This window comes from Hydractinia symbiolongicarpus, chromosome 13 (assembly GCF_029227915.1).
Source record: "Hydractinia symbiolongicarpus strain clone_291-10 chromosome 13, HSymV2.1, whole genome shotgun sequence".
In the NCBI taxonomy this organism is placed as follows: Eukaryota; Metazoa; Cnidaria; class Hydrozoa; order Anthoathecata; family Hydractiniidae; genus Hydractinia; species Hydractinia symbiolongicarpus.
The window spans coordinates 8,031,671-8,173,873 of NC_079887.1; the positions used below are offsets into that span (position 1 = coordinate 8,031,671).

General features: G+C 33.6%; 14 protein-coding genes and 1 long non-coding RNA gene across 24 annotated transcripts in view; 5 read left to right on the forward strand and 10 right to left on the reverse strand.

Moving 5' to 3' along the window:
* Positions 1 to 451: 451 nt before the first annotated feature.
* On the reverse strand, positions 452 to 1,837 carry LOC130623896 (serine/threonine-protein kinase STK11-like). The gene has a single exon (XM_057439439.1). It carries the CDS (start codon positions 1,804 to 1,806, stop codon positions 511 to 513), a length of 1,296 nt encoding a protein of 431 aa, XP_057295422.1. The 5' UTR covers positions 1,807 to 1,837; the 3' UTR covers positions 452 to 510.
* Positions 1,838 to 9,382: 7,545 nt separating this feature from the next.
* On the forward strand, positions 9,383 to 19,975 carry LOC130623893 (pre-rRNA 2'-O-ribose RNA methyltransferase FTSJ3-like). 2 transcript variants are annotated; one of them, XM_057439433.1, is made up of 24 exons: positions 9,383 to 9,484; positions 10,046 to 10,151; positions 10,248 to 10,294; positions 10,397 to 10,476; positions 10,556 to 10,655; positions 11,533 to 11,603; positions 11,856 to 11,936; positions 12,321 to 12,362; positions 12,535 to 12,642; positions 12,829 to 12,948; positions 13,078 to 13,178; positions 13,320 to 13,379; positions 13,928 to 13,985; positions 14,270 to 14,328; positions 14,413 to 14,545; positions 15,181 to 15,389; positions 15,795 to 15,906; positions 16,078 to 16,183; positions 16,678 to 16,899; positions 17,423 to 17,513; positions 18,147 to 18,324; positions 18,900 to 18,994; positions 19,265 to 19,338; positions 19,800 to 19,975. In XM_057439433.1, exons 1-24 carry the CDS (start codon positions 9,418 to 9,420, stop codon positions 19,925 to 19,927), a joined length of 2,448 nt encoding a protein of 815 aa, XP_057295416.1. In that variant the 5' UTR covers positions 9,383 to 9,417; the 3' UTR covers positions 19,928 to 19,975. The 2 variants fall into 2 exon arrangements, with proteins under 2 accessions (XP_057295416.1, XP_057295417.1); XM_057439434.1 differs by lacking the exons at positions 9,383 to 9,484; positions 10,046 to 10,151; positions 10,248 to 10,294 and having other exon boundaries at positions 11,538 to 11,603.
* A 1,076-nt stretch (positions 19,976 to 21,051) lies between these two features.
* LOC130623900 (SREBP regulating gene protein-like) lies at positions 21,052 to 23,813 on the reverse strand. Its single transcript, XM_057439445.1, has 5 exons — positions 23,614 to 23,813; positions 23,055 to 23,178; positions 22,765 to 22,913; positions 21,933 to 22,046; positions 21,052 to 21,575 (listed from the first exon to the last, which is right to left on the reverse strand). The coding sequence occupies exons 1-5, from the start codon at positions 23,710 to 23,712 to the stop codon at positions 21,480 to 21,482; spliced, it is 582 nt and encodes a 193-aa protein (XP_057295428.1). The 5' UTR covers positions 23,713 to 23,813; the 3' UTR covers positions 21,052 to 21,479.
* A 2,695-nt stretch (positions 23,814 to 26,508) lies between these two features.
* Positions 26,509 to 38,012, reverse strand: LOC130623898 (uncharacterized). 4 transcript variants are annotated; one of them, XM_057439444.1, is made up of 9 exons: positions 37,844 to 38,007; positions 37,283 to 37,448; positions 37,141 to 37,209; positions 36,599 to 36,850; positions 36,405 to 36,510; positions 36,227 to 36,335; positions 27,507 to 27,592; positions 27,231 to 27,419; positions 26,509 to 27,007 (listed from the first exon to the last, which is right to left on the reverse strand). In XM_057439444.1, exons 4-9 carry the CDS (start codon positions 36,643 to 36,645, stop codon positions 26,960 to 26,962), a joined length of 585 nt encoding a protein of 194 aa, XP_057295427.1. In that variant the 5' UTR covers positions 36,646 to 36,850; positions 37,141 to 37,209; positions 37,283 to 37,448; positions 37,844 to 38,007; the 3' UTR covers positions 26,509 to 26,959. The 4 variants fall into 4 exon arrangements, with proteins under 4 accessions (XP_057295427.1, XP_057295425.1, XP_057295426.1 ...); XM_057439442.1 differs by having other exon boundaries at positions 36,405 to 36,850; positions 37,844 to 38,012; XM_057439443.1 differs by lacking the exon at positions 37,141 to 37,209 and having other exon boundaries at positions 36,405 to 36,850; positions 37,844 to 38,012.
* LOC130623891 (uncharacterized) lies at positions 29,950 to 36,218 on the reverse strand. Its single transcript, XM_057439431.1, has one exon. It carries the CDS (start codon positions 35,594 to 35,596, stop codon positions 30,017 to 30,019), a length of 5,580 nt encoding a protein of 1,859 aa, XP_057295414.1. The 5' UTR covers positions 35,597 to 36,218; the 3' UTR covers positions 29,950 to 30,016.
* A 918-nt stretch (positions 38,013 to 38,930) lies between the features above and the next one.
* LOC130623941 (chondroitin sulfate N-acetylgalactosaminyltransferase 1-like) lies at positions 38,931 to 41,446 on the reverse strand. Its single transcript, XM_057439491.1, has 2 exons — positions 39,510 to 41,446; positions 38,931 to 39,183 (listed from the first exon to the last, which is right to left on the reverse strand). Exons 1-2 carry the CDS (start codon positions 41,129 to 41,131, stop codon positions 38,988 to 38,990), a joined length of 1,818 nt encoding a protein of 605 aa, XP_057295474.1. The 5' UTR covers positions 41,132 to 41,446; the 3' UTR covers positions 38,931 to 38,987.
* Positions 41,447 to 44,833: 3,387 nt separating this feature from the next.
* On the reverse strand, positions 44,834 to 58,496 carry LOC130623677 (protein moonraker-like). Its single transcript, XM_057439185.1, has 20 exons — positions 58,096 to 58,496; positions 56,026 to 56,136; positions 55,608 to 55,719; positions 54,974 to 55,215; positions 54,657 to 54,808; positions 54,150 to 54,365; positions 53,804 to 53,987; positions 52,080 to 52,159; positions 51,828 to 51,902; positions 51,320 to 51,514; positions 49,492 to 49,677; positions 49,236 to 49,291; positions 48,927 to 49,014; positions 48,196 to 48,279; positions 47,754 to 47,830; positions 47,358 to 47,451; positions 46,720 to 46,801; positions 46,540 to 46,614; positions 45,430 to 45,586; positions 44,834 to 45,029 (listed from the first exon to the last, which is right to left on the reverse strand). The coding sequence occupies exons 1-20, from the start codon at positions 58,319 to 58,321 to the stop codon at positions 44,912 to 44,914; spliced, it is 2,610 nt and encodes an 869-aa protein (XP_057295168.1). The 5' UTR covers positions 58,322 to 58,496; the 3' UTR covers positions 44,834 to 44,911.
* A 5,525-nt stretch (positions 58,497 to 64,021) lies between these two features.
* LOC130624365 (uncharacterized) lies at positions 64,022 to 65,081 on the forward strand. The gene is made up of 2 exons (XR_008981202.1): positions 64,022 to 64,127; positions 64,856 to 65,081. It is a non-coding gene; the product is annotated as an uncharacterized LOC130624365 (long non-coding RNA).
* A 2,559-nt stretch (positions 65,082 to 67,640) lies between these two features.
* Positions 67,641 to 88,585, forward strand: LOC130624194 (mucin-5AC-like). 6 transcript variants are annotated; one of them, XM_057439767.1, is made up of 26 exons: positions 67,641 to 67,916; positions 70,232 to 70,315; positions 70,690 to 70,728; positions 70,959 to 71,153; positions 71,311 to 71,352; positions 71,593 to 71,772; positions 71,925 to 72,146; positions 72,284 to 72,367; positions 72,460 to 72,546; positions 72,809 to 73,003; positions 73,130 to 73,237; positions 73,459 to 73,569; positions 73,750 to 73,923; positions 74,269 to 74,313; positions 74,420 to 74,593; positions 74,769 to 74,903; positions 74,997 to 75,419; positions 75,803 to 76,009; positions 76,530 to 83,273; positions 83,376 to 84,752; positions 85,143 to 85,266; positions 85,724 to 85,902; positions 86,116 to 86,325; positions 86,502 to 86,615; positions 86,945 to 87,118; positions 87,650 to 88,585. In XM_057439767.1, the coding sequence occupies exons 1-26, from the start codon at positions 67,847 to 67,849 to the stop codon at positions 87,775 to 87,777; spliced, it is 11,625 nt and encodes a 3,874-aa protein (XP_057295750.1). In that variant the 5' UTR covers positions 67,641 to 67,846; the 3' UTR covers positions 87,778 to 88,585. The 6 variants fall into 6 exon arrangements, with proteins under 6 accessions (XP_057295750.1, XP_057295749.1, XP_057295748.1 ...); XM_057439766.1 differs by having other exon boundaries at positions 76,530 to 81,896; positions 81,999 to 84,752; XM_057439765.1 differs by having other exon boundaries at positions 76,530 to 81,601; positions 81,704 to 84,752.
* Positions 88,586 to 89,701: 1,116 nt separating this feature from the next.
* LOC130624197 (uncharacterized) lies at positions 89,702 to 91,201 on the reverse strand. The gene has a single exon (XM_057439770.1). It carries the CDS (start codon positions 91,121 to 91,123, stop codon positions 90,065 to 90,067), a length of 1,059 nt encoding a protein of 352 aa, XP_057295753.1. The 5' UTR covers positions 91,124 to 91,201; the 3' UTR covers positions 89,702 to 90,064.
* A 239-nt stretch (positions 91,202 to 91,440) lies between these two features.
* On the forward strand, positions 91,441 to 99,404 carry LOC130624195 (probable serine incorporator). The gene is made up of 7 exons (XM_057439769.1): positions 91,441 to 91,802; positions 94,603 to 94,837; positions 94,983 to 95,315; positions 96,209 to 96,280; positions 96,535 to 96,669; positions 97,256 to 97,451; positions 98,808 to 99,404. The coding sequence occupies exons 1-7, from the start codon at positions 91,590 to 91,592 to the stop codon at positions 98,950 to 98,952; spliced, it is 1,329 nt and encodes a 442-aa protein (XP_057295752.1). The 5' UTR covers positions 91,441 to 91,589; the 3' UTR covers positions 98,953 to 99,404.
* A 2,751-nt stretch (positions 99,405 to 102,155) lies between these two features.
* LOC130624198 (tropomyosin-2-like) lies at positions 102,156 to 103,867 on the reverse strand. Its single transcript, XM_057439771.1, has one exon. The coding sequence runs from the start codon at positions 103,716 to 103,718 to the stop codon at positions 102,969 to 102,971; it is 750 nt and encodes a 249-aa protein (XP_057295754.1). The 5' UTR covers positions 103,719 to 103,867; the 3' UTR covers positions 102,156 to 102,968.
* A 7,114-nt stretch (positions 103,868 to 110,981) lies between these two features.
* LOC130623041 (uncharacterized) lies at positions 110,982 to 112,407 on the reverse strand. The gene is made up of 4 exons (XM_057438547.1): positions 112,122 to 112,407; positions 111,240 to 112,034; positions 111,054 to 111,148; positions 110,982 to 111,002 (listed from the first exon to the last, which is right to left on the reverse strand). Exons 1-4 carry the CDS (start codon positions 112,405 to 112,407, stop codon positions 110,982 to 110,984), a joined length of 1,197 nt encoding a protein of 398 aa, XP_057294530.1.
* Positions 112,408 to 120,325: 7,918 nt separating this feature from the next.
* LOC130623043 (dnaJ homolog subfamily C member 4-like) lies at positions 120,326 to 126,242 on the reverse strand. The gene is made up of 5 exons (XM_057438548.1): positions 123,329 to 126,242; positions 122,681 to 122,752; positions 122,455 to 122,479; positions 122,062 to 122,146; positions 120,326 to 120,834 (listed from the first exon to the last, which is right to left on the reverse strand). The coding sequence occupies exons 1-5, from the start codon at positions 123,906 to 123,908 to the stop codon at positions 120,742 to 120,744; spliced, it is 855 nt and encodes a 284-aa protein (XP_057294531.1). The 5' UTR covers positions 123,909 to 126,242; the 3' UTR covers positions 120,326 to 120,741.
* A 100-nt stretch (positions 126,243 to 126,342) lies between these two features.
* LOC130623390 (SMC5-SMC6 complex localization factor protein 1-like) overlaps positions 126,343 to 142,203 on the forward strand; it is a 19,510-nt gene continuing 3,649 nt past the window's right edge. Inside the window, exons 1-14 of the mRNA XM_057438866.1 lie at positions 126,343 to 126,489; positions 131,570 to 131,648; positions 132,488 to 132,725; positions 134,007 to 134,187; positions 135,428 to 136,933; positions 137,194 to 137,229; positions 137,413 to 137,574; positions 137,921 to 138,102; positions 138,358 to 138,405; positions 139,082 to 139,168; positions 139,365 to 139,512; positions 139,938 to 140,252; positions 140,592 to 140,671; positions 141,093 to 141,163. Of these exons, the coding sequence (XP_057294849.1) occupies positions 126,349 to 126,489; positions 131,570 to 131,648; positions 132,488 to 132,725; positions 134,007 to 134,187; positions 135,428 to 136,933; positions 137,194 to 137,229; positions 137,413 to 137,574; positions 137,921 to 138,102; positions 138,358 to 138,405; positions 139,082 to 139,168; positions 139,365 to 139,512; positions 139,938 to 140,252; positions 140,592 to 140,671; positions 141,093 to 141,163 (3,274 nt within the window). The 5' untranslated portion in view covers positions 126,343 to 126,348. The remainder of the gene's footprint in view (positions 126,490 to 131,569; positions 131,649 to 132,487; positions 132,726 to 134,006; positions 134,188 to 135,427; positions 136,934 to 137,193; positions 137,230 to 137,412; positions 137,575 to 137,920; positions 138,103 to 138,357; positions 138,406 to 139,081; positions 139,169 to 139,364; positions 139,513 to 139,937; positions 140,253 to 140,591; positions 140,672 to 141,092; positions 141,164 to 142,203) is intronic.

Below are 142,203 nucleotides of genomic sequence, written 5' to 3' on the forward strand. Positions count from 1 at the left end.
GCCTTTTTCACTTTCCAATACTCCTGTTTAGCGAATCTCAATTGAATCATATTGACTATTTATCAAGCTTTTGAATTTGCTTCCTTCCCTGACTGTGCACACTTCGTGCAATAGCCTTACAAAAACATTAGACACTACTATCAAAAACCACACATTATATAAAGAATAGAAAAATAGGTGTTCATGGAATATTTCTAACAGACTATCCATACCAAAAAAACTACTTGTTATGGGATGTTATTTAATCATGTTTGCCAATAACTTTTGCCACAATATGTAAAATCTTCTTAACATGCAGAATATATATTGAAAGTTATAACGTTCACTAAATGTAAACAGTCAAGATACATACATTTTAGAAATGCTATAAAGGAATACCATATGACAGATTTCACTAAAAAAACTTTAAAGGATTCCTAAGGTAACTTTTTAAAAAATTGACTTGCTAAACTTTTCATTTCATAAAACTACTCACACACAGATCCTATTAAAAGAAGGGAGTGTTCAACACTACATATTCTTACAACTGTTTGGTGTGTACTTGCGATTCTTTTTCTTTTTTTCAATATCTTTACCCCCTAAATCAAAATCAGAAGATTGCTTTATAAGAAGATGATTATTAGGTTCTGTAAAATTTGGAGCAAACTGATCTGTACTGCAACATCTTGACATGTTCGAATCATCAAGGACAACAACAACGTTATCATTATTTAGCATTTCTAAATATGGTATGGTAGTCATATTTCTTTCCACATCAGAGTCTGAGGAATCTAAAAGTGGAAAACCAACAGCTGGCTCATATTTGCAATATTTTTTCACAAACCAAATATGCCCTCTAATTTCACTAATTGTAAATCTTTTGTTAAAGTCAGAATGAAGCATTCCAGCAAGAATACTACTGATGGCGTTGTCTAACTCTGAAGGCAGTATTAATTGTCCTTTACCAATGTTTTCAAATAATTTATAAATAGTATCTCCTTCATATGGATATTTGCTGGTAACAATATTGAATAAAGTGACTCCGGCGGCCCAGATATCTAGCTTAAAACCATGAAAAACTTCAACTCCATTAGCAATTTCTGGTGGTTGAAAAGCTGGAGACCCTTGACTGGTTACACAAGAATCATCTTCTGCAAAAGGATCTAACTGTTCTGCAACACCAAAATCAGATATTTTTAACATTTGGTCTGTCGTAATCAATAAGTTTGATGGCTTAATATCCTTGTGTACAATACCAACACCATGGAGGTATTCCAGGCCATCTATCAGTTGCGAAAAGTAAAAATGTGCTTGCCACTCTGGAAAAATATTTCCAGGTGCGTGCTTTAACATTTCATGCATTGCACAAACACAATAGTCCATAATAATATAAATCTTTTCCTTAACACTATTATAAATAACATCAATTAACTCTATCACATTCCTGTGATTAATTCTTTTTAACATCCAAATTTCACGTTTTACATTCTCTTCACCCCTAGGAATTTTACGTAGCTTACGTCTTTTCAATATCTTTATAGCTCGTCTATGTAAACCATTTATATCCAGTGCCTCTTTTACTTTTCCATAAGAGCCTTCTCCTAATGTTTTGCCAACCAAAAACTTATCCACCATTTTAGCATGCTGTCGACCAGGTCCACAAATAACTTCATCAGAAGGAATAACATGAATGGGAAAGAGGATATCATCATCATCGTCATCATTTGTTAAACGATTCATAAGCCATGGTTCATCCCCTAAAGGATCGTCACTTTCTTCTCCTTCATCAAAATCTAGATTGCCACCCATTTTAAATTTACCAGCCATATTAAACTAAAAAGAAAATTCAAAACATGTCAATGTCTGCTCATTTTACCAGCTGTTAAGTTAAAAAGTTTCTTAAAAGTAAAAATTTATTTGGCAAAAAAATGCCGATCCGCTGTTTCATGTCAGTATTTACCTATTTTACGTTGGCAAAAAAAATGTTGACATGAATTTTCATATTTATAATTCGCCTCGTCAATCCCTAATTTTACGTCAGCAAAAAAGGTGAAATAAAGTTTTATTTTGACAAATTGCCTTTTAAACTCGAGCTTTTCTTTTCCAAGCCAGCTTGTTCACATTTAAACTACTTTAATTCTATTTAGGGTAAATAATCAAAATGCTCAGCAAGCACTTTGATTCTTGTATGCAATGATTACTTTCTATTGCTTTTCTATTTATAACCTTCTATATGTTAATGATAGATTCTAGGCAATTGAAGAATCCTCTAAATTGCGACGAAAAATTTGCATCAGCAAAATATTGCTGATGTGAATTTGTTTTTTTTAAATCACCTTGACATTTACCTCGGCAGTTGCTGTGTGCCGACACGAATTAGAAAAAGTGTAATCAATCTAACAAATCAGTCAGATAAAAGAGTTCAGACATAGTGCCTTAACAGCCCCCTTCTCTCTTCCATCAATTATAGTGCATGTTGGCAGTTTCACACAAGTGACAGGCCTGGTATGGTAAGCTTTTGAGAAGGTTTGTAACAAAATATGGGAAAGCAGCATTGTACAATAACTTTTTTAATTTTTTACAATAAAAACCTAAAAAAAAATAAGGATATGGTAACCCCTTATATACTTAATTTTTTTTAAAAAATTTTTTATTCTGTAAAAATGTTTTTTTATAATTTTCTGAAATAAAAGTTACAAAATTTCAAAAGGAAGCAGGACAACATATATATTTAAAAAATTCTGTTCACAAATTTTACATTCATATCTTTCTTATTCAAAAGTTCTAGGAAAACTTTTGAAACAAATTATACACAATTATACACAAATTACTTCAAGTTTCACAAGTAATTATCCCAAAGTAATTATCATAATGTACTTGGAATCTTTTTGATAACTCCCTGTTTATAAACATAATTGCAATAAACGCTGTTGCAGGCCTCGTCAGAAATGGCGTGCGTTCGCACGCGCACACGCCCACACACGCCAAATGTTCCCGTGCGATCTTTGTACGCCAAAAAATAACACTAAATACCTCAGGCGTGCGCTAATCGCACACCAAAATAATAATATTCAGTTCAATGAAGGTGTCTGGGAATAATATACGTAGGAAAGCATGATTTAATTTGTCTATTTTTTTTTTAAATTTCTATTTTTTTCTAAGTTTTCTTTTCTTTCTCAATCGACATGAATGATTAATGCAAATAATTGAATTGGAATTTGTGTGGCCTTTGAAATAAAGTTGTTTAAATAACAAGCAAAAAAAACAGGTACATTGCAAAATATACAAGCAAAACACGCATTGTAATATTCAGAGCAGGTGTTACATTGGTTTTCAATTCAATACTTTTTCCACCTCAACGTATTTGTTGCTAACAACATTTGCTTTCGAAAAACTCAAGCAGCATTTCATTTTTTTTTTAATCTAGTTGCTCTTTTTAAATTAAAAAATAAATTTTAAAGTTCAACTTTTCTGTCTTCTTCTTTAAATGCTTTCGCTACTTTCGCTATATGAAATCACTTCCAGCATGTTCTTTCGCAAGCACAGAGTCAGCATGATATCTAATTATAGTTATGGTGATCAATTGCCACATGCTGAAAGACTTTTTCTTGTGTTGTTTTGAAAATTATACAGAATGTGCTGATGTTGTTTTGGAAGTTAAATATAACGGAGGAGGGTGTTACGACGAAAATTTATTTAACGTATAATTTTTTTTAAAAAAAATAATAAACAATGAACACATTTTAGTTTCTTCGCAACAAATTACCTGCTTTAAAACATGGCAAAATTAGAGTTGTTGTATGCGAGTTCTATGATTACTTGAGAAAAAAAATGGAACAATAATGAGCGCACGCCATCGCACGCCATTAAAAATTATGCCGTGCGAACATCGCACGCCTCAAAATGATTGAAAAGTATTATGGCGTGCAAAGCTCGCACGCCAGCATTTTTCTTCCTGACGAGGCCTGCTGTTGTGTTGGTAATAGCCCATATCCTTGAGACTTAAATCAGTTGTTTTTTCTCTCCAGTATACTTAGTATAAATATATTTTTTGAACCTTTTGTACAAAATGGAGTCATAATTGAGATATGGATAAGAGAAATTTTAATTTGTGAAATTTTAATTTGTAAAAAAAATTTAAAAAAATATTTTTCTAAGGGGAGTTTTAAAAAGCGCAAAGTTAAGGGTGTATTTTTCGGTTTATTTTTTTTTCTCTTTCTTTTTCTTTTTTAAGATTGCTTGTAGTAAATATAACATATAATCCTGTAGAATTTTTTTTATCTTTCACAATATAATATTTTGAAAATAAAAGTTATATATCCAGTGATATGGAGATAAATATACGGGTGTTTCCAAAGAGGTTACCATATCCTTAATATCCCAATTATTGATAAACTACTGATCGGCTACAGATATGTTCATGTGTCCATGCTCTATAACAAGTACCACATTAGTTCTAAGACTATGAGCCCTGTTTTAGTATATTGGCTAAGCAAAAAAATGCAAAGAAAAAAATATATTTGCTTTTAAAAGAACAGCTATTAACAGTCACCTACCACCAAATTTAGAAATACAAAAACGATGGTCAAATTAATCATCAGACATTCGGAATGTAGACAACGAAAAAAGCATTATTTATATAGAGCATAGCTATATACAGAAAAGAGAGCATCACCAGCAAAATTTTAGAAAATAAACTTTGCAAAATATAATTGTAATGTTAATGTAGCCCTTGAGGGAAAATATTTTGAACAAAACATACAAAAGCTTAAAAACACAAGAAAATTAATCATATAGCGACTAAAAATTTCACTAACACATAAACAAAACCAGGCGAAAAGATATATTTCATGCTTTTACTTAATGCAAGTAAACCTAATGCAAAGTTCAATGTTTATGGGACAATAGGACCGTTATTTTTTTTGATATACTTTTCCTTGTGAAAATCTTCTCAGTCAGCTGGCGTACATTGATCCACCCCTGAGCGGCCCTAAAATAAGTAACTTGTGCCACGAAAAATATCATATGGGAATCCAAACATAGTTATGCGTTGTAAAATGAGATGGAAGGCACTACTTGCAATGATAATTTCTTATTTGCATACACAGGCCACTGTAGCTTTAGGTGTTTACCCTAAAATGCAAAGAAAACCTATACAACCTATACAAAAATCATACACTTCTGGTGGTGCGGCTTAGTATCTGTCACACTTTGTGTGGAAGACCCAGGAGTCAGTTCTCTTGGCAGCAATTTAATATTGACAAATGATTTTTACCATTATCTTGACTACCATGCCTCTATTTGCATCATCTTTTTTGGAGTATAGTTAATCTTAGGACATCCTTTTGTTTAAACAAGATTTTGTGACTTTTGGTTTGTGGAACTAAAAATTATGCATTTTTTGCTTTTAAAAAGTAAAATCAATGCAACTATGCAATGATACGGCAATGGGTAACAAAAACATACTGATAACCTAGTAAGGAGATAAATTGCCTATTAATTGCATACATGCCTATATCAAATCATGACTATCGAAATGCCTCTCATCATATCATGGTTATCCTCTGAATGCAAAGCTAGCTAGAAGTCTGAAAAAACCAGACATTAATTTTCCTTTTTTCCTGGAGAAAACATATGCTTTTCAAGGCGAAAACACAACTTTGATAAGCAATTAATATAATAAAACTGCAGGGAGTTAGCTATTTAATAGCCAAGCTAATGGCACAAATCTTGTACCTGGAAAATTGTATACGAGATACTGGATAAAAATTAAAGTAGCTAGCCTTACACTCAAAAGAAAACTGTAGTTACAACTTCCAAGTAACAAAAAAAAGAGAAAAAAGTAAGGTAAGAAGAACACGGAAAAAAACAACACAGTGTCCAAGACACTTTTACCCCTACAACAGCCCCTATTTTACTCTCTCGCGGCTGAGGATCGTCCAACAACAAAAAACGGCCCTAGAATATTTTGTTTGACTTGTCGAGACAAAATAAAATGAGATCGAAGAGCATGCACATGTGGTGTAGTAGAATATTCTGCCCCCCTAGATCCAAGTCCAAATTCAGATTAGTTTTTAGGATAATGCCTTCCATTTTTGCTTTATAACAAAAAAGGTTTAATGATTGAGGTTTTATGCTAAAAATATTTTGGTTTTTCCTATATTTCTTTAAATTACAGTTAGAGACTTAGAGATCTTGTATTACATCTTCCCTGGGCATTTGTTCCCCCAGCATCAGGCATACAACAAGTTTCTGTTTGCTAGGCTCAAAATATAGAGGGATATAGCTATAGTATTTTGGGACAAGACTACGCTTCTAAAAGTTCACCATATACATTGAATCACAGTCCTGATATTTAATTGCGCGCGCATCTAAGTGATTACGTAATGCCCGATGTGCGCGCAGAAATGGAGGTAAAAATGTAAATAAAGAAGCGGACACATTACCTCCATTTCTGCGCACGCAGAAAAAAAACATGGCACTATGATTGAGTGTATTTACACATAGCACCAGCTCTGAAACATAGCTAGGTATATTACATTTCCCCTCTCACTCACAATAGAATGAACTTTCAAAGTTTATCAAAGTGTCATCCAATAGAATATTCAGTCTCCTCCCCAAGTAAAATGTCTGTAACAAATTTCTTCAACAATGTCAATGTTTACGTTAATATCTTACATAGTCCTTCAGATGATTTGGCTTTACCAATACATGTTGGTCATCTAGTCATTGAAGGTTTTACTACGTTTTTCGCATGATTTAGATAGAAGAAGAAGAAGAAGAAGTATTTATTCTACAGTAATAGCATACATAAGGTAGAAGTCAAATAAATATCAATTTACAAAAAAATTAGGCTATCACTGTAAGGAGACCAGCTTTATTAGATGACTAGCACATGCACGCCCCAACAGACACAGATTTGTTTATGCATGCGGTTAATCGCACATACAATTTTTTATGTCTGTGATTATCAAAATTACGACAAAAGCGAAATATGAAGTCAGAGAATGATTTAAGAAGGCTTTACAACCCTTATCGTTAACCTAAATTTTTTTCTTGCACATAGAAAACTGCATAGTTAAAATGCATAAAAAGAAACAAAATAATGAATTATTACAGATGGTCTCTAGCAACAATGTACGGAAGATTCTTTCTCATGTTTTTATAATTTCATATCCATATTAATCTTACCAATCAGGGTGTGCATAATAAAATAAGCAGCAGTAATGGGGAAGACAAAGCTTTGTGTCTTATTAATTGTAATTATACCTGTTGTTTGAAAGTAGCAAATATAAAAAGAAAAGAAAGAATGAATATCATTCAAACTGAATTGTTACATTTTTTGTTTTTTAACAGAATTTATCAATTTAGTCCTGGGCACTAGCTTGTGAAATACTTGTCAATGACACCTAAAAATGATACCAGCCATATTGCTCTATTACCAGAAGCAAATCATTTCAATATGCTCAATGTGATTGCAAAGATATGAATAGATTAGAATAACATTCAACACAAAAGAAAAATTGATCCCCAGAATCGGGTTTTGGAAAGAGTGAGGAAATCGTTATTGAGAGATAGATAGATAGATAGATGTGCATATTTTACATGGCTAGCCTCACAAATATCGAGGGATATACCCTGTCTATTATTTCCAGGAGGGGCCATGGCGTAGATGGAGAGTCCTAGAGTATTTAATGCTCATTTTTAGCTACGCAGACCCAATTAGAGCCCGCGCTCTACTAGACAACTCCCGGCAACATCCAACGGCCCACACAGTGTGCCATCTTCCCAATTTCCCTCACATGGCTTGGGTTAACTCGGGGCCAAGGTAACATTCACTCGCCCATGTTGAATCGCCGTCAAGAGGAATCGAACCCCGGTCTCCCGTACAGAGTACGAGAGCTATAACCACTAATCTACGGCGCCACAAAGAGAGAAAAATAAACCACGTAGGTGAAGTAAACTCTTAGGTTCTTTCAAAAAACTTTAAATTTGTGTTATTTGTGTCATTTGTTAAAGGAAAATGGCAAATATTTATATGTTCCATTCAGTAACATTCTTGTGATTTTCTAATTCAAGCTTTATATTTAAATCAGCAATATCAGCATTGAAATGTAAATATCGTTATTAGCACGATTCAACTTTCTTTAATTTAATTTACATTAAATATTGTTTGACTTTACTCACAATTTTTCGTACCATGGGTTTAAATTTCCAGCTGTAACCTATGTTAGAACTTGCTCTTAACATGTTCCCCACACCAAAACAAATCCCCTGAGCAGTGTAAGGGTTAAAGGACTTTTGTTCTTACTTGTGCTTCTTTAAAATTTAAATTTTTAAGATCACCTGCGCACCACGTGCACGAAATGTTTGATGGCACGCCTACCTAAAACCTTACGAAATGGCCTGTCACAACATATTTTAATTGAAATGTATTTGGTTCTTTTATAATGTGGTTTTTGCTAGGAAATTAATGCAAATTTTGTAAATGACTGCATGGAGTAAAAGCACATCTTTGGTCTCACTGTTTTAAAAAGCTGTTATATTTCAAAATTTCTAGTTTCCCACATACATGGAATTTCGGGGGCCGTAGACGGTTGAGTGGTAGTTATTTTAAGCACTGAAGCCACACGAATTCAACATGCAGCAACATTAAAATCTGACACTTTTTTAAATTTCTTATTCCACCTTGTAATTATTAAAATTATGTTACAAGTTTCTATTTTGGCATTGTAGACAATCATATTTAATTAAATAGAACTTTTTTGTGGATGGCCATAGAATTGGCACCAGATTGATTATCGATTATGGAGGCAGTATTTCAGAAAATTCTTATTACCTATATCAGACGATTTTGTGAGAGGTGTGCAATCGCATGCGCAGGTGTGTTTAGGCATGCAATTAATCGTACAATTAAATCAATGTTTCCTGATGTCTGCAAAAGCTTTTCCAAATTATTAAAATTACCAAAAATAGTGAAATGTGTAGTCAAAGAGCAATTAAAGTAGGCTTTGCAACCTTATTGGTTGACTTTAGAATCGTATTTGTGATTTTATAATTCCAGCTTTTAACATCACAACGCTAATGATGAATCGTGTAAGTCATTATGGTCTTAAAAATAATACTCCTTTACTGTAAAAGAGATTTTTCACTTTATTTTATTTTTTAAGTTTAATTCTCCAAAAGACGACTGTAAAAAGATTTAGATATTGTAGCATGTTTTTTATATAATATTATTAGCTGATGTTCCAAAATCTTACAAAATGGCCTGCTGTAATCTTGATATTCTTGTGCAATATATTCTTTATTCAAATCAACAAATATAGCAAGTGTTAGTTATCTACTATGTTTTTATGGGTCGTAGTATATTTCCAGTAAACGCGATTATTACTGCACGTAACACTTGTTTACAATCACTTATACATCATAGGAATAAAAATGGGTAAAAAAGCAAAAATTGGGAAAAAAAGGAAGGATAAATTTTACCACTTAGCCAAAGAGACAGGTAAGTGTTTTAATAATAACAGGCTGCTTTAGCTAGTTTGTAATAGTTGGAGTTCCTTTGGTGCAATTCTTCTTTTTTACAATGGTAATTCAGTAATATTTATGGATGTTTATGCAAATCATCTGTTAAATTACAACTAAAAAATCATTGTACATTGGTGCTTTTCCTTTATAAATATCAGAGAAAAACTTAACGCAATTAAAATGCTAATTAATTATTTGCTTCCAATAAGTGAACCATAAAAAAAAAATTTAACCCAATGCTTAAAGAACATAAAAAATTGTTTGTAAAAGGTTATTTTTTAATACAAGTACAGCAACATAGTTTCAATAAAAAAAAATAGAGAACTCTAATGTAAAACGCAAGAGAAAATCATAGTGAAGTAAATAATAATTCTGTTAGACAGAAAATAAAACATTGTTATTACAAAGAAAAAAATTTTCGATAGCTTGTACACTCCTGTTTTTGCTTCAAGTAAGTTTCTATGACTATCAAGAATATGTTGGGAAATATATTTTCATATTTGTTTGTCAACTAGATTTCATTTATCTTTGACTTTAGGTTACAGAGCTCGTTCCGCATTTAAACTTATTCAGTTAAATCGAAAGTTTGGCTTCTTACAAGAATCTAGGGTGTTAATTGATCTATGTGCTGCTCCTGGTGGTTGGTGAGTTGTTTATGTTCATCTTAATTTCATAATATTTTTGAACTCCAAAAAAAAGCTTTTTAAATATTTTTTGTTTATATGTATATATTTTTATAGGCTGCAGGTGGCTTCAAATTTTATGCCCATATCTAGTGTTATACTTGGTAGGATTAGCATATTTTTAACATTTTTTAAGTCATTCCATGGATTTTTTTTTATCTGTGCCAGCAAGTGAGTTTTGACTGTGATATTGATATATTTCTTAGGTGTGGATTTAGTGTCAATAAAACCAATAAAGAATGTCACAACGTTTCAAGCTGATATAACAACTGAGCACTGCAGACAGGTGGAAACTGTTCTGTGTTTTATCCATTTATTTATTTTTGTTAGAATTTCTTAATAATTATGTTCTTTCTATGTATTAGTTATTAAAAAAAGAATTAAAATCTTGGAAATCTGATGTTGTTTTAAATGATGGTGCACCCAACGTAGGGTCAGCTTGGGTGCAAGATGCATTCACACAAGGTAGGCACATATGGAAATTTAGAAAGATTGCTACGAAGTTTTGATCTACAAAAAATCCATGGTTGGATCTGTTGTGAATGTAGGTAAAGAAAAATACAACTTTATCTCCTACTAAAACTTAGTTTAGCTTCTGAAAAATTAGTGTTAAGTATGGCTTTAATAACCATACAAATACGGCATATTTTATATTGTTATTGTATTGCTTATTTGCAACCCTTGAGTTAAGCAGGGTAAAAAAGCAGAAAGGCTAAACTGAAAGTTTTTTATTATTTTGCAATTTTGATCCACATTGTTGCTGGTACTTCTTTTTGACATGTTATAAATGATTTACAGCAAATTATTTTTAACCCACTTGATCATAACATACCTAATGTGGCTTTTTTCAACTTTAAGCATTCTCTGAGGTGTATTAGACACATTGTTCACATCTCTTCAGCATTATACGCCTTGTAGATTTTTTTAATAGAGTTATACTTTCTTTTCTTGATCTATCAAAATAGTCTTTTAGACTTTGAGAAACTTTTTACAGTAGTTTTAGTTAACCAGGACTTATTATTGTCTATATGTGATGTGATTCTGTTCTTAATTGTATCTAAAACAAGTTTTGAAGCATCCTTAAATTAGGCTTCCTTGTGTTAAAAAAGAAATTAACCTTACTAGAAATCACTGGAATATGAAGAGAAAATAAAATATATAACTTATATAGCATTGACTCTCTGAGCACAAGGTGCTTTTTGCTGTCTTTTGTTTATTTTATTTTTTTTGCAGGTAAAAAAAAAAAAAAATTCAGAAGCTAAAGGGACTGACAAGGGATACGTAGTGTTAATTACACTTATAATATTATTGACTGAAGGTGTCTTTTTTTTTTTTTTTACAGCACAGTTGGCACTCTCTGCTTTAAAACTGGCATCAGAATTTCTGAAACCGGGTGGATGGTTTATTACAAAGGTTTGTACCATAGCCTGATGAAGTGACTTTGTTAGTGTGTAATACTAAAAAGTTGTGTGAAGGAGCATATATAAATAACTTCAATAATGCATTTTCGGAAAAATCAACAGTAATATTTTGCGCACCTGTAGCACTACGAAATGAAGTACTATCACCTAGCGTTGTACATTGAATTTAACATTTTTGTTGCTATCAAATTACTATTCTCGATAGAATTTAAATACAATGATGACTTCTATCAATTTTTACTAGGTCTTCCGTTCTAAAGATTATACCGCTTTGTTGTGGGTTTTTCAACAATTATTCAAAAAGGTTCATTCAACAAAACCACAGGTACAGCATCATATGTTTTTTTATCTTTTAGTATTAGCTTTTTATTTTCAGCTTGTAGTTAGTTGATAGTTTATCCTCCACTACACATAAGTTTATTCTTTTAATTTTTCATTAAAAACAATACGTATTAATGTTCCCAGCATTTTTTTTAAAAAAAGAGGTCAAATTGAAATGTAATGTTGTCATGCAATCTGTGTAAAAATTATTATTTTGAAAATCACTGCAAAAAATCGATCTGTTATATGTAATTTAAATCTGAAGAACTTCAGGTGCACAAGATGTGTCTCATAAAATCTAATGATCATTTAATAAAAGGACTTGGAACTTTACTCTGTAGATATTGATAGCTGGAAATGTGATAACTTTTTGTTGTGTCATATCTAGGCTTCAAGAAGCGAATCTGCTGAAATTTTTGTTGTTTGTCAGGTGAGGAGAATGATCTTTCTGAATCGTTCATCAAGAAAAATTATTTAAATTTATTTCCTTGTTGCTTTTTTTTCTTTGCATAGGCATATTTATGTCAAAGATTCTAGTTCTACTGTAAATCACATTGTTGCTGTACAACTTTTCCCTTGTTACCTTTTGCATTTGTGTTTAGGGTTATCTTGCACCAGACAAGTTAGATGAAAAATTTTTAGATCCTAGACATGTGTTTAAGGAAATACAACAAGAATCAAAAATACGTTTAAACATATTAAAACCAGAGGTGGGTTTCATTTAGTTATCAAACTCATTCTATTGTTATAATATACTACATTTTTGGTACTATTTGGGTCATTTATATTTGACTAACCTATTTGATCAAATTTAAGGTGAGCTATTACTTACAATTTATAGTTTCGTAGACAACCATGAGAATAAACTTTTTATGCGTATCTTCTTTGATTTTAAGAAACATGTCAGACAACGTGAAGGTTATCCTGAAAATAATATCACCCTTCATACTACTATAACAGCAAAGGAATTTATCAATTCATCAAATGCAATTGATGTCCTTTCAACAACAAATAAGGTAGGTTTGTTTACAAATTCGTTTATTTGTATGTTTTTGTGTTAGTTTGTTTTGTTTGTTTGTGTGGTCCGCCACCTTTTGTTATTTTCATTGTTCAATACTAAATCACCCAAGTGAATTTCTTGCTAGATTGATATAAAAGATGAGGAAATCACAAACTCTAAAATCACAACAGAAGAAATAAAGTTATGCTGTCAAGATATCAAAGTTTTAGGCAAAAAAGAATTAAAGTGAGATTTTGTATTCAATATTGGATTCCTGCATTTTCCTTAAGAATGTTTCACAGATATTTGTATAGTCTCTCTCTAAAAGATGCAAAGAGAACAGATTGCAATGAAAGTTGATATGAAATATATTCTTTAATGTTTCAGAGCATTGTTAACTTGGAGGAAAAAGTTAAGAAAGATTTTATTGACCGAAAAAGATAGCAAGTAAGCAAAGATTTTTCTTTTTAATATTATTTTATTTTTGTTCCAATTTGTCATTGACACCGCATTGTAAAATAATAAAAAATTTTCAGCAAATATCTAAATATCTTTGTAAGATATTTTAATTTTATAATTGCATTGTTACAATGGTACAATTAAAGGATAAACAAAAATTGTAGTGTATAAAAAGAATAAAAATGGTTTCTTTAAAACTGTCTTTCATTTCAGTTCATGTTTGTGAAGTTTAAAGATATTTAATTTTTTCTTTTTTGATGACTTCGGAACAACTTAAAAATAACTTTCATTGTTATGTTTACATAAGAAAGTTAATTTTTTAGATTACATGCAGTCAGGTAATAAAGGGGATAATGACTATTTTTGATGTAGGCGTGTAAACTGCAACACTCTCAGTCAAGGGTAACAAACCTTGCAGACTCGGTCTGTACCTTTGATCTCAGCTTTATATTTTCCAGTACAACATCAATCATTTTTCATGAAATTTGTTAACTATTTTTACATTGTGAATCATTTTATTATTTTTTTATGCAAAGCAAAATAGAAGATAGTGAAGCAACAGTAGAGCTAGAAAAAACAGAGGAAGAGAAGGAGGTATGTGTTGTGTATGGTTACAAGAGTGTTTTTTTTTAAAAAAAAACTTCAGACATTTCTTTAGACATTACGTGATGGGCAGGTCAAACAGTAGTTACTGAGAGTCCAGATTGTGTTATATATACTGCTAAGTTTGTGATTAAATATATTATGCATACTTTGTATTTCATTCTCTCGAGTAGTTTAGGGAAAGGTTTTGGTTTATAATATTGGCAGCCCTACTAAACTTACATACAAGGTATTTAAAAAGAAAACTTTATTTATTGACTTTTCTCCTTCTTAAGGGTGAACTTGACCAGATGATCAGTGATCTTAAAGAAGAAGAAAGCAAGGACTTAAAAAAGTAATATAATATTGATATATATTTCTTTCCATCTTTTCATTTTCTGCTATTCCTCATGAAATTAGTTCACTGTTTTGTTTATAGAAAAAAGAAGAGAATACGTGAACAAAAGAAGAAACAAAGAGAACGACTTGCTGGTAAATTAGCTGATGCAAGCGGAGATACAGGCGCTACTGAGGAAGATTTATTTGCTTTAAGGAATATTAAAAACAAACAGGTGAGTAACATATGCTTATGTAGATTCATTAATTCACACACCTGATATTCACATTGCTAGACGTCTATTTGACTAGTTCATAGTTGGAACAGATGCTTTGCTGTTAACCTTGAGATTGTTGTAGTGGTGGAATTTAGGATTAAAACATGTACTCCAGGCTTTTTTATAACTGACCATCTCAGTCGTAATGTTTTATTTAAGCAGTTACCCATGTACATTTATGAGAAATCCTAAAATGATTACATTTTGCTGAGTAGATAATAAATTCACCAGAGATATGATGTACCTAATATTGTACAACAATAACTTTTACTAACTCCAGACCTTAAGCAAGACTTCAATACGGTTGGCTACCATTTCCTTTGTGATTAAATAAGTGAAGCATTTATTACGGGAAAGTGAAGAAGATCCCACATGAGTTTTCCAAAAATATGTTGGAACGAGGATATGCATTTTATTTAAATACTGATTGCAGTCATTAACCATTGGTTTCAGCTATTTTCCTATTTCAGCAGCTAGTCCTGCGATATTATGTTTATCATTCTTACTGCTGTTGTCTGTAATTTCCTTTGACATTCATATACCTTATAAAATAAAAATTGCAATAAATATAAACGTATTATTGATTTGTCAAGGAACTTGAAGTAGTTGAAGATGATAATGCTGAAAATCTATATATGGAAGATTCTGAAGAAGAAATGGAATTTGAAACTGACGAGGAAAGCGAAAGTGATGTTGACAGTAGTGAGGAGGAGTATGTTTACGGTGATGATGAGCTATACAACACACCATGGAAGAAGCGGAAAAGGGAAGAGATACATGTACCAGTTAAAAAATCTAAGAAGTATGGAATGTTATTTTATTGTAAGGGACAGCCTGTAAATGGTCGTGAGTTAGGTAAAAACACTGGGCTGGTAACCCAACTTTGTGACAGGGTGGACCAAAGAACAAACTTTTGAGAATTAAATCCCCAGAAGTAATACTGCTGTATTTATTTATCTAACTGACATGTTCATGTTTTTTACGATAGATAAAAGTATATAAAAGTTAAATTTAAATTATTTTTCCATGATAGCCTGATCTCAATTTCTTAAAAGAAAAAAGAATTTTAAGAGGGCGCTGGTAATTTATTTGTGCTTTTCTGGTTTTATGCTCAGTTAAATGCTGATAATGAAAATTCGTGCACATGATTTTTATGTATAAGCTCTTAATATTTTACTTTCTTTGGTAAAAAATAATATTTTTTTAGGAGTACAGAGCCAAGCAACAATCCACTACTTGTTGATAACTTAAGTGATACAGAAGAAGCGAACGATGAAACTGCAGTTGCAGTGAATAAAGCTAAGCAGTGGTTCCAAAAGGTACGTAAAACTTGTGGTATCTCCATCTTAATGCCCTTATTATGGTATCATTATGTAGTATCAGTTACAAGAAAATTAACGGCCAGTTTTCGTGGGCTATTTCCTCAACATTAGAAAGTAAGCCCAGGAACAGAAACCATTTTTGACTTGTTTACCCAAACTTATTTTTAGGATATTTTCAAACATGTAGAAGAAGAGAGTGAGGACGATATGAACGACGATTATGATATTGAAGTCATGTTAAGGAATCACAAAAAGAAAGGCGGAACTATAATCGGTATGCTTGCTTTTAAGACACGCATGCAATTGTTTTCAGTTTTCTTTGTCTATTTGTGACTGACTGTAAAAATTTGTATTAATGACTTGAGGGGCTGTAGCACAACGTGTTTTGTGATCTTATTTATATCTCGTAAAGTATAACTCATTTCACTTAATTTTAACAATTTTACTGGATGAGCGTGACTTTTGTTTCGCTCAACAACAACCTCTGTAGATACAAAATAATAGTTTCTTGCTATGACATTTCACAAATCTTCATCATAACATAATAAAATCAGTAAAAAAAATGTAAAAAGTTTTCCCTATATGCTTAGCATTGCTTTACATTAGGCAACATATGGTTAGACTACTAGATAATATTGGGAAATAGTACTCTTTCTTAAGCAGTGCAAAGAAGCTAGTGTTTCCTTATGTAAAACCTGGAAGGATAACATGTTTTGAATTTTCGTTTTCAAAAAACATACAATTTAAAAACCGCATTGTTTACACTAGAAAAGGAAAATACCAAAACGAATGATGGAGATAAACATGGAAGTGATGGAGATGACCATGTTAGTGGAGATAGCAGCGATGAAGATGATAGTGACAGTGGAGATGATTCTGAAGTGGATGACAGAAGTATATCTCAAGGTAGAGCTCAACAAGAAGCTGACAAAGAAGAAAAGAAAAAGGCGACGAAAAAGAATGGGTTCGAGATTGCACCCCAAAATAATGGTTAGATTTTGTATATTTTATTTAGTTTTTTAAACTTTTTTGTTTATCTTTTCGCCAATTTTGCGCTAATCCAGAAAAATTGTTTTAAATCTCCACTAGTCGTTAGCCCGTGTTAAAAAACAACAAAAAATTTGCCCGTAGTACAATGTGGTATATGTTATAATTAATATTTTGCGTGATTGATTTTTTTTGCGGACTGACAGAGTACAGCAATTCTTAAGATAGCGACGACTAAAATGAATTAGTGGATTAAAACAATTGTTTTGGGATACACTTCTTACCGGCCTTATCACTCGCGAGTATTAAATATTTTTTGTTTATTTTTATTTAATGGTCGTACTAATCTCTCTCAAAAATATATGCACAACAACAGCAGAACAAAATTTGTTGTATTTGGTCTGCCGAAAGTTTTGTCCATAAGGTTAATAGGTGGCTTGCACCCTGATGCGAGAAAACAGCTAGAGAAGTGTCTGGGATGTTTTTCGTATTAACTATTTTTATAGTAGTATATGTATTTTTTTAGTACAACTGGGACCTGAAGCTCTAGCTCTAGGAACAGCCATGGTCACATCAAGGAAACGCAAACGTGATATTATTGACGATGCATATAATAGGTACGTGCTGCACCAAAATATTTTTATTATGTTTTCGTAGAGTAGACCGTAAATAGATTTTTGTGTTGTACTAAGAGTTTGTTGTCGCTTTTTCAACCGATTTACAACTTTTTGTGAATTTTGGATTAAAGAAACTTGGTTTTAAACGATTAGACAGTCCTTGTATAACTAATAAGGTACGCCACGAGCTCCATCGAAATACGCCTCATACTTAACATGGTGGCCACGTCTCAAATCGCCTGAATAATGTAATTTATCTTAAAAACATGTTTCTTGATTTTGCGATTGACCACAACCTTGGCGTAACACCACTATCAAAAACTTTTGTTTACTCTCAAAAAGGTGATTGCTAAATTTAATTTGGATAAAGGCTTTTAGAACGTTTATGGAATCAGCAAGAAATGGCTTTTATAAAAAAAGGTCCAAGCGAAAGGTATATTTTGTCTTGCATTCCCAAGCTACGAATCGTGTTCGCAAATATGATTATGGTGTTGCTACAAAATTGATTTTACCCGCTTATTTGACCATAGCAAATGTATCAGAAATAATTTCAACTTTATTTTTTGCGAAAGTATATTTACTTCGTTCAGGTGAAAAATGAATTGCTCTGCGACATTTCAATTTGTTTCACAGGTATAGTTTCAATGACTCGGGTCTACCATCTTGGTTTGTGGAAGACGAGGCAAAACACACAGTACGTCATATCCCTGTAACACGTGACGAAGTCGATTTTTACAAACAACGTTTAAGAGAAATAAATGCTCGACCTATCAAAAAGGTAATCGAGGCTAAAGCAAAGAAGAAGTCACAAGTAAGTTGTCCAATTTTCAAACTGTGGAAATTCTATTGGTCTAAATAAAGTCTTAAAACACACCTTTTTATAATTTATTCTTTATATTTTAATCACTTCCTTTTAATGAATGTAAGGGGAAAGTTTTATAAAGTTGTTTGTTGTTTTGTTATTTTGTTTTGTTTTGTGTTTTGATATCCAGCACATTGGCTCTTTTAATATACAACCTCATGTCATAGAACATTTTATCAGAATCAAAGCCTCGGAATTTTTGTTAAGATTTCTGTGGCCACCCTTAAAGATAAGTTTTACAAGAGCAGTGACTATCGCCTTATCCAATGCAAATTAAAAGATACATATATGTTAGCTGTAACGGAAAATTTTATCTAGTGTTAATTTTATATGCGTTTTTTATCTCTCATTCGACTCAGTTACGATGCATTGCGAATTAGCTAGGTTAGCCATACAACGCAAATGTAGGCTCATTCAATGTTTTTTTCTTACAAATTTTATTTTATATGGTATCTTCTATAAATTTTATTTACAATGTTACAAAATTTGGCGGTAGTGTTTAATGAGAAGAAAACTTTTATTAGATGCTCAAAAAACTCGACCGGGCTAGGAAAAAGGCTCAAGGAATTCTAGACGCATCCGACGTTTCATCACGAGAAAAACAAGACCAGATAAAAGGGTAAGATACTTGTTTTGAAATTGGTCCTAATTTCTCAGATTCTCAAATTTGTAGAATGTAAAATGGGTGATAAAGTTAATAAGCTTCTTTGACGCGCTTGTTCGCTGAAGTCCAAAAAACCGAGAAAATGGGCCATCAGCAAGAACATTGACGAATTTCAAGTGGTCTTTTCAGGCCTAAATGTTTTTTATACCGTGGAATTTGCTTTATGCCTACCCCGTCACAACAAATCTTTGTATGGGTGATCGTTATTTTGTGTTTGCTTTGTAGAATATATAAAAGAGCTGGCTTGATCAAAAAGAAAACGCCGGCACCGACATATGTGGTAGCGAAGAAAAGCTTGGGTAAGCGTCAAATTTAAATCTTACAAACCCGATTTATGTGGTTAGATTAAACGGAGTAATCGAACGGGATTAGTATGCATAATCTTTAAACGCAATGACTAGAGGATTGCGTAGCAGATAAATATTTGATACACTACATAAACTTTAAAACTCTTACATCTTTAGAACGCTGTATTTATAGAGAATTTTTTTTTCCGACAATATTTCCCAGGCAATACTGTGGAGTACAGTTTAGGTAATAAACGAGCTCTAAATCGATTTCGAGTTTGGTACATTTAAAATAAGATCTAAATTGATGAGGTTTTTAATAATAAAATTATGATAATAAGGATTTATTTTTCCGGTTTATAATATACAAATAGGTGTTCTTGGATAGCGGAAGATATCATTTTTGATAATGAAGTGATTTGTTTGTTTGTTTGTTTGTTTGTTTGTTGATTTTAATGCTGTTTTACTTTTAGCTGGTAAGAAATATAAACGTCCTGCAAATGTGAAAGGGACCTACAAAGTTGTCGATCCTCGTATGAAAAAAGATTTGAAAGCAATGAAAAATAAAGAGAAGACAAAAGGAAGGAGGAGGAAGAAATAAAATGGCGCATTTTGTATTGTTGTACAGAAATACAATTTTTAAATCCCATATCTTCTTTTTCTTTCTCCATACCAAGTCATTTTTCGTAGAAACCTATTTTGTAAAAAAAATTGAGGAGAAAGTTGTTAGAAAGTTTAATTTTAAAGGAGATTTAAGGTCTTCTATGTAGACTTTTCAAATTAAGGACTTTTGTGCAGCAACCGTGACTACATCAAAGAATTTGTGAGAAAAAATTAGGCTAAAACTATGGTCGTGTATATTGCCAGAATTGTCCAACTGTGTAAGTTCTTTTTGAACTCCAAATTTTGTGATACCTACTCGACTGCCAAATATTCAAAAATCGTCGTTCGCGAAATTAAAAAAGCGAGATAGCGCCAGTAAAGAGAAAAAATAATATTCTGCTTCTCATAACGTTTTCTGCAAATTTTCAGGTTATCGTGCGATTTTCATGTGAATTATGTAAAAAACTAACTTTTATTTGGCCACCAGAAACATTTAACAGAATGTTAAAATTCGTTCAAGAATTAATGTGATAAAATTTTAAGCAGATGTGGTATTTCGGAGAAATTTCAAGTTTTGATGAAGTCACAGAAAAACGTTGCTATTTGTGCCTTTTATGACAAACTAAAAGTGCACTAAGTTTGATTCTATTTAGAATAGGCCCCAGGTCATAGTTCGAAATATCCTGGACCAAATAGGGGTAAGGAAAAAATTAATGCTGGCATAAAATAGTGTATTCGTTTACAAACCTTGACCTAAATATTGCAGTATAAATTATCACTTCTTTTTAAGTTGATTAAATTCTCACGGAAAAATTTTAAAAATCTAAAACCCCAATTATATGTTTACGATTTAAATTACACCCTAATTTTTTGCGATACTTAATTTGTAGTTTTAGGCTTCAATCTAAAAACAGTATGTTGTCAATATTTGACACACTTGAATTAACTCGCAGGATAGGGATTGATTATAATCACTTACATTTGTTTGAGTGTAGTTTATTTTTAAAATATTTTCGTGACCCAACGTTTAGAACTCCTTAGATCAAAAATCGCGAAATTAAAAACACCTGAAAAGATTTTTTTTCTCACCCGAACTTCGTGCAGGAATTAAGAACGAATACCGAAGAGGTAACTTATCATATATAATTATTATTAATTTTATAAAACCAGAAATACAATTTGAGTCCTTAATTGTAAGAATAATTTCCGCAAATATTCCTCCTATAAGGGAAATTTAAAAATAGCTTTTAGTAAACAAAGGTTACAATAATAAATAAATTACAATGTTATTTTTCATTCCAAGCACTAAAAATTTCTCCAGTTGTATGCATGTGCAAGGTCTTCATATCTTTTACGAACTTAAACGCACTCACCATCCTAGATGTTTTTATTCTGAACTGCCATTCCAGCTTTACGATGCAGCGGTAAAACATTCTGCAGCACACACCAAAGAGACGTAAACTTGCAGCGTTCGATGGTTTTTCGTGCGTTAGCATTCAACAGGTAACTAATTCGTCATCAAATCGATACCCGAAATGTGTTAGCATGACTTACTTTGCGTTTCTACCAGTCACCATGTGCGGAGGGTCCACTCCATAACAATACTTATACAAGTTGTTACGATATTTGTTTTCGCGGAGTACGCTCTATGGGAAAAATGAAATTAACTAACTCTGTAAACTCTGTAACCACAGTCGTGTTCTGTCTACTTTGTGTAAGACGAGCTCAAATTCACGAGCAACAGATGCTTATTTCAATATTTTTATCACCCACCCACCCGTCCCCCTGCAGAGTATATCATTATTTTATGCTATTAATGCACGAAACATCCCTGTGAGTTTTGCTACAGGTCAACAACTAGTTCTTCCAACTTATCCGATTGATTTTTTTTCATCCGAAAATTTTCTACTTCACAAATTAGTGGCTTTTCTCTTTTTGATGACAATCTTCACTGCAAACATCATTCATTAATTTGATAAAAATCAAATGAAATGACGACTTACTGTTGACGAGGTGCGACATTTGTGTAAGCATAACTCAAACGTGTCTTGAACAAGCCGCAACAACGGATTTCGGCTGTTCTGAGCTTGCAGTAATACTTTCTCCAAAACAAATTTCTAAACAAAAAAATGAATGATGAAGGTTTAGAACAAACAATAACAAGAGACTACTGTAGCAGACTATTGTAGACCTATTTCTGTAAACTGAAGAAAAAATATAAAGGGTTCGTAATACGTTTCCTAAAACAAGTTCCTAGGCTTTACCTGACTTAAAGGCTTGGTAAATACATTATTTTCATGGAAAGTCCAGTCAGAAGATGTTTTTTGTTAATGGCAAAAGAATTAAATATTGTGCTACTAGGAGAAAGATATTGATTCTTTCAGAGCGCTCTAATATTATTACGGGGCTCCCATGAAAAATTTCTTGAATATAATTAGGAAATTAGATAAGATTTTCTCAATAAAATATGAAAAGGTAAAAACAAAGGCGCCTAGTTTTCTAACTTTAGATTTTCCTTGCCAGAAAAAAATTTAAACTACTATAATATTTTTTTACTTTAGGTGGTCAAATGCAGCAAATAGCCATTTATTCTTGATAATGAGTGGCAATTTTAAATTACATCAATCTAGGAAAAACCCATTTAATATAAATTCTAAAACAAAAACGGAAGCGACAATAAACTGTCATGACAGCCGCACCCTCTCCCCCATTTTGGCATGATATTCACAGAAAAGTGTCAGAACGTTTGAAAAAGCAAAATACATTGCACTCCCACATTTACTTTATTTATGACTGTATTTTTTCTGTATTTACAATATCTTATCAATTTCGTACCTTTTGAGGTTGCAAACAGCATGAAACACAGTGCTCAAATACTTGACAACATCTATTCAATTGGCAGGATGCACACACAAAATGTTTAGTTGAATTTCCATGATGGCAACAACCATTGAATGAAACTTCTGTCATTTTACAGAGTTGACCTGAATATGTATATAAAAACATAAAACTCTGAAGACCTGCATTTCATAGCATCTTTTAAATATTTAAATATTAAACAACTGACAATAAAAATTTAGTCTGAAACGTATTTTTCAAGCTTTGTCAATGCGAAACAACTTTACCTTTTTCGTCAGCTATAAGGTGTGGTCCTTGCCTCGAGTTTCGACATTTTGTTAAATGTGTTACGTTGTTTAAATCCAACCAAATAAATTTTGATAGTTTCAATGAGGAAACAGGTTGAATGTTCTACAATTAAAATAAGTAGCTTGAACATGTTCGCTTGTTATGAATGATTCACACTTTAAAAAATGTACACTTCGCCTCCCTGTACTAAACTTCAACATTAAAAAGCAATGCACTTAAGTATCACTAATCCCTAAAATCACAAGTACCCGTACATTATGCTTGACGTAAAGTGTTAGGACGACAAATCCAGTTCTAAATACTTTCTGTTCTATTAAAAATCACTGTTTCTCAGTATAAAACATAAATATCAAATGATTTAACCCCTCCCTCCATAGATCACATCCACATTGGACCAATTTTTTTGATTTATGAGGCTACTTTTTAGGGACAGACTGTTCAAACTTGAGACTACAAGACACAACTTATAACACAGGACAATGGGCAAGTTTAGACTTACCAATGTAATCTGTTGGGTATAAAAGTCATAAATTGTACCTTTTTTGTAACTATGACCACAATGATAAGTCCAATGACACAACCACAAAAAACTAAAACCCAACGTCTCCAAAATCCTCTGAGAGGTAGCTGATGCATTGAAACATTTCTAACTTGATCACCAGATAAAAAACATTTCTTTTTTAATAACTTGAAAAAGTGTTTTTATTTTGTTCTATAAAAAGAGAAACATGTAAATATATACCTTTAGAGTGATTCCGCCTAATACGCCTTGATGAATAAAGATGAGTCTTTAGTTTGGATTTATTATGCTATCATAATTTTAAAAATAAAGTTCGTAACCATAATTTTCCCAGCTATATACGTTTTGATATGCTGTATAATTTACAAAAATGAGGTTTAGCCATGGCTGTATATATATACCAATCATTAAACTTTGTTGCAATTTTGACAAGTTTAATGCTACCAGGAGTAAAAACAAAAAAAAAGTGGAAACAGTTCTTACATAGCCCTTATAAGAAGTCAATAAGAGTACTACTGTTTTCTGTAACAAGTGTTAGCTCTGTGGAAGTTGTTACGGACAAAATAAAGCATAAATGGAGCTAAATGAATATTTAGCTAATGTTACCTGTGGTGATTTTAGTAAACCTTCCAACTGTCCTGTACAATGATAGGCATCACTCTGGTTCTGGCCTACCATAGCACCTCAAAGTTGTAAAGGTTTTTGTCCAGCAGTGGGAGGCTTGTGTATTATATTACTTGATAGTATTATGACTTATTATCATTACGGTAAGGCACGCCCTTTTATGAATACTGATATTATTATTATGTGGTAGCAGATGCTGAGCCAATGCTGTAGCAGATGCTGAGTCAATGTTGGACCAGCTTGTGCATGCTACCTTTAGCTCATGATTATGTGATATATAGCACATGTTTTATTTGTTTATAGTGAAGTGGAAGTGTACCTTCATGATTGAAGAAGAAAGAGATATACATTCTTTATGCATGAGAATAAATTAATAAATAAGTAAATAATTAATAAATTACATAATTAATGATAGAATAATAAATGAATTAGTAGAATGAATGTTGTTAAATGTACCTCTTAAATAGAGGAAGAGAATGTAACTCATGCATGAAGAGATTTGGATCATGCCTTTGAAACCATTCACAATATATGATCCATGAGGACATATCTTGTAAGGGGCAACCAAAACATCCATACTTTAAGGTAATTACCCTCTTTGCCTTGGGCAAGCATTTTGTTGTGATTACCTTATGATTACTAGCAGCATGCGTTATTTGTCCAGCCTTGCTAAATTATTCATCATTCCCTGATTTTACAAGTTGCATTTCATGCATATGATGTTGTATGCTAAAAATGTGTTATAATACAATATTCTCTATTAATATGTGTGTTTTTACAAAGTAACTAAGACAATTATATAATTGTTTCATTTTGGAGGAAAGGGCATATTTTGAAAGCATGCGTAACAGATAAAATCACATATATAAGTTAAATTTTTTCTTTCTTTTGGGAGTTTATAGATCAGTTTGAATGTTTACATTTTAATGGGAATCTAGCACATGTGCAGAAAATGTCTGAAAAATCAACAGACAATAAAATACAAACTGTGGATGAAGAAGTTAAATTAATAAGTTTGAGATGGGTCATTTTTAACCCCTTTTTACTTCTAATTGCCTTCAATTCTAATTTTAATCAATAGTAAGGCAGACATCACAAATACATAGCTGTCACCCGAACAGGCCCTATTTTTAGATTGCAATTTTTGACGTCCGTTCTTGGTAAGGATGATTATAAAAAAACGTAACTAGTGTAAAAATATTTCTGCCTTGCTTAGCTAAAAGTTTTGATAAAAGGAAATTAATTTAAATTCAAGTAGATAGAAAAGAAACTATATTTAGTCAACTAAAATCAGTTTGTTGTAAGCAGTAAAAACAAAGAAGTGAGGTTTTCTTCTTTTTCGGCGGTAAAAATCACGGTACCTGGCTAGCAGGAAAGGTACAGAGTAATAAAATATTAGGTACCCCCAAAATAAAAGGTACCCCTTGGGTTTCCATGTATTACTTTTATTACAAACTATTTCTCCGTAGATTCATTTCTACGGTGACCGATCACAAAAGGACAGCTTCTGGGCGGAACGCTCACTGCGCCTTGCGCAATACTGGTTAAGCTTACCTGATTTAATTTCGCCAAAGATTTGGATATAATCGACGTCAAATAATGTTATGGCGTTTTCATGGATTTATTCGCCTATAACCATAGGGGGGGGGGGGGACCTTATATTTTAGTCATTTACACTTAAAATATGTGGTCGCCCCTATGGCGTTTGCTCATAAAAAAGCGTCCATAACCAAAAGGGGTTTGAATTCAAGCATGCATACACGAAATATTTTGTACCAACTGTAGGTTTTTCTCGGATTTATTCGCCTATAAGCAAAGGGTGGGGGAACTTATATATTAGCCATTTACACCTAAAATATATGGTCCCCCTTATGGTGCTTCCTCATAACTAAGCGCCCACAACCAAAAGGGGTAACTTTTAATTCAAGCATCCATACACGAAATAATTGGTACCAACTGTGAGTTTTTCTCGGATTTATTTGCCTATAACCATTGGGTGGACCTTATATTTTAGCCATTTACACCTAAAATATGTGGTCCGGCCTATGGCGTTTGCTCATAAAATAGCGCCCATTACGAAAAGCGGTGCCTTGTATTTCAAGCATCTCTACCTGAAATATTTGGTACCTACTGCCACGTTTTTATGGAATTATTTGCCCATAACCAATGGAGGGGACCTTATATTTTAGGGATTTACACTTAAAATATATGTTCCCCCCTATGGAGTTTCATGGTAACTAAGTGCCCATGACTAAAAGTGGTTTTGTTACTAGAAAAAAATTCTATAATTGAATATATATCTACAATTGAAATGTTAAGTATTTTACAAATGGTTGCTTTTATTTAAATCTATGCCTCTTTTCTTGAAAGCTTTCATCTGGTCTTTAGAAATGAAAACATTCAATGGATTTGATACTTCTTCTATGTTAAATCACGTCTCCAAGCATTTTTTGTCCATGTGATAATGTACATTTGTTTTCTTTCTTTTCCATTGGGCGACTTTTCCCCTCTGATTAGGCGCAACTTCGTGGCCATTAAGCACACGTCAGTGTTTGCGAAGTTGTCACCACACCCTGCACATTTTCGCATATAATTATTCGTTGGTTTAATAATGAATTTTCCCTCCTCAACTTCTGTAACGTTCTTCGAAAGGTATGATTATAAAGTTACACAACAACAGTACACACAGAGGGAACTACAAAATGCACCCTGGCCAATCTTGGAAATGTTATTGGTTCATTATGTTCCATGGAACCATACCTTTACTGCTGCTGTGCTTTTTTTATTCTAAATAAAATTTTTATTGTATTATAATATTTTATATTGTTATTGTATTGTATAATTTTTTTTTTCGAAATCACAGAAACCTGTCTTTTTAGTTCTTAATGTCGACTAACGTTTTTTTAAATTTTCGTTGTAATATAGGAAAAAATAATAATATATTCATTTTTAGGTTTTATGTTCGAGTTGATAAAGTAACTTTTTATTCTAAGCCTTCAAAAAGACGTACATTATTTTCCTTGTCTTCTATTACAACTACTTCCTGTTGTCCATTACTTTCCAGTGTCCAATTAAATTCAAGAGGTGCCACTTCGAGCATAGAACAATTGAATTGCATATTTCTGTATGCTTTCCTGAGAGACTGATGTAAGCACTGCTGGTGATACCATCTTGCAGGTGAGCAAGTATCACAGCAAACCTATTAAACAAAGCGACAACTTATGAAAAATGATGAAAAACGCGAAACAATATTTACCAGGTACTGACATAGTTCCAAACGCCATACCCAAGAGTCAGTTGGTTTGCCTTGGACCTTTGGCCCTTCTGCCTTTCCACACACTCTGCAGATACTACTACACCATTGTTCTTGACCTAAGCATATTAAAATCGTTAAGTACGCTCTCTAAAACAACTTGTAAGGTGAAAATAAACCCAGCGTACCGTAATGCTTCGAATAAACGCTCCCTTCTATTAAACGCCCCCTTTTATTAAACGCCTCCTCGAATAGACGCCCCTCCTTTTCAGTCATTTTTTAATAAACGCCCCCTCTAATAGACGCCCCCTTGAATAGAAGCCCCTCCTTCATAAAGAGCTTTATTCGAGGCGATAATAAAAGTATACTTACTTACTTTTTTCCTAAATCTTAGGTTTAAGGTTGGAAATTTAGTTTTTCCCTTTTGAAGTTCATTCTTTAAAACATGTGAATATCTTTTATTTTCTGTTGTGATGATATATACTAGCCATAGGTCAACCTAATCTGCCGCCCCAACCTTATTGCAATAATACTGAACAGGCCCACTATTTGATCAAATTTTATGAGATAATTTGGTTCTCACGTTTCAATTAGGCCAAAAATTAAACAACTTGCTTATGAACCATTAGGGCACTCTCGTCCCAAGGACCTCTTTTCTCTTTTTTAAATCGCCAAGTTTTTCTACTTGGCCAGTGAATATAAGTCACGAGCAACACATTGTCTTAAATTTTCCGTTTGTTAAAAATTTCGCGTGTTTTACGGAAGAAACTTTCGCGAGAATTAAATTGCCGCGAAAGTTCTACCCTAAAGTAAATCTGAAGCCTGACCTAAAAAATAAGTTGTTTATATTTTGCTGTTTTTAATCTAGGACTTTCGTGGCATTAAATTTTTTTGTTAAAAGCCTAATCCAGATTTTATTTCCGCGCTTCTAACATTAAAAACGTAGACAAGGAGAAAATGAAAAATGAAATAAAATAAATATTTTATAGAAATACATAATTTTTAAGCATACGTTAAAAATACAAGTTTTAACAAAATCAAGAAACACAAAGAAACGCATCAAAAAGGAAGCAAAAAAATGTTTATTTAACGACTGGACTAAAGGAAAGCGTAAACAAAACAAATCTATAAAACAACCTTTATATGTGTTGTAGTGGGTTGGAATAATTTGCATAATAAACTTTTTAATAGTTTAATATATTATTGGTTATGTATGTTAATGGATATATATTTAAAAAGGTTAAAAAATATATACATAAAATATCCATATATCAGCTTTACTCTTCAGTATCCTCGATGTCACTGCCATTGGAGTGCTTTGATATGGCTGAAGCGATTTTTGTTTTGCTAACTGTAAAGTCAAAGCGCTCCATCGACAAAAATTCGTCTTCCAATTGGTCTTTAGGCACGTTTGGAAACAGCTTGTTTACCAGTTGTGGGAAAACTGTTACAACAGTTTGTTTGCTTTCTGATTCCATCAGTGTCAGTTCAACTGTAAAGGTATCTGTGCATCTTGTGACCTTCATTTTTCGCCCGCACGACAAGCATTTTACTAATGACTCTCCTGGAAACGGAGTTACCTTTTTTAAACATGAATTGTTTACGCAAGATTTATAGCCATCTACTTTAACTGATAGTATTTCCGGGCAACAGATTTTTGAAGGCATCAGGTCTTTTATTATTGGTATTTTTGCCCAGTCCACTTCGATGATCTCATCACTTTCTTTTATTTCTGTCGAAGTTGTGGTGGAGAGTTTCATCCCATATTTGCTCTGTAGGACTAAATTTGACACGGACAAGGAGACATCTTCTTCTACAATATCAATTAGCGGTGACCAAACAGTAATTGCAATGTGCGAAGATTCGTCTGCCATGATACCGTCTCGAACAAACTTTTTTGTTTTTCCTTGTCCAACAAGGACCACACGTTCTTCTTGGGTCCACTTAATTTTTCCTTGTAAGGTAAAGGTGCCAGTTATGCCATGTTCTAAAACATGTTTTATTGTCAAGTCATTTAAATCTCGGTACTGGAATGTGACATCCTTGTTTTCCTCAACCCGTCCACCGGTGTTGCTATTAAAAAAGAACATGTTACTTTTAGTTGGTGACAACCCAATTAATCTCACGGGTTCTTTGCTTTCTTCTTTTTCGGTAAACAGATTTCTCTTCATACTGCTAGTGGACATGACTCGTATCTTCTTAGATTCCGAAGGACTGGTTTTGACATGCACATCGAAATATGGATTCGCTTTCGCAGATATCTTTGTTGGAGACACAAATGTCACATAACCACTAACACCTACGGTTAAAAAGATGGAAATAACAAATATACATACCTTTTTACTACTTATAGATAAAATTAAATCGCATTTGATGAGTTTTGCTATCAGAACGTATATACAACACAATTCTGATAAGAAATCAACTTACTTTCATTATTTGGTTTAGAACTTTCACCAGACATAATTTTCTAAAAGCAATAATAAGACAAGAAATGTTACAATTCGCAAACATTAACCAAAATTTAATAATTTCACAAAACTTTAACAGTTAACTATTGTAACTTTGTTTAACTGATGTAGTCGGTTTTCTTCAATGCAACGGTATTTATAATTGCTAGAATTTTTAACAGCCAAAAGCCTGTCATAAGATATAGGCTCTATTAAAAGATCGGACAGGCGTTTCACTCTCGACAGTGCTACATAAGCTAAACCAGCCACTTTTTCAGTGGTACCTAAATCAATTATCGCTTTAGGCAGTGTTAAGCCTTGAGATTTATGTATTGTAATAGCTGAACTAAGTTTTAAAGGTAGTTGCTGTCTTTCCATGTTATCATATGTGTTGGAGTTGGCTATCACTGGTGCTATTGGAACAATACCTGGCATATTATTAAATGATGGTCCGTTATAAGAATCAAATTTAACAAAAACAGCAATTGGTAAGGCTGGAGGTTGGTGACCATCTTTGTATATTATATTTACTATCTTTCCAGTTGCTCCATTGCACAGACCCATTTCCGTCCACAGATTTCTTGTTAGCATAACAGAACAGCCAATAGCTAAATGTAGCAGCAATTCCAAGCCTCCAAATTCATCTGCAGGTAACTTTGAAGCTTTTGGGGGGTTATTAAGAGCTTTAATAACATAGATTGGTACATCTAACTTTCTCAGCTTTTGGAAATTCCACTCGGCTACTTTTTCATTAGAATAAGCAAGTCTGGTAGTAAAGCAATCCACATATTCTTGTGGATATAAACTGACAACACGAGTGCATAATAATTCCCAATCTTCAATGGTACTGTCACCATCACGTAATCGCATGAGAAGGTTTCGGAACTGATGTTCACCATTGCTGTTTACTCTTTGATTGACAGTAAGCTTCACAACAGTTTCAAATTTCCTGTACGCACAATAGCCCATCAATGTTGTTGATTCTTCTGGGAGAGAATGGTAAAGCGGTTTATCTGAAACAGGTGGCAATTGGGCTATATCTCCTACCAAAATTACTGAGTAACCACCAAATGTAGTGTCTAAAATTCCACTTGCCTGACGTAAACGACGATCTATCCAACCTAACATTTTTAAACCTATAACTGAGAATTCATCAACAATTAAGTACTTTAAGTTTTGCAATCTTTCTTGCAACTGTGCTAGTTGGAGGCCTCTTAAAGCACAACTGTTTTTTCCACGTATTGGTAATCGTAATAGACTGTGAAGTGTCACACCGTTAATGTTATACGCAGCTATGCCAAAGAAAGCTGACACTATACAAGAATTATTAAGCAATTGTTTTAGTGCACTTATTACAAAACTTTTACCTGAGCCACCCTGTCCTGTGACTATCATTAGTAATGGTTGTTTTGACGTCGAGGTCAAAAAGTGATCTTTCACAACATTGTAAGCACGCAATTGATCTTCATTAAGAAGGTTAAGATCAATATTAATTGTATGCGCAGTTGATGTTGGATTTTTTTTCTCATTATCCAACCAAAACGGTAAACTGTTTATTTCAGAACTTGTAAAAAGCGATCGTTGTGATTCTATTTCATTAAGGCAGTCAAGATTTACAGTTGCAGTATGCGTCGCATCCATACCAGTCAGACGTGCCATATACATCCACTGTTCACAGTGTTCTTCACGATTTTCATCATTTACATGTTCTGCATAATCAGTCTGGTCAAGATTAAAGTAAATTTGAGCGTTCTGCAAATCCCGGTGCCAATTTGGTATGACAGTTTTACCAATATCACTTTCTAAAAACTGTTGCCATTTAGAAACATAAGTTGCAGGTGAATCCTCCTCATTCTCCCAAGCATTTGATGGCACATTGCTCCAAGTTCTGTATTTAAGTAACTGAAATTTGCAGTACTTGTCATAATTTACTCCTTGAGGATTGGGACTATAATTAGGAATTGTTCTAACAATGACAGGTTCTTTACGTAGTTGTAGTTTGTCTTTTTTTACATCATATTTTGAAAAAAAGTCTATCAAATTGAGTTGTTGGACAGCAGTTGAGTAAGACCCACGATTTCCATAAACTTCTAGACAGGATTTTTCAGTTATTATCTCATCATTTGTTATTGAGCATTTTCTACTGTTTTCCAAAGAGATGGTAATTACATTGAAGCTGCTGCGATAGAGTTTTAGAGATAATATTTGGTGCATAACCTCTTGTATGCCCATGTCCCTTTCACCAACACATTTCATCATTAATTTTCTGATTACAGATCTGGATGATGAGATTTTAGATAGATTATTTACGACATTGACAAAAGCATCTCTAGCCACACTTGACATCTTTTCACTTTTTGATGCATACTTTGCTAAATATTCAATGCAAGCATGATGGTCAATTATCAACTGGATATCGCAATTAGCTCGCCAGCCTTGTAGCTGAATTTGTTGATGACGATTGACACGTGAATCATTTCGCTTTCCCACAATTTCAGGCCTGACTTCTTTTCCCGTCTTTCGTGTTATCTCATTAAATTTAATATGGGTTTCTTCATTCAACTCCAAAGGATAACCAAATCTACATTTCTGTTCCCCATCATTATCTACTCTCAAACAGTATCCTGGATTACACTTGGTATGTTTTTGAACTGAATTAACTAAGTCTATATAATCTAAATCTATATCATTCTGCAATGCAAATGTAAACGACTTTCTACATGGGTGTAGATCAGGTTTTTCCCATTGTGTGCCATCTACAGGGTTACAACAACTTACTAAATAATCAAAATAGTCACAAATTTGTCTCTCAGCATCCTTTCCTACAGCAATAGTTTGCAATGTTCTTTGTTCAGTTGATTTCTCAGTACACATTTCCTTTTGTGCCAAATATCCCTTAGTAGCCTTAGTTCCCAATTCACAAAGATTTGGATCATTATCAAGTTTTGCTAAACCATGACAATGAATGGCACCCCTAAGAACAGTGAACTCGTATCTATACCAATGCCATGTTGCACCAAGAATATCATATAGCCAATGCTTAACAAAAGATTCTACTCTTTGTGTGAAAAACCAATCCAAGAGATGTGGATAGCTGATAACATTATCTCTGATTTCGTCTTGCGTTATTAAACACATGTCATTGTCAGAAAACAAAGCATGAAATTCTGGCCAATGAAATTCAGCACATGATAAAGTCCAAAAAATTGTTGGTGAGCCAGTTTGATGCAATGTAGCCTTTAATTGCTCTTTAACTTGGTACCAGTAAGAGTTGGTGCCAGTTACATTTTTTGCATAATACATTAACTTGCTCATTAACTGTGAATAATTACCACTGTGTAGCATTTCTTGTAATTCTTCAACAGTTAGTAATGAATCACCAATATTTTGTTTCATGTAAAAATTTCCTTGAGAAAGCAACCGTTTTCTATACAGCATATTATAAGCCCAATATCCAAATCGTGGGTGTGCTGCAAACCTGTAACGCCACTTTCCATTTATTTTTTCACCAAATTTAACAAGATGTTTTAATATCATTGAAAATGATTCAGTTTCATGTGGGCTAATTTGTCTTTTGAGAGCAATATTTGTAGGATCACCTAATCCATATGGAAACAAGGTTGGGAATGCCATAGTTGCTAATCCTGGCACAGAAAACTCATTCATTGGGCTTGCTCCTATATCAAGGGATTGATCTAATAAAATTCGATCTAGTCTATCTTTCTCTAATGGTTCAATAGTATTTGAGTTTAAGAAACTGGTTGATTCTACATTCTCTTTTAAGCCAGATTCAGAGATAGGGCCTTCGTCATAACTACACTGAAGTTTGTCACTCTCGCAAGCCACTACAACATCTTCAACAACGATGTAATCATTTTGAGGAAGGCATTCTATTCTTTCAAAATCTATTTCAATATCTTCATAAAATGGGTTATTTTGTTTTAGCCACACTAAAGCATGCAAAACTTTTTCTCTTCTTACCTTAAAATTACAATTTTTTTCATTTTTGCCTTTAAATGTAAATTCTAGAATTGGCAAGTCCTTAGAACTACGTGGAAGAATATTTGCAATTTTTTGAACATTATGAGGTAAAGTCACAACATGGCCTCTATAACTTGTAGTTCCAAATCTAGGCTTCAGATAAACCTGCATTACAGGGAATGCACGCGAGATAATCATTTCCTCAACTTGTGTCAAATCTTGTAATTCAACTGGCACTGAAGCAGGTATCATTTTATTTTCAGAACTAAATCTTTTAGGAATGCCCTTATCTCTTTTACAACGACCACAAACAAATTGATCTGTTTTCGGTGGTATTTTGATCGGCCAAGCTTCAAAACAAACACTGCATTGATATATTTCAAACCGTAATGATTCCTCGAATCTCTCCATTTCATCTAGAGCTTTTTCCTCTTCATGTAATGGAAATGGAAAACCGTTTAATTTCTTTTTCGATTTAAATGATTTTTTTTTACGTTTTACAATAGGCTGATTTTTCTGACTTTCTGTAATTTTTTTATTTCCAACAATGCGAAAAGAAGTATTTTTCAAATTGTTTTGTTTACCTATTTCTCTGACTTCCTTTCTAAAACAATTTTTATTAAGAATTTTTATGTCTTTTTTTTGAAAGTTATACTGAGAGGTAGAATTTAACGACAGTTTATCATTTTTTAAATTTAAAAATTTTTGAGTGTTCCAAACCCTAACTTTTTTAGTGTCTTTTTCATTATCACTGCAAGATCTTTTTTTTTTAATAAATTTATTATCTTGAAACACCTGAAAATCTGTAAAAATATCAAAGTTTTGACTCTGTTGATTCAAGGCATTGTCTTGGTGCGTGTGTTTAACATATATTCCAAAAAACCAACCACTGGAGTTACTTGAATACAAACTATCTAACGAGTTAAATAAATTACAGCTATCATGCAAATCATCTATCAGTATCCAGTTGTCGTTACTGTTTATTGCACAGGTAAAATGACTACCTAAATGTCTAACTATTCCTTTTAACCTGAATTGCTGCTCTAACACAATTTCTGGAGGAAACTGAGAAACACTCATCATAGACTCACTAAATTCTACAAACAAAACATCACTGATTTGCTTGACTGATGCTGTGACTGAAAGTGTAATATTACAATTTTCACACTGTGCATTAGAAATAGAGTTACTCTGTGCTAGATACAAAGGCCATTGCTCTGGCAACAAATTGGAGGATAATATACCATCTAAACTTACATAATTTATTAAAACTTCATTTGAGACTTGAAAATTATTGTTACATGTGCTACATGACACACTGAAAAAATAGTTTGAAAAAATCTTATTTCTTTCACTAACTGACATATCACAAAATACAGTACTTTGAAAAATTTCAGAAAACTGTGCATTGCAATTCATTGGAACAAAAGAAGGACATTTTAATCTTAAATACTGCCAAAAAACCTCTCTTAAAGAGCATAGAACTGAGGCCTCTGAGTTCTTATTTTGATGATCTTCAAATTGCCTAGTGACGTATTGTAATGATCCTATACAATAGCTCGTAAAATTATTTCCTACAAACAGATTCGAAACACAATGTATCCAAGTTTCAAGAAAACAATCTACAGCACATGAAAATTTTCCAGCTGTATGGCGACAAGAGTTTAAAAAATGTAACTTATTAATCAACATTTTATAATCTGGTTCTCCACAACGGAGTTGTCTTTTTACTCCACAACGGAGCTGTCTTTGCTAACAATTCAAACAACTTAGAAATTAAATGAAAATATGAGCTCACCATATAAACAGACTTCTTTACCTCTTATACAAACCACGCAACTGATTATTTTCACCACGCTGCCCAACACGAGGAGAGTAAGTACGCTACGAAGTAGCTTAATTAACCAATTGGAGGAAAGAGCCAAAAACCATTCGACCAATTAAATATATTTCGCTACATAAAGTGCCCGTCGCTTAACATTTTTTGCATTTTTTCGCCAACTCATTGTCTTCTTCACTAATGGTCACATGTTATGTGATAAATATTGAGCAATCGAGACACGAAGCAAAAAGGCAGAAATCGAAAGTTTATACGGCTCGTCTCTCCCATTCGCCCTTCACACGCTCACACGCAGGGCCGACAATGCTGCCGCCCCCTTAAGGGGCGGCAATTATAGGCATCCTTAAAAACTGCAAAAGAGACGAAGTGTAAAATTTAATAAACGCTCCCCTCTTTTAAACACCCCCCTGGAATAAACGCCCCCAAAAAATGTCAAAAAATTTAATAAATGCCCCGGCCGTTTATTTAAAGCATTACCGTACCTCCCTCTTCGACCAATTTTGTTACGATTTCATCTCTGTAACTTTGGACGCTTTCTCTTGTCCATGTTGTAGGTACTTCTTGTTTTTCTACTATCAAGCATTCTGCAAACTAAAAGAAAGCATTATTGTTAAAATTTATTTGGATATGTAGTAATTTGAAAAACAGAAGTATACTTACTGTTAAACAAAATATGCCACACGAGACGCTATCCTGTTGTCGTGCATGTGGCACAAATTCAACACGAAAGGTTTCGGCAACTCCATAATTAGCAGAAAGATAAGAACTAAAAAGTATGGAATATAGAATAACAACACGGTTTTTCAGGATAAATATGTAAATACTTGTTAATTTGTAATCCATTGTTTACTTACTTCCATTGCTGTTTTACCTGCACAAGTTCTTTAGACAATTCTCCCATTGGATTGAAATAAATTATTGTTGCAGCAGATGGAATGACAACCTGGATGTAAGTACCAGCTGTTAGAAGTATGTTGGAAGACAAATGAATACATTGTACAAATAAAACACTAATAAACAAGTGAAGGTTTTAGTATCGATAATGTCCAGTGGTATCCATTACAGCGGCAACCAACAATTAAATCATATTGTGATATATCACCACGCTAAAAGAAACACGGCATGGTATCAAAAGCTTAGCACAAATACAATCTCATGATTTGCTTAAACAAGAGCTTTCAATTTGGAATCTCCTTTTCTTTATGCGCAACCTCCTTCCCAAGGCCCTTTTTTGCTTTTCAAAATGGTAAAGAAGTGATGGGAACGAGGTGAGTGGTACAGTGTGAATAACAAGAAATGTTTTACACAGTTTTTTGCAAAAAGGACCAAGAACTAAGAAAATCCTATATGTGAAAATGGTAAATTGGAAAACAGTCTCGAGATTGCCTGTATTTACCTGTTTCATTTTTGATGCTGACGCGTTGAACATCCAGGCCATCTCTCCTGGGGTAATAATATTTACACTCTACGAAGAAATTAATCTTATCAATTCGTATGGAAAACTTGCAAGTCGAAACAATGGTATTCAAATTCGTTACCTTATTATTACTTTCCCGGGTAAGTATCTGTAAATGATTTCGTCATCTACACTGGTGTGCAGAGCGTCCTTTAACAAAACATTGGTCAGTGGCACGCTTCTAAATTCTGGAAATCGGCTTAGGATATTTTTTTTGCTCTCAATTGATGACTTTATTGCAAGCATTTCTAAAGAGTAAACAGACATTATATGACATAGCTCCAATAAAATGCACTGTGTAATATCAACACACTTATTAAAGAAGGAAATATAAACAACATTTTCACATAGAAATACCGTAAATCATTAAGTTTTTTTGGGGATGTGTTAGGAATAAATTCACCCTTATGCAAAGAAAGCTGACCAAGTTCTCCTTGCATGTATAGTGATGAAATAGAAATTAAGGATTTAACTTATGTTGGATAAGATTATACACCATCTGCCCCATAGATGATGCCCTAGAAAGTAATTTATTTCTTTGCAAATTGGCACTTTCTTGGATAAGTATCAATATCCTGCATTTGAAATTGTTGCCATCACTTCTTCCAGAACTTTTACATGTTAGAAACCAAAAACATTTTACCTTGTCACTCTTTAGAATAGCTAACAATGTGTGAGAAAAGGTACTAGCTATTTTGATAATTCCGTTCAGTGGTAATTTTTTTTTACTCTGTGTGGAGCTTTCACAAATATCCAAGTTATTTGTGCACTGTCAGGCTATCATTATGGAAATAATTTAAGAAGGAGTTCCGGACAAATAACTAAAGAGCTGAAGTTCTAAAAACCATCAGCGGAAACCTACGGGGTACCTTTTATTTTGGGGGTACCTAATATTTTATTACAAAGGTCAGCAAAACAAAACATTGATGATTTCTTTTCGGGTCCTATTCCGCCATTATGACTGACAGTCTGCACGGTACCGAAGTGTCCAGTGTTCACTAAAAACTGCGGACTTTTTATGACTTTCTGTTTTCAGTTTTTTGCCAGTTTTTTCCCCCAGCTAAATTCCACTTTTTACACGTTTTTTTAAAAGAATCACCAGATATTCTTATAAAGCATATTTTTATAAAAAGCGTGTATTTTAACACATATAGCCATAGCAGTTTTTTAGACAAGGGTTTCGAATTAAGGCATTTATGTTAACCTTTGCCTGTCTCCCAAAGTTTTCAACTGTTCATGGTTTCCCACAACCTCCTTGATAAAGAAAGTATTGTAATATTGGTTTTTATTAGTGTTTATTGGTTTTTCTGAATATTTAGGGCGATATATAATGGGACATTGATTTTTTTAATTAACATTTTTTCCGAATTTTTTAAGCAAGGAAGACTCGATAATAGCGCAAATGTTTAGTTTACGTCGTTTCTGACCGCTGTGTGGTAAGATTTTCCGAAATTTGGAGGTTTTCTAAAGATATTTACACTTTTTTTCGCTAATAGAATACTTCGCTGAAACGCTTAGAGGTAACAAACCCCTAGCATCGTCTACTATATGTTTTAAATAGGATAAGAAGCAACAATTTTTTTTGTAGACTTGAGATGCTAAAATTGAAGGATTGTGAATCGCTAACGTTCTTCTTTCTACTGGTAACAAGCTAATCACCAACAAAGTGCTAACTGGAAGAGGTGCTTGAGGAGAGACTTTGGTTTGCAAAAGCAAAAACCACAAAATACATTTAAACATATTTCAACTAAATGTACATCGGGATTATTAAATGTTGCATTAAAAAACTAAGTTGCATTTGTCTTGTTTTTGGAAAGCAGTAAAACTCCGAGTTGTCTTTGAGAACCTTCGTAACGCGCTATGGAGCCAATGCAAGTTTCATATTGTCGTTTACTCAGTGTGTTTGAACACAACTTCGGATGCCACACATGATACAGGTCTGGGTCCGGAGCGCGAATGACCTTCAAACCTTTCTTTAGAAATCTAAAAATAAAAGTGGTTATAATGAATTTTTTTAACAAATTATTTTCCCATATCACAGTTCCTGTCTTAGAACATCTACGATACATTTTTGCCTTTCCAGCATATCAATTTTAACTTGAAATCTAGGTTTTTCTTGAAATTAGGACTGTTTTTTCTTGTTGTTAACATTCTTGCGTCTATATTGCGCGAATCATGCTTTATTTCGCGCAATATAAAATCAAAAATACGTAAGAAAAGGCAACAACAAAAGCAACGATGACAAAAACGGCAACGACGGCAGTAACAACGACACCGTAGAAACGATGACGGCGACAAAATTTTCTCACCTGTGATATAAGTTAACGTCTTCTCCACCCCAACCATTTATTCTTAAATTAAACCCACGTGCATTGATGTAATCAGGTTTATAGACGCACAACATTCCATACCCCAGAGGTCTCCACGTTCCTGTAGTATCAGATATAGTAAATCTATCGGTTCCCGTAAAATTGTTTCGAAACACTATCTCTGGATTATACAAACTAAACACAATGGGCATGTACACAGACTTCCCTAATACACTATTTTGCCGGCAACGAGTCAAAAACTTATAATCGAATTTAATGTCTACGTCACACAAAAACATTAGTACATTATTGTAACCATTCCAACGGGTAATCCCATCATGCAAAGCTCTACCACGATTAAACGGTAAGTTCTTTTTAAATACGTCATAATTTTTAAAATTATTGTCCCTACTAAATTTTTTTATAATGTTTTTGATGGTGTTATTTGTATCTGTTCCGTAAATTATCACGGTAAGGTATAAGTTTTCTCCTTGCTCGAGAACTGAGAGTCGAATATTTTCGAGGAATTCTTTTAATCTATTTTTGCGCCCACTAACAGGGACGATGATGTTGATGAGTTCTTTGCTTTTTAACGTCTGTTCAGTAATCCGCTGAGGAACAATATGAGGACCAAACGGTTTAATGACATCAACCGAAAAAACACGAGTTTTATTAAACAAAAATGTAAGCTTGTACTCCGAGCCTCGTAACTCATCGTAACGGACAAGCGCATCATTCATTTCAAAAAGCGTGCTTGGGAGCTTAGTGTCCTTTATGACTTCTTGAAGCGCGAAATTTACGGCTTTGGCGAAGTCGATGTTACGATGATAACTTTTAGATTTAAACTTTTGTTTTGCATATATTCGATTTACCGGAAACGTTTCGTAAAAAAAACCTCTTGAATATGTTTGATACAACGCATGTTTTTCGGGCTTTTTCGTTAAATTTGCAATCTCGTTACGAAATCTTTCGCTACAATTAAGTGTTGCAAATTTGCGCTTTTCAATTTCGGCGTACTCGTACATTTTTTCTGTAATGTTTAATTGCCGATAAGCCGCAACTTGTTCTCGTAAATCTTGTGTCGTTTCCATATAAACTCGTAAAATGTCGGTCATTCGCTTCAGTGCGATACAACATGGTCGCGCTGCTCGATCGACTTTATCTTTTATATTCTCCGGAAACGGAACAGTCTCATATTTTATTTTCTCAGATGCATTGTGGTGCTGTTCAGTATATTGAATCGTGTGTTTTTTACGTGAAACCATAACATCTGTTAAGTTTTCTAACGTGTCCCTCAACACGGAATTGGTAGAATTTAACTCGATTAACTGAGATCGCAATTTAGCAATAACTTTGCCTCGATAATTCAACAATTTTTCTTTCTCTTTGACTTCTTTGCGTAACTCATGTGACATTCTCTTGTTTAATTCACATTGCCAGTTCGAAGTCGAAGTCATATCCGCAAGCGAACGTTCCCTTAATCTCGAATCCGTTTTTACAACATTATTTTTCAGGAATTGAAATAAACCATAGACAACGAAAAATGATAGGATTATTTTGCCAAGCAAGCAAGGTAATCCAGTACCAGACGGGCGAATTTTACAGCAGATAACTCGACGCATTTAAACAATTGATTTAATACTTCACAGCATAGAATTTACTTCTGGTAAATGAAATATAAATACAAGCGAAAGCTAGGCTCAGAACGCTTTATTAGAATATTTTCGGCTCATAATCAGAAAAACATTCAATACTGCGACTACGACACTAAAATTTAAATATATGAATAAATTAAATCTTTCCTCCTGTTTATCAGAAATCGTATACCATCGTTTGAAGCAGCGTTTCTTTACTTCTGTTATATAAAAAATATGGCTTTCTTCAACGCAGCTATGTTCAAATTACTTTGTAAAAATTATACCGAAAACGTTATCGACTTTTTTTACACACTCGGTGCGTATGCGCAGTGCATACGTTGAACCACATTCAGCATGTTATTCAGTATGATTTTAACACGAACGCTAGCAGCTGTACACAAAAAAGTACTGCGAACGAAGTTGCTGTGTTTACTATAAAGTTTTTAGCTGAAAGGTTAAATAGTATAAATGTAAAAGATTTAACGGCTGGTTGCGGGATATTTTGGAAATCCTATTTTAAGCCTAGCAAAAGCATCGTAACTACAATTGCAATTTTTTGTTTCTCTGAACGTTTTAACAAGAAAGCTTGGGAAAGCAAATCTGTTTGTTGAATTTCCGCTCCCGAAGGCGTAGGAATTTCTTTAAAACCGTCGTTTTTTTCTTTCGGAGCATTTTTTGAGAAAAAATCGACCCTGGGATTTCACGTTCCTCTGGGAGGGGGATAGTATTGGTATAACTGACTAACTAACTAACCCTGTCCCAAGTGGTAAATTGCAACGTCACAGATTTAAACTTCGTACCCAAGCTCCCTAATTACTGGGAAGTCATCTAAATAACGTTTCAGGCCAAAATTGGTATTTGTTTTTGACAAAATTTGGCACAGTGAACAAAAAAAGTATGCTGAACATGATGGTGACTTCAAAATTTTGTTTTTTTGCCACCTTAAATGTCATTTTAGGCCAAAATTGGTCTAAAAATTAAAACTACTTCATTTTCAACAAAAATTGGCAAAGTTAACAAAAAAGTATGCTGAACATAATGGTGACATCAAAATTTTGATTTTTGTCACCTAAATGCCATTTTAGGCCAAAATTGGTCCAAAAATTAAAACCACTTTATTATCGGCCAAACTTGGCACAGTTAATAAATAAAGTATGCTGAAAATAATGATGATACAAAAGTTTGATTTTTTGTCACCTAAATGTCATTTCAGGCCAAAATTTGTCCAAAAAATGGTCACATCAAAATTTTGATTTTTTGTCAACTAAATGCCGTTTAAGACCATAAACGTTTCAATCGCAAGACTTTCAACCATGAATGATAGGCTGTATTTTTTGTTAGCAATTTCTTTTAAAATGTGAGTTTACTATGACACGTTTCGTTTTGTTTGCGTTTGTTGTAAGATATAATGTCACTTGTGTGCTGTATCTTCAGAGCTTCATGCACCAAACCTCTTCGAATGTTTGGCACGATAACACAACGAATTAGCAGATATTTTGGTAGCGAGCCGAAATTTTTAGAGCCCCCAGAGCTTCTTGTTTAGTATTTAAAATACAGATAAACTGTATCGAAATATCGCTCTTTGTTTTATTTCGAAATATGCCAGCGGTTTGTTGACTTATATTTTGCATGTATGTATGTGGTGCGCATGCCAATTGTTCACGACGCAACTCATCCATTGGTAACCATTATGTCCAAAGCCGTTTTTATACCTCTTCCGCTTTCCATACAAAAATAATATTAAACATTTTAAATTGCAGTTTGCTAACACTAAATCGCTTACAAACTGGTTTCCTATACTAAAAACGTGTAATACTCGTTTTAATTTTTTTTCTTTAAAAAAGCAACAAACCTCGGTCTTTGTTACAAGAAACAACAAGACAAAGATCCCAGTACCGGATTTTCTGCGTTTGGTCGAACTTGTTTTAACCAAAACATGGTATCTGTTTAATAAGAACTTCTACACTCAAACAGACGGAGTTGCCATGGGAGGCCCTGCATCATCAGTAGTCACAGAAATATACATGCAAGCACACGAGACAACAGCATTAGTCACATCAGACAGACGTCCAAAGGTTTGGAAAAGATTTGTTGACGACGTATTCGCCATAATCAAAAGATCTCATCTAGAAGAGTTTCATGAACACATCAACGGCCTACATCGACAAATCAAATTCACTGTTGAGCTTGAACACGATGGAAGTATCGCTTTCCTGGACACTTTGGTCAAACGCAAGAATGGTTCCATTTCAGTTTCAGTGTATCGTAAACCAACACACACTGACCAGTACCTTAACTTCGAATCAAACCATCAGAAATCTTGCAAAGAAAGTGTCATATCTTCATTACTGAATCGTGCCAACAGTGTAGTCAGTGACAAACAGGAGAGGAAAATAGAAATTCGACGTGTAAGAAATGCATTAATCACAAATGGATACAGTCATAAAGTCATCACGCAAGTAGAAAATAAAATGAAGAGAAGATGCAACGGAGACAACAAGGAAACATCAGAGGAATTTATCGCATCAGCATTCCTACCCTTCGTACCAGGTACCAGCGAGATCCTTCGTCGAGTTTTAAGGCAACACAAGATCAAATGCATTCTTACCTCTAAAGACACCCTAAGAAGCACTTTGTCTAAACCAAAAGACAAAATAAACCTGGAAGAGCAAAACAATGTTGTTTACGAAATCCCGTGTAAAGATTGTGATGCAGTGTATATAGGCGAAACAAAAAGAAAGTTTAAGCAACGAGTACAAGAACATATGCGCGCAGTGAGAAACGGAGATGTGAAGAAAAACAAAATTGCGGACCACAGCTGGAGCAGAAGTCATCAGTTTAATTGGGATGAGAAGAAAATCATTGACAGAGAATCCAGAACAACGGCCAGGAAGATTAAAGAAACCATCAACAGTGTAGAACGTAACAAACACATAAACAGCATCTCGTATCAACTTCCTGAGATTTGGTTACCAGCCCTACAGAAGAAGTAGTTACCTACATCCAGGTCCGAAAATGTTAATTACCGTAATTAACTGTAATTATCAGCTCGTTTCTGATTGGTTAATTTTTATGAATTTCGATCCTCTGTATATAAATACATGCGCAACATCATTTTACTTTGCCCGATGATGGGAGAAGGATCTCCCGAAACGTCGCCTACTAAACTATCATGTTCAAGAAATGATAAACTTTCCACAGTAAAACAACAATTGGTTTAAAACGCAAATGTGTGTCTTAGAAAACAAAGAGGTGGGAATCTGATTGGACAGCTACCACATGTGAATTAGTAAATTTTTACTAACTTTGTGTTTTCTTCTCTTTCTTATCCTTTTTAGTTTCAAGTTAAGAGAAAAAGACTTGCACGAAAATATAATAGCGGGAATAATCCCTATTCGAAGGTCAAATGCCACTGTATTTAAAACAGCTGAAATGGTGCCTTGTCTGTTTTAATGATTTCGAATTTTTCAGGGGACGACGCTTTATCGTCCAACAAAAAAACAAATATACAAAAATATCAAAATGGTAACCGAGCTTGCTATTATTCTTTTTTCTCTATTGTTCTAAACAATAGACCTGTTGTTTTCAACTTGAAATCCCAGCCTGACAATTCCTATGAAACCTGATATTCTTATAAAATAGTCCTATAACAGAAAACGCGTGTAAATTATGCAACGAAGTGGCAAATTAAATAGAAAAGAAATTTATTAAAAATATAAAATATACAATTCTAAACACATTACAAATTTATTTCTAACAAAACTATCAACTGGTGTTGTGAAGAAATTCTTTTTCGTAAATTTCATCAACATATTTGTTACAGTGACCTTGTAATTCGTCCGAAACATCCGCCAATAATTCACAAAGTATATCCTCGCTTACCCTGAAAGAAAAGAGGAAGTTACGGTAACAAAACAGGGCCGTAGTCACAGTACACACAACGGGGCCGTAGTCACGGTTTATTTCGAGGGTCCTTGTTATTTATCAGAGAGAAGGGATCGGAGTTGGCTGTTGGGAGAAATATCACATGTTTACAATAGTGAAGTTTTGAAGTGAAGGAAAAAAACTGGGTAAAATAGATATCGCTTTCGTGTTGTTTCCCTAAAAACCTCGTCGCAATAGAAAGTATTCCACAAATAATAGTAAGTATTATTCTTAAACATTAGGAAGACAAAAAGGGGCTACAAAAGTATTCCAGTATTAAACGCACAGATAGCTCTCGTCCTAAAAAAATATTCAGAAAACAAGTTTTATACAGCGGTATTCTAAAAAAGAAAACTTACTCTTCTAGTAGTTTTTGAGGGTTAAAAGTTCCTGTTTGGTGTGAATTTTTTTCCAGCCAAATTTCGTATTTTTCTTGATGCGAGAGGATAGACTCAACCATCGCACTTGGAATGTGGAAGATATTAACATCGGCTGGATTATCGTTTGATGGTAATTCTAAACACACCCAAACGTAGCAACATATTACAATTCGTTTACCTCTATTTTTCAACACACAATAACACAATAAGACAGATGTATTACCTGAAACAATATTACAGTTTCAAAGAAAATTAATCTTTCATGATGTACCGGTCTACATCCACAGGGAAAACTAACCTTTTATTTCAATTTAATAATCGATACTGACATCAGCATAGCAGTGTCGTAATGAGGAATATTGTGCACCGCGACGCGTTTTAAAGGCTCACTTATGCTAAATCCACACTGAAAAAAATTATCTGCGTCGCGGCGCGTTTTCGCCATATATAGTAGCCGCTAAATGACGTATACTCATTTTCGGTTTGCCGCATGACGCTGCGGCAAGTTTGGATCGAATTCAAACTTGTCGCAGCGTTTGGTGTTGCTGCACACTGAAATGAGCATTTTTCATTGTTATTTTTGAATTGCCTGTCTCTTTCTATTGTATACAAAAATAAAACGAAGTATTTTAATATTTGATGTGAACAAGAAAAAACCAAAATCATGCAGCCACGTGCCGCGCCGCAAGAAACTGCGTTTTCAGTGTAAATTCAGCTTTACCCAACGAATTAGTCGAAAAGAAACTGTCATTTTTCAAATGATTACGCACGTGGTTGTGGTATAAATAAGAAAGCGTCTCAAAAGAACGGTAAAACACGAAGAAACAGAAGTGTTATTGTCGTGAGACTGGGAGTAGATTTTGGTACCTTTTTTTCCCCCATACTTTCTTGTAATTCTTTTAAGCATCAATTCATGAAAGATAACTTTACAAGGCAACAGCTTCGGAGGACTTATTTTTGTCAAGTAAAAGTAATATTCACCGCAAGGTTTTCTCCGATAAGATACATCACATCACATGTTTATACTAACATTTGGTAATGCAAAGAGAAAGGTGCAATGTAGTAGAAATCAAACATGAGTATAGTCACCTGGTAGTGGTTTCTTTTTATTTGCTGGTACTGCTGTAAACATGAAAGGTTTTGCTTGAACTTCGTTGTTTTGTCCTACATAAAAACAAACGTGTCTAAAACAAATATGTTTATTTTGAAGTAGGAAAATGAAGACACAACTGAATGAACTCAGTCAAGACATTTAGTAGAATGACACACCTGTATACGAACTCGATTGGTGAGTTGTTGTATCAGAATATTTTACTGTTTGCCAGTGACGTCGAATCTTTTCTTCTTCCATCTAAGAAACCATAAACAGGTATAATTAAGGTATAATTAATTTTCGCAGGAATTAAGTTTTGTCAATTTTGTAAAATATAGTTCCCGCAAAAATTATTACAGACTCGCTGTTTACGAAATTCGCGAAAATTCATAAGAAAATAAAGGCAGATAATCACAAGCGTCCGCTGTTTGGGAAATTTAAATGTCACTCTAGTCTTTTACTTCTATAAAACAGGACGTAAAAGTGAGCTGAAATAGTGTGTAGTTTTGGAAGTGATTAATGATAACACACAGTCCATGAGCAGTTGCCGATATTAAATCGAGACAAATTACAGACTGCAAATTCGCTTGCTTGTTCGGCAGTATTTTTATATAGTTCCTGCTAAACTTTTTTTAAAAAAAATGCCGTGTCGGTTTAACCAAATTCAGCCTAAATTTTTCAATTTTTGTCACTTAGGACCGATTTTGTTTCGGCTGATAGCGTACATAAACCTTTCTGTGTATATGAATAAGTCGTGCATTATAAGCTGTAGACCACCGGACAAATACTTCAAACAACACTAACAGCGACGTACCTCAAAAGTATCAAGTCTTTGCGTGATTTGTTCGAGAGTTGGTCGATCGAAGTGATAAGCAGCATCGATTTCTTTTTGATTTTCAATCTCGATGCTGAAAAGTTTACATGAATGTTCACAAAACGAGTGTGTGAAGTTATGGACACAAGACAAAATATATCGATCGATTTTTACGAGTCTATTTAACCGAGCTTTAAAATGTATATAGTTTTCGTTTTAAAGGTATATAGTTTTCGACACAAGATAAGATATAGGATGATTCTACGAGTCTATTTAAGCGAGCTTTTAGAGAGTCAATGCAGATAGACCTAACTATTCATAAACGTTGTTTTTATTGATGCCATTTGGAAATTAAAACATTCAAGATGAGTGATATAAAGCTACACAACTGCTTACTTCTGAAATTCTACAGCTGCTTCTTTGATTAAATCCTCCATTATGTATTCCGCAAGCCTCTCACCCTCCGATAAAGCCTGCAAATAATACACGAAAAAATAGGTGAGAATTGGGGAAATGGGGTGGCTGCTACGACTGCGGAAAGCCCAGTGAAAAAAAATTGTGCCTCCATGATTTAAATTTAAATTCAAAAATAGCATAATTACAGCGTCTTCACAATGATGATTACATGTTTTTAACCAATTCTAAGCTCATAAAGAGTTCCTTTTTTAAAACTTTCCACAATCAGACTTTGGTGAATAAAGAGAGACTCGCTTGCATGTTAGGTTAGGAAAAAAATTCAATGGAAAACGTCATGGAAACTTTATGGACAGCACAGAAACAATTCTCAACCGACTTGGAAAATTATTACAGAACAGTACTTTTTACTAACGCGACAAACCTTTTGTGAAGCAACATCAGCCAACCTTCTTTTAACAGAAGTTTCATATTCTGCCGTTCGCTTTGCTTCTTCTTCAGCAATAACCTAAGAAGTGCTTTGTAATTATAGTTTCAGCCGAGAAAAAAAGCGCAGCCATATAGCTAAGGAAATCGGATAAAAAAAAACACGTGTGAATATATGGATATTTGTTGACGTTCTTGCTCAAGTTTTAGGAGTATTTTCTCCTTTATATTGTAAACATGCATTTATGCTTGGGATTTCACCATCTAGGATATTCGTGCATCACCTTGACACACAAATCACATTTTATTTACAAAAGAACACTAACACAAAATACATCTTAAATACAAAGTGTATGCAACACCCCGAATATTAGTTCAAAGTTTTCATATTCGTACGTGAAATAGTTGGTGCATATAACACGTATCTCGTGTTATCTACAATAGCTGCCAATTACAGATGTGTAAAAAAAAAGACCAGGTCCCTCGACGAAATCAGTCCCAGTTAATAAAGAACCCCACTCCTTTGAATATTTAATCCTTAATAAAACTTACCCTATTTCCTTGAAATTTTACAAACTGATCAACAAGTCTCTTACAAATCAATTTCTTATATATAACAAAACAAGTGGCCGGACTCTTATAAATGTTCAAAAAATCTCCTTTCGAGTAAGAAAACATTCAGGCCAAACCAAAATATGTTTCTTTAAAAAAACGTGGATGACGTCATACCTCAGCCTTTTCTAACAACGGTTTCAATTTACTCTTGATTTCTTCTTCAGCAGTTTTCAACAACTGTTGAGAAGTACCGTAGTGCTTTCTAAAAGAAAATACGGTTAAACTGAAAAATCATAAGAAAATTGAGCTTGTAGCCCTCCTATAAGATATATTCAGATTGTGCTGAAATTCCACAAGACAAGTTGTATAATTAATACTTGGTTGAGAAATGAAGCAAATTTCTATTTATGTGATAAGGTATTCAACATAAATAAAGAAAATAGGTTTTCTTCTAACTTTTTCAGATAAAGTGGAACATCTTACCGTATCTTGCCAAATTCTTTCGCATGGGCTTTGTCCATCTGCATTAACTTTTGTGCCTATGATTGCCAGTTTAGATAGATTAAATACTGTTATCATGAACAAAAAAACAAACAAATTTAAAAATGTTCTTTTGCTACTGTACTCCGTTATCTTAACCAAAATTCTGTCAAGAATTAATTACAGATCAGGGAAATATTTTAATTATTAACTATACGATATTCACGTGTTTTTACAACAATCTTAAAAACTAGTGCACCTGATAGTCGTGCAGTCTGTCCAACCAGTTCTGTCTTCTTATTTCTTTTTCCATGAATGAATGTGATGGGTGATGGCTTTCTGAAGATAATGGAGAAGTCGGCGGGGGAGAGTTGTAGTATCGAGGTGACCCCTGTGGAGGAGAGCCTACTTTTAAAGGAGAGTTTGGAGATCTTGCCTGGTCGATCTAAAATAGAAGATGAAAGGGTTTTACTGAAAAAAAGTCTTTTTCCCACAATTTTTGTTAACAACCTTCATAAATATTTCTATATTTCAATATACAGTATTTCACATTTAAGTTTATTCATTCACACGTTCAATCAAATTTCTTAAAAAAAAAAACTATTAAAATTTCTGATAAAAAATATTTCACAGCACAGGTGATAAAAGCATCATTGCACCTTTTGTATAAACATTCTGATTTAAAAGTGTTATCATATATAAGGAATATATAATAAAACATATATAAAGAACGATTATTTTACTATATTACACTGTAACCACATCCTCATAATTAGACTTCAGGAGAAGTCTTTTCTAATCGTTCTCTTGGTCCTCAAGGATGTAGCCGCTGCACTATGACGTCATGCTACACTGTTGAAGTAATTACAAGGAAAGAGTTTTCTACCTCAATCTATTCAGAATGTAATCTCCCCCAACCATTCACTTATTTCAGTAAACACATCCAAAACCTATATAAGGGACTTTGACAACCGTCATAAGTGGAATTTGAACCCCTGGTTCCTAAGCAGAATGATCTACCATGAGGGAACTCTCGATTTTAATATACACAAGAGTGTCCCATTAAAGAATTCCCCAGACAATCCCCAGAACAACAATACACCTCAAAAAAGTATTATGTAGGGTAAACGCCATTCGACTAGTTCGAGTTAAATCTTTAGTTGAAAAAACTGTGACTGCATGCAAATAAATTTTAAAAAGAAATAATTTGAATAAATTCAGCTTTTCTAAAATGGAGTTCCAAATAACTTACAATTTGATATTATCCAGTTTAGTGCTTTTCTAGTAGATACAGTCGAGCGATGTTACAGTCGAACGATGTTAACTCTCGTTCCACGCTATTTTGTTTACAAAATTCTTATTTATATTTAACCAAAGTAGACTTGCCTACTGTTCGCATTTTATTTGTAACATTTCATGTAATGTTTCAACAGCAGCTTTATCTAAGAAGACTTAAATTTATTTAACCATCATAAGAAATGTCTATGCTCTACACGTGAATTGTTTCTGAAAGACCACAAAAAATTCCTAAAAAGTCATAAAAGATTTCAATTAATCACCACATTCACAATTTCTATAGCCCCCTTTTTATTATTATTTCGAATATTTATACAGGATATAGCCACTTCAGTGTTTGATACACTGTTATCAATGTGGGTCCTGTGTTCAGAATGTATACATTAAGTACACACTGGCATTACCTACCCAATTTCATTCACATGGCATGGGTTGACCCGTAGCTGTAGTAAAGACACTTGCTAAACATGCCCGCGCTGTAGACCGAACCATGGACCTTGTGATTACGAAGCAAACTCCATAACACAAGGCCATGCGCCATATACTTGCACCCTCATATGCTCCATTATGTCAATAATTTCAAGGGAAAAATGCTAAATCTCCTCTTACATTAACTTTTATCAACATAAGGAATCAATTTTTTAAACATTTACTGTGGTCAAAGCAACAAAGGTCCATTGTTATTAACTCTACTGAAACATTAGAAATATTAACGCCCTATCACAGTATAGACACAAAAAATTAGACAAATATCTTCAAGGTGTGAAATTCAACAATATGAAATGACTCACAATATCCTCATCTCTTTGTCTTGGTGTTGACATTTGTGTATGAAAATTTTTCTTTGGTGTAATCGGTGGTGATTTGGACTTTCTTTCCACTGGCGGCTTCTTACGTATACGAGAGATAACTGTGGGTGAAGCAAAATTCCTATTTGATGGTAGTTGTGGGTGGTATGGACGTGTCACTTGTTTTAATCTCCTTTTCTAAAGAACAAGAAGTAAATATTGAAAACCAAAAAGACTGCTTCAATTAAAACCTAGAGATAAACCTGCTATCCAACGGACTGACAGTTTTCGCATTCTTTTGAAACAAAATCTAAAGTATTGATTACTACTAACAATTTGCTTACAGCACAAATTTTCATTTTACTAATCTTAACAAAAAATAAATCAAATGGAAAATTTTTAGAAATAAAAGGGGAAGACAACAAAGGCCAATCTAGAAATTTTCTCTAAAACTATAGATAACTGACAGTTGTTTTGTTAGAATTGATCATTTAGATAAAATCAAATTCACCTGTAATCCTGGTGCAAACAGCACAGATGATTTTGGCTTCTTCTTGACATTGTCAGTAGACTTCTTGATAACATTCTAAAAGTTGAATATAAAAGTTGAATACAGATGAAGGATTTGACACAACACTATACAACAACTAAACACCAGAAGGAATAAAGGAATAAAAAGATACAGGAAAACATGCTAAGAACTCAGGCAGATTTAAGATATTTTATATAGTTCAAATTAAATGGAAAATAATTTCATCCAAACCTTTGATAGTCTGAAGTCTACATCATCGATGGCTCTGATAGCATGCTCCAATGTTGCCAGTCTTTCAGGGGTCGTATTGTCTAAAAAGATATCAATTCAAACAAACTAAACTTCATAAACATACTACTTCTGTTGATTACACTATATATTGTATATATTATATATTATACTGTATATATTAAATGCTGCCTTTTAAATAAAAAAAACCCCTGCTTTTTATACTACCATTTGCACATCATTCAGATGTTTGAAAGCAACGCAGCTCTATAATATTAGCCAACTTACAATGACTCTGACTACTGAAAATGTAGCATTTATTTGAGAATCAAATGGAAAGTGTCAAAAGTGAGGAGATATATATAATAAAATGTAATGAGGACGGCATTATGATTCCATTGCATTATTTTTTTTAAAGAAATACAGTGGATTTTTGAGCTTCTAGATATGTTTTAAACCAAAAAGTTAATCATTACTATTTTAAATAATGATATCTAATTTTTGAGTTAAACTGCTCTAAGATACACTTCAGCCAGAAATTGTAACTGCAGCTGATCCTGTAGTGTTTATCAGAGCACAGAAGGTTAATATGAATGCAATTTCTTGATTTGATTGTCATTTCTAATCTGAACTGTGAAAAAGAGAGACTTACAACAACTTAAATATTTACTTAAAAAACATTTAAATTCGCCAAAACAATTTCCTGGTATGTTCAACCTCAACTCCAAGCCTCTTCTACGCCTATGATATTCTTACAGGAAGGCTACAGAGCTGTCCCATCAAATTCTCTAGGTGAAAAATAGCTCTGGGGACAAGATGGCAGTATGTTTTATATTACCTGCCCGGTGATTATCACTGTACCCAGACCAAAATCTATACGAGAGCGTAATAACACAGCGCATGGATTTTTTTGGAGATCAAACAAATTCCTAGCTTTCTTATTGAGGGTTTTTTAGCATATGATCATTCACAACTCGTAATATGTAACATAGATGATATTGATACAATTTAATATAATCTCAAAGGGTTTCATGCACTGTAACAGAGATATGCTGCTAAGTTTTAAAATTAGATAATTAGATAAGTTATGAATTTGGATTAAACATTCACTTTTCATTAGACAATAGGCTAAGCACTGTCGTCAGTAAGAATGACTATAAAAACGAAATATATGCTCCTGCATAATCTAGTAAATAACTTAATGATTTAGGGGCATTTAAACCTAACAAAATAACAATATTTATATCCGCATTACAAATTTCACATACCTACCTAAACAAACCAGCTATAGAATTTTATAGCTAAGAACATTGCTAAAATTTTGTAATTAATAATTTTTTAATTCACAAAAGTGCTACAGATTGTGCTTACACAATAAATATGTATAATGAACTAATGTGTTACTTTTTAAGTTCACTTTTGAAGCATTGCTTTTTAAAAATATTAAAAAAAAATTACGTTTTATCACTTCCTATAGTCAACACTTAATGCTACAGATCCCAAATACCTATTAATAAGTTTCACAGTTTCAGAAAACATGTGTAAACTATTTTTCCAGCGTAATTGATTTGGTTGGATACTTAAGTGCATTATTTTTCACCTCAATTGCAAAAGTAAGTATTTGCCATAAACAAACAAGTCTAGTTTAATGTTTTTGGAGTAAGTATGTACGCTGAGGTAAAGTCGATGTAAGTCGCCCTTTCTGAAAATTTCTCTAATCTAGTTACCTCCATTTTGAAATGATTTCATGTTCAAATCATCTGCTTTCTTTTTTAGCCAATCCATATGCTTATCAAGGTATGCCAAATTTGATTGGTTTGCCTGTTTGTTGGTTTTAGTACTCTTTAATTCTTTCGAAGATTTCAATGGCGGCTTCTTTTCAGTTGCATTTTTCAAGGAGTTTAACAAGTCCTAACAAATAAAATAACAGGCTTTAAAATTATAATCATCATATAATCATCACATTCTAGCGGCAAGCATATTTGCAATTACACTTATATACTTGTGCAAAGAAAACCAATAATCATACTCACATACTATCCTGAAAAATTTAAAGGTTACGACAAACAATACCTCAACAACATTCAATGATATTCCACTCTGTCTTGCATCTCCACTTTTAATATTACTTGATAATAACGTTAACTGTTGAATAAGCAACCCAAGCTCTTTGTATGCAGAAGGTAAAATGCCAGATGTGTCGTAGTGTAAAGTTGCATTGTTTACAAACATTTGAAGTGCCCTTACTGCAGCCCGATGAGCTGCTGCAAGGCTACTTTGATATTGACTCTAAAAGAAAACAAGTTAAAGAGAACATAATAAAAACAACAACAAAGACATCATATCATTAATACAACATAAAAAATGCTAACAAGTTAAAAAATAAACAAGTTTTTTCATCATTACCAGTGCCTGCATAACATTAACAAAAAGGAAAACAAAAATATAAAATCAATTAAAATGAGGTATCACATATAACCTTTGGTAAAAGTTGTACACAGAATCTGAAAAATGGTTACTGCACGTACTACTTTTAATCATTTTACTCAATAGTTTAAGATCTACGGCTTGTCCTGATACCTTTTTAGTGGGTCTTACTAAAATCTTCTGTCTACCAAATTCTTTTTCCACATTTTGAACTTTATGTTGCAGCATATACAACATTCTTGCTGATCTGACTTTCTGTTCTTCAGCACGAACAAGTTTTCTTTCTCTTTCTGCACTTGGATCATCTAGTAAATAAGACAAGCTTAAAAATTTGTTGCTAAAATTATTAGGTGGTACAAACATTACACGTACACGTTAATTAATTTACTAAATAATTGAAAAAGGTTTTTTCAAACTATATGTCTATAAGTTTTATATTCAATGTCTAAATGCTGAACCAAATGAAATACCATGTGTTGTTTTCAAAGTGTTCACATCTTTTCCTTTCCCCAAGCCTCGAACAACTTGATTCAGTTTTGAAGAATAATTTAACAGATCCCGCTGCAGGCGATACATTTCTCTGTTCTCTTTAGCAATCAGGTTATCTTCATTATAAGATTTGTTTACGTTTTCCTCTTTATGATCTACGTGTTTTCTAACATTTGCTTTTTGATGAGGAACAGGATTTTCTGGATATACATGAAGCACAACCCTTAGAGTAAATAAAACCTATATTTTAGGGGTTTTTTTATTGCGTGTTAATAAAATATCACATTTCACAAATAAAAATTTAGACACTATAATCAAAATCATGTCAATTCAACCCTTATAACTAGACATTTTACACCTTAAAAAATTCTGTTTGTAAATTTTTTTATTAGGTATATTTAACACATTTTTGTCCCATAAGTAGTTTCAAATTTTGTGATGCAACTAGGGAGCCTAATTTGTGGCTGTTGGTTGCATTAGGAAGGTGGCTACTATAAAAGGTTCAACAAGGTTTAACTGTATATGATTTATATTTCATGTTATTACAGTTTTACTTCAGGTGGGTGAACCCAACCTCTAAAGTTTACTTGCCAGAAGATATACAATATAACTAACTTTTGTTTTGATTCTTCTCTGGTCTTGCTGGTTCTCTTAGTCTTCTTTGGTGAGTCAGTTTTATCTGTTTTCTTTTTCAGCGAGTTTTGTAATAGAGTCATTATTTCTGTCTCTAAATGTATAATGATACATAAAAATTATGTAAAATTTTGTAACACTTAAATTGTAGCTGAAATTATAAATGGAAATGTGGGATTCTTTTCATGCTAACTTTTATTATTATTTTTACTATTTGAAAACTTAACTACTAATGTAGTTAAAGAGCTATCTCATTTTCAATTGCATGCTGGATCAATAAAACACAGTATGAGAAAACTATATTTTTGATTGGGAGAAAGGTATTAGTTTATATTTTCCTAAAGAATCAAAAATATAAAACAAAAATGATGATTCATCCATTTTAAAAACTATATTATACCTTTTTCTGGTGGGTCTAACATATTCTTCAGTTTTCTAATGTCCATCTTGGCAAGTTGCATAGCAAATGCTAAACGATCACTAGGTACAGCTGAAGATTCAAAGCTTGTTTCTAATACGTAATACAGATTATTCTAATATGTAATACAGATTATTACAATGTGTTGTTTTAGTTCATAATTATTCAAGAACATGGATGAAATTTGTGGTTACTACCTAAGTTACCATATCTTATCCAGTGGAACATGGTACAAAAACCAACTACGGAATATATACTATCCTAATGTTGTATGTTAAAATTGTACAAGTTTAAAAATGTGACAAAATTTTATGGAGCTAAACTGCAAGTTTTGCTCATGTTAATTGTGGTGACAGAATTACAGTTCTTTAGTATTGTGGTTAATATACATTAGGTTTACCTTAGTCATTAAACATGTCATGTAGAGCCTGACACAGTGGGGGTGGTTTCTACCTATAGACCTAATCTTAAAGATTGCCAGGGTTATTAGTCTCACTTGCCTGTAAAGGAACTGGACCCTACCCAGGTCTTGATTATTAATGGTTGCATATAAGAACCCAACATCCCACACTGCACAAGTTCTTCAGATGTACCTTACAGCTTACAGTTACCCACCATCCCACCCTTTTATAGATTGATTTTTTTCACCTATTTCTTTTTTTTATTTTATGTCATCAACACGCCTACTAATGGTGGATGAGATACCAATTCAATCATCGTGGTGCAATGGACTCGAGTCGAAATGGAAATATCATGAACCTCTCCAATGCAACTAAAGACAACCACATCACAACTGTTATGTGAGCACGCAGCACAACATAACCAGACAAATTGCTTTTGCCTCAAGGTTTCCCTGACATTTCTTTTGGCTCATGTTATGTCAGGGTTTTAGTCCAGAGGTAGAAACAACAAGTCTGTAGGGAGCCTCTAATTTAATTGGTGGGTGTGTTGGGCCTCCTTCGTCAGCCGTTTAGGCAAGTAATGTTATGATAAAAGTCATTGTAGAATAAGAACACAAGTAATTAGCATGTGCCTGACGCTCAGGACATGTCGATGCGCCTGACGCTCAGGGCATCTCTAGTGTAGTCATCATGTGAATAAGAAACATGCGCCTGACGCTCAGGGCATGATGAAGCCCCTGACGCTCAGGGCATCTCTCATACACCTGACGCTCAGGGTATGAATAAAAACACCAGTAATTAGCATGTGCCTGACGCTCAGGACATGTCGATGCACCTGACGCTCAGGGCATCTCTAGTGTAGTCATCATGTGAATAAGAAACATGCGCCTGACGCTCAGGGCATGATGAAGTCCCTGACGCTCAGGGCATCTCTCATACACCTGACGCTCAGGGTATGAATAAAAACACCAGTAATTAGCATGTACCTGACGCTCAGGACATGTCGATGCACCTGACGCTCAGGGCATCTCTAGTGCAGTCATTATGTGAATAAGAAACATGCGCCTGACGCTCAGGGCATGATGAAGCCCCTGACGCTCAGGGCATCTCTCATACACCTGACGCTCAGGGTATGGAAGAGAACACCATAATTAGCATGTGCCTGACGCTCAGGACATGTCGATGCATCTGACGCTCAGTGCATCTCATCTGTCTCATGCACCTGACGCTCAGGGCATGAAAACGCCTATAACGCATAACCTGACGCTCAGGTTATGCATTATATATTTGTGCATATGACGGAGCACGAAGGAGGCACCTTCATTCCTACCCATTCCCCAAAAATTTCATAAATAGTCTACGCATACTGAATGTGTTGTATCTACTCATTCCAACAGAAATACATTGTTTCTATCAATTTGTGTTATTATTCTGGAACCCAAAGCAATTAATCAATAAAAATAGGCATTAAGTATTATATTCCTCACAAGTGTAAAAAATTTATGCTTAACTGTTAGTAATAAACAGGATGCTGATTATTTTCTTGTTCTTGTCAGACCTGTTACTTTCTTTCAGAGCTTGCAGCGCAAACATAGAGTTTGTATTTTTCAAACCACACAAAGTTAATACTCTATAAGCACTAACAACCTACTCAATGGAACAACGTCGTTCTGTGGATAAGGCAGTAACTTTTCAATAATAATAGGCTTTGGCTTCTTAAACTGATTTTGAACCACATTCTGAACAGGATCAATATTAAAATGTAGCTGAGTTTGTGTAAATGCTTGATTTGAAGGTGTTGAATGGTATTGACCAGGATGAATATGTACTTGTTCCATACTAGCTGCCATGTTCTTGTCAATTAAATTTCCATTCATATACTATTCTAAAACTAAAAAACACAACATCCCAATACATGCATGAGGGTTTAAATCTGAACGTCAAAAAGTGTGGAGATGTTTACAGCACCCCATAAGTGTGGAAAACTACAATACAATTTCTCAATATAAAAACACTCCTTTCTGTATTTGCACTTCTCTTCTGTTTTTTGGCACAGGCTTCTCCTTGCAACTAGAATAAAAAAATCTGGTCACATTTAGAGAGAAGTTTATACAGAACACCGGTGCCTACATGTGTCTTTCTATCAACTGTTTTAAAAAAGCATAAATGCTATAAATTTGTGTCTTATAACCTCTTTCTCGGCTTGGGCATTTGGGTGGTAGGAAAAGAAAAAAAAGAAAAAAGGACGGGGGCGCTAGGTGAAGGTAAGTTATCTTCAAGTCCATTTTATTACACAAAGGCATTGTTAGGACTTTAAGTATATTTAAATAAATCAGAAGGCATCAATCCACACTTTATTATAGTTTTAACCTCAAACAATCTTCCTGTGATGTGACGCAATGTCTGGACCAAAGAGCATACCACTAAAATGTAAACAAACAATATCATGCTTAAATTTATCTATTAAAAGGCATTTGATATAGTAAACTAAATAATAAAGTAAACTAAAGAAAATTTGGGTTGTAAATATTTATTTTATATTTAGCTACAAAAAAGGTTTTAAACCAATCGAATTCTGAAACACGGGGATGTTGGGGTTTTTGTTTTTTCCAAATAGCCGAAACACTTTATGTAAATAAAAATGTCTTGATCTATGAGAATATTTTATGCGACGTTATTAGCAGGAAGAACTGTCATTTTAAAATGATCATCATGTAGACAGGTGATGAAGATGAGCTTAAAATACTGGTCATTTAAAAAAATGTATTGTTAAAATAATCATGTAAATATTTCTGCTTTAAAAAGAGAAATGAGGCATACATCACTATTTCCTTATGAGTTGGTTGTTTATTAAAGAAAAGTTTAGCTAGGTTTCACCATATATCTACCTTCACTGACGACTGGTGATTACTTTATAAATTTGTTTTTGCAGGCTATCCACAAAACATTTGAGCCTATTTTTATCCATACCATCTAGGATCAGATTCAAGTAAAAAGCTAGCTACTGCTACTAAATAGTAGCTTCTTATTTTTTTAGGATATTATTTTTGTCTAGAAAAATTTCATGTGCACTTGTCTTGTCAACAACGACAAAAACAAAAACAAAACCCGCGTAAAAGCAATTTTTCAAATTTTATCAAAATTTTCCAGACTTGACCCGCATGCATGAGTCTCAGGGTCCGCCAACAACCTGTCCGCACTTTTTTAAATCTACGGACGAATACTGTTTTAGTTATTCGTCCGCACTTTTTCAACCTTCAACTCTGCGCGTCAGAAAAAACAACAATTTTAATTTGTCTGCACTTTTTGAACTAGATCTAAAAGATGACAAGACATTTGCATTTTTTTAATTTTCTTTCTCAAGTATTTTACAATAGCTGCAAAACCAATGCTTCGTTTTAGGAGGAGGCTTCTTTACTACAACATACGATCAATGATACTATTTTAAACATTTATCACATTGAATGGAATTTTCTTCATTCGTAGAAAAACAGTTGAAGCACCCATTACAAGAATAGTTCGCCGATTTTCGAAACGTCTGAATAATGTTTTTCACTGATCCCCAGGCTCGTGCAGTAAAATACTTTTTAATAATGTTGAAATTAAAATCGTCTGCTAATGCTGGATGATATTGCGACGGATCCTTTTTGATTACACTGTCATCCAGTAGCGTTTCCTGATTAGGAGCAGGTCGAATGTTGCTCTCTTTAACGAACCAGGACAGCATAGCTAAAATAAAATACGTTACAAATAGTAATAGCAAGAGAAAGCTAAAGTTAATGTAAACTAGTTGATGGATATCAACCTTTCTCTTCTCTTCACTAAAAATTATTCGTCTGCACATTATTAAAGTGCGGACAAATATCCACTTCGTAACTTTTTAGCGTATGTTCCTATCAACATTGAGGATCGGTAAAAACTATATAAGTTGAGTTTTCGAGAAAGAGACCATTATGTTACCCTGGTTCCCAGTACTTTTAACTTTTTTATATGTCAAAGGCATGTCCCTTGTTGATGCAGTAGCATAAATAATTAGTTAGTGAGTTCATTTACCTAATCACTGGTTGACATGAGATATACCAATGACAACCTAATCGAACTACTTATTTTTCTTGTGTTCTTCTAAGATGTTTTTTTTTCGTGTGACTGTCGTACCGTAATACTTCAAATAAGTGCCTTACTGAATTCCCTCGATTACACACTTTCGTATTCAATATTTTTTCAATAAATGACCCACTAAAGCGTTTATTTAAAACATGACACAGATGTTGAATTTCACCGATATAAGCATCTCCACCCTCTCGTTCCCAGGAATTTTTGTCTTTTTGAAGTGGAAATAACTTGAGGGCAAGGGTACATTATTATTGTCATTTTTTGATAGTCCATTCAGTTGCTATTGGTACTGCTATCAAAAAACGGTCCTACAAAGTGGGGTCCTAGTGCATTTAAAAGCTCCCACTGCGCTATGAAGTCGTGCAAGCACATCAATCTCTTAAATAAACAATCGCCTAAGATATCAATCCCATGCTGAACGCTAAGCAGAAAGTATAGATTCTCAGTTTTATAATCTCTACAAGGCTACCAGTCAGTAAAATTTCATATGGAAGAAGATATGGTCGATTGTTATTGTTGTCTTTTGTTATTACTTACGATGATGATATTGATGATAATTTAAACGATATTGTTGAAAAGAAAAATCAGTTCAAAGGAGAAATAAAAAATAAAAAAGTTTATTAAACTCCCCCTTTTTTAAGTGTCCTTAGGCTAAATATAAATTAGTTATAGTGTGGAGATCACTTAAACACTTGCTAGATCTTTATACTTTGAGCCTAAACTGTTAACCTTCCTCAAGTTTTTCACATTTTTTTTATGACAGTTCAAGAAGTAGTATTGATATTGTAAACAACTTTGCAGACATACAGAAATAGCTGATACAAAATTTAAAGTGTTAAAATTTTTGTTCAAACAGACTTCCAGATAGGTACTCCAAAAATCTCCTACATATTGCCTTTAAAAAGAACTGAGGTATTTTAATGAAGTAAGAAAACATGGCGAAGATGTAATCTAAGCGAAAAGAGACAGTAGCAGATGTATGTTTGGTACCATTTTATAAACTAGTCTAGCAACATTTAAGTCGGTTTTCTCAATCAAAGAAGCGTGCTAAGAAACCTTTAGAATTGATAATATGTGCCAAACATTTTGGATTAAACTCCTTGCTATAGTTGTTATCTTTAATCGTGAAGAAATTCACAGTAAGCCATTTTACCAGTGCACACATCGACGCGTATGTGGCTTGTATGTAGTTCATACATATGAACTTGTGTGTGACTTGTATATTACACGTGTGTAGTGGTATGTTTCTCGTATGTAATCGCATATGACTCGTATGTAACTAATATTTTGTTATATGTGGCTCGTATGTGGCTCCTATGTGGATCGTATGCTAATTTTAATGTAATTCTACACAAGACAGTCGCTATAACCTTTAGTGTATGTCCTGGGTTAGGTAATTTTAGTCTAAAGTGATGCATGATAAATATTTTGCGGGTGTTTTTTATGCTATTTTCGTGCCGTACTTTTATTTAGTTGCGATAAAAATTAATGACAGCAATAAACATTAATTAACACTTAGGACGAGGTTGGTAATGGAAAAATGATTTTGAACAAAATCTTCGTCGGACAGAGTATTCCGTCACCTTTGTCCATTCTTAAAAATGATTCTTTACGGTTGTTATAGTCACTTTTTCCATGGAAAACTATATGCTATAGTTTTTAGTGTATTTTCGCAACCCTTAATAATTTCGTCAATTTACAACATATAACATCATAATTACAACTTTCGTTTTATCAAAGTAAAAAAAAAATTTAACAAAAATTTTGATTATTTGTTCAATTTGTTATATATGCGAAATAAATTTTCTACGTATATTTGCTTATACTATTTTTGTGGCTTACATTTATTTCGTACTAATGAGAGAACTTTTGGCCAGACACTGCGTAAAAATATCCTTCTGTGACAAAAAACACATTACTATGTCAAAAAACATTTCAACGATGAATTGTATGAGATCTTTTGTGCAGTTATTTGTGCGGTGAAAGCTTCTCAAGTCATCATTCATTTTGCTGAGTAGTGTTGTCATAGAAATAACATATTTAGTGGCAGATTCATAAAATTTATCAACATCCTCCTGTAGAGAGTTTTTCACACATGCCAAACTTAAAATGCTCTGTTCAATTTTAATTCCACTTAAACCCAAAAAGTGCTCGAGTTCCGGTACAGATTCTATTTCTACATTCTGTGCAGCATTTTCTTGGAAGTATTTTGAGAACGCTTTTTCAAATTATGACTTATATATTTATGTGTATCAACATTGGAACAAAATCCACTCGAACTCTAGACGAACCCACAACAATTTGTTTTGGCGACAAAATAAAATCTTATATGGTTACAGTACAGTATCCGACTTTTTAGAAAGTACTGAGGATGTCTCTTTAGTTTCTACTGATACTGTCCATTTAAATTAAGGAAGGGGGTCTGCAAAGAAGTACTAGTTATTTTAAGCTACGGTACGGAAGCCATCAAGTGAAGCAATCTCTTAAATAGACAACCACCTATTTTCTGGTGCTGAAAACAACACACGATGGTTTCTACATGACTATGTAGAAATATGGCTAATACACTTTATGGAAAAAGCAGAAAGGATGGCTTCACACTTTATCATCTCTGGTGTTACTCGGTCAGAGATTAAACTCACGACCTTTAACATTAATATAAGCATTCCACAACAAAACTACTAGTCGATAAAAGCCATAACTTGATTTTGAGACACTCAAAAATACATTTTATGGAAAAATGTAATTGGATTCATTTAGTTGTATCATGAACTAAACTTGTAAGTCATGATTTTGGGGCTAAAATTGCGAAAATGAATGACGCAGGAATAGTGCAACGTAAATATATGTATATTAGTTGCGTTGCTCGTGGTAATTTGTTTTAACAGAAAATATCAGAAACATTAAAAGTCTTAGATAATCCATATTCCTTTTAGATTTTAAAAAATGGGTAATGGTGACTTCTCCCTATTCTGAAAACATTTTTCTCCTCCATATTTCTCCCGTTCTAACATTTCTAGTTTATTCAAATCTCGGTCCTCACAAACTTAATTAAGTAAGGAAGCACCATCACGCTTTACTATGTTACAACTAGGAGAATAAATCTTTATCCTCGACTCGGTTTTAATAAGTGTATCATAAGTTTGAAGAAAACTCTATAGAAGGTGATGCTACATTTTTTTCTTGAATGTTTGTTTTTTATATGTACCGTTTATAAATAAAAATAAGCGAGATTAATAAACAATTATAATTAGCTAAAGTTATGATTAGGAACAAGCACTTATTGTGTCGGTGATGACGATGTCCTTGTGTCAACATCCCTTTGACTTCTTGTCATCATTGGACAATGAAGTGTTCCGGTTGTCAAGTCTGAGTAATGGTGACGCAATGTAATGACACTGCTCAAAATATTTGTCTGTTTAGTCATCGATTAAATAATGCCTTGATTTTATTTACATTTTAAAGAGGGAAAACAAAGAAGATTTGTGGTTGTATGTTACCATATTCCTTTTCCACACCATCAACATGGGATGATGGTGATGCATGAATTTATTAAAGGCTTATAACCGGGTATGTCAAGATACAGTCAATGTATACTTTATTTTGTCAGGTGACCAAGAAAATAAGTGGCCGGAATAAGCGGGATAATATCACACATCGTTAGTTAGTTTTGCAGACCCACTCAACCGCCCTTAGTGTGAGATTTTTTGAGTGCAATAATTATATATGCAATGGATTAGAAAATAAGACGATTTACAAAAACGCGAGTTTAATAAGCAAAGTCCACATGCCTTTAACACCTGGAACATATACCAAGAGACAATAATTCAATCCCATTTTCTATATGTTCTAATTTCTAATGCTTTCGGAACGATCAAGTGTGAATGCAATTTGACTGTTGTTAAAGGGAAATCACTTTGTTGCTACAGTAAACTTCGTACCCTCAGGGGTCAGCAAGCGGAGTAAATTATCCCGTATGGTATTTCACGTTTTATCTACCGGATTTGTGTAAAAAAATAGAACCTTTTCCAGGAAATTCAAAAATTTAGAAAGAAAAAAGTATTTAGCTCTGATATGCGTTAAAGCTAGTTTTATAAAATCTGTAAACACAGTTTTTAAAGACAGAATCCGGATTAGGCCATTGATTTTTTGAATAATCCATGTTGGTACAGTAGCAAATTCAAATTAGTAACCCAGGGTATATCTTTTACTGATTTGGAATATAATGAAGTTCTCTAAAATTTTATCTCATGTACTTGAAATGTACAGCCTTCTTATTATCATTACTTTTTTTGCAGCCATGACACTTTCATAGCAGGATACCAAGAAGTGATAAACGTGCAAGATACAAAAAAGTTTACGCAAGATTTCTTATTGTCAAGATCACAAAAGAAAAAATCAAGTGATCATATGTTTCGTCTTGCAACAGTGTCGCAATATCGCCTAGGTGACGGTTGTTCTATTATTATAATGACTAGCTGTAAATACATCTTGTTTTTCTGAAGATATTTTTTAGCGCTTAAAGTGAGCACTTATTTTTGCTATTAACATAGAAATACGCGTATTTCTACAACCCAACAATAACAACAATTTAATGGCGGCAAATTTAAAAGTGGGGCAGGAGCCGTGAGAATATCTTAAATATCAGATGTTTGTGGTGTTTTTGTCTACTTTGCAGCACACATAATAACACAAAATATTTATTTTTCAAACACAAGTTTTTATTTAATAATACCGTAGTAATTGTTTGGGCCTATTTTTGAGTGTATTCTCAAATTATTCTGAGGCCGCGCCAGTAAACTTAAACTTTATAAGCAATAACTTGAGAAAGGTATGCTTCTTACAACTTATCACCGGAAAAAAGCAATTTAAAAAGTGTGAGAAAATCACAGATTCAAAAAAACAAAGTGTATACATTTAGCTAATTAGAACTTTGTCAATAATTAGCAATTTGTTTTTCATTTTAGCTGAGTCTCAATATTCCAGGTTATGTAATTACAATTATTTATTTATTTATAAATTAAGCTTTGATTTTCTTAAACTCCACGTTCTATATGTTCCTAATCGTTTTCTAGTCTACTATGACTTGTTTTTGGCGGTAAAACGTTACGGTGTATTAAGCACGTTAAAATTGCTAGAATCAGTGTATTCACTTTATCGGCGAAGCTCTTTACAAGAACGTCCTTCAAAGTGAAGCTAAAAAGGAAGCTTGAAAGGAATTTGTGGCTTATAACAGACTATTTCATGTTGTTACTAACTGCGTAATCTGTTTGTGTTTCTGATTTTGTTTATAAAGTTTAAAGATCATCCAAGCTTTGATAAAATTATAGTTACTTATTCTTCAATAATGTTTTAAGTGAACGGTAATATTTTACTTATTAAACTCAGTTACATGGAAGATAAAGGATACGTTATTTTTCCTAAACCACCTTCCTTAACCCTTTCTGGAGTAGATTTTTCATCCGTTCACAGTTGTGAAAACAGGATGTGCAAACGGTTACTGTATCATGTTACATATTTTTTGTATAAGAATCTTGATGCATAAGAAACAGTACCGGGACTCACCACTATCTATTGTGACACTAAAATTACCTTGAAGTGAAGAAATATCGTAAGACTGAACCACTCGATAGCTTTCTTACGTAAGTAAATCGCTTATTTAATAAACAGTCAACAACTGTTTAACATGACATCGTATAACGTGCTGGTGTTGGAAGAAGTCACGCTATTGTTATGTTTACACCCCCCCCCCTTCCCGTACTATCTTGTTATCCAATAATATTTGCTGACTCAGCAATAGTACAAACCTAAAAACAGTATTCATGTGTTTTTTTCCGTTGAATGGATTATTGGATTTGAAATGGCTAAATCTCAACCCGTGTTTTTGACTGTCTAAATTATTTTAGACTGTGTTCCAATGTGCATATACGTATTTCACATAAAAAGCATGCATTCTGGAATAACATATCAAAAGTTTCTTTAAGATTACACGCAAGACAAAAAGTCGGCAAAATGTAAATAAATTAAGTATAAGGACACATGAAAAGTTTTAAATCCTATACACCTCAACTGTTCTCTTAATGACACAACTGTTTACTTGTATCTCTAACAATACTATCATTTTTATGGAACTTTTATTTTGTCGCATTGAGCCTTTAACATCTCTAACACACGCACGTATTATTGTGCTCTTCCCCTGGTTCGTCATTTGAATTAGTTGTCTTAAGGAATATTTATTTTCCGAGTGGACAAAGCAAACCGAATATGAAAGGATTTCATCTGTAATGTATAAACAAACATGACTTAGAAACAAAAGAATTCTTCGTTGTCAATTCTCCATGTGCTCCAGCTAAACAGTCATCTCTCGAAATAGTACATTTTACAGCAACTAAACCGGGGGTTTTGCAAAGGTGGTAAAATCTTAAATTATTTTTCTTCTTTTACTAAAAACAGAGAAAAAATTGACGGCTACATCTATTTACTTTTTACATTATCGTGTTTAAGCTTGTATTTTGTTTTTATAGTCTCAACTGAACGATTTTTCACGTGGCAAATATCTAAGGGGCACATACACGGTAAAATATAACACTTCATACGATGTATTTTCACTGCTCGTACACTCGTTTTTGTCACTGCCGATAATTTTATTTATTAAGTTTTCGTTATATCTGGTTATATAACCATATGTATAGAATATATCATAAATGTTAAACATGAAGTATACTCAAAAATTAGAAAACATTTACTACTTTTATACACGATCAACCAAAATGTATTGGAACTTTTATATTTAGTATTTTTCAAGACTTTCTTTCTTCTGTGATATACATTATTTTATCATATCTGTGTATATTCCACTCAGATTTTATTTTAGTCAGTCCCACAAATATTTCGTCGTTTAGGGTTAAAATTTGCAGTGGGAAAAATATCAAATATCCCACATAAGACGCTGACAAAGAATTGAATTGGTAAAAACACACACCCCCGGCAGTATAAATATTTATATACACAATAACACCATTATCATAGGTCGTATGGCGGAACAGTGACAAAGCGATAAAACAATAGATAAATGTTTTGGTAAGACAAACCATGTTTACACAAACACGGGTTGAATTCTAACATTGAAGATAAGTTTGTTGATATCACGGTTGATATCTTGTGAACTCATAATTTCCGGCTCACGGCGTAAACACTACGGACAGATGAAGTAATATCTCAATCACAAGTATTGTTAAGTGTAGCCAGACGTTGAAGATCGTGCTCTTAAGCGCGACGAATATTCATACATGCTGGACATGGATGGCTATACTAAACTAGCTTTTGTGGCTGTTTTCTTCACTTTCTTTTTTACAGATGGTGAGTGGAATTATTTTGTGTATTTCTAGGAAGTTAATTAAAATTGTTAATTATGATATGTTTTATGATAAATATATCGCAAAAATATAATGTTATATTTGTTATGATGTTGCCATGACATCATGCTCTGAATAGTGTTGTTCAATGGGCTACAAATGCTTCTTGTGTCTTGGTAATAGCTATGTTCACTGTATTGCTGTTAGGGTTCCGTAGCTCGGTCGGTAGAGCGCTCGAACCATGTCCAAATAATAAGCCCGTTGTCGATTCCGGCTAAAATTTCGGAGAGTTTTGTAGCTGAAATAGAAGTTTTAAGCTTGTGGTCCCTCTTGGAAACAATTGGCTTACTTCTCTCTCTGGTTACTTCTCTCAAAATTAGTGAAGCTAATCACATATAATATAAATCACTTCTACTACTGTTTTAAGGTTCTACTGTTGGAGTCCTAATACTTCTCAACTATGCGATTTATGTCTCAACTACTCAAATCCTTGACAACAGACAGTAAGATTTGTCAAGTATGCGTACGATGTCGTATATCTGTTTGTTTTGAATACATGATTGTTGACATACGCGTCACGTTATTAACATTTAAGGGGCTACGACAGAAGTCTTGTGAAACAAATTATGACGGCTTGTCTTTGTTACTCAAATATTCATTCCAGTCATTAAGTTGGAAAAAATAGACACTAAAAGCAAAATGTTCATCTAAATTTAGGTTAATTTACAAAGGAAAAAATGTGACCACGAATTTGTAACTGATACGAAATTTGAAGAAGGACCTGTGTAAGTCGTAGTAAATGAACGTGTGACACCTTACGCTTAGAAGGTTTTTCGATACGACTAGTAACTGGACGAAGAACTATTTCATTGTGAGAACTGAGTAACGTGCGAAATTTTAAAATAAGAATTTGTTTTCAGTCATTCAACTACAAAACTTATTTTGTGTCATAATTGACAGAGAAGTGTGAGTTTTTGTAGTGTGATAAAAAAACAAAATCTTTTACGAATGTTCCTTGAATATTCTTTCAATAAACGCATTTAAAGTTTTTTCTGTGTTTCTATTATTATCGTAAGCATATCAATTTTAAAAAGCATCTTTAAGCATTCGCGGGACATTTTAACTTTACGGGGTACTTTCCAGGCATACAAATCAGGCACATGGAATACGCGCAAATTTTTTCACGTAGCTACTTTCGTGTCGGCGTTACATAATTTATAAACAAATATGGGGCATTTAAAACATGTGCGTTGAAAAAATAAATTGGCGTAGTCATTTCAAGATGTTCAGCTATGGCTATGTTTTTTTATGCGATGTAATGTATGTGGGAGGAAATAAAACTTCCTAACAAACGTTCATTCAATAAGTATATTTGTTTTTAATGTTTATTATTTGCGTTAAATCATTTGAGTTCATTTGTAAACTGTTTTTTGAGCTACCACATAAAGGTTTTTTCTTTCCTCTACAAAATATGGCGGATAAAACAGTGTTTATTTTTAATGTAAACATAATAATTTTAACGTGTAACAAATACAGGGAAAATTTTAATAAAACCATATATAAACATTACTAAGTGAAAAAATAAACATTGAGCAATAACTAATAACTTTTTTGTTTTCTAGCTAGCTAGCTAGCTACATTGATTTTTCAAGAATATGGTGTGTTGTAGTTTAAGTCCCATGATTCTTAATAACTATACCATAAGATATAAGTGAAAATTCAATATTGAAATACACATGTGCTTAAGTTCTAATGATGAAAATATTCCCCAATTATGAGCAGCTAAGGATGTCAATTAGACCCAACAACTAAGAAAAGCAGGTTGACTTTGTATATATATATATTGGTTTTTCAGATATAGCTGGGATACAAAAGGTTTACTTCAATTGTATTATATACATTTGAATGCTTTTAAAAAGATGCTAGTATAAATAATATTAATGACAAGTAACAGCAGCATTTATACAAATTACAATATCAAACTGGATACGAGAATGTACATCTTACATACTTTTTACGAAATAAATATAAAATATAACCTGACTAATTTTTGTTATGCATTTGGTTCTTAGGTAATGTTTAAAAGTCAGACTTTTCTTGAATAGAATGTGTTCCTAACACATGGTTCTCTTAAGCCAGAGTTCAGCTAAGTTTTCTTAGTTCTATGCAAAAATTAATTTTTGTGTATAATATAGCTAAGTATAATGTTTCATTTATAGAAATTCTTAACCTCAAATTTATTAAGTGTGGCTTTCATTTTTTGTGTAAAAACTCCATCAACTATTGCACTTTCAGGTTTATAAGATATTTTTTTTTTAGTTGTACCAGATTCTTTGTCATATCCAAGTGACAAAGAAGTAAGAGAATTTCTAGGACTTAATCCAAATTGCATTGGATGTACTGGTATGTATTTGTTTGGCTTATAGTTAATTTTTTTTATTGAATTGGAAACTTTTGAATATATTGTGCATGGACTGAAATAAGTTTGCTGCATATGTTTCTGCAGATCAACACATTATCTTATACAAGTGATGCAATGTTTTATACCAAGAAACGTAATTTTGATTTTTGTTTTGGGGAATCTGTTGTTAATAATAGGCAAACCCGAAGATGTTTTTTTCAAAGAGGTACTTTTTCAGAGGGGTGCAATATATTATATAATTACATAATTTCTTTTTATGTTAAAATGTTTGCAGAGTTTGTGACTGTCTGCTCTTGTATAGTAAGACTTACATTTATTGAAACTGCATATTTATGAGGAAGCGTTTTTTCTCTAGATAAGCGGATAAGGCGTGATCTGCTATTAAATTCTGAAGGTTAGTTTTAATTATGTCAATTGTGCTTTGTTACATAGAGGAAAAAGTAAGGAAAAATTTTCTTGTTTGCTTTTTTAAACATTTATATATTTTTTTAAAAAAGTGATTTATAATTTTAACAGAAATCAAACTATTATTTATGCTAAACACACATGTAGATGCATGTATGTTTAGCATAAATAGTAGGAATAAGTTACAAACACACTTAATTGGTTGTTTTTTCCTTTTAGAAACATCAATTCATCAAGAAAATGTTCAATTTTTTGATGATTGTCCTGTGAGTGTCCCAATTGTTAGCTGTGATAGAAACTATTGTAATGCAAAATTATGTCCAGCTCATCCAACAGCTAAATGCAAGTTGAGTTTGTGTGGTGAATGCAAGGCAGTTTTTTTTATCAATGACAAGAAAGTAGATTGTTATAACTGTAAGTAGATCTTTAAATAAATTGAAATTTTAAACTATATCTGTTATTGATGCTACTGTTTGTTATATGGCTATTGACTACTGAAAAATCTTCCTACTAAAACACTGGACCGCATTACAGCTCTATATAGTAAAGCCCTCTACTGTTTTTGTTATAGTTGATAACACAAAGCCAGCATCCACTTTATCTACCTCCCAAGGTAAACATTATGAACTCATTTTCTTTACAATTCCATTAATGCTTTTAGATAGGTGAGAAATCTATAGTTTATGAAAATATTTGTTGTGATTTAAAGGCAAAGTTTCCATCAATAAGCTTTGTTTTACATATCACATATACATTAACTTCAAATGCTCTGGTAGTAGCAGTGGTTAAACCTAAAAATATATATTACTTGAAATTGTTTTATATATTATATATTACTTGAAATTGAATTTAGTTTCAAAGACAGAATTAAAAGTTGAAGATCGCTGTGGTCCAGGTGTACCACTTGTTGGTTGTAAAGGAAATCCTTGTTTGGATGCTCAATGCAGAGGTTATTCGAATGCAGAATGTCGTGTAAACTTGTGTCGAACATGTAAGGCAGTATTCTATGTCAACAATCAACAAGTTTTTTGTGGTACGTTTAGCTTAATTTGGATTATTTGTTTGTTGTTTGTTTATTTGAAAATACTTAAATCTTGTAAAATTAGCAAATGAGCAATAAATGAGCAATATTTTGTACAAAAGTAAATGTTGAGGAAGTTATATTATTCCATGATGGTGTTTTAGATAAAGAATCCACTATCTCAACTCCCTGCCAAAATGAACTTAGAATAGATCGTTTGAGCAAAAAACGTAACAAATTTATAGTGACATGTAAATCTAATGGGGATTACAGACCTCTTCAATGTTGGCCATCTGTTGGACTATGCTGGTGTGTAAATGAACATGGAAAAGAAGTTTTTAGCAGTAGAACTTATTTTCCAAACAAACCTAACTGCACTAAATTGGGTGAGTAAAATCGTTACTTGAACAGCATCCATCCTAACTTTTATTTTTATAGACTTTTTGTCAAAAGACCTCAGATATTCAACTATATACACCATTTAAGTTTTTGCTCTGATATGAGTAATTGTTGTATCTCTTAGCTGAAAATTGTCGCAGAAAAGAGTTTGGATGTTGTCCTGATGAAGTCACTGCTGCACAAGGTTTTCATTTTGAAGGGTGTCCAGGTATTAATTTCTGTCGAAACACGTTTAGTTAAAAATTTCCGATTTTCCTTTAATAATCTGTTTAAACCGGAGTTGTATTCTTTTCTATCCAGGTGTCAAGAATTGTGAGTACACTACTTATGGTTGCTGCCAAGACAGACGAACAATTGCTAAAGGTCCAAATGGTGAAGGTTGTCCACGTAAGTTTATATAAGTCAGTTTCTTTTCTCAATACTACTTAATTAAAGTATTTTGTATTCAAAGAAAAGTATATTCGTTATTGTAATAACTTAGAAAGGGCAAACATGTTCATAGCTTAAAAGGGCGAATAAATAATTATGAAAGTCATGGTATCACAAATATTTTTTTGTTAACATATTATTAAAAAAGATAACCAGCGATTTGTACATGTTGTCAAGAAAAAGTATTTTCCTTATTTTCACGTTTATACACTATGTATAGGATTGCCAACAAAGTGTGAATATCTTCAGTCCAAAAACAGCTTTATTGGTGCATTCAAACCTCAGTGCGATGAAGAAGGAAAATTCAAGCAAGTGCAATGTTGGGGTACTATTGGACAATGTTGGTGTGTTGACAAGGAAGGTCGTGAATTAGGAAGAACTAGGACCGAAGGGAAAATGCCTAACTGTGCTGCTGGTAGGTGGTAATTGTTAGAAAAATATTTAATTTCATAAAAAAATACTTTCTAATGTATCGAAAGTGCTGCCCAGACGTCTATATGTGGCTGTCATTTCTCACTCCTGTGTTTTTGTTTATTTGCAGCTGTGTGCAAAGACGAAAGACAAGATTGTGCTTCATATGTCAACTTTTGTCGTCAAATGCATCACTACATGTCGGTGTATTGCAGAAAAACTTGTGGTTATTGTACTGGTAATTTTTAAGCTAACTCACGTTATTATGCATATTTACAGTTAGAACAAACAGCCCAGTAATAAATTAAAAAATGAGTCCTAAAAAAGTGTTGTTTAAATCAAATTTAAACTTGCTTATGTAAATACATGTATATGACGAGTTCCTCGCGTTTTATATTTTCCCAAATGCTATGTTTCCTATATTCCATTGTAATTTTTTGATGAACGTTTTTATTTCAGATGGCACTTCATCCAAATACGTGCCTAAGAGACCTGGCTGCTCAAGTCCATATGGATGCTGTTTAGACTACATTACACCTGCCAAAGGACCTAATGATTACATGTGTCCATGTAAGTTGGCTATCAGCTGAAACTAACAGTATAAATGCAACTTTCTAGTGGTATTCATTGTATGAAAAATCTAAGAGAAAGCAATTTTACAACATACGCAAAATAACTAAGTTACTGAAACTGATCATATTTTAAGCTCAAAGGAAAAAAATATAGTATTTATTCTTCTGCTTTACTTAGTATTCGCTTCTGTATGTGACATGCCCAAAAGAACCGGAGAGTGTCGTGCAAGATTTCAAAAGTGGTATTACGATCCTGCTGGTAACGAGTGCAAACGTTTTGTTTATGGTGGTTGTCGTGGTAACGGGAACAGGTTCGGGACGCGGGCTGATTGCGAAGAGAAGTGTTTGAAAGGTTTGTTACATCCTGGACTAGTTTGAATTCTACTGTAACATTCATTTATTCCCAACTTTAATGCACGTTTTGTACTTTCAAATCCAAGCACAATTTGCCTGTGATATTGCCACTTGTTCATAAAATAGATTAAATGTTATACAATAAAAAATACATAAAGATTATACTTGATAGGAATAAAAAGCTGACTAATGACTCAATATTATACTTATTTAATCATCTTTCTCATAAAACTAGCTAACTCACATCTCTCAAATTAGAAAGCCTCAAGTACAGTAGGCAGAATAAACTTGTACTTCTGACCTGTTTCTCCACTTACTGTTCTATAAATAATTGGTCATTTAGAAATTGAACAACCGAACACAACCACGCCACCTCCACCGGTAAAAGGTAAGCACGAAACAGAGAAAATTAAAATTCATTATGAGTACGATTTTGTTTGTATTGATAATTTAGTTAGTGTTTCTATTTATAAGAGTTTTTCTTCATCTTTTAGATGGTATTTGTTACCAGCCGTTGCAAGAAGGAGAATGTGGATCAACCTATCAGAGATATTATTATGATCAAAGAAAGAAAAGTTGTGAGGTTTTTATTTATTCTGGGTGCGGAGGTAACGACAACAGATTTCAAACAAAAAGAGACTGTGAAAATAGATGTATTCACAATTTAGGTATGTTCGGTTCACATGTTGTATCAAAAAGCAGTTTTCCTTGTTTCCAGAACCTTTGAGTGTATCCATTCCATCACATCGCTTATAGTTTTTACTAATACTTTTTATGAATGACGAATTTTAGGTAACATTTTGACATCTATCATGTCCCCAAATTTATTTCGTTCTCTTGTAGCTCCTCCTACAACATCAGGAGCCAATCCTACAAATGCTGTTGGCGGGCCTGTCATTCCTGGATGTGACAGTGAATTTGGTTGTTGCTCTGACGGCGTCACTCCAGCTATCGGAAGAGGATCATTTGGTTGCCCACGTAAGTATAAATTGATTAAGTAGAGATGACACACTGTCTGATATCTTTATTAAACTTATTTATGTTATGTAATTTAACATATATTTCTTTTAGGGTATGCCTCATACTGTCACATGCCTGCAGCTACTGGCCCGTGTGAAGAATATTTACCACGCTTTTTCTACGACGTCGACACGAAGCGTTGCGAAGTGTTCTTTTTCGGTGGTTGTGGAGGCAATAAAAATAGATTTGAGAGTGAAACTGTCTGTAACTATGAATGTATTTTAAAAGAAAAAGCAGACACCACTACACCGCTTCCAAAACCAAAATCTACAACAACACCTCAACCGAAAAGACAGACAACTCTTAAAGCAACTACAACTTCTAGTACTGCCACATCTACTGCTGCCACATCTACAGAAGCTACTGTGGAGAAAGAATTAAGAACTACAAGAAAGACAACCACTACTGCAGCCGCGACAACTTCATCTTCATCAACAAAAACTAAAACATTAAAAATCACAACTAATATAGCTGGTACTTAGCTTTAAAGCATTTGAATTTTGTTTTTAATATAAGAAATATGGTTATAAGATTTTTTTTCTAGGAACTGATATTTTCTATCTTAGCGAGTTCTAATATTTATCAAGTGCTAGTTAATTTACGTAAATCATTAAAAAAAATTCTTTTTTTAGAGATAAGAAAAAAAATGTTTGTCTGTTTCACAAAAATTGGTTCCTGCGAAATTATCTAAAAACTCGCTATGGATAATCGCAAAAGTTAATTTACGGGAGCTGCTATCAGCTTCCAACTTTCAGATTGCTTTAATGTTAAGAAAAATTCCGGACCGATACCTAAAAATGTGTTTTCCGTGGATTTATCATTCTACAATTTATATATTTAGCCAAATTTCTTTTTAGTAGCAACGCTTACAGAATGTCGAAAAAGACAGGAGGTATCGTTGAAAATCAGTCTTTCTGATGGTCAAAAATTTTATTACCCAAATTGTACTTCAGAAGGCAAGTTCAGCTCGATCCAGTGTTGGAACAAGTATTGCTGGTGCGTGGATCAAGATGGGAATGAGATAGGAGGAACTAAAACCAGCAGCGTTCCAGTTTGTCCCAAGCGTAAGTTTTTTTAATTGTTGCAATTACGTATGACTTCTTAGAATTAGCACGATCGTTATCCTTTTTGCCTATACTACTTTTTGCTACATTTGCGAAAATTAATACTTAAAATTTCCCTGTAATGTCATTCTCGGAAATAACTACAGATGAAATTCGTCTTTATCTTTAGTTTCCGAAAATGCGCTCACTAAAATCGGGTTTCCACTTAAACGAAAATGTTAAAATTAATTGATGTCATTCGACAAAAAGTAGAGCCTTGAATGCGAAGGGATGACCGATTTTGTTTTTTGGTTACTGGCCAATTACAATTTTGCTATTATGACAACGCACGAAGAGTTATACTAAAATACTTAACGTTCTTATAACTTCTAGTAAAATTAACTCGCAAATATTTTTGAGAGAACAAATAAAGGTTTTTTTCTCCTAAAATATATACATGAATATGAACAGTTTGTTAACGCTGGACTTAAATGCAACGTTGTCGTTTCTTCATGAAGCACCGTATGGTATTTTTTTACAGCTGAATCCAAGGTCTGCAAAGATGTTGAACCACAAAAATGTTTACGCTATGCTAAACCACGTTATTGTAAACGCTACAAGCAATTCATGATTAAAAGATGTCCCAACGCTTGTGGATTCTGCAATAATGAAGTTGAAAGAAAAGGTTGTCAAAGCAGTTATGGTTGTTGCAGTGATGGAGTCACTCCAAGAAGAAAAAATAAAAGTAATTGTCCAAAATACTCAAATATATGTCTCATGCCAAAAGCCATTGGAGGATGCTCAGGTTCAATAGAGAGGTTTTATTACAACGCTGAAACGAAATCATGCCAGCATTTTACCTACTCCGGATGTCAAGGTAATATGAATAATTTCTTAACTCTTCAAGAATGTAATAATAGGTGTAACGGTAAAGAAACAAGTACACTACCCCCTACTTCTACCACTACAAAAACAACAACATATACGTCAGCAGAAACATCAGCTACATTCCCAACACCTATGCCACCTGAGGTTATTACCGAATCTGACAGAGATGTGGACACAACTTCTGCGATACCAAATACACTACCAATTACACATGCTATAACGGAAACCTTCCCTCAAGTGAAGACGAATCAAGACTCCACCACAGTCACTGCAGAACTAAAAACGATTGCTTCTCAAAAAATTACCGCTGATGTTACAGACAGCATGGTACAGACCACTGCCACCCTAGAAACAAGCACAGCTGACACTGCTCTTTCAACTGGAACAACTACTGCTGGTAGTACCAACAAAGAATCCAATACTGCTACACCTAAGGCAACTGCTACTATAACTGATCACGATGTAACAATAACCGCCTCACATGAAACAACTGCTGCTGTAACTGATGGCGATGTGAAAACTACTGCTGCTCCTGACACAACTCATGTTGTGACTAATGGCGATGGAAAAGCTACTGCCTCTCCTGAAATAACATCTATTGTCACTGATGGTGATGCAAAAACTACTGCTACACCTGAAAGAACTTCTATTGTCACTGATGGCGATGTAAAAGCTACTGCTGCTTCTAAAACAACTGCTGTTGTAACTGATGGAGATGTGAAAACTACTGCCTCAGCCGAAACAACTTTTATTGTCACTGATGGTGATGTAAAAACAACTGCTGCACCTGAAACAACTTCTATTGTCACTGATGGTGATGTAACAACAACTGCTGCACCTGAAATAACATCTATTGTCACTGATGAAGATGTGAAAACAACTGCTACACCTGAAACAACTTCTATTGTCACTGATGATGTTGTAAGAACTACTGCTTCACCTGAAACAACTTTTATTGTCACTGATGATGTGGTAAACACAACTGCTGCGCCTGAAATAACATCTATTGTCACTGATGGTGATGCAAAAACTACTGCTACACCTGAAGCAACTTCTATTGTCACTGATGGTGATGTAGAAACAACTGCTGCACCTGAAATAACATCTATTGTCACGGGTGGCGATGTAAAAACTACTGCTGCACCTGAAACAACTTCTATTGTCACTGATGGTGATGTAGAAACAACTGCTGCACCTGAAATAACATCTATTGTCACGGGTGGGGATGTAAAAACTACTGCTACATCTGAAACAACTTCTATTGTCACTGATGGTGATGTAACAACAACTGCTGCACCTGAAATAACATCTATTGTCACTGATGAAGATGTAAAAACAACTGCTACACCTGAAACAACTTCTATTGTCACTGATGATGTTGTAAGAACTACTGCTTCACCTGAAACAACTTCTATTGTCACTGATGATGTGGTAAAAACAACTGCTGCGCCTGAAATAACATCTATTGTCACTGATGGTGATGCAAAAACTACTGCTACACCTGAAACAACTTCTATTGTCACTGATGGTGATGTAGAAACAACAGCTGCACCTGAAATAACATCTATTGTCACGGGTGGCGATGTAAAAACTACTGCTGCACCTGAAACAACTTCTATTGTCACTGGTGGTGATGTAAAAGCAACTTCTGCGCCTGAAATAACATCTATTGTCACTGACGGTGATGCAAAAACTACTTCTACACCTGAAACAGCTTCTATTGTCACTGATGGTGATGTAGAAGCAACTGCTGCACCTGAAATAACATCTATTGTCACGGGTGGCGATGTAAAAACTACTGCTGCACCTGAAACAACTTCTATTGTCACTGGTGGTGATGTAAAAACAACTGTTGCGCCTGAAATAACATCTATTGTCACTGATGGTGATGCAATAAATACTGCTACACCTGAAATAACTTCTATTGTCACTGATGGTGATGTAGAAACAACTGCTGCACCTGAAATAACATCTGTTGTCACGGGTGGCAATGTAAAAACTACTGCTGCACCTCAAACAACTTCTATTGTCACTGATGGTGATGTAGAAACAACTGCTGCACCTGAAATAACATCTATTGTCACGGGTGGGGATGTAAAAACTACTGCTGCACCTGAAACAACTTCTATTGTCACTGGTGGTGATGTAAAAACAACTTCTGCTCCTGAAATAACATCTATTGTCACTGATGGTGATGCAAAAACTACTGCTACACCTGAAACAACTTCTATTGTCACTGGTGGTGATGTAAAAACAACTTCTGCTCCTGAAATAACATCTATTGTCACTGATGGTGATGCAAAAACTACTGCTACACCTGAAACAACTACTATTGTCACTGATGGTGATGTAGAAACAACTGCTGCATCTGAAATAACATCTATTGTCACGGGTAGCGATGTAAAAACTACTGCTGCACCTGAAACAACTTCTATTGTCACCGGTGGTGATGTAAAAACAACTACTGCGCCTGAAATAACATCTATTGTCACTGATGGTGATGCAAAAACTACTGCTTCACCTGAAACAACTTCTATTGCCACTGATGGTGATGCAGCAACTACTGCTTCACCTGGAATATCTGATGTTGTGACTGATGGCGATGTAAAAGCTACTGCTGCTTCTAAAACAACTGCTGTTGTAACTGCTGGCGTTGAGAAAACTACTGCTTCAGCCGAAACAACTCCTACTGTAACTGATGGCGATGTAGAAACTACTACTTCCTCTGAAACAACTGCTCTTGTGACTGATGACGTTGTAGAAACTACTCTTGGTCCTGAAACAACGGCTGATGTAACAGATAGCGATGTAAAAACTAGTGCTTCTCCTGAATCAACTGCTGTTGTGACTGATGCTGTTGTAAAAACTACTGCTGCTCCTGAAGTAACGGCCGCTGGAACTGAAGGCGATGTAGAAACTACTGTTTCACCTGAAACAACTGATGTTGTTACTGATGGCGATATAAAAGCTACTGCTGCTTCTAAAACAACTTCTATTGTCACTGATGGCGATGTAACAACTACTGCTTCACCTGAAAGAACTTCTATTGTCACTGATGGTGATGTAAAAACAACTGCTGCATCTGAAGCAACTGCTACTAGAACTGCTGCAGATGTAAAAACTACTGTTTCTCCAGAAACAACTGCTGTTGTGACTGATGGTGATGTAGAAATTACTGCTACTTCCAAAACATCTGCTGCTGTAACTGATGGTGATATAAAAATTACTGCTTCAGCCGAGGCAACTGTTGCTGGGACTGATGGCGATGTAAGAACTACTGCCTCACCTGAAACAGCTTCTATTGTCACTGATGATGTTGTAAGAGCTACTGCTTCACCTGAAACAACGTCTATTGTCACTGATGATGATGTAAAAACTACTGCTACGCCTGAAATAACATCTATTGTCACTGATGGTGATGCAAAAACTACTGCTACACCTGAAATAACATCTATTGTAACTGATGCCGATTTAAAAACTACTTCTGCGCCTGAAACAACTGCTGCTGTAACTGATGGTGACGTAAAAACAACTGCTGCACTTGAAACACCTTCTATTGTTACTGATGGGGATGTAGAAACAACTGCTTCAACTGAAACAACGTCTATTGTCACTGACGGTGTTGTAAAAACAACTGCTGCACTTAAAACAACTTCTATTGTCACTGATAATGTTGTAAGAAATACTGTTTCACCTGAAACAACATCTATTGTCACTGATGGTGTTGTAAAAACAACTGCTGCACCTGAAACAACTTCTATTGTCACTGATGGTGATGTAACAACAACTGCTGCACCTGAAATAACATCTATTGTCACTGATGAAGATGTGAAAACAACTGCTGCACCTGAAACAACTTTTATTGTCACTGATGATGTTGTAAAAACTACTGCTGTACCTGAAATAACGTCTATTGTCAGTGATAGTGATGTAGAAACTACTGCTGCACCTGAAATAACATCTATTGTCACTGGTGCTGATGTAAAAACAACTGCTGCACCTGAAATAACATCTATTGTCACTGATGGTGATGTAAAAACAACTGCTGCATCTGAAGCAACTGCTACTGGAACTGCTGCAGATGTAAAAACTACTGCTTCTCCAGAAACAACTGCTGTTGTGACTGATGGTGATGTAGAAGTTACTGCTACTTCTAAAATATCTGCTGCTGTAACTGATGGTGATATAAACACTACTGCTTCAGCCGAGGCAACTGTTGCTGGGACTGATGGCGATGTACAAACTACTGCCTCACCTGAAACAACTTCTATTGTCACTGATGATGTTGTAAGAGCTACTGCTTCACCTGAAACAACGTCTATTGTCACTGATGATGATGTAAAAACTACTGCTGCGCCTGAAATAACATCTATTGTCACTGATGCCAATTTAAAAACTACTTCTGCGGCTGAAACAACTGCTGCCGTAACTGATGGTGATGTAAAAACAACTGCTGCACTTGAAACAACTTCTATTGTCACTGATGGTGATGTAGAAACAACTGCTGCAACTGAAACAACGTCTTTTGTCACTGACGGTGTTGTAGAAACAACTTCTGCACCTGAAACAACATCTATTGTCACTGATGATGTTGTAAAAACTACTGCTGTACCTGAAATAACGTCTATTGTCACTGATAGTGATGTAGAAACTACTACTGCACCTGAAACAACTGCTGCTGTAACTGATGGTGATGTAAAAACAACTGCTGCACTTGAAACAACTTCTATTGTCACTGATGGTGATGTAGAAACAACTGCTGCGGCTGAAATAACATCTATTGTCACTGGTGCTGATGTAAAAACAACTGCTGCACCTGAAATAACATCTATTGTCACTGATGGTGATGTAGAAACAACTGCTTCAACTGAAACAACGTCTATTGTCACTGACGGTGTTGTAAAAACAACTGCTGCACTTAAAACAACTTCTATTGTCACTGATAATGTTGTAAGAAATACTGTTTCACCTGAAACAACATCTATTGTCACTGATGGTGTTGTAAAAACAACTGCTGCACCTGAAACAACTTCTATTGTCACTGATGGTGATGTAACAACAACTGCTGCACCTGAAATAACATCTATTGTCACTGATGAAGATGTGAAAACAACTGCTACACCTGAAACAACTTCTATTGTCACTGATGATGTTGTAAAAACTACTGCTGTACCTGAAATAACGTCTATTGTCAGTGATAGTGATGTAGAAACTACTACTGCACCTGAAACAACTGCTGCTGTAACTGATGGTGATGTAAAAACAACTGCTGCACTTGAAACAACTTCTATTGTCACTGATGGTGATGTAGAAACAACTGCTGCACCTGAAATAACATCTATTGTCACTGGTGCTGATGTAAAAACAACTGCTGCACCTGAAATAACATCTATTGTCACTGATGGTGATGTAAAAACAACTGCTGCATCTGAAGCAACTGCTACTGGAACTGCTGCAGATGTAAAAACTACTGCTTCTCCAGAAACAACTGCTGTTGTGACTGATGGTGATGTAGAAGTTACTGCTACTTCTAAAACATCTGCTGCTGTAACTGATGGTGATATAAAAACTACTGCTTCAGCCGAGGCAACTGTTGCTGGGACTGATGGCGATGTACAAACTACTGCCTCACCTGAAACAACTTCTATTGTCACTGATGATGTTGTAAGATCTACTGCTTCACCTGAAACAACGTCTATTGTCACTGATGATGATGTAAAAACTACTGCTGCGCCTGAAATAACATCTATTGTCACTGATGCCAATTTAAAAACTACTTCTGCGGCTGAAACAACTGCTGCCGTAACTGATGGTGATGTAAAAACAACTGCTGCACTTGAAACAACTTCTATTGTCACTGATGGTGATGTAGAAACAACTGCTGCAACTGAAACAACGTCTTTTGTCACTGACGGTGTTGTAGAAACAACTGCTGCACCTGAAACAACATCTATTGCCACTGATGATGTTGTAAAAACTACTGCTATACCTGAAATAACGTCTATTGTCACTGATAGTGATGTAGAAACTACTACTGCACCTGAAACAACTGCTGCTGTAACTGATGGTGATGTAAAAACAACTGCTGCACTTGAAACAACTTCTATTGTCACTGATGGTGATGTAGAAACAACTGCTGCGGCTGAAATAACATCTATTGTCACTGGTGCTGATGTAAAAACAACTGCTGCACCTGAAATAACATCTATTGTCACTGATGGTGATGTAGAAACAACTGCTTCAACTGAAACAACGTCTATTGTCACTGACGGTGTTGTAAAAACAACTGCTGCACTTAAAACAACTTCTATTGTCACTGATAATGTTGTAAGAAATACTGTTTCACCTGAAACAACATCTATTGTCACTGATGGTGTTGTAAAAACAACTGCTGCACCTGAAACAACTTCTATTGTCACTGATGGTGATGTAACAACAACTGCTGCACCTGAAATAACATCTATTGTCACTGATGAAGATGTGAAAACAACTGCTACACCTGAAACAACTTCTATTGTCACTGATGATGTTGTAAAAACTACTGCTGTACCTGAAATAACGTCTATTGTCAGTGATAGTGATGTAGAAACTACTACTGCACCTGAAACAACTGCTGCTGTAACTGATGGTGATGTAAAAACAACTGCTGCACTTGAAACAACTTCTATTGTCACTGATGGTGATGTAGAAACAACTGCTGCACCTGAAATAACATCTATTGTCACTGGTGCTGATGTAAAAACAACTGCTGCACCTGAAATAACATCTATTGTTACTGATGGTGATATAAAAACTACTGCTTCAGCCGAGGCAACTGTTGCTAGGACTGATGGCGATGTACAAACTACTGCCTCACCTGAAACAACTTCTATTGTCACTGATGATGTTGTAAGAGCTACTGCATCACCTGAAACAACGTCTATTGTCACTGATGATGATGTAAAAACTACTGCTGCGCCTGAAATAACATCTATTGTCACTGATGCCGATTTAAAAACTACTTCTGCGGCTGAAACAACTGCTGCTGTAACTGATGGTGATGTAAAAACAACTGCTGCACTTGAAACAACTTCTATTGTCACTGATGGTGATGTAGAAACAACTGCTGCGGCTGAAATAACATCTATTGTCACTGGTGCTGATGTAAAAACAACTGCTGCACCTGAAATAACATCTATTGTCACTGATGGTAATGTAGAAACAACTGCTTCAACTGAAACAACGTCTTTTGTCACTGACGGTGTTGTAAAAACAACTGCTGCACCTGAAACAACATCTATTGTCACTGATGATGTTGTAAAAACTACTGCCTCACCTGAAACAACTTCTATTGTCACTGATGTTGTTGTAAAAACAACTGCTGCACCTGAAACAACATCTATTGTCACTGATGATGTTGTAAAAACTACTGCTGTACCTGAAATAACGTATATTGTCACTGATGGTGATGCAAAAACTACCGCTGCACCTGAAACAACTTTTATTGTCACTGATGGTAATGTAAAAACAACTGATGCGCCTGAAACAACGTCTAATATTACTGATGGTGATGTTAAAACAACTCCTGTACCTGAAATAACATCTGTTGTCACTGATGGTGATAAAACAACTGCTGCTGCACCTGAAACCACTTCTATTGTGACTGATGGCGTTGTGAAAACTACTGCTTTACCTGAAACTACTGCTTCTACATCTAAAAGTCAGGAAGGCACTTCTGTTTTGCCAAAAACAACTGTTACTGTAACTGTGGGCAATGTAAAAACCGCTGCAGCCTCGACAGTAGAAAGCGAAACAACTGACGCCCCTACCAAGCATTATATTGTTGACACTTATGACCGGATATTTGGTAAAACATCAACTCATATTCCGGTTGTCGGTATGATTTGACAATTATTTTTTTAAATCCTAGACTGTATTTGTTGCTAAGCTGAATAAGCACCCTTTTGTGTAAGTAGAAGTACTAAGAAGTACCCGTTCTAAATTCACTTGATTGAACTAAGACGACGATTAGACTCATTTGTTCGAAGAAAGAAACAGCCACGCCCACGGGCAAAACATTGTTACTATTTAACTGTTTATATTTTGATTGTTTAAAGAATTGATGATATAGTTAATTTGACGCTGGTTTTATATTCAATGATTATTTTGACATTTACCTAAATAATTAAGGGGGCATTGTTTTCAGGCTTACTTATATAGATACTAAATTGAATGTTAACAATGTTTTTTCTACAGCTTGCTAATTTTTTTACCTAAATTCCTTTAGATGTTACGACGTTGCCACGCAAGGAAGTATGTAAGCTCGCATTTGATCGCGGGAACTGCAACGATGGTGAACCAAGATTTTATTATAGTGCTGAGTCTGATGCATGTCTTTTAGATACTTACAGGTATGTGAAACTGACGTGTCCTACGTCAAGCTACTACGGTGTTTTTCTCCCACTTAGATCATGTTTATGTACATATCGATTCTGTTGACTGGCTTGGATGACAGTTACCTTCAATATATATAGCGTAGTTCTGAATCGACGAACATTTTTGTTGGTGTTTATGAAACTTCAAAGAGAAATTGCATATTTTGATAGAAGTATTCGTTAGATAAGGGAACGAGAAATCAATTCTCTATTCTCATATCGTTTCTTTTTGCTGACACTTCTTATTGATTACTTGTTGATATTTGTTTGTTTTTGCTAAATTTTTTATTTTACTGTAACTTACGCCTTTACTATATTGGTAACACATCTATATTACCGTAAATTTATTACCGCGATGTCACCAACGCATTCTCATCATACGAGACTGGAGAGACAAACAGTTGCAGTTTAAATGATTTCTTCCAATTTTTAGTGGCTGTGGAGGAAATGGTAACAATTTCAAATCGATAACAGAATGCATGTCGACATGTTCAGAACGTATTCCGACTTCAACAACAACTGCACCTGTATCTCTGAATTGTAATAGTGACTATGGTTGCTGTCTGGATGGTGTTACTCCAGCTCTTGGCCAAAATTATACAGGATGTCCAGGTACGCTAGCTAACCATGGAAGTATAAGAGAGACCAATTTTATTCCTCCATGCTCAAACATATTTAATCTATTAGTCAGAAACTCCAAGTTGCCTTTATGCGTCAACATGAAATGCTTGTTTGAGCACATGTTTGCATTTAGTGACTTTTAAAGTTGATAAATTTCACACCAATGAAATGTAAGGAAATATTCATTATTTATAATCATTATAGAATACTCGTCTGTTTGTGAAATGCCAGTTACTACTGGTCCCTGCAAAGCTTCCATAACACGCTGGTATTATGACAAAGAAACGGAAGCGTGTAAATCTTTCATATGGGGAGGATGCGATGGCAATGGAAACAACTTTCAAACCAAAACACATTGCAGCGACACCTGCTCGAATGACAACTTTTTGGGAATAAACCATCGTATTGAATCAGGTACGTGCTAAATTCTTACATTCTTGACCTAATCTTTTAACCAACTTAGAAACTCGCTTTTTATGAGATTCAAAGTTCTATTGTGAGATTTAAAGAGTGGTTCGATCTGAAAGTATGCAACTAACCACATTTGGAATAACCTTGTCACCTATTCGTCATTTGATTTTACTATTTAGATTTAGAATCTGTGTCTGCAGTACTGATACCTGGATGCAATGCTAATAGTAATTTCGGTTGTTGCAGTGATGGGCTGACACCTGCTACTGGTCCAAACCAACAGGGTTGTCCAGGTAAAATTTCCTCTTGTTAATAACTAAATTCAAGTTTTCTGGAATTTTTCTTCCTATTATTGCTGCAGGACTTTTTTTACATTTTTTGTTAGTTTCAAACGTATAGATCGGCGAAATAAATAAATGAATAACATATACTCACTATTGGTGCGGTGGTGAAATTTTACCATCCATTTCAATTTCTTAACTTTATTCTACATTAAAAACGTTTCGGAAAATCCACCTACCCTATTACTATTTTACTAACCCCAGTGTTAGTTGTTTTTTCAAATGACTTCACCTTGCACGGCCATTGGGATATCAAATATACAGTCATGTATTTCTTTTAGTGTACGAGACAGAATGTGATATGCCAAGAGTTTCAGGTGATTGTGGTGAAAGAACAGTGCGTTATTATTACGATCGAAGCAAAAACGTATGTTCCAGTTTTATTTATTCCGGTTGTGGTGGAAACAAGAATAATTTTGAAGAGTCTTTAACTTGTTTGCGCAAATGCAAGAAAGGTAAGAGTACTTAACAATTTAGCAGCATTTTTATTTTTGCTCACATATGCGTGTGTGCGTGTTTTTATAGAGTGTGAGAATAATTTCTTGGCGTTACACATTCACTTTTTCACAACTACAATTTTCTTATAGTATTACTGCACATCACAATGCAAGCTTTTCATTCCTGAACAAATATTAAGAAAAAATTCTAGAGTTCCGTAAAATTCAACTTCTTATAAAGACTAGTTTTATTAGTCCCTGCAGACTCCACAGGTTGGCCCGTCGTATATGCTTTAGACATCGCTATTTCGTGCATCTTCAGCACCAAATCGGCCCCCATGGCGAAGAAAATACAGGCATTATTAATCCCGTGGATAAATCCCCGTGTTCCCTCGTACTTTATATATTGCATTTCGTGTGACCGTAGCATGGCTAAAAATCACAGACGCCGAATAAGAGTACTGAGATAATAAATAAAATGTATTAATGCTTAGCAAATTTCTCTTCCTTTTTTTCTTTTCTCGATATACATTCAATGTTTTCTTTTAGATAAGTTAATCTGTGCAGACACAATAAGAACATCGGAATGCGAAGCATGGAAAGCAAAAAACTACTGTGTTCTTAAATCAGTACTTTTGGACATATACTGCCCAAAAACGTGCAATCGGTGCACGTAAATTTAACCATTCGATGACGTATGACACGAATGTAGACAGAACACACGGATGTGAATAATCGAACGCAGGAGGGATTGTTTAGCGTTTTCTTGTGGCAGCTTTTCATTTATAGAAAGAAAAGAATTTTCGTTACTCGATTGACCGACATCCACAATGCAAGAGTAACGCCATGCACATACTCTTAATGTTCAATAGAAAACGCGTCTGTTAGTATGGACTTCAAAAACACGTTTATCCCTTTGTCATATTTTTATATTTTTGTAATTAAATTTAGCTAGCTTATTTTGTCTAATTCTTTTAGTTTTCAATTTTATCATTTTTATATACATTGCAAAAATTTATTTACAAGACTTGTAATTTATTTACAAGACAAGAAGAAAGCCTGCTTTGTATGAAGGAAGGTTAGCTACATATCCCAAAAGTTGTATTTATTGTTCGCCTTTGCAAATTTTGTTCTCAATTTCTTGTGATACTGGACACAAGGGTAAAATAGTGAAATATATTCTATAAAAAATCGATTTTCGCAATGCACAGCCAAAACATTGTGATGTTATGTGCAGTGGTTACAATTCATGAATTTTTTTTTACTTCTGTTACGTTTTATTTGCGAATACCTTTTTAGTATTTTCTAAATTCATCACGTAGACTATTTTTCTGTCATGTGGACAGGGTCGTATACATAATATGTATTGGTTTAATAATACTGTTATGTGGACAGAATATTAGTTATTCATATTGGAAAACGTAAAATCATATTGGATTTTTTGTTTGTATTTAAAGCGTTTGTTTATAATTTATTTCAACGATACATATTTTTTTCTTCTTTCTTTGCAAATAAGCTTAAGGCGTTAAGCTTTTTCGCGCTAATTTTTATATGCGTACCAAACGATTTTGTTAACGCTTCCTTAACTCCGCTTTAACGCCAACTGAACAAAGATGACGACCGTAGACAATCCTTACATTCTTTTAATTGTAATAACAGATCTATTTAGGTGAACGTAAAGGTGTAAACGATCATCATAGGACTTGATTGTATTACAAAGGTACTTGAGAATCTTCCACACATTGAGGATTTTTAATGGACGAAATTGCTTCAAAACAATGTTAAAAAAAAATTGGGATCATTCAATGGCAAAGCTCCTATCAAATAGTGACGTCAATAAGCTGATTTACGCATAAAATTAGTCAGTAGACCAGAGTGGTAATGAATTTGGTGTTTTGGAAAATTCTAATATTAAACTCAAGAATATTCAAACATATGGCTGCATTAAAAAGCAACCCTTTTAATAAATCTTGAGGCAAGATATATATTTTCGTACTTTGTTTTTTTTCTTTGTTGAATATCTAATTCGAGATTTTCTCTTTGTGTCAAAAAGACCAATTTTTTTGTTTTTTGCTTTTTTTATAAAATTGAAATTAAAGCATTGGAAATTTATAATAGAAAATTTTTCGAAATTAAACTTGCGTAAGACTTGACGCATCTAGCGTTACGTCTTAAGCATGGTTTTCACCTGGCACTAAGGAGCATTAAAGAGCACTAACGAGCGATATCTCGTGTTTTTTCATAAGTCAGAATCAGTTTCAACGCTCCTTAGTACTCATTGTCGCTCATTAGTGCTGTTTTCCGAGCACTAAGGCTTAGTGCTGTTATCAAAAATTTTTGATAACAGCACTAAGATTCTAGTGCCCGTTTTATTGTTTTCTTCTGAGATCAAAGGTGCCGACATTCGTGCAGAAGTATTTTGTACAGAACATGATTTCACGAATGTTTATGCCTTTTGAAAATACAAGTATGAATCAACAAATTTTTTTTCACGCGAAGTCATGGATGATTTTCAGGACCGCAAATTTTTTCACTGGATCACAGCATAATGTAATTAGTGAACCCTTTAAATTTTTTGTAATAAGGTGTCTTTAATACTAAACCAAATTATGCTGAAAAAATACACAGGATAAAAAGTAGTTTTACTATGTAGATTCTATATACAAATGTTGGTGCACAAAACTAAAAATAGATTAAAAAACTTCTAAAAACGAACAAGCTGTTCTATTATTAAATAAAATAAATAATTAAAGATTTGACACATTTTGTGCATGCGTAGCTATTTACAAAGTGTGGAATTTGAAGCAAAATCTTATTATGTAGATTTTTTATCACATTTAATTGTTGACAAAATAAGAATGGTCACAAAAGAATGTATACTTCTGTACCAAAAAAGCAAATTTACTAAACTTTCAACTTCACGTTATTCTTATAAAAATATGTTAGGCCTTGTATTTCGTTGTTTCATGTTTTAGCATTGTGACCTCTTGATGATTTCTTTAAACATGTTTGTTTACCTTCAATCAGACCCAAATTCTTTATTGCTTTATACTGATCAGGAATCTCCATTAATGCATGAAGAGCAAATGTCAGTTCAGGAGATTTATTCGATTTACTAATGCAATCATGGTAATCCACAAATTGAAAATTATCAAACAGTCTAGATGGTAGTTTCTCATCATACGTGTACATATTATTCCATGGTCCATCACCAACACCTACTACAATAATTGAAAGTGGAAAAAAAGATGCCTTAACAAGTGCTTTTCGGGTTGCTTCATCCTCTTCATTCTCAACTTGACCATCAGCAATGATAACCAATATGTGATAGGATTGACTCTCTTTTACAATGTCCATTGCTTTCTCAATGATGGGAACAAAACTTGTAGGCCCACTAAGTTCTACAGTTTTAACTATGGCTTCATACCGTTCTAAGACACGTTCAAAGCCTTTGCAAGGAAATCCATCCTTATTAAATGGAAAAACACTTGTAGCTTTTGTTGTTACATCACCAAACCCAAAAGCTGGAATTAAGTTGTCGTCGTCAAATGGTTCCAAAGTCGCAGATAGGGTTGCTATGACTTGCTGATATGGATTAGAACGCTTATTTTTAAATAGTGTGTGTAGTGACTTTCTGTCCAGAGAATTTCGCCCTTGCCATTCATTTGATGCAGTGAAATCAACACCAATAATAACATTGCTTGACTCTAATCCAGCCATTTTTATTGCATCTGATAAGTCACAAAAATAATTGAAATTGTCCCCAATATTTTCACAGTGAATAGCTTCATGTTCTTCCAAATTTAAAGCTTTTAAAGCAGCTTTATACAGGCTTGTATTACGAAATTTGGACAATTTTCTCCCAATTTTAATAGGGACGCATGATCCACCAATCAAGTCAGTACCTGCTGGTCCTGTTCTGAAAAATATTTTACTCCAATTAATATTTTCCCTAAATAACAGCCGATAAACCAAAAATGCAACAAATATGGAAAATAGAAAAATTGCAGCGCTTAGTGCCATTTTACCTGGCCTATGCAACAATTTGTTTCACCCAGACGATTTTGACCCATATTTGCGGAGGAAACTCGTCACGCTGTTGTTGTGTCTTTTAAATATCAACACTGTTGGCCCGTATACGCAAACACTTATGTCAGTAAAAACACGCTCATAAAATACTAAGAATAAACGTATATAAATAAAACAATATTGCAGTAAAGTTAAAAAGAATTATTCGATTCGAAATAAAATTTTAATTTAGTATTTTTGTGTGGAGATGAGTATATTGCATTTTATCCCAATGTCGCGTGTTATTTATACATTGTGAATATTATGGTTTGGTTGCTTACGTGATCTGGAAATAAGAAAACAAATCGATTAGTGCCGCAAAAAAAGAAAAGGAAAGGAAAGAAGGAATAACTGGCTGACTTGACTTGACTTGACTGCAATCTGAATTTCATTTATACAAATAAATTAGTTAAGTAGAAAAATGGGTGCAATTCTTGGGACTGCCGGGTGTGTGGCATGCTGTTGTGGTTCAGCTGCGTGCAGTTTATGCTGCTCTGCCTGTCCTTCATGCAAAAATTCAACATCAACAAGGATAGTTTACTCCTTGTTCTTGCTTTTCACCACCATCGTATCATGTATTATGCTGTCGGATAAAGTCGAGGATCAATTAAAGAAAATTGACTGGTTTTGCAAGGTGCTAATTTTTTAATCTCATAGTTTTAGGCTTGAAAGGACAGTCAGTACTACATGTTTAGTTCTTCTTGTAAAACAGTTTGGGAGATATATAGCTAACACTAAAAGGGTTGTATAGGGAAATTCCCATGTCATATAGGGAAATGGTTTCCTATATAGGAAACCGTTTCCTAAACTAATTTTTTTGATTTTAATTTACCCATTCTCAAGACCATTTTACGGAATTGCGGAAAGAGGCTACGATAAGTTTTTTTCCTTATGTGAAAATTTGCAGGAAAATATTCCCTCTCTATTGGTTAAAAATTTGTAGTGCGCTTCTTAACCAGCTCTTGCGCAGATTCCTTTCTATTTTGGTGGTTTCCCGATTGGGAAACCATTGCCGTATTTCTCACCCATTTAGGGTAACGATTACCTAAATGGAAAACCGTGAAGTTTTCTAATTGGGAAACCGTTTCCCAGATGGATAGTGGTTTCCCTTTTCTTCTCAAGTCCCGGACTGTAAAATGGAATGCAAGAAAAAGAGGACTCCCCCTAGGGGATAAAAAAACACATATATATCTACTTATGAGGTACTTGAAACAACAAGGCAATAGAACATGAACAAGTGAGGAAACTTGTTAACTGACTCAACATGAATTCTAAGAATTTTTGCTCAAACCATTATGGGGCATTTTCCGAAAAAACCAATCACAGTGTTACAGCGTGTTTTTGTTAGTAGCTTTTTTGCATTAAATACATATTAAAGAAATAATAGTAATACAATAAAAACATATGATGGCATAGAGACTGCTTCCCTTTTACGATATTGAAGTCAAATAGTTAGGCTTGACAAAACATTCATAAGAAAGTTTGCGTACAAAGCTGTGTTTGCTGCTCGATCAAGAATTTCTTTGAGAACAATTAATCCTCTCCCAGAAAGTCTTACTTTTTTCTTATTCATGAAAAACACCATAATGGCATCTATGAATATTACTTTGCAGTCATTGTAGACAAGAAAATAAACAACCACAAGTAAAAACAAATATTGTTAGCTTTAGAATTGTATGAGAATTCATATTTGTTCTTTTAGAAAAAATCAGAGGAACATGTGGTACTCTGACTCCTCACAGCAAATTAGAAAATTTTTGGAAAAGGTGTAAAGAAACTAATAATAATATAACACAGATAATGTCCATCATTAGCAGTGAATTACTAATTACTTACCATATTTTCTCTACTATTTCTGCTGCAGGATTAGTGCTTCAACTTTTTAAATACAGGTGGATTTACTTAAGGTGGGAATATTGAAGAGGTGGACTTATTTCTTCAAAACATTTAAATCAGAGTACTGTTGTATTTATTTTCAAATAAGAAATTCAGCATGTTTTTAGAAGGTCGCAATAAAATATGCAATGAAAAACAAAACTTTTACATCTTAGTATGCATTTGAAATTGTTGTAGAAATTGTAAAACCCTACTAACACTATACAGTGGGAATAGTCCTTAAAAATTATTTGTCTGATGTTTTAAAACTGACCTTCGCAATTTCTTGCTGACCACAAAAAAAATAGGCCTAAATTTTTCAACATTCTTTTATTTTCCTGGTATTTTGCCGAATTCCGACCCAGACACAGTTAAACTTTACCAACTCAAGTTATTTTTCCAAAAAGTATAAGTATAGCTTAGAGACTGTCTCCACAATCGTTTCAAATTTTATACGAATTGTATTGATTAAGATTGTTTCAAGATCGTATCATCATTTTTTAAAATCGTTTACAGATCGTTTCATGAAACGAATGCGAAACGATTGCGAAAAGATTTTCGTTCCAATAAAATGATTTTAAACTATTTTAAAACGATTTGAAACGAATTCGAAACGATTTTTTTTGGCAAAAAATTGTTTCAAATTTGTATATTGTTTCAAAAAAAATTATACGAATTGAAACGATTATTTTTAAAACGTGGAGACGATCCCTTAATAAAAATGTCATCTTTTCAGACGTATTTGACGTATAACCGTGGTCGATACAGGACTAAGAACAACAACTAACCACACTTCTGAAGTGTAAAGTTAATTAAAAAAAATATTTTTTTTAAAAAAAAATGACCCTGCTTAATTATTAAAATCAATCTTCTTTAAGGCTTATACCTCTCATTTAAAAACAACATTATTTCATATTGAAGTGCTTGGAACGTTATCTAAGATTCTTTTTATTTTTTAAAAAACCTTAATGGTTCTCAAGATTTTGGATATAGAAGTTTCACTAATTATGCGAAATTATGACATCTCCCTGATGCTGAAAAACAATTGCTGTTATCAATGATAATTGATTTAATATCAACTTTCATTTTAATATGCTCCAAATATCAACCTAAACGGCTGAAAATATATATACATCCTTGTATCTTGGTAAAACCATTAAATGCGTTCACATTCAGGAGATGATTTCATGTATAATTAGTGCTTAATTAGTCAAAAATATTAAGAACTAATAAAGATTTTTCAAAAAAATAAAAAGATTACTAGACAACTTTCCTAGATCTTCAACTTGTTTTTAAGTGGGAGGTAAACTTTATAGACACAACTATAAAATGTTTTTAATCCTTTACACTTGTTTACTATGCATGTACAGCCTTTTTTTCTAATTTTACTTCTGTAAGTGACTTTTCAATGTTAATATTCCCATCATTTATTGGCAACTAATTTAATTCCTAAATCAACTCTTCGATTATATAGCATCTCAAGTATTATCTTTCATTTCCAAACCCAATTTTTATTTTTTATAGCAACAAGGTATAAGGTCTGTTTTTCTACTGTTTAGAAGACAGGTGTTGGAACATGTTCAGCTATTGCTGGTTATGAATCAGTGTACCGGGTTGAATTTGGTGCAGTCATGTTCTTTTTACTCTTTGCTATACTTTTGATTGGGGTCAAATCTAGTCGAGATCCAAGATCATCAATACAAAATGGTTTCTGGGCAATCAAATTCTTGATTTTGATTGGTATTATTGTTGGAGCCTTTTTCATCAAGAACGAAGATGATAAATTCACCAATGGCAAGTATATATGTCATATAACTTAATTTACCTTTCTTATAGTCTATGTTGTAGTTTTTGTTTGTTTTGTTGGTTTGGTTTTTCACAGTGCTTTAGAATTGATCTTGTTGTAGTTATCATTGCTGTTGTTTTTGTGTTTATATAGGATGGATGATAACAGGTCTAATTGGAGCTTTCCTCTTCATCTTGGTGCAGTTAACATTACTTATTGACTTTGCACATGCTTGGAACGAAAATTGGGTGGATAACATGGAAGAATCTGGTTCAAAATGTTGGATGGCAGGCCTGTTAATGTCTACATGTATTATGTATGCATGTACAATTGGTGCCATTGTTTGCATGTTTATATATTTTACACAATCATCCACTGACAGTTGTCACTTGGAAAAGTTTGTTGTGAGCTTTCAACTCATTATGTCTATTGTGATATCTGTCATGGCGATTCTTCCTTCAGTGCAAGAACATCAACCTAAATCAGGTATGTCTTTCCAGTCATTTTTTAGCAAGGATCCTTAAAAGGCATAGACAACAACTTCACTGTTTTCTGTAGGTTAAATTTTGTCACCTTTATTTCCATTAGCTTACGCCTATTTTTACACGAAATTTCACCTCATAATTCGTTTTAAAATAAGTTATACCTTTTCACAAAGCTATTTTTTGTTATACAAAATTGTTGAAAATTGACGTACAATTGACGGCCCAAACCCTATTTTACGCCGTAACGATTTGCGAATTTTATAATCAGTAGGTAGATTTGATCTGCAACTTGCAGGTCGTAATTGACTAAATTTACTAAATCCACTAAATTCAAACCAGAATGGGGGAAAATTGAACCTAGTTTGTTGTCTATATTGACTGATCGCAAATGCCGAACCTAACATTACAATCAGAAAGTGGAAAAGGTATTTTCACTTTCTAATTGTATTGGGGCATTCGCCGCAGGCATTTTTTCACCAACTATAAGGGTCAGCAAACATTCTTATCACAATGCAATGTGTCCTTTTAGGTTCATCCACCTGAATATCTAGTTATATTACATTTCCAATCAAAACTGACCTTTTTCATTTTTTTATTTATATTTAAAAGTATTAGTATGGCGTTCAAAAGTTATGTTGTATTTGTGGTAAATACTATCGCCTGCTGTATCACGATCTCATTTACCATTTGTCACAATAGAATTTTTTGCTGTTAAAAAAACTACAATCATGCAGCACGGGTTTTAAGCAATATTTCAACCGTCCTAATGTATGATTCTTTATCCTGTTGTCGACAAGCGTTTAAGTGCATAGAGGTATATGAGTGTTGACAATAACAGCCATCGCCAGTGAGCATGAACGAAATGTATACTAATTAAATGATAATTTTATATAGGTTTGTTACAAGCTGCTACGATTTCTTTGTACACATCGTATTTGACATGGAGTGCACTTTCTTACAGACCAGGTATTTTTTATACTGAAATCTACAACTCAAAGATTTGTAGTTTTCTACACGATAATCGACGCTTTCAAATTTTGTTTTGTAATCTAAGTAATCTTGCAATCATGCTATGCAGGCTTTGTTTTTAACCAGATCCGTTTTTAATTTTGATAGTTATTTGTTTGTCAGACGTTGATTTTGTAGCCTAATAGCATCAGTTTGTTCACTGCTTTAACACCTTAACTGTCGCCTGTAAATTTACTTCCCTTTAATTTTAGGAACATGCAATGAATTCAACTCAGCTATAGCAAATGGTAATCTCAGCTTGGACGCACAATCAATCATTGGTATTGTCGTCACATTTGTGCTCGTGATGTTTGCATGTGTTCGCACTTCGTCGTCATCTCAAATCGGTACGTAGGTTGTCATTGTGGTCTACGTGACGTCACTTTCGTCCAAAATACAATATAGATATAGATATTATTCAAGAAAGAGAAGTTAGGGGTCCTCTTTTTATTTGTAAAAGGGAGGAATCAGAAAAACAAATGAATAGGAAAATTGTGTCGTATTATTTGTATTGATATTACTGACACGTGATCGTTAATTCATGTAGTTAGAAGCTGTTTGCCTTTTTTTATTTTGGTTATATTTACTGTAAAATGTGAAAAGTCTTAAGAAGAATTATATAGTTTGGTGATATGTTATAAATTAAGCATCACTTATTGGTAGTCTTCCTTATTGGCATATTTCTCTAATTATTTGACTGCTTCATTCTTTTTGTAGAAGATTTTATAGAAGTTGAAGAACCTAAGTTGTAAAACCCACGTTTGTTTCTTACTTACTAACACAGACTTTACGTTTTTATAGAGGTTGAAGCCTAAGTTGTAAAGCCCACAATTTTCGTGAATTAAAAATCGATAAAAAAAGGATATTAGTTTGTTGCACTTACTAACAGACTTCAAGTCTTATCTCAATGTTTATCGTAATCACTTCTACTAGGTAAACTTGGTCTTGGTGACTCTGAAAATACCAACCTTGGTGGCGACCCAAGTGGTGCAGCAGCTGACCCAGAACATAAAGGACAAGTGGTGTATGATGATGAGACAGAAAGTTTAACGTACTCCTACACGTTTTTTCATTTCACCATGATCCTTGCAACATTTTATCTCATGATGACTATCACCAACTGGTACAAGTACGTGAAGCGTTTTCTTTAACTCTTTATTTTTGTTGACAACCACATAACATGTTTTGTTTGGTGAGAATCACATACACAATTTTTTAAAAGAAGGCTCAAATTCTAAAATTTTAGGAATATTTAAGAATAATCAAAAAGGCTCGATTATTAGACACGAAATTTAGTTACTGTTGGTGTCAAATTCTACTATTCAAATTTTACGTATTTTTTGAATAATTTGACGACGTTAAAGTACAGTGGACTCTCCATAACTCGAAACCCTTTAACTCGAACCGCTCCTCAACTCGAACGAATTCGTAAGCACCGTGAAAATTTCCAAATAAGCTCTCATAATCAACTATCTACTACTCGAATCTCTATAACTCGAAAATCTCCTTAAGTCGAACAATATTTTTTGTCCCTTGAAAGCAGATTCGAATATTTTCTACGTGTGTTCGGCCCCTTAGATCATTCATACGCGCCCTGCGATTGTCAAGTGGTGTGTTTACAAATATTCTTGTTTTGAAGTTCTCATTCTCATGAAACACCATATCAATTTGAAATGTAAACAAACTGTACGTACGGGTTTTTTCGTTACAGAATAGATTTAGTCAGCTGAAATAAACTGTTTACGACTTACTTCTAACCCGTAAGGTAGATAATTACTCAAATACATCGTTTTCTTTCAAGGGGCTTATGTATAAAGGATAAATTTAGAAAATTTCCAAACTGTCCATAACTCGAACGATTTCTGATTCCCCGTGAGAGTTCGAGTTATGGAAAGTCCACTGTAGTAATGTTGTTGACCTTTTTTGTTTTGTTTTGATTTTATAAAGTATTAGCCTTTTTTTTATTTGTTCAATAACGTATTTTGTCTTTTTAAATTTGTAACAGTTTTAATTATAGTATTATCCAATTTTAGAATTAAACTCTTTTTTTTTAAAAGAATCATGAGGCTAAAACCAAAAAGTAGGATTCGTATAAAAAGCGTATAAAAATCGATTCCAGGTTGAAGTACACCTAACTCCTTACTCGTAAAATATTTACTCGTAAACTTTTGCCTGTCGTACATATTTCGAACAATTCTATTCCGTGCATTACAAGTTTTAATTTTGCAGCCATTCTTGAGATAACTTTATGAAATTGCCAGATTGCTTTCAACGAAACGCTCTAAAATATGGTTGCCCTATTCGGAGGCACCTACCTAGGCCGGAAGGTATAAAAATCGTGTACTCTTATTGCATTCTCATCAAAAAATTTATAGGACATTCTCCAGAAGGAAACTCGAACAACTTTCTTCACTTTTTGGTGTTATAATAATAGTTCACTGGAACATGTTTTATCCTTTTGATGTATGTTTTATTTTATTTTTAGACCTGACGACACACAGTTGTCGAAGCTCACAAGTTCAAGTGCTGCATTTTGGGTTAAAATTTCATCCAGTTGGTGTTGCATGCTTTTGTACATGTGGACGTTGTTAGTCCCGGTCCTCTTCCCTGATCGTGATTTCAGCGGCTGAGAAACTTTTTGCGGCTATCAGAACATGCAAAGGAAACGATTTTATTTAAAGTAATTGTGTTTCGTTTAGTGGAATAATTTTTTTATTAAAAATGTTATGCAAAAATTCGTTCTTAAATAGATTCGTATACGTAAGCACAGCGATGTTGCGGATGTTATTTCTTCAGTATAGTGTAAATTTGATTCATTTTGTATATTTCTGTATTTTCCGTTTTTACAACCTTTGATCGTGTGTTCTTCGTATAGTACTGTCATTTCTTTTTTTCCATCTTGCTCATATATGATTTTGTTTTTTACTTGTGTTAAGGGGAGTTCGTTTTGTGCGACAATATTATTAGATTAACCAAACTTTTTTAAAAAAAATAATCGCAATATGGGTTTACATTGGTGTAGTCGTATAGTTTTTACACAACATATAAACTGTTTCAAAAAAGAAGAAAACGAATTTTGTAACGTGTTTTCTCTGTTATTTTTTCCCCTGAAATGTTAAAACGATTTTGCGTAAGCTGAAAACGTAATACCGCCTGTGTTTTTTAAAAGATGTCTTATTTAAAATCATATACGGCCTTCGTTTTTCAAAAGATGTCTTAATTAAAATCATCACCTCAAAAGGGTTTAGCGAAAAAGCTTAAAGCAGCATAAAGATAAGAGGTGTAAAAAAAAGCAGTTTTTTTTATCGATGAAAGGCTTACAAAAAACAAGTCTTGTTTAAAAACAATATATATATAAAACCAACAAAACATTGTAAAACAAATAAACAACAGGCTTGAAAAAATATGAACAGTGAAATTAACGTTCAATTTTATTCCCATTGCTTGTAACAGTACTTTAATCTGTATATTTTGTATATCGTCGGTAAGGGACAAAAAGTTGTGGAAACGAGGAAAGCTTTTTATCTGTATTCACATTACAGCATACAGTCTCTATAACGAATACTGATCAATTTAAACATTCAGTTGTTCTAATTTTCGAACAACTTTTTTCACGTTGGGACAGCGAAACAAGGGGCCAGACGAGGTTGAAATTCATTTTCATGCCTGTTATGAAATTTGTTTCGTCATTTTTTTTTAATTTTTTTATTATCTACTATGCCCACTGTCGTCTAGTCAACCTGTGGTCTAGTACCAGCTTTTCCTTAAGTTGATTTTTGTGAAGAAAGACTTATCTTCGCGAGGTCCAGAAGAAATATGCGTCGCAAATATTAATTTTGGAAATCAGTAAGGTACTTTGCGAAAAATTTTTTGCTAGTAAACCGTTTAAGGTTTTTGCGGAGAATTAATTTAAAAAATCTGGTGTATTTTCGCAATTTAAATTCATTTCGGCCTAATTATTGACATTGGTAACCTTTAATTGGACTTTACTGGTATGTCGAAGACAAATTTTAACGAGAAATTCGTGAAAATTAATCTTCCGAAACAAATTAAACAACTTTATAGGTTAGCTGTTGGTCTATGACTACTCCCTATTCCCTAAATATTGTTTATATCATTATTTACCCAGGATGGTCTTTTCAGTTCTAATGAAGGTCCTGCTATTGGGGTCCTAGCGCATTTAAACTTTGAGCTACAGAAGACCTGCAAGCACAACAACCGCTCAACTAGACAACTGCCTAAGATATCAATCTTATTTTCATGCTGAACGTTAAGCAAAAAGGATCGATTCACACTTTTATAGCATGAAACCTTGAACTGAAGGCGAACCTTTTACAACAAAGCCACCAGTTGGTTGTAAGTTCAAGTATACTTAACATTCCCATACATGTATGTATGATTGTGGCGCCGCAGATTACTGGTTATAGCTCTCCTACTCTGTGCGGGAGACCGGGGTTCGATTGGCGAGTGAATGTTACCATAGCCCCGGGTTAACCCAAGCCATGTTGTGCCATCTCCCCAATTTCGCTCACATATGTAAGCGAAATTGGGGAGATGGCACACTGTATGGGCCGTTAGATGTTGCCGCGATTTGTTTAGTAGAGCGCCGGCCCTACTTATTGGGTCTGCGTAGCTCAAAATGAGCATTAAATACTCTAGGACTATCCATCTAAGCCATGGCCCCTCCTGGAAAAATAGACAGGGTATATCCCTCGATATTTGTGAGGCTAGCCATGTAAAATATGCACAACTATCTATCTGTCTATCTAACTATGATTAGCTACTAAAACAACTTTCTTCTGTAACGCCAATACCCGGGATACAGAATTAGTATGTTAGCTAGAGGTAGCTAAAAACAATAGATAAAAGATTATGTACAAATGAGCGTAATGCAAGTCCAAATAAAGCTATTAAAAGGAAATCACAAATGTTTCCGAAGTGAGCGTTTTGTTTTGATGAACGTAGAGTATGTTCGTGCTAAGCGAACTCTGAAAAGAAATATTTTGCCCATTTTAAACTATGTGTAGGCAAATGCGCTAAAAATTTGTGGGTTTTTCGACTCAATGTTTTCTCTTTATTTTCCTGACATTTTTCGATTGAAACTCCTCACATTTACCCCATTTTTTCCCTTTAACTTGATAACAAACTATATACAGTCGACGTCCGTTAATTCGAATGCCGCTTAATTCGAACTTCTGGTTATTTCAAACAAATTTCCGAATCCCTTGACTTTGGTTTAACAAAGTCTTATATTTTGAGCTGCTTAATTCGAACTTCGTTAATTCGAACATTTCCCTAATTCGAACAATTTTTTAATCCCAAGGCTGCATTATGCTCGTTAATGCGAAATTTTGTGTATCGATAAAACCAATGTTGGCAAAATTTATTTCAATTTATCAATTAAATTTCTTAACATATCAAATAAATTGATGATTTCCTGACTTTTTTCCTGGCCAATATCTTAAAAATTTGAGTGATTTATGAATTCCTGATAGAGTGGCACACTCTCGCATTTTTTTTGTGCAAGCTAAAATTCGTATAATCGGCTTTTGGTGAAAATTATAAATAAGTGCAAAACTTTTACAAACTGTGGCATTCAGAGTGTTCCTAGAAATAAGATTGTGTTAAATACATATACTATATAAGTGGTGTAGAATTATAAAGACAATACTAGAAAAGATATAAATTTTTATTTCTGTTACGTGTTTGAAACCATTATTATATAAATTAGAAGAATTATTTATTTTAAACCATCCATTATCATTGTGCATTACCATTTAAAATACAACAAACAGAACAACGCGTTGATATGTGAGACTAACAGACCATAATGTAAACAAAATATATTATTTCACAGTGCATATGTGCAAAAAAAGTGTACAGTGATCTATCTGTGCATCATTGTTCATATAATTATCACAACCTTTCAAAAAACGCTTAAAAATAGGTGGAGAACAAATGTTAAATATTTTACACACAAAAGTAAAACCACCAGGGTATAAAACAACAAACATGGATTAAATTAGTGCACATTGGACCACAAAAAGACCTACAACTGGCCCAATAAAGACTAAAACTGCATAAATATAGCACACACTTTTTTGCAAACGTAGATTAAATACATGTTAAAGGTTTTTTTTAACTTTTAAACACACAAGCCAACACCTCAGTGGTAATTCTTTTATCGAACACAATAGTGATGTGATAATTTTTTTTGCATTGTTGAAACAATTAACAATAGTTACAAAGTAGTTGAAAATTTTCTATAAAAACATCTAAATTCTTAATTTTACAAGGATACCCCAAGGTAACGGAGCAAGATTCAAACAAAATACATAAAACAGGACTCCTTGGACGAACTTAGAGAATTTTACTTGCTCTGAGAGAGCTTTGCTATTAAGCCAGGTTGTTTATGAAACAAAATTTACACTATAGAAATTTTGTTGTAAGAAAAATAAATAACACTATAATACAAGAAACCAGAGTTTTATAGTCACATGTGTACGCGGAGGATGTTGGAATAAGCAAAAGCTGTCTTGTGAATCATTTTATCTTTAAATGTTCACTTTTGGTGTTGATATTGAAAGAAAACGTTAAAAAGTCCCAATAAGTCCCCTCCAATAAAATGAAAATTGTAGGAAATTATTTATTCAATGTCAGAATCGATGTCATCCATCTCTTCCATTTCTTTTTCAATTTCCTGAATCTTCGCCTTCCAACTGTTTATCTCAGCCGTTGCTTCACTGATATTTCTTTCCAAAACTGTGCAATTTCGTTCGGCAGCTTCGGCACGTACCTCAGCTTCCTTGAATTGACCTTCTAGGAGAAGCAGCTCTTCTGCATTTCGCTCTTCTTTTGAACTTGAATCGTTTTCTCGTTCTTCCAGAACTGCAAGACTAGTTTTTGCGTTGTCTATTGTGTCAGTTAGGACAGAAACTCGTTTCTCCAACGCTTCGGCTTTCGCTTGTGTTCGTTCTATGTCACGATTTACAACAACCAGTTTTCGCTCTGCTTCAGTTAATTTTGTTTGGTTCTCTTCAAGACTTCGCTTTGTTTCTTTCACCTCCTCCTCTAGCTGTTGGATCCTTTCATCACCAGCTGTTTCGTTCTCTTCAAGTTGTCTACGAGCTTCCTCGATTGAAGTTCCTGTGTCAGTAACATCGTTCAGCTTTTCATCTGATGCATCACATCTAGCATTAACATCACTTAAATCTTTTTCTAAAAGTTGAATGCGACGTTCAATGCTGGCAACCTCACTTTCTCCCTTTTCGAGTCTTGAAGAAGCTTCTATTAAGCTTGCTTTAGCTTCAGCTTTTCGCGAATCTGCCTCGTCAATTTGGTTAGATATTTCAGCTAATTTTGCTTTTAATTTGCCCAATTTACCTCCAGATTCCATAGCGCTAAATATAAGTTACCACAAAGAGTAAACGAACAGCCTTAAGTGACAAACAGATAGGACGAATACCTCGAACGATAAACTTTAGCTAAATGCTTCGCGATTATAAGTATTGTACTGGAGGGTGTGTTACAAAGGGAGTTGCGTTCATCAAAACAATCACATTTCGACGGATGCCCAAATAGAGAGTCGGGCCCCTCACAACAATACACTGTAAAAACAGAACAATAGCCAAGCAGCCATTATTGACCTAATAAGGAATGTTGTCAAAAACGTCTGGCTAATCAAGACAAGATAAAAAATTTGTGCCTTCCCCGGAACCCGTTTTTGGGAAACGGCGTGTGAAATTTCTACGGACAGATCAATATATAGGGTTGCCGGAGCGGCCAGCAGGTTCCCTATGTTCGCCAGCGAAATATTATACTCGACAGTACCGTAAATGACGGAACAAGCCCCTCCCCCTCCCTAAGAGGCATTTTTTTAATAAGCACCTTTCTTGAATAACTTGAAGCCAGAGGGGGCGCTTATTTCAACACACGGCTATCAGAAGGGGGCGCTTATTTGGGAACAAGGCATAAAGAAGTAAAGATTTAGACCAGGAAGACGAAGAGGAAAACATTGAGATAGAATAATTTTTGTTTAGATGTTGTTTTTTAAAAGTGAAAAGAAAGAAATGAACATTTTACTTAAAGCGCCCCTGCCGATTAAGCGCCTCCCCCCAAACATAAAAATTTCAAATAAGTGCCCCGGGCGCCTGATTCCGTCATTTACGGTACTATCAAGAAATTTTTTTAGCAAATTGAAAGTCCCCAAGCAGCCTCGTCCCCAGGGCTCTTCTTTTAATTTTTGATAATGGTTTGTAGTTTCCAGGTTTACTTTTTACAATGAAAGTCGAGGTGCAGAACACTTCTATTCCGTGCGAGTTATTAAAAATCGTGAATCCGTGTAAACGCATTCGTTTGTCAGCAAGTGCAAACGACATACATGTTGCGAAAATTTTTTATAGAAAACACTACAAAACGAAATCCTCAGATTGTTCATATTAACAACAACAACAACAAGAACAGTGCACAATATACACTGACCCGCAATGCAGCGTCTTCGGATTTGATAAACATTCGAAATTTTCAACATAACTGTTAAACATCGTTTAGAGTTTGGTTTCTTTGTTACGTTTTCACCACGTTTTCATCAGATAAAACCAACGATATTAAACTACCCTACATGCGTTGACTGTTGACAGTTATCAATCAAAAACAATAAAAATGACATTCTGTTGTTCTGTTCGCTAAGTTAAACAAAGCAAAGAAAGGTTACAAGAAAAGAGTTTTTAACATTATCTTTACCGCTGAGCATATTTAAAGTTCTTTAGAATTTTTGTTAAAAAATATTTCTTTACTAAAGCTATCTATTACTATAGCCATCATATTGTAGGTACTGTTGAGGAATCTAAAATATAAAAGACATGGTTTTATTGTAATGTAAAGTGAAATAAAAAGCCGGTTCGAAAGTTTGTTGAAAAAATTTGTTAGCTATCTGAAAGAAAAATTAACACTGCCATTGGAAGGCACTCCGGAGCAAGGTCACCACAGGACGGTACGAGCAGTATCTACAGATCGATACCCCTGCCAAGAGCTTAAAAGGTGTCCTCTTGCTGTGCGTAGACCCTTTAAAGGTTAAGCCCCACAGTGGAGTGAAAGAAGCTTTCTACAAATTCAAGATCGAAAAATCGAAGGTAAGTCCAACGAACTCTACTCCCACGCCACGCTACCCAAGGATCATTTTAAGTAAATTTTAATCTTTTTGATAACCACGAATACACGGTAACCATCAAGCAATTAATGAAATAGATAGATCATCTCCCGACCATCTCTAAGGAAGCGGAAGATCGCTGCAGCGCTTGAGTGACGCCATCACTTTTCACATGACTAAAAAAAGCAATGGTACAATTCATATGTACGTTGCTATGCATACCTCCTCTCCGACGTACAATTCAACATTTTAAATGGTAGACTTCATAGTTTGGAGTACTGAGACAAGATGCACGCGCTGCAGTTTTTTTGTACTGGATATTAAAAAACGTTCTGTGAACGTGGTATCCCTCAGAAAGAGATGACCCAAAGCTTAGACATTGTAAAACCCCATACAATCTTTAGTAGACTTGCCTCGTGCGGAAAAACAAAGCGTGTTCTAGACTTTCTCAAGGGCAATGGCAAGCATCACTTTCACAACAATCCTTTGTTCTACTTTACGGTGGAATTCCACGTACCTCCAGAGAGCCCAGCTTTGGAAAGATGAATACGTGCTTTTGGTTAACCCTTAGGATCAACTGTTTGACTGGATCGATAAATTCTCGTTGTCGTTGTTGACAAAATCTTGAGAAACGGAGACAATCGCTGCTTCAGCTAGCCCTCTCAGGGAGGCATATGAAGCATAGTTTGTGGTTGTTAGCATATTCTTATACAGCACTGCTCAAGATGTTCAAAAGGCAAAAAACAGTTCTTTCTCTGGTATCCCACAAACGCTCTGATATATAACTCATCGATGAAGAAACCAACATGATCAGTGACTGGGAGAACATCAAGAGTCGCTTCAAAAAGTCAAAACATGCCTGCTTCTACTGGAGTACCACTGGAGTACCCTAGAGGACACAAGCTTTTAGACAAGAGTTCAATAAAATCTGGCCTGACTCTCCCATTATTGTAACTATGTGGCATAAAAATATCAAAGATCTACTTGTAAAGGCAAGGGCTGTATGAGTGTAACACGAACCACCTACCAATCCCTTTGTATTTACATAGCTAATTATCATGCTAGAACAGATGGTTTACTCTATCTTCTATAAGGAACATCCCCTTTCTGTTTTTAGGCCCCATCCCAACACGTTGTTTGTCTCGGAATCGCCGATATGGATCCCTCGACATTGCCACATACATCTTCCTTATCAATCGAATTAAAATTTGTGATGCAAAAAAACCTACTATCATGTTGTTGAAAATAAACAATGGCGTAACAATAATGGCGGAATATTGTAAAATCCAACCACCTATTGTTCGAAATTGACGTTTGTTTTGACCAGTATCAAATAAGTTATTATGACGCTGGATCAGACAACAATACGAAACACCCATTATGAAACACCTGGGAAACAGCAATATTGTGATTTTTTGTACTAAAAGACATGGGGGCGCAGAAGCTAACCGCAAACACTGTTGAAGTTTTACCGACGTAACCCACCGTAATACGAAAAAATTAGTTTTAAAACTCCTGGGGAACAGCGATACTGTGTTTTATACTAAAACGATATAAGAACGTAGCCTAGCGTAGCTTCAATCACTGTGGATGTTTTACCGAAGTAACCTACTGCGATACCGGCTGTATACTTATTATACAGGATGTCAATCTCGCCCGCAGGGTATCTTGTATCTTTTCTGATCCCAAGACGGCGATACGAACATGGAACCTGGAGGAGGCTGGTCCGATATGAAGCTTGATTGGCGCGGATATGTCACATAATTATTGCGTCATACAAAACATTTTGGCGAGGCGGCGAGCCTCTGACGAACAGGAGCAAGCTGTTCGTATTAAAATGGCGGAGGAGCTGTATCAGTATCATGTTGTTTTCAAAGTAAAGAATTTATTAGAAAGCATTACTAAGCAGTGAGAGTATAAAATAAGACATCATAAAGTAATGCTGCTTACACGGAAATATTTCAATAGCTGGGAAAGTTTAATGAATAGAAAATAGCTAGCAAACTATCAAGATAAGAACAAAAGAAAGAAACTCAACTTGTTTCCAAGTGGCCAGGTTTAATTTGCAGCTTTATGCAAAGAATGACGTTGCATAAAACTGCCGCCCATGTCCTTTATAACCAAAATAATTTTGCACAAAATATCGTTCGTATCGCCGTCCCGGGAGGGGGGGGGGGGGGGGCAGAAAACATACAAGAAGCCCTGGGGACGAGGTTGATAGAATGTATCACAAACAATCACCACTACCACGTGGTACGGATCAAATAAAATGGATCTTTTTTTTCTTTTCTTTTCAATTTATTTAAAGTCGATTATTCACATATTTACAATAGTTTCCAAAAAAAAAGTAATTAAGAAAACTAATCTAAATCGACTAAATTTTTTTATGTTTACAATTAAATAAAATCATTTTTTATATATATATAAACAATAATAACAACAAAGTTCTATAAAGGGACCTTACATTCATCACAGTTACATTTAGATCCGTCCCACATTTTAATCATGCTTTTAAAAACTTTAAGGTTGTCACATCGTTTCAAATGTGATGGTAGGTTATTCCAAATCTTTGGTCCCAGGGCTGATAAGCTATTAGTTCCAAAAGTCGCGGTCCTTTTCCTTGAGACTACCAAATTATTTGTATTTTGTTCTCTGACTGTCCTACCGTTATCATTTAAACAAAATATATCTTTCATAAAAAGAGGGCTGCTGTTATTTATAGTTTTAGAGATTTCTATACACAATGACCGTAAGCGATTTACATTCATGTGACTCTTGCTGGAATTTTTAAGTAAATTTTCGTATGTACTTACCGTATCATTATACAGAAATCTTAATGCTCGTTTTTGTATCATTTCGACTTTAGATAAAGATTTAGAAGAAGAAAAATGCCATATAAGGGAACAATAATTGAAATTTGCGTAGATAAAACTTTGAACTAAAATATATTTTGCTTGAAAGGATAAGAAACTTCTAAATCGAAATAAGGCATTTAGTTGGGCTGATGCTTTGCGACACAAATCACTAACGTGTCTGTCAAAATTTAATTTATTGTCTATAGTCACACCTAGTAATTTCACGTTATTTTCACTTTCAATAGTTTTATTTCCTATATTAAATTTTAGACCTAAATTATCTGCTTTATTCTTTGTCAGAATTATCGAGTGAAACTTTTCAGGGTTTGCAATCATTTTATTCTCTTTTAACCAGGAGAGGGCAGTTTTAGCTTCGTTTTCTAAAGTATTTATCAAATTAGGAATAGAATTTGAGAAGTTGGATATTGTGTTATCATCAGCGTAATTATGTAGCTTATATTTTTCTATAAAAAGAAACAAATCATTTATAAATATATTGAATATGATAGGTCCCAAAATAGAACCTTGTGGTACACCAGATAAGATAATTTGAAATAGACTATAGATCCCATTTATTCGAGTGGCTTGCTCTCTATCAGTAAGATAAGATAGAATGAATTGAAGAGACTTATTGTCAAATCCATAAGCAGCTAGTTTCGCAATTAGTAAGTCATGTGGTACACAGTCAAAAGCTTTTGAAAGATCCATCAAGATCGCACCCACCACATAATTCTTATCAAGTTTACTCTTCCATTCCTCTATTAAGCGAATTAGTACTTGTTGGGTACTATAGCATTTCCTATAGGCGGAGAGAAAGGACGACAATTTTGATTCCATATAAGCGGTTATTTGTTCTTTCATAACCCTTTCGTAAAATTTAGAAAAAACATTTAAAACACTGACAGGCCTGTAGTTTGATATTTTAGTTTTATCTTTTCCTCCCTTATCCAATGGCGTTACAGCAGCTCGCTTAGCTTTGCTTGGAAATTTGTTTGAAACTATGCTACTATTTATAGCATCTGTTAGTGGCGTTACTAGGTGCCTTTTTGCTAATTTTGTCAGCTTTGATGGTATTGTATCTTCACCTGTTGATACTTTGGTGTTTAAATCATTAAACAGTTTAGAAATTGAATTTTCATCAACTTCTTGGAATGTGAAGTTCTCATTGTTGTTAGAATCATTGATTTCCTTTATTTTAATGATACTTGGATGATTTTCAAAACTATCAACAATTTCTTCAATCATTTTTGACTTATCATTTACATTCTTATATTTTATAGGATTTGGTTTCATGCCACAAGAATTTTCTAAAATATTGATGTAGTATTCGTTGAAAAGTTCGGTTAGCTGTTTTTTATCAGTAACTAAACTTTCATTTTGAACGATCGCTATATCTCCTTTGCTTATTCCACTTTTATTTGATATCAAGGGTTTAACAGTTTCCCAAAACGTTTTTTTGGAAATAAAACCTGATTCTGTTACCCTTTTGAAATGGTTTTTGATAGCCTTTTTGCGTAAATTTACACACTTGTTTCTCTGTTTCTTGTACGTGATTTTGTTTTCAGAAGTAGGATTTTTATTGTATTTATTTTTGAACCTAGACCTTGTATATATTGCCTTTTTTAACTCTTTTGTCATAAATGGTGCCTCGTTTCCACGCAGAGTTTTTTGCTTCTGTGGGGCATGCTTTTCTATGATAGATGTGAAAACATTGATGAGGTTTTCATAATTCAGTTCAGGATCTTTACTATTACAAATAAAATTTGCGTTCTCAACATCACGTAAAAAGTTGGCTTCATTAAAATTTTTGTAACTTCTGTAAATAATTTTCTTGGATGCTAAGCGTGCTAAATGAGATTTTAAAAATGTTGTTACCATTTGATGATGATCACTTAATCCTGTTTCACATGTTAGTGTGTGTTGAAAACATCTGGGTCTATTTGTAAGAATGACATCTATAGCTGTTCCGTTATGACTAGCAAAACAGGTTTTGTTTTTGACAAGATTTTCAAGACTAAAAATATCACAGAAATTATTTAAGGTTTCGAAACCAGAATCGTTCGAGTTATGGCAATCGATATTTATATCACCCATAATTATTATGTTTTCGACTTTAGATAGAGCTTTATTTAAAGCTATCTCTAATTCCTCAAAAAAGTTGTTTAAGTTTGAATAATGAGGTGGTCTATAAATACTGATAACTGCCCATTTTTTATTTCTTATCGTTAATTCTGAGCAAATGATTTCATTATTTGTTATACCCAAATCATTAACTTGTCTACAGGCTATTCCCTTCTTAACATATTCAATTAACCCTCCTCCATTTTTGTTCCTATCTTTTCTAGTTCTAATTTCATAGTTATCAATATAGAATTGTTCGTTTGGAAAACTCTCATCTAGTTTCGTTTCAGCAAATACAAAATAATCAGGTGAAAATTTTGTCAGAATTTCTCTTGCATCAATTATTTTGTTTCTGAGACTATTAATGTTTAAATAGCCTAAAAGAGGATTGGAAGGGTACTTAATTCGTAATTTATGTATTTCATCTAAAGAACTTTGGTGAGAATTATGTGTCGGATTTTGATCATTTCTATATTGACTCCCAACACATTCATCAGGAATATTAGATTTATTATCATCGCAAACTAGTCCAAGCCTATTGAATACCCCTGCTGATCTAAAAAATTATTTATAAAAGCTATAAAATTTCGTGCTAACATTATCTTACCATTCTCTCGTAAATGTATGCCATCTTTCCATAGGTGTTCTTCTCTGATATTGTTGTGTCTGATGTAGCCATAACCGTGTAGATCGGATCCTTCTCTTAATAGTTTGTTAATACTGTTTATTCTATCAGAGTCGACACGTCTGCTCGTAACCAAGGCAGAGATAAAAACTTTTTCTACTCCGTTACGCACACATTTTTTTCCGATGTCCAGGATTTGTTCGGCAATTTTGTTATCTGACGCTGCATTTAGATGACTTGATAAAAGATTGTTGATTCCTACATGGATAACGACAATATCAGGTTTTTCTTGTTCCAGTGTTGGTTGTACGTAATAATTTAAGTTTTCGACACTTGCTCCTGGGAATATCTTAAATCTCACATTTCCATTTTTTATTTGCTCATTAAATTCTTTCACTCGAATACCTTTTGGTATACTATCGGTCATTATCCGTATCTTCTTAGAATGGTGTACATTTTGATGCTCAAGATTCGTAGCTAATTGATCTCTTTCGGGAAACGGATTGATAACAGGGTTGGGTCTTCGTCTGTGTGTTACATTATTTTTAAAGATATTTGACGAACGAATATGGTTGTTAACATCTACGTGGTGCGTATTTTGACTCTCCTTCGTAAAATTACAATCTTGATCACCCCAACTTTGTTGATTAGAATCGTCATTAACTTCAACTCTTAGGTCGTTAAATCTGTTATGATGTAATTCTTCATTTCTATTAACTTTATTTGTAGAAAACCTTGAGGGACCTTTGATTACGTTGTTCCATTGATTATGCTGTTTAATCGGTTCCACATGTTTACACGTTTCAACTGAATGATCACGTTGATTACTGTTTAAAATTTCGCTAACCAATTTTTTGTAATCCTTTATTTCTTCTTTAAGGAAATCTATTTCACTCCTCAGTTGTTTAATTAATATATTTGACGAGTTGTCCCCGATCTTGCTCAGTTTATACGAAATAAATTCTTTTAAATCGCAAACCTGTGTTGTCAAACTTTTAAATTTAATAAACTGGCCAAAATTTTTAACTTCTTCCTCGTACAGATATCCACTTTTATCTTCGATTAAATCGTCAACAACATCTTTCTTTTCCTCTGAAAAAGATTCGTCTGTGCTATTTTCTTTCTCCTCTTCTACTTGTTTCACAAATAAATAACTTTCTGTACCATTTCTCTCCGTTTTGTTTAATATATTCTGTTGACATAAATCTTTTAGCGTTTGCTCAATAATTTCAGGATGCAAGTCTTTTGTGTTAGTTACTATGCTGTCATAGTCAGCTTTCTTTTTCCTTCTATGTATTTCTTTAACAGAATTTAAAACAATATTTTCAACCTCCATTTGTCAACAGTTAAACAACAAGTTTTACTAAGTTTTAAAAACACGTCCGCTCCGTCACGTTGCCCGTGGAAAGGATATTATTGATTTCCGCCGGCGAAGGCGGAATCTTTAAAATCGCCTGGGGAGATAGAGAGATAGATAGAGACAGCCCAGAGCCTGAGCCCTGCTAAATTTGTGTTCAGGCTAAAAGCTCGAGAAAATTTCTATTTTCGCGAAAGCCAATGAAGATGTTTCATTTTAATCTTTGCCAATTTAATGACCAATCTTAACAGAGTTTGTGTACTTTCTGTGTGGCCAAAACATTCTGTGTACGGCCATGACTAAAATTTTATTGTTTGTCCCTTGTTGGTATGGTTGGTCGTATGTTGTAGCTTTATTTTATTGATGTAGTTAGGAAGCTAAACACTATTCCTTAAATTCGTGTATTTTATTAGGTAAGAATTATTTTATATATAAGTGAGAAAAGTGTACTGGCTAGCTTGCTATCTCAGTTTTTATAGTCGTGAAGTTACTTAGCTATACAGCTAGCTAGCTACATAAAATAGTGCTTGATTAGAATGCCTTTTTTCTTAAAGGGCCAGCAAAAAATAAACTTTGTCCTGCTTTGTGTAATATTTTCAAAGCTAGATATGGAACGCCAATACTGCCTTATGCTACTTTCTTATTATGCGAGTTTTTAACAATATGATACTTTGCCGTTATATTATCATACTTTAGCATTATATTATGATACTTTGGCATTATGATACTTTGGCATTATGATACTTTGGCATTATGATACTTGGACGTTATATTATCATACTTTGGCATTATATTATGATACTTTGGCATTATGATACTTTGGCATTATGATACTTGGACGTTATTAAACTTGGTTAGGTCCCTGTCCCAGGAAGATCGTTAAAAATGGCTGAAAAGAACATGTGTAGAGTGCTACAAAAACTTTCTGCAAGAAAAGATAACTGCAGACATTGTATGTAAGCTAACGTTAGAAGATTTTGCGCAGCTTGGAATTGTGGATAGAACTTTGGTTATGAAACTAAGGGTTGAGTGCTTAAAATATGGCAGCGAATCTTCAATGACATTACCAGAAACAAAAAAGTATGACATTTCAAAGAACATTCTAGAGAATCTGATTGAAGAGAGTTTTGCTGTTTGTGAAATAGCTGCTATGTGTGTTTCAAAGAGAGCAATATATCGTCGTATGGCAGAGTTTCATCTCTGAAAAAGAAGTTTTCTAGAGATAATTGAAGAAGAACTTGATTGTATTATTTCAAACCTGGTCTCAGAATTTCTATTTAATGGAGAATTAATGCTTAACCAGCTCTTGAAAGGAAGACGTTTACATGTATCAAGATTTCGGCTTAGAGACAGTATCCATCGTGAAGATGAAATTGGTGTGCAAGCTAGGAAAAAAGGTCGACTGAAAAGAAAAATCTACAATGTGGCCGCCCCAAACCACCTTTGACATGTAGATACCAATCATAAATTAGTGAAATGGTATTTCATCGTCTTTGGGGCTATCGATGGCTTTAGCTGACTTCCTGTATCTATAGAATGAATTAGCATTAACAAAGCGGAGTTGGTTTTTTCATCTTTTCTGAAAGGTGTTGATAAATATGGATTACCAAGTAGAGTTCGATCTGATCAAGGCCGGGAAAATGTTCTTATCGCAGACTTTATGATACAGAACCGCGGTGTCAGAAGTCAACGTCAACGTATATAGCGGCTTTGGCGGGATGTTTTTGATGGAGTGCTATCACTTCACTATGAAATATCTTCCTTCATGAAGGAACATGATATTTTGGATCCTTGGAGTCCAATCGATATTTCAGCTCTTTACTACGATTTCTTACCTCTAATTAATAATAAAAATAATAATAATAATTAATAATAAAAAATTAGACGCATGTAGGAACGCTTGGTCAAAACATCAAATACGCACTATCAAAACTTCACCAATACGGTTATGGGTATCAGGACAATTGAATTGTCCCGTAGATGTTGACATTGGAGAATGTATTTACTTTACTTGAGTGAGGGCCTTGATGATTATCGTCCTACACGTTTTTTTTATATATGAAACCTGGCGATGGGACTAGTTCTAAAAGGTTCTTATTTGTAGGCTAAAATTCAATGTTTTTGTTTCAAAAGTTTCTTATTTAGTTCAAAAAATTAATAAAAAATATAGCATTTTTCGTTTCGAAATCTCTTTTATTAGAAAGTTCTCAACAACACAACAGCACAAAATATAAACTATACAACTCAAGAAGAATCAAAAACATAACCCTAGTCCACTAAAATCACGTCCACTCCATTGAAGTCATCTAGTTTGAGGTAATCTTCTGATTTATCTGTGAAGAAGGCCCGGCACTCGTCCAATTTTATGTTTTAACCATGTAATGATTCCAACGTGACAATCATCATAACAAGTTTCTTATTTCAGAAATAGACACAGGATGTAGAGGTAAAGTTTCTTAATTTTTGAAGATTCTACATGTAGGTTTCCTTATAAACATGTTTTTTATAAAAAAAACGTGTATTTACGAGGTGCCTATTGACAAAGTCTCGTCAGATTCATTGAAAATCATTCTGACGGAAACTTTCCCGTTTGAAACTAACCCTGTCAACTATGATTGAAGTATAACTTGATAAATCATTTCTACAATGAAATAAAAGCCATGTACATTGGTTTTAAAAAATATATTTTTTTAAAAAAGGATAGATTCAAATTGAATTGTATTTTCTTACATCCCACCCCTGCATTCTGTAGAACCAATTTTTGTGTCTGATAAGCATACAAATTGAGCACTCCATATTTGATTTTTTTTAATTGGAGTTTCCCTGTTACTTGCAGATTTTCTTTTTCCGTGAGTTCTTCGAGATCCAGAAAAAAGCATAAATCTTTCATCTCTCCTTTGGCTTACCAGAGCATGCGTATACCTGATGTTGAAGCTATTAAAGATGATGTTGATGAAGAGCTTTTGTATCTCCTAGCAGCTTCCTTCAGGCGATTTCGGTCCCCAACAGTGGAAACTCCTACTCTCTTTATTACTTGAATAAATGATGACATCTACATCAATTTTCTATGCATTGAAAGTGTCAATGCAATGAGATGGACCAAGCCTCGTAAGTATTTCTTCTACTACTGTAGCTGTCATCTTGAAAATGCGTACAAGTGTTCCCGCATTAGGGTTAGGGACTTAGGGACAAGGGCAAAGGAGCGCAGGGGACGGCAGCTCCGCACGCTGCGCGCTCAAATGAACACTATCATAATGCCAAAGCATCATAATTTTAAACTATCATAATGTCAAACTATCATAATATATTGCCAGAGTGTCATAATACAATGCCAAAGTATCATAATGTCTTAGTATAATAACGTCCAAGTATCATAATGTCAAAGTATCATAATGTCAAAGTATCATAATGCCAAAGTATCATAATGCCAAAGTATCATAATGCCAAAGTATCATAATGCCAAAGTATCATAATGCCAAAGTATCATAATGCCAAAGTATCATAATGTCAAAGTATCATAATGTCAAAGTATCATAATGCCAAAGTATCATAATGCCAAAGTATCATAATGTCAAAGTATCATAATGTCAAAGTATCATAATGACAAAGTATCATAATGCCAAAGTATCATAATGCCAAAGTATCATAATGCCAAAGTATCATAATGCCAAAGTATCATAATGCCAAAGTATCATAATGTCAAAGTATCATAATATAATGCCAAAGTATCATAATATAACGGCAAAGTATCATATTGTTAAAAACTCGCATAAAAAAACTCGCAGAAAGTAGCATAAGGCAGTTTTTGTGTTCCATAGCTGGACACCCAGCTTCTGTTCTTATGGGGAAAAGAGGTTACTTCTTTCAGATAAAAAGATATATATTGGCACAGGATTTTTTTATACTTTTTCCAGAAAAGTTATGTAAACGTGACAAAAGCTTTTTTCTGCTTGCACAGAACAGTCAGGGTGAACTGATGATTAGCCTGCAACAGAATATATAGTTAGCCGATGCAGGATAATTAGACACTACGCTTAGTATAATTAGTCGTTAAAAGCTTCTTTGTCTCCTTTACAGCTGTGTCTTTTCCATGTTTCTTCTTGAAATCAGAATAGTGTTGTTGTTTACTAATACGACATATTGCTGGCTAAAGTAGAATTAATAACTTTTTTGCACAATCGATTTTTGTTCCTTTCTTGGTTTTAAGTGTGAAAATTTAAGTAAAAAAAACTACTGTATAGCTATAACTACTATATAGTTGTATGAGTTGCTAATTATACTGTACACATTGTATATATACATATTTATATATATATGTATATATAATTATTCTGCATACAGTTATGCAGACCCAATTTTGACGGCTTTGGGGAAAACAGTAACAACCTATATATAATATCGGTAATTATTTTATCGGTAGTATTGATACTAAAACAAAAGAAATAACGACAGTATTGGTAATCAAAGATTTCAAGTATCGTTACACTTTTAACAATGCTAATAATGTTATTGACACTTCTCTTATGATTCCATTCGATAATTGAAATTGTTATTATATGTGGTTTGATAATAAGGTCTTGACAATTGTTATTCGTACAAATGCGGTAATGGAAATGAAAATGTATCGATGCTAATCAAAAAAGTATCGGTAAAATACACAGTTATATTTTATGATTAGTATTAATACAGTATATATTACCATTATTAAGTTTGTTACCGATTTCCCCAAAACCGTCACAATTAGGTTCGGACACTAACAGACAATCCCCTACAACATCCAACATTACAGTGTGCCTCCTCATCAATTTTCCTCACATGGCTTTGATTAACCCAAGCCATGTGAGAAAAATTGCGTCAAGGGGGAATCAAATTCCGTTATCCTGCACGAAAATGCCAGAGTTATAACCACTAAGCTACCGTGCCATTGAAAACGGCTAACTAATCTCTCACTGGCTAATTATCAGTTCTCCTTGAGTGCCTAATTTGCTCACCCAAAGTATTACAAAATATTTTTCTAATATTATTTAGAAAATACTTAAAAAAAGAACATTAATTTATTAAATCTGCAAATTTATCAATTGTGTGCTTACCCTTTTTTTGTTTCAACTTGATGAAATCTAATTTTAAGTTTGAAATTTCCGAAATTAGATATGTTTAACATTTTGGATTTGTCACACAAAACAATGACCAATCAGTTTTCTTAGAATAAAAAATTGCAACAATCCGACTCCTCAAAAGAAATTCAAATATTGAGAAATCAAATCAAAAAAGGATAATAAACAATCAAATTTGTTTAGTTCAAAAAATCGATTTCAACAAAATAAATCCTGTTTTGTTCACAGGTTTCAATACCATGTATCACCTGCTTAATATGTTACTTGTTCAACAAAGATATCAAAAGCCAGTTTATTTAAATGTATATACGTACATTTGACATATATAATATACCTTGTGCATCACATGGCTTTGATTTTTATCTACTTAATAAATTCGCTATTTAAAATAAAGAGGCAAAGAAAGGTTAAAGAGACAATAATTAAACAACCTGGTTTTCATGCAGTTTATGGTAAAATTTCATTCTTGTTTCTTATTTTACAATTTTACCATAAAATGCATGAAAACCAGATTGTTTAATTATTGTGGGACTGTCAACCTTAATCTGTCGAGAACGTCAATAGAAACACTCGATCAAATGCACGATCGTGTTGTCGTCACTGGGAACAAAAGTCAACAAGAAATCATCACTCCGATCATGACATCAATCAAACATCACGCATGTAAAATTGTCAGACGGTCAATTACAACGAAACTCCCATCCTATGGACAATTACTTTAAACTGATGTCACACTCCAAAACAACAAGAAATAATAAACACTCAATAAAGTTAACAAAGGTGAAATTTAAGAAAGCACAAAGTATTTTTTTCTATCAAGGTGCACATATTTACAATAGTTTGTCCAGAGACATCCATTACGAAAATAACGAGAATATGTCTTTAAAGAAATGAGATAATTTCAGCTTTTAACTCTTTAACTTTTTATCTCTAACGTCCAAGTAGTTTCCAGTATGGTTTGGAAAATATATGGTATTATACTATTTTCTATCATGTATTTTTGCTTTTAAAATTATTATTTTATTCTTTCTTAGACAGGACTCGTTTGGAAAGCAGTTATTTTACACTTGTGAATATAAATGTAAACATTATGTATATAAACTGAAACCACCTATCCTGTATAAATATTTTATAAATAAATAAATTTTAAAACGTACTTTCTTTTTCAGATCAGCTGTTATCAAACCATGCACAATCAGCACTTTCAAAAAATTTTTAACAAAAAAGGGCTAAATACTGAAATATTCAAATGCTAATATGTGATTATTACAGAATTAATAAAAAATGAACTACTTCATCATTCAAATTTAGCTTGTTCAAAAGTTATATATTCAAATCGTCAAGTTTATACATAAAAAGATTTGTATTCTGAAATTTTTAGAATTTTTCTGATCAGTTTTAAGAATATCCAGTTAAAGCTTTAAGTGTTATCTTAGAATACTTCATATAGATATGTAAAATTTTTATTTTTATTTATTGAGTTGTATTTTAACATCGCAGATTAGTTACAATAATAATTGAGAATGCTCAATGATTTGTTTACCCCATAATTCTCCATTTTCAAGGTCTACTTCAAATTTTTAAATTTCTTAGGTAATGGCAGAAATCTTCAAGCCGCAGGACTTCTTGTTCAATTTGTAAGGGATTAGCATATTATGCGTAATACATATTATACCTTGTATTATGCAACAATGACTGTCTATACAACTTTTGTTATTTCATCAATTTTTGTTATCAACTCTTTGTGATTTCAGTCGTATTTTCGGTTTTAGAATTGCTCCTTTGGCTATTTAAATTTCAGTTCGCTCGGTCCTTTCTTGCGCATTTGGCCCTATTCGCCGCGTAGTTCAACAACCCCATGTTCGTTTGGCAAAGAAAATTTTTTACTCCAGCAAATACAACCAGCTCTGCGGTGTACCCGCGTTTCTGGAGTCCGTATACACGAGAGGAAAGGGTGTATGAGTACCTTCACCATTTTCTTCGCCCCCTTATAGTAAAGGCTCTACCCTTGTGCACATTTTGTCAATGTTTGCACTGTACATACACGCTAGCTCGGTCGTTAGCCTAGTTTTCTATTTATCCAGATTACCCCTGCGCGCGTGTTCCACGTCTCCAGCAAGGCCCCTTTGCCTTGATTTACATTGGCTACTCACAAACTGTACATTACGTCACTTACCCGAGACGCAGTGGTGCTCTCAACCAATTAAAATCTCACCATTACAGGTGCCTTTCACCTACCAATTTTATTTACCCATAAATCACGTGACTTAGTCTTCTTTAGCAACAAGACAGCACATTCTTTCCCTTTCCTTTTTCACCTCGCTAATCATCGCACATGGTTTGTTATAGATCACTTACCAAATCTGTTAAGCATGGCCAACAAACAAATCGAAAAAGAATTATATAGAGGTAACCCTTTCGTTATAAACAGACCCTTAATGACCGACTGCTTACGCCAGGTCGGGTTGTTTTGATTCTATCATGGGTTAATTTCACTACCCAAGCAGGAACCGGTATAAGAAACATGGTCTGTGCGTCTGAGACTTGGATGAACAAACTACAACAAGACAAGAAGTTAAAGGGCAGGGCACCACCCTACCCTTCCCAGCGAAATGCCAAGCTATTCCACGCGATCTATATGTATTGCTCGCAGGTGACCACCCTTTGATCGTAGACCCGAAAGCCTTTTTTAGTATCTAGGTGCCCTTCCAATGTCTTCATATACCTTTCCCAAATCATAACATTCTGCTCTTTCGACATACCTTTGCTGGATGATTTAGATGTCGTTGATTTTGTGTCGGATATCGTCGGATTTGAGCCCGTGATCTTTTTTGAGCATGCTTTGATTTTTGATGATGTCAGCTGGCCACGCGATTCATTTGATGCATGGTGTACTCTTTTAGGGAATTTCCATTTTTTAGGGGTACCTACGGAGGTACTCTAAAGCATGGACTTGACCGTGAAAATTAACTGCATTTTGAGTGACTCCGTTCTTCTAATTAACTTTTTGATACTAAAGCAGATATTTTGAATAGACAATGAGAAAAACGAGACATCGCCACAGTAGTAGCTAAGATTTAAAAAAGAGCTTCGAAAGATAACTTGGAAAACATGTTCAATAATTCTTTTTATCTCATGTCTTACTGGAGCATGAGAAAGCAAGAATTTGATCAAGCTTTCAAAAATTATGCACTGTAGTTTAGGATCTTTTTATAATCTCTACTTCTTGTGAAGTAGAATACAGCAACCGAACAACTAGAAAACCAACTAAGATATTAAGCCTACTTCTATTCTAAATTGCGTATAGATACCTCCTTCTAACAGGTTCCTTTTTTAGCAGACACCACTTTAGAAAGAACACTTTTCTCAAAAACAGATGCCATTATACCTTTATAAATAGCAGACACCTTATACCGAGAGGGGACACATGTATAAAGCAGACGTCATTTCAAGGCCCGCTCCTCCATGAGTTGACCATTCTTTGGCGGACACGTCCTAAGTACATCATATATTACCTACTAGGTTTTGCCGGCGATCAAAACAAACTTCTCACAGATCTGATTTCAGAAGATGCAAAGTAATAAATTCAGGGTGACCGCTTGTTTTTAAGAAGTAAATTTCAGGAGTTTTTTAACCTTTTGAGAAGTGGTCATGTTTGATGAAAAAAGAAATTTCAATAAAAAAACCATCCGTGTCAACAGCTTTCAAATGCCGTGGACACGGTGTGATAAGGGATCATATTTTTATGACGCAGTAAGAAAAAACACGCAATCTTGTCCCCCGGGATGTTTTCCTTTTGGACAAAGGAAAGTTTGACCCTAAAACTGGCTAATTTCCAGCCTGAGCCTCAATTTTTAAAAAATTATTTCAGAAATGAGGTTAAGATCATTGTCATAAGTTGCACAAACTGGCTAACGTGCTTAGAGAAAAAGGTCAACTCTTTTATGGCTTGTTTTTGTTCGCTACCAAAAATATTTCCACGAACATTCTGATATAATCTATTTTATAGAATAAGGCTCATTGAGAACATATATAACTTTTCCAAGCTAAATTGTCAAAGGAACAGAGTTTAAAAGGACTGACCTCCAAAAAATGAAACTTTAGACATTTTTAGCCTCCGTGATTATCTGAACATTTTGGTCTAATGAGGGTCATTTAAATTTTTGTTCTAAGCCAGTAGAATTTTAAAATGGACTCCTTTTTAGTCACTACTTTTACAACCGAGGCTAGCAAAGTCCGGAACAGTACCAGCGTAGAAGTATCGAATTTTTTAAATGTCGAGTGTTTTGAGCAAAATACTAAAGAATTTTTATTATTATAGCATTATCCTATCCGAATGGTCTCCAGTCTATTAAGACAAATAAATAAATACTTACTTACTAAAACATATTATTTTTTACAAAAAAAGCATTTTGTATTAAAATTTTGGGTTCAGTTGGTTTCGGCAATATTACAATCGATTGTCAATTTTGTGATTTTTGTTTGTTGATACAATGTTCCCAAATCATTTAGTACCTACTTTTTTTAAGGATATCTTTTTGATTTCCGGAAAAACACGTACAAAAATTAAGATTTTAGAAAAATTTGGATTAGTGAGAGTGTAACTTAAAATCACAAGAAACAAGAATGTTTAAGGAATCGACAAGAAAAAAAATTGAATTGATCAGAAATCAGAAGTGATCAAAAGGTAATAAATCAGCTGTTCCGTTTTTATTTTATTTTAACCGATAGAACAATGAAACTTAAAAACAAAAATTCTGATTTGAAGTTGAAAGAAAGTGATTTTTCGAAATAAATTATTTAAAATACTTAATATACATTTGGGAGACATACATTGTGTTTTAACAACAATTTTATGATTTTGCAGCATAAATTGATAACATTTCGTGGCATTTTTTTCCTTAATGACTACCCCAATTTTTTGTATGGAATTTGTACTATTTCAATAGATAAAAGTTTTTTATTTCAGTAAACTTAATCTAAAATTGATGTTTGTTAGAATGGATTGGACTACCATTTTTTACACTTTGCAACATGTTTTCAAATAATTTTGCCACATTTATTGCGATTCAAAATTCATTTTGAGCAAAAACAACAACAATTTATGTCCTCCACAATTTATGTCCTTAAGGTATTACCTTTAATGTGAAATTCCAGCCTGATACTCTTATAACAGTTCAAGTGTTTATACTCAAAGCAAACAAATATGGCTTAGACAAAAATTAAAATTTAAAGAAATAAAAAAAAAACAAAAAAAACGAAAAACCGGGAGTATTTACAGTGAAGAAAAAAATTGAATATATATTTATATATATACATTATTACAATTTCATTTTCAATCACCAAGTTGTTAGCGGCTGAGACTTAAATTAAGAACCTGCTAAGCAACTGGTTGGGCTAAAAATTTGTCTTCTTTATATATAAATAATAACAATAAAATTGTAACAATAGCACTCAAAGATGAAATCTCAAATTTAAATACTACGCTTAAAAATCCTGTGGCCAGTTTAACTTTAAAAAAGGTTCTGGTGAAAAATGAAGTTGCGTACAAGCTGTATAAAATCCAAAATAGTTTATTTTTATATACATATTTCTATTATTACTAAATATTTAAAATATATATATATATACATGCATAACATGTATAAAACTAAATAGCTAATTACTACGTAAAACTCAATTCAAAACAGTCACCAGTGCCCATTTAAATTAAGACAGTACAACAATACCGTGTCACAATTATTTGGCTATTTAATTTATGTACTATAAATGGTTTAAATGTTAACTTGAAACAATTGATGGCTTCCTTTTTTTATTTTTGGTCAAACGTAGACCAAAGTGAAGCACAGTAGCTATTGTTAACAAACTAACAACGGTTAACTGTCTGGACGATCTGTTCTGTTTTTCTTCTGCTGATTCTTCTTTCAGTAACCTATCACGTTTTAATTGTTCATGTCTACGTGCTAAAGAACTTTGATAATGCGACCTTGTCCATTTATCATAACGTTTACTCTCAAATGTGCGATGCTTATATACTTCGTTATGGTGAAAGGGAGATTTATGATCTTTGACTTTTCTAGTTCTATCATAAACTTTCCTTGAATCGATATTTCCTAATATTGCATATGCTTCTGATACAGCCGTAAATTGATTGTGTGAAGAAATAGAGTTTTTGTTTTTATCTGGATGTAAAATTAGGGATAATTTATAATATGCAGCTTTGATTTGCTTCTGAGATGCGTTTGGTGTAACGTTAAGTATACTATAAAAGTCCTTCGTAGTGGTATTTTGCATTGCAGAATTTAACTTGCAATAAATTCTTAGATTCCGACTCCAAGTCTTCCTTATAGATTTCCATATTAGCATTTTTGCACTTTAAAAACACATTCATTAAGTCAAAATTACATAGATCATCAATAATTTTTTACTTTCGCAAATATTAAACCAGGTTTAAGTTTTGAGTTTTAGATAAATAAATGTTAGCCCCTGGTTAACCCAAAGTCATGTAAGGAAAATTGGGGAGATTGCACTGTGCTGACCCTAATATAATCAATCAATCAAACATTTTTTAAAAGATCAACCAAGATACAAATACAAGGATTAAAATACTGATTTACATATTATATCAGGCATGTTGGTTGACCAACTCTGGTGCCCAGTGAAGGCAGGCCTAGTGACAGCACAGACAAATAACAGCACAGCGTAATATCTTAACTAAAAGCTAGGATGTACAAGTTTTAGATATGTAATTTTAAGATTGAATAACTTTTGTAGAACTTTATCTAAGTTCTACTTGTTGGATAAAAAAAATCCATCTTGCAGGAAGGGGAGATTTGCTAAAAAGTTCAAAAATTGGATTTATACAATAACATACAAAAAAATATGTAAATACTTCACACATCTATATAGTAATACGCCAGTTCCGTCTGTCTGTCTGTGACTTTTGCAAACTGGATTATTATCTTCACTATTTTCTTTGATAAAGTCCATAAAACATCGTCCATAAAATTATTCAGTAATTTACCAAACTTTAACGTTAAAATAATATTAACGTCAAAGGAAAGTATATTAAATTAATGAAGCCATTACAATGCACTTAAAACTTAGACGCCAAATAACTTGGAAACGAGTTGGTGACGCGATGTTTTTTCAATGTGTGAGTAAATAAGCACCACCTGGGACCAATTTGGGTAAGTTTCCCAAACCTGGGTCCCCAAATCCGTTTAGGAATGGACGGGTTGATGACGTCATCAAAAAACCTGTAAACTCTAATATCTCAGCAACCGTTTGTCAAAAGTACATTATCCTATACATTTTCTTGATCAGCGTTTTAAGATCTATAAGATGAAGGCAACACGTATACAAATTTCTAAAAAAAAATTTTTGTGTTTTTTACGGGCCTTTGCTGACGTCAGCACAGTTTTTAAAACCTTATATCTCTTTTTGCGTTCCTCGAAAACATAAAGTCAGGGTAAATACCTAATTAGGCAGCATGACCTAATTAGGCAAGTCGTTTAGTTAGGCAACGTCATTATCATCATTCATCATTCTCGGCTTAACGTCCGTTTTCCATGCTAGCATGGGTTGGACGGGGTATATTAATGACCCTCTTCCAATCTGATCTAGACTGTGTTAGATCTAAACTCAACTTCCTCTCTATTAAGTCTGTCCTTATAACCTCCTGCCAAGTCTTTCTCGGTCTGCCTCTGGGCTTTGCCCCAGGAACTATCAAGTCTCTACACTTTCTTACCCAATTATCATCCTCCATTCTTTTCAAGTGCCCCAGCCAATTCAATCTCTTATCTGGATAACATCTTTAATTCTACGGAGTCTTAGCCTGCTTCTTAGCTCATCTGAACTCTTTCTGTCTCTCAGACTGGCATTACACATCCACCTAACCATTCTCATATCATTCCTTTCTAAACGGTCAAGATCTTCCTGCTTCACTGCCTATGTCTCACTACCGTACAACATAACACTTCTTACACAGGCCTCATACAACCTACCTTTTACCTCAATTGACAGGACTCTGCTAGTCAATAAAGGAAGTAACTCTCTAAACTTTTTCCAAGCAGAACCTATCCTGCAAGTAACACTTCTTCCAACACCCCCTTCACTGCCCAACATATCACCTAAGTAACAGAAGTTCTTAACTATCTCTAACATGATGTAAATTAATTAGCTAGGCTAGCTACCCGTAGTCTAGCTAACTAGGCGAGCATAAACTTTCTGTTGTAAATACGTCGAAATCATTGCGTTTCGCAATACAATATTTATGTGAATCAAATCTGTCCACTTTGCAGATAATTTTGACCAATTATCATCTTATTTGCATCGCGGATTGGTAACTTATGGCCCAAACCTTCTGTGGCACTATTTGTTGCTTAAATAATAGATTTCAGCCATTCACGCCGCAGGGGAAAAATTAATATGTTGGACGAAAACGTGGCGGTGTTCACCTAAATAGGAGACACTTGACCTAATTATGTTAGCTATATATTTCATTTTAACATAAAATTCCTACTTGCGCGCGGACATATTTTTGGAAATATGTTCACATAATTTTGGAATCATGATCGCGTAGACTATCCATTCTGAACAAAGATTTTTTGCAATTTTTTCTTAGGAATGTGTGAAAAGCCATTAAACATCTAAAACAACCTATTTTTCCATTGTCCATCTGCCATAAGTGGATTTCTCCACAGGCCTTAGCGACTAGTTTAAAAAATATCCGAACAATCCGGTCAAAACGGACATATTGGGGCAAAGTAGACAGTCCTTAGTTTTTACTAAAATATTATCTACCATGCTATTTTCCTGCGCCAAAATAAATATGGCGAAAAAAAGTCAAAACGTGTGTTTACTATCTTCCTTTCAAGAAAAAGAAAAAATAGAATATGCAAAGATTATCAAAAGCTTACCAGGCGCTGTCTTTGTGGATTCGTCGGTGGGTTTCTTATTAGACCCTTGCGTTTGTGGCGATTTTGTTTTCTCTTACGTTTTCTTTTATTTTTTATCAAAAAAAACTTTTGTATTTCTCAAATATTTACTGGGATTTACAGGGGTGGGTTTTTAAGATTAATGTTTCTTCTGTGGTAATTTGGCTTTTAGGAGCCTTTAAAAAAATGAAAATGTAGCTACATTCTCCTCGTCAGCAAATAGACCAATTTCTGGGTGACTCGTAGTTGTTTTGATTTCATTTTGATAACAGTAGTTAACTAGCTTAGCTTTGTTCTTCGAGTTGATAAAATGAGATTCTTTCAAAGAAAAGGTTAGACCCAAATGATTGACTCAGTGGAAACCCCAAGTTTAAATTTAACAATGTGTCTAGTCACTTCAGAGGTCATTTTAATTTATCTGTGAGTTGTTTCCCAAGCTTGGCCACATCATCATCATTCTCGGCTTAACGTCCCTTTTCCATGCTGGCATGGGTTGGGCAAGGTATATTAATGACCCTCTTCCAATCTGATCTAGACTGCGTTAGATCTAAACTCAACTTCCTCTGTACCAAGTCTGTCCTCTTATAACCTCCTGCCAAGTCTTTCTCGGTCGGCCTCTGGGTTTTGCCCCAGGAACTATCAAGTCTCTACACTTTCTTACCCAATTATCCCCCCATTATTTCCAAGTGCCCTAGCCAATTCAATCTTTTTACTCTGGTAAGAACGTTATAGTTTAATAATGTTTGTTAGGGTAAGTGAAACCACTCGCTGGAATATTCGGATAAAAATGACTTTCTCCAACATGGACCACGTGAGCAAAGAATAATAGAATTAGCCAATCAAAAAGCGTGGCCAGATTTTGGCCACAGAAAAATCGTTTAAGACCCAGTGTAATTTTCCCCACCTTAAAGGAGTGGTTTAGTCAAAAAAAAAAAATAATTCATATGTAACTGATTCTGTTAATGTAAAGAAAACAAAAAAATTTTACTAAAGTAATAAATAATTCATAACAATTTATCTTTTGAACCAATTTCATAAGCTATTTTTTTAAGCCATTTTTCTGACGTCATTGAGGCATATGTGTTAATGTTTAAGAAAGAAATGTGCTGAAAAGAGTTTAAAAACAGAAAACAACACACACTTAAACTATACTTAAAAATGTCTGATTCAGAAAATTTTTCAAATGATAAAATGTTTTTTGAACAAGAAAGTAAAGATGAGGTTGTTGAAGAAATGGAAGGAATGATGAAGTCGTTGAAACCATATCTTTTTAAACTAGAAATATTACTGCCTGTCCATTTGTGCTTGTTTGGATATGAAATAAAACACTTATCCATTTTTCACGCAAAAGCTCCTCATCTTCATTACAAGTAGCACACGCCCACCATAGATGATTACAAATAGATTTTATCCATTTCTGGATAATGTTGCAGGAAGATTTTTTGCTGGAAGCTACAAGTTTTCCTTTAATGTTTTTGCAAAAGTGCCAAATGTCAAATTGTTGGATAATATCTTCTCTTATATACTTTCGTATTTGTTTATGCCTATCTGTTGTTATCTGTTCTATTACAGTGTTTTGACTCTACAAGTAGGTAAGAGCTTTAGTAAACCCTAGTTTTTCCATTCTGTAAGAATTCCCTGCTTCAGAAACCTGAGTGATTGATAATGCAATAATTTCATTGGTCTTCTGGTTCATTAGTGAATAAGTAAGATATTTTGCATTGTGGCCAGGGCTGTCACATCTTCCATCGCCACTGAGATGACATGGACCCATTAATTTCATTTCATTTATTAATTTTGTGTACATTCTAGAATAATTTTAATGCACTACTCCTGCTAAGAATTTTCTTTGAATTGTGTAATAAATAGTTTTAGTTATTACAGTACAGTCTAAATGTAATCTACCGCGGACGCAAAACTTGCATGAATAGTTACATAGAACAATAACATTGCGATAGCTTTTGTTTTTTTAAGAAAATAATTGCCTCGCTGATAAACAATGACCCCACGCGATCTATTGTTTAATCACAATAGGTTGTAAGATCAATTTTAGCAATCTATTTTGCGCAAACTTTTTTGAAAATTTTAATTGCAGTAATTAAATATGAAAGTTTAGATTGCATTTAAAAGTTTAAAAACGAAAACCGGCGATAGAAATGTTTTTTAAATCGCATTTTAAAAGTCTAAAAACAAAAAGCGGCGATAGAAATGTTTTTTTAAATCGCATTTTAAATGTTTAAAAACGATAAGCGGTGATGGAAATGTTTTTTAAGATCACATTTTAAAAGTTTAAAAACGAAAAGCGGCGGTAGAAATGTTTTTTTAAATCACATTTTAAAAGTTTAAAAACAAGAAGCGGCGATAGGAATATTTTTTAAGATCGCATTTTAAAAGTTTAAGAACGAAAAACGTCGATAGAAATGTTTTTTAAGATCGCTTTTTAATAGTTTAAAAACGAATAGCAGCGATAGAAATCTTTTTTTAGATTGCATTTTAAAAGTTTATAAACAAAAAGCGGCAATAGGAATGTTTTTATGTGTTTCAATAAAAAAGTATGCGGAAGGATTATTTTTCGTTGTTTGTTAAGAAATGTAGATATTGCATTTATTTCAGAATATACACCATTTTTTTACAAAAATAAGCCGTAGTTGTATTCTTTTAATAAAAAAACGCGCGAGTCATTTAATAGTTGTGAACAATACTTCTCATATGTTTTTTAAATTAAACGCGCTGGAATCTTTTTAAGTAATTAAATCAACAATACATTCTCGCGCAATGTATTATAAAACTTCGCGAAAGATTTTTATTATTTAATTACTTCACACTAATACTTAAGGGAATAGCTTATCAATACATTTACACAATGCATCTCGCTATTACAAGAAGTATAACTGCTCCGATATTTCTTCGCGAGCGCATTGTCAGACCATTGTTTCACGAAATGAAGGTGTAACGATTTGAAACGGTTGTGAAATGATTGATATTTATTTTAAACTCGAAGCCTTAAAATGATATGAAGTGGAAGCGAATGGGATACGAATGGGAAATGATTCCGAAACTATTTTGAAACGAATGCAGAAAAACTTTTGAAACAAATTTCGAAACAGATTCTGAAGCAAATTGTTCTCCCAAAACAATTAAGGTTACTGTAAAGGAAACAAATTTTTTTTGAGGTTTTTTGCAAAAAATTCATGACATATAGAAAAAAAAAATCTCTTTTGAATGACAAATTTTATATTCCGTAAAAATATTTGAAACATTCCTTTTTTCTATAGAAAGCCTTTTCAGAGGTGTTATATACTTCGAGTTTTTGAGGAAGTATGTGCAAAATGAGTTTTGCATATTTTTTGTAAACATTATGCATGATATGGAACTCCCGTACAAAAATTGCATAATAATATTTTTTAGGTAGTTTACTTTTAGCATCGATATATATATATATATGTAAATGTTGTCGTATAAAAAATCATTAAAAAAATCAAAGTTAAGGAGTATGCATGTGAGCTGTCTCTTGTAACCTCAGAATTATTAATGGCAAAGGTCTGTCATTAATAATTCTGAACGCGTGCACGCATATTCAGCCCTTAAAATTAGAATTTTTTCACGTCGGCAATAAAACTGCCGACGTGAGATACATTTCAACTGATTTGCGTCGGCATTTTTTTTTTAGTCAAATTTTTCAGCTGGCAAAAACTTTCGTCATTCACCTTGTATTGGGGCTAGACCTCACATAAATTCGATGTATTGATCTCCTAAGACAATGACAAATGGAAACGAAGTACAAGTCCCATTGACCTACCTTTCCGATGGTTACTTCGTTAAGTTAATAGTTTACTGCCAACTGGCTTTCTATATGTTTCAAGACAAACTTATTAGAAAGTACGTTTTGCACGTGCTATTTACCAACTGAAGGTCAGGGCATTCAATAAGTTGTATATCGCAGAAGTCGCCAGTGACATGTTTCGAAAATGCTTGTCAACGGCACAGTTCACCATAAAGCAAACTGTACAGGAGACTTAATTTATAGAGTCTTCGCACAACATCTCTCCTCACAAAACCGAGGGCAGGGCTGACTTATTGCCTGCTGTGTTGTGTGGGAGAGAGAACTTCCGGACTTCTTTTTAATACGATATACAATTGTTGCCATGTTTGTAATTGTTGAGGACTTTAGAGCAAGAACAGTTGAAAAGTTTGTTTTTCAAAAAAATGGTAGTAGAAACCAGGTTATGATACGTGAACAGGTACGATAGAAAAAAACATGAGCACATGTTCTTAAAAGTCCGCCAAAATAAAAATTAATTCTTTGTTAATTTTTTTCTTCGTTGATCTTGAAAATTTCACACCAAAATTACGTCGGCAATTTTTTTGCTGATGCAACTATGGTATTTTCTCATTTTACGTCAGCAATCACGTCGGCAGTGCCGAATGCCGACGCTAATTTTAGGGCTGCATATTCACCATAAAGAAAAAGTTCGCAATAACACCTACGGAAACAAATATCTCGTTAGTAAAATTTCGCATACATACCTTTATGTTTGTGGTCTCTTTTTTTGAAAGCTTCCTATTAGCTTGTTGAAATTTTTGGTAATGGAAAGCTGAATAAATTATGCACAAAAGCTTCCTGGATTGTTTTGTATAAATTACTGATTAGCGAATTATGACGACAGAAAGAAATTTTTGGATGATTATATATATAACTTTAAATAATTTCATAACGACGTTATTAGAAAAAAAATCCGGCAGCCTTTTTTAATTTAATTTATGGTGAATGTAATTCTGCAAAAATGAGAAGTCTGCGACCCAGCCTTCAGAAAAAGAAGCCATTTTAAAACGTACGGTAAAAAAGGGTTTTTTTATTGGTTGTTTTTTATCATTTATTTAAATTCAAGTGTCACATGTTTTAAGCAATTAATCACATTGTCCTCGTAGCCTTCTCTGTCTTTTGAGTGTTCTTTTGTGCACCAAAATAGACAAACTGATAGACATAAAATGTTAATAATAATTAACAGACATTCAGAAGGAACAGTTTTATGCAAGTTTATTTGACTTTTTTTTTTGTTTTTTGAATTTAATCTTTATTCTTTTTAGTTTTATCAACCAAATTGCAATGTGATCATTTGTAAATTTCCCAGTAGAGGAGAAAAATATTTATGTGGAAGTGCTGCAGGTAAAAAATTTTTTTTTCCAAGATTGCATTTACAGTTGAAAATCAGTTGTCCTGTTATCCTGTTATTTTGTTTGGTATGTTTGTAAGCTTCAATCCCTGTAGTTTGATCTGATTGCAGTAAAGCTGCCTTAACTAAAAACAGATGAAGTATTGAATGTAGCAGCCAAATAATTGATTGCTACGATTTATAACAACATTGTTTTAAATATTTATTTAGAATTTCCTAGGTCTGTGTGACTTTTACGCAAGTGCCAATAACCTATCAAATAGCACTGCTGAGGCTGATAATAAATTATGGCAGTAGCTTAAAACATGGATTTAAGGAGAAGACCAGTTTAAAGATCTCAAATGTAATCTGAAACCTTAAAATGACTTTTTCTCAAATAAAATTAAATTTAAAAATGTTTAATTGCACTCCTTTTAAAAAAATCGATACAATCTCTTAGTGAGACAAGTGGATTAAGTAATAGAATGCCACATGTAAGGAAATTGATAACTTGAGAATTGTATATACAATTTCACTAATTTGCTTTATCTATGCTCTGTCCAAGTTAAATATTGCATGGTTGATTTACTTTTGTAAGATCTGGTTGCAAGGCAGGTCCAGATCCAAGCCCAGGTAGTTCTAACTAAGTCAGGAATTGATGAATTAGCTAGGCTGTTCAGGTTGGTTTTGAAAAGGCATTGGGGTGGGTCAGAGCTCATTAACCATTTGTATTAATCACCCTTAGTAATCCTTAAAGGGTGATTGTTTTTTTCAAAGATGGTAACCATATTGTTCATTTTGTGCTACCAGCAACTTTGCTACATTAATTTATGCATCTTTATTTCTTTAACAGGAAAGAATATACTTTGCCCGAATTATGTTGAAGACTGCCTTGAAGCTAGAACTTGGTTACCCTTTGATGCATATGAATGGTGCAATCAAGAAGTTCAACCAGGAATCGATGAAAAGATTTTAAGTTTACCAAAACGATGCAGAGAATTTATTAAGAGAAACAACGGGCAGTTAATATTCAGCAATTGGAAGGTTCTGCTCCATATTGCAGAGAAACCCAAAAGAAATGCTTATAAAAGGTATGACTTTATTGCAACTATCCTGGTTGTTTTTGTTTTTGTTTCATTATGTTAAAAACACGTATCAATTAAATTTAAAGCATCAAATCAAAAATAAGAATTACTGTTTTTATAACATTATCCATCTGCTCAAAAGGGTTCCATGTAACTTTATTTTAGACCCCCACAGAGAAGTGTAAGCACTGACGGAACTGTGTATTTTTCCACAGACTAACACCTTTTTTTTTATATTGGGCTTCTGCTATATTTGCTTCATGATTTTGCAGTGTGGACTTGAAACTGAGAATTTTTTGCATGAAATAACAATATGCAAAAACACTTAACATGGCAGTTTAGAAAAAGATGTAAGGAAGTTTTTTGTGCCTTGTAATGAAAGCAACAAATATTTTAAAAAGGCCTATAAGAAAGAGGTCTCTTAAGATGTGACTGAAGAGAATTTTGGGAATGGTATCAGTGTTTCTACATTCTACACATTGTGTAAGAATAGTTTGGAAAGGTAGCATAAAATGCATTTTACTATCCTTCTTCAGATATTTGAGATAATCCTTTACGTAACATGACTGAAACCCTATTTAGTGCAATGACTGGTTGTTATATTAAGTTTTTTCAGTAATTGTTTTTTCTTGCTGCCTTTGTCGCTATAACAAACTTCTTCATTAAAATTTTCCAAGAAGTTGCAGCCTTTTTTTGTTACGTAGTATGTCAGGTCCACTTTAATTTTTACTGACTGTTATAAGTCAAAAGACAGATACCTTTACAAAGTGAAAAAAAATTCTCTATGATTGTTTAGAAATAATTCTGCATGAATGTTCTGACATATCAATTTAACAGAAAATAAAAGTAAATACACGTGGAAGAGTTTTATTTCAAGAAGGATTTTTATTTAACGTGCAGATCACTTAAAATACCACTCAAGTCAATATTTTATAATAAATAGCTCAGCGATTAGTCCCCTTTAATGTTTACACCTTACAAATCTCAATGAAACTGCCTAGAACTAAGGTAGCCCCAAAATAAACTGTTGTTTTTACAGAGCACTAGCTGCTGACCTGTATAGAAAATTCCTTCAATAAAAAGTCACTTTGTTAGATGTCTTGATGGACATATTCTTGAGCTTGCCAGTATACTTCCAGTATCACTGATAATAAAATTTTATGAAAATGCATTTCACTGCCAGTACAATTGACAAAGTTCAATATAAATTTTCTCACAGCTCTAACCAAAGAAGCAGGCAATTTCACAAATCGTTAAAGAACTTAAATCTATGTACTGTTTTTTTAGATTGCTTGAATCAGGTGGTGCAAAAATTATCAATGCAAATCCACCATTTCTTATAAACATCAAGTATAAAATAACGCATGTGTTTGTGACAAAAGAACTGTCAAAAGATTTTAAAATTTTGAATCGTGATAAGTTTGAGAATGTATTTTATCCAGAATACATTGCAGAATACTTGATTCAGGTATGTACAATTTTTTTATTTAGATATTTTAACTTCATCTACTGTTTAAAATGTTGTTTTTTGATAAGCACGATTGTGCTTATCAAAAATATGTTGGCTTTGGTTAAATTCACAATCTTGAATGTTATTGATTTATGCTGAAATCAGCATAGTATTTCCCGAATTTCCAGGTTTACTGAGCCTTATAAACATGTTCAACTTTTCATTTTTGATAACATTTTTCTTTTTTTTTTAAGTAGAATCCACTGTTTGCAATTGCAAAACTTGATGTTTCTTGTGGTGCCTTTAGCCAAAATCTTTTAGGCAGAGTTTTTAAGCAAAAGTTAGGAGCAGAAGCTGTGATCTCTTTGCATTGTATATAAATCAACTGGGACAAAAATACAAGGCTTTTCATTTTTAATGATAAATCTATTTGCACCTGGCATTGAAATACATCATTAAAAATAATATTCACAGGATTGTGGTAAATTGCAAAACATGGTCCTGTACATAACATTTGCAGATTAAAACATTATTTTAAAAATATTGCAGAAGATATTACAATACCTTGTTATCATTCATCCAAAGCCTAAAATTCTGTACTTCAGGAAGTATAACTCAGAAAATTAAAACAGTTGCCAGATACAAATTGGAAATTTCTTTAGTTTTTACTGGGCATGCTGTAGAAAAGCCTAAGGAAAAAATAAGCAATTTGAAGTGATCCGCTTCTCTAAATTTTATATTAAAGACAGCAGGCCATTATTGCATAGCTCTGTGTAATGTTGCACACATTCTTTTTTAATGCCATTGAAAATTCCTTACATAACTAAGAGTTTGATAACAAGTACACATACTTCAACTTTGAGAAAGCAACAACACACGCTAGCATGGTCTTGTAGAAAGGATTTTTATTCTGATAGTGGTTTGAGTTAAATAAATTGCGAAAGTCCAAGATAAATCTTAATTGGGAGGTAGCTGTTCAGCACTAATGGGACTGATGGTTCACACTTTTTACTTGGCTCTAAACTATTATCTTATTCCAGGAAATTACCAAAACATAAAATAAATGATCACGAAATTGACATAATGGAAATCAATGTTAATCCTGTAACAACTTATAAAAAAAATTTAATTAATGATGAGTTGATTTAATGCATGTCCTTTTCTATTTCGTCTTTTTTAAAAATTAATCAGAGTAAAGTTGTAAAATCCTATTCTAAAGTGTACAGAATTATATTTAGCCAATTTGCTTTCTTTTTAGCTAAAACCACCACCTGTGAAGAAATTCCAATGTTTTAGTACTGACATTAAAGTCAAGAACCAAATCAAGAATAAAGTACAATCACCAAGAAAACCATCAATACCACCACACAAAGCACGCGGTCAGAAAACCATTGTGGAAATGTTTAATCGTAAGCGTAAGAGTGTTGAAAATAGTCCATCACCGAAACGCATATGCGATCAAAACATATCTACTCCTATCGTAAAAACATCCATAAGAACAGACACAGAAACGCCAACTTTCTTTGAATCTGGGGTAAAAATGAAGCAAAGAATCACAAACAATTCAACTCCTGGTATTAGTCCAATACCAGGTCAAAGTATGATGAACGCTGTTGTAATATGTTCTGATATTAGAAAGAAACCTTCAGAAAAAAATCTCCACAAACAAGTGTTATTATCAAATAAAAAAAAAATGGAAATTATAGACTTGTTGAGTGATGACGAAGGAAATTCATCAACAAATAATTTAAAAAAGTTTATACCAAATGTGTCAGTCTGTGGCTCTACTATACTTATTGACTCAGCTGTCTCATCTGGAAACTCAGTTAACATTGTTGATATGGAAGACACTAACAATCTGGACCTAAATGCCTCAGGGTCTTTACAATTGAGCGCTTCTTCTGTTACTAAAGTAAAAACCTTGCCATCAACCCTTAAACAAGTTAAAGTTGAAAAAGATCATGTAGTTAAGGCCCTAGATTTTACAAACACCGAAACTTCTCTTAGCGATAGTGAATTACTTCCGCATTTGGACTGTTTCTTGATGAAGAACACATCAGTTAAGTCAGTTTCCTTGAGAAGTTCTAAAAAATTTATTCAAGAAACAGCTTCAGACAAGCAGCATACACCACCAACAACAAATGGAGATTCTGATGTTGTCTCATGCAGACGTGCAAAAAAAAGCTTCAATGAGTGCAATATTTCACAAGAAATTTTATCACCTTCAAAAGGAAACGAAGCTAATATAAGTAGTAGGGGAAGGCTTCGAATAGCAAAGAGATATTCTGATTGTGTCATGACAAGTAAAAAAAAAGTTATCAGAGTTAACAAATCTGACAGTTCCTTGCTCTTAAAGAAAACAGAAAATGATTCTTTGAAGAATACTCAATCTGAAAAATTGTTTAATACTGAAGAATTGAAACGGAACAAAACAAACACCAGTCAATTAAAAATTAAAAAAACTGAAACTAAAAAAAGTATTATTAAAGTAATAGATTCGCCTTCCCCACAAAGTCATATGATGATAAAAAATAGATCCTCACCAAGACTTTTAATAAATGGAAGTTTAAAAGAACTTGGAAAAGTCAATTCACTTTATCATTCTCCAACTTCACAGAGTGACCGGATAGTGTTCAAAGGGTCCTCACCAAACATTTCAAAAAGTAGAAGCAGTGAGAACACAAGTCTCCATTCACCCACTCATAAACGTGTTATAATAAAATATCCAATTGGGGTGCCATTTAATTTCCCAATTAATAACTTGGTGAGTTCATTTTCTTTTGAATAGGTAATGTCCTCTCTCTTTTATAGTGAGTTCAGATGAAGCAGTTAATGCTAAGTGACACATCTAATGCAAATAAAAACATTATCAAAATGCTTTTATAAGGTTTTTCTAGAACATATTTATTTTTACTTTATTAAAGACAATGATAAAATTTTAAAAGCTGTTTAGAAACAGTGTCCTTTGTGTGCATGTCCTTATTTTGTTTCATGATGTCCTTGTAATTTCTGCTGCGTCTTTAGAAATGCCAAGAAAAAGCTCCCAAAAGAAGTTCTAAGGTAATTATAGATTATGATGACTTTTGCAGTACACTTGTGAATCCTCTCTAAGCGTTTATTAATTTTTTACATTCACTGAAGTACTACTCAGAGAAGGTTTTACTGTTTACTTTTACAACAAAGGTTGTCAGCAAACATTGCTTAACAACCACGAAGCAAATAAAGTTTTCTTTTCTTTCATAGTTTATCAAAAGAATGACGTTTTCCCGCAGAATGGAGAACACAATAGAATCAAGTATTGACGACAAGAACTTTAAAGCGGCTTTTGATGTCATTAAAGATAACGCGTCATCATTTTACTATCCTTCGCCAAAAATAATAGCATTGCTGCTTAAAGCCATCACTGTAAAGCCCTGTTGTCTTACTTTTTTATTTAGGCATATTTTGACTAGGCAGATTGAACGGTGAATTTGCCACCAAAATGTCACTGACCATGCATAGTTTCGTTTTTGCTATTTAACTTTGAAACAGTCAGTTTGTTAAAAAATAGAAAATGTTCCTACTTCTTAGTGGTGAATTCCCATTCACAATTCGTCTCATGAGAGTCTGTCTTGATAATTGAAATATTTATCTATGTTCTTTCATCAAATTCAATATTTAATTGTTGTTTTAGATCTTGCTTATTAAAGTGATTTCATTTCCTTATTTTGAGAAAGTAAAAAAATGTGTCAAAGGTGTTTTTTTATTCCAGGCTGAAAGACTGTTACGTAAAGGATCTGAATACGTCACGCTTCTTCAAAACGTATGTTTATTGCACCCAACAATGAAAATATCCAGTTGTTATAATCAAGCTCTTGAGATGCCTGTAGAACAAAAAGATGGCAGCTTGATAGCAACATGTTCTTCTTGGGAATATTTTATGCAATTAGTTAAGTATGTCTTTTAATGCATTTTATTTAATCCACTACCTGACGACTTAAACTTCTGCAGAATAAAATAACAGGAAGCTTTATTTAAAAACATCAAGCAATCTAAACACAACCATAACACCCACCTGCTGTAAGCCTGTTATCTACCGCTCAACACGTCTCCCCTTTCTGTTTTTCTTTCTGATAAAGACCAACCGTCCTTCACCTGCACTTAACACTATCTAGCTATTTTAAAATAAATTTTCCTTTTTTCAATTAGTAATATCTCAAACACATTGGATGATGATGAACGGGACGATGACGACAAGTACGTATTTTCTTATCATATGATTGTGTTAGCTTAAGAGTACACAGTACTTTTAAATCTAACAAATATAAAGTAAGAAATGATCAGCTATTTGGCCTACATCATACAAGTTACAAGATTGTCGCAAATTTTAAGAGGTCGGGACGAGCAAACCCAATTTTTTATGTTAACCTTAATAAGTCCATCAATTAATGATGACAGAATTTTTTACTTAATCGTTTTGGTTTGTGTAAAACCTTGAAAAAGCTTGTTAGAAGGTTTTCTTAGTCCCTGTGTACATCTTATTATAATACTTGTTGCCTATCTATGAGCTAATTTAAAATACAGGGATCTTGTAATGGAAATAATCACACCTATAATCATAGCAGTAACCTCCGTCTGAATGTGATCAAGATTGCACGAAATAGTTATGCAGGAATATATGTAGGATGAGCAATTCCCCATGGAATTTTTTACAGGCCTAGTTCTTCAGAATACATCATTTTGTTGATTTTTATGATTTCGTATTTATAATAAATATTTTTTTAAGCTCTAAGAGACTTAAGTTTGCAAGCTTTGTAAGTAGCTAACAATAAATATTCGCTTTCATCGTGAAACTTTCCAAAAGATTTGAAATTGGTTTCTGTTGTTTAATCGTAATAAAGACTGTAATATTTTATCTTTTCTTTTTTTCCAGGTGGAGATTCGCAACTCTCAACTTGATGGTAGTGAACTATTTGGTTTTGTTACTAGAGATGGAATTAAAAACACTGGAAACGTTAGGGTATATGTGTTACCTAAATACTACCTAATCATTAGCTATCGTTTAAAACAGTGGTACACTTTGCTCTTTCACCACAGCTTATTGCGGTGTTTTTTAAGTCAGAAATGTTTATTGTAAAGTTATTTCGAAATGTTTTTTAATTTTTAATCAAATTACAACTAATTATTTTATTTTATAAACCTTTTTTTTGCCTTAGTGAGTCTGTTCAGAGTGTTGAAGTACTTCGAAAAAGTTTGTTATGGCAATTGATTTGGAAAAGTGCTCATGATTGTTGTGTTAGCAGCAGTGTGAAAGAACTTGTCCACTATGCTGTTAATTTGGCGGTCAAAGCATCATCACCAGAGGTAAGGTGTAGCGACTATTAGTTTTTGTAAACCTTCATATTACTGTCGTTACGATTTTTTGTTGTTGTTGTTATTATTGTTGATGAAAATTGGTAACTTGTTTTAAATATTTATATATTTTATAAAATTCTGATGTTTAAAAAATAGCAAACAGGAAGTGTTACATAACCCAAACATTATATTTAGACCCATCTGAATTATTTCTTAATTTTTTTCACATGTATCTTGGTATAATTGATCAAAATTGATATAATCTCGTAAATTGTTTATGAAAATGGCTAAAATCAGAAACTTAGGAACTATGATAATAGTGGAAATTCTTTTTGATCTATCTATCGATCTAGCCACGATCTATGCAACTTATATAAATATCGAAGCTTATAACAGCTTAGCTAATTTTTTTTAATTTTTTTTTCAATTTTTAGAGTTTGCAACTGTGCCAGCTTCTAATAACGTTAATATCACAAATATCGCGATGCATGATGTTAAAATCCAAGCTGCAAGGCGCCTCGGCTTTTTCTCTTAACTGTTCCAATATGGTGTCCCTCATCGAAGCAAAATGTACAGAGTTATTCGCAGATGATGTGTCACTATCAACGAAAACATGTTTCATTGGTCAACTGCAACCAAGTTGGCTATCATATCGAATACTTGATTGGATTCTGTCGAAATATAATCAATGTTTTATCAAAGGGAAACATAAGCAGTTGTTAAAAAAACCTTTATCTATGAATAAAATTGTAAGTTTTTATTACCTTTTAAATTGTTATTACTTTTGTTGATAAATCCTAAAATAGAGTTTTTTTATTCATTGTATGCTGTAGAAGTCGATTTATACTTTAAATGACTTTGTTGGTTAAAAGTATTGGAAAAACTGTGTGTTTTTATATTGATTTATAATTTTTAAGTAGTTTTGAAGCAAAAAGTGTCACTGCTGAAAAAAAATATTAATTTTAAATTTACAAAATTGAACTGATGTAGCTATTTATCATTTATTTCTACAGTAAAAAAAACAGAATCGCTCTTCCAATTTTTTTTATTACAGATGAATTTGAACTTATTTTTTTTCTGTTCTTTAGATATATTGTTATTTTTTCCTGTGTCCAAAATCTGAGGTTAAAGTTTTCAACAAGATTGATACAACACCACTTAAAGATATGTGAGTAGACTCTTTAACACTTTGTTTTTATTTATAAACTCTTTATTAATAAATTAATGGAACCATGCTGTGTACTTCATTAAGATATTCTGGACAAAGACAGATTTTTAGGGTATTTTAAAGGGGCTACGGAACGGCTGTTGGTTTTAGTGACTTAGTGACTTACACAAAAGTCGAGCTGATGGTGGCGAAAAACAATGTAATTTACAGACTCGAACATATAGATATTATATCTAGAATTTTTATCTTCTCCAGCCTTGGTCATGTTTTCATCCAGAATGAGTCTTCATTTCTTTGTAATATAAAAAAATATTGAACCAGCGAGCAAAGTGCGCTGGTCTGTTCATAGCGCAAAACGCGTTTTTAACCAGTTCGTAGCCCCTTTAAGGTCTTTATATATTTGTTTTTGTTTGTTTTTCAGCAAAAATAATGTTAACAGCTTGTCATCACCGCGAAAATCAATCGGATCCATTTTTAGAAAAAACGCAAAAGGTAAAATTTCTTATGAAGGAACGTTTCTTGTATGTTTGATTACGAGTATAGACTTTTGCTCGCTTCAATTTGCTTAGTTAAGTGTTTCTTTAAGGGACGCTTATATACAACATTTGTCGGAAACCTGTATTGGTTTCTGATGAGTTATTTCTCCACATTTAAAACTAGTCGATAAGCCCCGTGGTAAAATCCACTAAAGCAGAAAAGAAGTAGAAAAGATCATTTATTTGTATGACCCGTTTATATGCATAGAGATTGTTATAGAAATATGTGTTTTTAACGAAAGGTTGAAGAGCTATAAGAGTCAGTAAAAAACCACTAATGTACAAAATACAATGTACAAAAATTTTCTGTCAAAATCATTTTGTGTCTAAAAGTTTATTGACAGATTTAAATCTATATATTTATACCCACTGTCTGTTTATAAACGCTTTTATAGTCGTGTCACGGACACACGAAAAAGCAAATTTTATTTTTTGGGGTCAAAATAACTCTACGGTCTTGTGCCTTCTTATGAGAGTGCAACCAAACAGGTTTTAATTATTCCTCTGTGTAGTGACGTAATAATTTTAGATTGGAAGATAATGAATTATGCGAAATGCAGCAGAGACTAACAAAATTTACAGGTTGCCGTGCAGGGTCGGAGAATGCTGCAGTAATTTTTTGCATGTTTACACTTATTTTTTGCATAACTACACTCATTTTTTGCATAATTACACTCATTTTTTGTATAATTACACTCATTTTTTTGCGTAAGTACACTCTTTTTGCATAATAACACTCATTTTTTTTATAATAACAGTCATTTTTTTTAATTACACTCATTTTTTGCATAATTACACTCATTTTTTGTTTAAATACACTTATTTTTTGCATAATTACACTCTTTTTGCATAATAACACTCATTTTTTTTATAATAACAGTCATTTTTTTTAATTACACTCATTTTTTGCATAATTACACTCATTTTTTGTTTAAATACACTCATTTTTTTGCGTAAGTACACTCTTTTTGCATAATAACACTCATTTTTTTTATA

Bases quoted from the DNA above. Each gene is read 5' to 3' on its own strand.
- LOC130623896 (XM_057439439.1), bottom strand. From the start codon at position 1,806: ATGGCTGGTAAATTTAAAATGGGTGGCAATCTAGATTTTGATGAAGGA.
- LOC130623893 (XM_057439433.1), top strand. From the start codon at position 9,418: ATGGGTAAAAAAGCAAAAATTGGGAAAAAAAGGAAGGATAAATTTTAC. The intron at 10,152-10,247 runs GTGAGTTGTTTA...ATATTTTTATAG, and splicing joins TGTGCTGCTCCTGGTGGTTG to GCTGCAGGTGGCTTCAAATT. The intron at 17,514-18,146 runs GTACGTGCTGCA...TTTGTTTCACAG, and splicing joins ATTGACGATGCATATAATAG to GTATAGTTTCAATGACTCGG.
- LOC130623900 (XM_057439445.1), bottom strand. From the start codon at position 23,712: ATGCATCAGCTACCTCTCAGAGGATTTTGGAGACGTTGGGTTTTAGTT. The intron at 22,914-23,054 runs GTAAAGTTGTTT...ATACATATTCAG, and splicing joins CCTTATAGCTGACGAAAAAG to GTCAACTCTGTAAAATGACA. The intron at 22,047-22,764 runs GTACGAAATTGA...TTTTTTGTTTAG, and splicing joins GCTGTTTGCAACCTCAAAAG to AAATTTGTTTTGGAGAAAGT.
- LOC130623898 (XM_057439441.1), bottom strand. From the start codon at position 29,937: ATGTCTGGTGAAAGTTCTAAACCAAATAATGAAA. The intron at 29,773-29,903 runs GTAAGTTGATTT...TTTTAACCGTAG, and splicing joins TTCTAAACCAAATAATGAAA to GTGTTAGTGGTTATGTGACA.
- LOC130623891 (XM_057439431.1), bottom strand. From the start codon at position 35,596: ATGTTGATTAATAAGTTACATTTTTTAAACTCTTGTCGCCATACAGCT.
- LOC130623941 (XM_057439491.1), bottom strand. From the start codon at position 41,131: ATGCGTCGAGTTATCTGCTGTAAAATTCGCCCGTCTGGTACTGGATTA. The intron at 39,184-39,509 runs GTGAGAAAATTT...TTTTATTTTTAG, and splicing joins GACGTTAACTTATATCACAG to ATTTCTAAAGAAAGGTTTGA.
- LOC130623677 (XM_057439185.1), bottom strand. From the start codon at position 58,321: ATGAATGGAAATTTAATTGACAAGAACATGGCAGCTAGTATGGAACAA. The intron at 55,720-56,025 runs GTATAATATAGT...TTATACATTTAG, and splicing joins GTTAGACCCACCAGAAAAAG to AGACAGAAATAATGACTCTA. The intron at 48,280-48,926 runs GTATGACGTCAT...AGCACTTCTTAG, and splicing joins CGTTGTTAGAAAAGGCTGAG to GTTATTGCTGAAGAAGAAGC.
- LOC130624194 (XM_057439763.1), top strand. From the start codon at position 67,847: ATGCTGGACATGGATGGCTATACTAAACTAGCTTTTGTGGCTGTTTTC. The intron at 84,753-85,142 runs GTATGATTTGAC...AAATTCCTTTAG, and splicing joins AACTCATATTCCGGTTGTCG to ATGTTACGACGTTGCCACGC. The intron at 86,616-86,944 runs GTAAAATTTCCT...TATTTCTTTTAG, and splicing joins AAACCAACAGGGTTGTCCAG to TGTACGAGACAGAATGTGAT.
- LOC130624197 (XM_057439770.1), bottom strand. From the start codon at position 91,123: ATGGCACTAAGCGCTGCAATTTTTCTATTTTCCATATTTGTTGCATTT.
- LOC130624195 (XM_057439769.1), top strand. From the start codon at position 91,590: ATGGGTGCAATTCTTGGGACTGCCGGGTGTGTGGCATGCTGTTGTGGT. The intron at 91,803-94,602 runs GTGCTAATTTTT...TCTACTGTTTAG, and splicing joins AAATTGACTGGTTTTGCAAG to AAGACAGGTGTTGGAACATG. The intron at 96,281-96,534 runs GTATTTTTTATA...CTTTAATTTTAG, and splicing joins TGCACTTTCTTACAGACCAG to GAACATGCAATGAATTCAAC.
- LOC130624198 (XM_057439771.1), bottom strand. From the start codon at position 103,718: ATGGAATCTGGAGGTAAATTGGGCAAATTAAAAGCAAAATTAGCTGAA.
- LOC130623041 (XM_057438547.1), bottom strand. From the start codon at position 112,407: ATGGAGGTTGAAAATATTGTTTTAAATTCTGTTAAAGAAATACATAGA. The intron at 112,035-112,121 runs GTGGATATCTGT...GCGATTTAAAAG, and splicing joins CGATTTAATCGAAGATAAAA to AATTTATTTCGTATAAACTG. The intron at 111,003-111,053 runs GTAAGATAATGT...ATAATTTTTTAG, and splicing joins CATACATTTACGAGAGAATG to ATCAGCAGGGGTATTCAATA.
- LOC130623043 (XM_057438548.1), bottom strand. From the start codon at position 123,908: ATGCTAATATGGAAATCTATAAGGAAGACTTGGAGTCGGAATCTAAGA. The intron at 122,480-122,680 runs GTAATACCTTAA...CTATTGAAATAG, and splicing joins GCTGGAATTTCACATTAAAG to TACAAATTCCATACAAAAAA. The intron at 120,835-122,061 runs GTAGGTACTAAA...TACGCAATTTAG, and splicing joins AAAAGATATCCTTAAAAAAA to AATAGAAGTAGGCTTAATAT.